General features: G+C 51.2%; 3 protein-coding genes, 2 long non-coding RNA genes and 1 other non-coding gene across 11 annotated transcripts; 3 read left to right on the forward strand and 3 right to left on the reverse strand.

The window, feature by feature from the left end:
* Positions 1–10,706: 10,706 nt before the first annotated feature.
* On the reverse strand, positions 10,707–20,050 carry Gatd3 (glutamine amidotransferase class 1 domain containing 3). Of its 2 annotated transcripts, XM_027929069.2 has the most exons (7): positions 19,818–20,050; positions 19,326–19,378; positions 16,954–17,067; positions 16,247–16,366; positions 13,539–13,631; positions 12,147–12,303; positions 10,707–11,539 (listed from the first exon to the last, which is right to left on the reverse strand). In XM_027929069.2, the coding sequence occupies exons 1-7, from the start codon at positions 19,977–19,979 to the stop codon at positions 11,411–11,413; spliced, it is 828 nt and encodes a 275-aa protein (XP_027784870.1). In that variant the 5' UTR covers positions 19,980–20,050; the 3' UTR covers positions 10,707–11,410. The 2 variants fall into 2 exon arrangements, with proteins under 2 accessions (XP_027784870.1, XP_027784871.1); XM_027929070.2 differs by lacking the exon at positions 16,954–17,067.
* LOC117794890 (uncharacterized) lies at positions 20,013–30,839 on the forward strand. The gene is made up of 2 exons (XR_011708265.1): positions 20,013–20,261; positions 22,783–30,839. It is a non-coding gene; the product is annotated as an uncharacterized lncRNA (long non-coding RNA).
* Pwp2 (PWP2 small subunit processome component) lies at positions 25,075–41,511 on the reverse strand. The gene is made up of 21 exons (XM_027929023.2): positions 41,425–41,511; positions 40,582–40,694; positions 39,199–39,293; positions 38,807–38,906; positions 38,219–38,362; positions 36,633–36,768; positions 36,151–36,377; positions 33,925–34,068; positions 33,538–33,608; positions 32,973–33,109; positions 32,574–32,722; positions 32,332–32,479; positions 31,970–32,120; positions 31,025–31,205; positions 29,596–29,743; positions 28,643–28,751; positions 28,263–28,328; positions 27,028–27,246; positions 26,777–26,927; positions 26,551–26,625; positions 25,075–25,566 (listed from the first exon to the last, which is right to left on the reverse strand). Exons 1-21 carry the CDS (start codon positions 41,440–41,442, stop codon positions 25,380–25,382), a joined length of 2,769 nt encoding a protein of 922 aa, XP_027784824.2. The 5' UTR covers positions 41,443–41,511; the 3' UTR covers positions 25,075–25,379.
* Positions 41,512–41,564: 53 nt separating this feature from the next.
* On the forward strand, positions 41,565–42,598 carry LOC139706686 (uncharacterized). Its single transcript, XR_011708266.1, has 2 exons — positions 41,565–42,322; positions 42,436–42,598. It is a non-coding gene; the product is annotated as an uncharacterized lncRNA (long non-coding RNA).
* On the reverse strand, positions 42,174–117,973 carry Trappc10 (trafficking protein particle complex subunit 10). 5 transcript variants are annotated; one of them, XR_004618768.2, is made up of 24 exons: positions 117,836–117,973; positions 101,810–101,891; positions 97,529–97,664; positions 87,113–87,309; positions 83,120–83,315; positions 79,530–79,641; positions 77,408–77,655; positions 66,153–66,299; positions 65,479–65,593; positions 64,993–65,069; positions 63,892–63,983; positions 62,204–62,344; positions 61,828–61,940; positions 58,885–59,399; positions 58,029–58,170; positions 56,654–56,812; positions 55,759–55,988; positions 54,681–54,781; positions 53,354–53,480; positions 52,339–52,509; positions 48,481–48,658; positions 45,628–45,822; positions 44,103–44,867; positions 42,174–42,815 (listed from the first exon to the last, which is right to left on the reverse strand). XR_004618768.2 is itself a non-coding variant. In XM_034636974.2 (24 exons), the coding sequence occupies exons 1-23, from the start codon at positions 117,900–117,902 to the stop codon at positions 44,629–44,631; spliced, it is 3,780 nt and encodes a 1,259-aa protein (XP_034492865.1). In that variant the 5' UTR covers positions 117,903–117,973; the 3' UTR covers positions 42,174–42,815; positions 44,595–44,628. The 5 variants fall into 5 exon arrangements, 4 of the variants coding, with proteins under 4 accessions (XP_034492865.1, XP_034492864.1, XP_027784862.1 ...); XM_034636974.2 differs by having other exon boundaries at positions 44,595–44,867; XM_034636973.2 differs by lacking the exon at positions 42,174–42,815 and having other exon boundaries at positions 43,480–44,313; positions 44,595–44,867.
* Positions 85,296–85,369, forward strand: Trnav-cac (transfer RNA valine (anticodon CAC)). The gene has a single exon. It is a non-coding gene; the product is annotated as a tRNA-Val (tRNA).
* Positions 117,974–142,315: the final 24,342 nt, after the last annotated feature.

Consider the following 142,315-nt stretch of genomic DNA (forward strand, 5'->3'; position numbering starts at 1 on the left):
TAATCCAGGTGCGGTGGCACACACCTGTAATCCCAGCAACTTGGGAGGCTAAGGCAGGAGGATCACAAGTTCAAGGCCAGCCTCAGCAACTTAGTGAGATCCTGTCTCAAAATAAAAAATAAAAGTCCTGGGGATGTAGCTCCGGGGAGAGCACTTGCCTAGCATGTGAGGCCCTGGGCTCAGCTTAATCCCCAACATGGAAAAAAATAAAGCAAGTGTGACAAGACAGGGTGGTAGCCCAGCCTGAGCCTCCCCACCTGGAGGCCCCCCCAGGAGCCCACCTCTAGCCTGAGTCTCTGTCTTGGCTGACGGATCCTCTGGAACCCCTTCCCTTGGTGCCTCCTCCTAACACATGGCTGGGGTGGCCACTGAAGCCAGGACAGGCCCTGGCCCACCTAGACAGACGTGATGCCCACACAGGTTCCCAGTGCTCCGTCCAGCCCAGGCCTGCTGCCCAGCCACCCCCTCTCTTCTTTTTGACACCTGCCTGGACAGGAGGCAACGGGTGACCTGCTCACGCCTGGCCCTGGCAAGGCCAAGGGTGATGTGCAGCCAGTGCCCCGGGGCTACCCAGGGGGCTCCAGAGAGCCCACCCCCCATGCCGTGGCCCTCCCCCAGCTCCCAGCCCCTCCACCCAGGGACAGAGGAGAGCAGCACAGACCTGGGGAGGGAACGCGTCCCCACCCACTGGGGCCAGCACGTGTTCCCTCCAGGTCACAGAAAGTCGCTTACCCCGCAGCACCAGGCAAGAGAAAGCCAGGGCTCCCAGCCAGCTCCCTGCCTGCTTGGGTGCCCTGCCCTGGGGCTGGCCCTGCCCCAACTCAGAGCTGACTGGAAGGGACACTGTGTCAGGAAGCCTAGAGCCAGGTTCAGTGCATGCCAGCTGCCGGAAGTCAGAAAGACAAGCTGGGAAGAGGCAGGGGAAACACCCTCCCTGTAGAGCCCACAAGGACACAGAGCAGAACACCGGCCAGAGTCGGCCCAGGGAGCTCAACCTCCAAGGGAGGCAGTTTCCAGGGAGAAGGAAGGCCGCTACCGCTCAGACCTCAACCGGAAGAGCCTCGCGGGGCGCGGCGGGGTCGGGGCAGGGCGAGGCGAAAGCGGGGCGGGCGGGGCGGGGCGAAGGTGGGGCGGGCGGGGCGGGGCGAAGGCGGGGCGAAGCGGAGGCGGGGCGGGGCGAAGGCGGGGCGGGCGGGGCGGGGCGAAGGCGGGGCGGGCGGGGCGGGGCGAAGGCCGGGCGGGGCGCGGCGGGGTCGGGGCGGGGCGAGGCGAAGGCCGGGCGGGGCGAGGCGAAGGCCGGGCGGGCGGCACTCCCCTCCCCCCGAGTCGCCGGTTCGCAGCCAGGGCAGGCAGCACTGAGTCTGAGCACACCTGCCCTGTGTGCCTGTGCCCACAGGAGCGCCCTGGGCACACCTGCCCTGCGTACCTGTGCGCACAGGAGCGCCCTGGGCACACCTGCCCTGCGTACCTGTGCGCACAGGAGCGCCCTGGGCGCGGCACGCCAGGGGCCACAGGGGCCCGGGAGTGCATGATTACTGACAGTTACTGACGCCACCCCTGAGTGGCAGTGTTATTTGAAAGTGGGCAAATGTGTGTGCAAATCCTAGGGCAAACTTAAAAAAAGTTAAAAAATAAGTAAAAGTGGTGCAACTGATATGCCACAAAAGGAGGGAAACAGAACCAAGGGCCGGGCGTGCTCACCGCGAGCTGGCCTGCCTCGTCCTCGCGTGAAGACACAAACAGACCCACAGCAGTCAGGGAAGAGGGGACGTCAGGCACAAAGACCCACGAGAAGACACAGAGGCAGTGGACATCAACCCAACTCGCTCAGAAACACGGAAATGTCCAGGTCTAAAGGCACCAAATGACGAAGGCACCAGAGTGGATCAAAAAACAGATCCAATTATATGTGCTTACAAGGACCCCACGTTAAATACGAAGGCAATGCAGAATTAAAAATAGAGATGGGCTGGGTGTGGTGGCTCAGAGGCTGAGGCAGGAGATCACAAGTTCAAAGGCAGCCTCAGCAATTTAGCAAGACCCTGTCTTAGGAAAAAAGGCTGGTGATGTGGCTCAGTGGTAGGGTGCCCTTGGGTTCAATCCCTGGTACAAAAAAATAAAACAGAATAAAATAAAGTGATAGAGAGAGATCCTACACAGTCATCAGGAGAAAGGGGGAGGCCGGAATGGCTCCAGGCAGCAGACTTGGGCAAGGAAGCTGGTCAGGGACGAGGAGGGCACTGCCTGGTGACAAAGGACACCAGAGGCGGCTCCATGTTCGCTGGGACAGCAACAGCTCTCAGCAACCCAAGACCCACAGGCAGGATGGGTCAGGATGTCCAGCCCAGCGACAGGATGGGTCCCCTGGTACGATGGACAGCTACAGCTGCCCCATCCCACGAGGGCAGAGCCCACTCTTGAGTGCCCACAGACACACCTTAGGTGCAAGGGAACAGAAGTCACACAGGCCTGCTCTCAGACGACCAAATGGAACAGACCCGGAATCAACAACAGAAAGCTGGACACCCCCACTCAGACCAGAGAAGGCGCTGACTCAACCCGCAGCAAGATGCGGTGAGAACAGTGAGTGGCCAGGGGAGACCGACAGCAGGAACCGTGCGTGACAGAGGCCAACCTGAGCTTCCACGGCAGGCAGCTCGGGAAACAAGAGCCAGTTAAACCCACAGAGAGAGGACAGATGACGGACGGGGAGAGAAATTAATAAAACTGAACACAGGCGCTCAACACAGAACTCAGTTCTTTGAAAGGATCAGTGAAATGGATGAGCCTCAGCTAACTGCAGAAGACACGGAAGACAAGAAACGAGAACGTCACAAATGGGTGTGGCCAGAAGCACAGCCTTGGGCTCCCAGCTGCCCCAACGAAGGGAAGGGACCAGCTCCCAGAGACAGCAGGCGACACCCACGAACCTCAGCCACAGACGGCCTTCAGTGGAAAGCACCGGGCGGGTCACTGCGAGCCCAACAGCAGCTCTCCATGGTCGCCGCCCGAGGTCAGAGCAGAAGGAACACATCCGAATCCATGCTGCGAGGCCAGCATTACTGTAACCAGACACAGAAGTCCAAGAAAAGGGGACTACAGACCAGCATCCCCACGAGCACAGAGGAGAACCTCCTTGAGAAAATACCAGCAAATCCAACCTAATAACATCTAGAAATAGTTACACACCAAATCCAAACGGGTCTGTCCCAGGAAAAGCTGGTACAGCGTGTGAAAATCAATTAATGTAGCCCATCACATCAACAGGTGAAAGAGCACACGATCACATCAACACATCAGAAAACCCATCTGCCAAACCCCACTACCATCCATGAAACCCGAGAAAGAGTTCACACACACTCCTGCTCAGGAAACTAACAGAGGGAGACCTTCCTCAGTAGGATAGAGAATACCTACAAAACATCGACAACTACATCATTCTTGGTTTTTGTTTTTGTTTTTTTTGAAGTGCCTAAGATTAATATATGATTTCTCCTTCACTGCTAATATCCTATGTTGTGTTTTTACTTTTTTCAAACAGTAGAATGCATTTTGACACGCTGTACACAAAGGAGCACATCTTCTCTGTCCTCTGGCTGTGCATGGTCAGAGTCACTCCAGTAGTGCACTCACACAGGTACGTAGGGTAACAATGTCTGTCTCATTCTATGGTCCTTCCCATCCCCACTGCCACCCCTCCCCTCCCTCGCCTCTGCACAAGCCAAAGTTCCTTCACTCTTCCCTACCCTCTCCCCCTGCCCCACTGTGCATCAGCATCTGCTTATCAGAGAAAACATTCAGCTTTTGGTTTGGGGGATTGGCTTATTTCACTTACCATGATGTTCTCTAGTTCCATCCGCTTACCTGCCACAGTCTGGCTGGGCACAAAATCACGAGCCACTCAAACAGGAACAAATTTTATTTCTGAAACTCCCGCCAATGCCACACACACTCCCGGGAAATATGCCGACCCACACATGCGGCGTTCTCCCTGGCCACACTACCCCAACAGGAAATCCCTCCTCCAGAATTCCCTCCTACTGCACTTTCCCAACCAATGGGAACTCTTTGGGAGCTCCAAAGTAGCAGGCCAAGGTGGACAGCACGGGTCTAATATCCACTTGAATGCAGATCTTAACATAATCATATCATCTCCATGGCTGGCTGGCGTCACCTTTCAACCAAAAATGCCATGAGTCATTCCGACTCGGCTATGGCTCTCAGCATCTCCCCCCTTCTGTTTAATTAAGCAACAAGCATGTGGCTTAGGGACCGTGCCTGTTAGGCTGTCCAATTCAACATATGGTCCTTACCCATCATTGGATGAGCTGACCTCTAGGCGTCAGCCTCCTGTCTTAGGTTGGTACCACTGCCATTGGATCATACCCGTCACTGACTACCGGTCCAGCATACAGCCATACTTGTGGATAGGCCTATGCACCAGTGGGGGGGTGAGGTTCTTTGCCTCACCTCTGTTGGCCCCCAAATTTGGCCTTGGTGCCAGTGGGGGGGTGAGGTTCTTTGCCTCACCTCTGTTGGCCCCCAAATTTTAGACCATTACTAGCAGAAGGGAGGAGGATACAGAAATGCCATGACACCAAGCCAATTGACGGCTTCTTTGGAAAAATTGTATCACCGGTGACACCATCAGCAAAGATACGCCAGCACTACCACAATTTGCTGCACCAACAGATAGTTCACAATGCATACAAGTGATACATAGTCCAGGCAAATTCTGCAAGCAGTTCAAAGCGGAGGGGTCTATCAATATGTCCATTTCCTCCCAAAGTAAATCGACTCCTTGATTGAGCATTACTTGTTGAGTTATTATTCATTGATGCATCAGTTTATACAGTTTGTTGTGATAACTATCGAAGAAGCTGTAGTTTGGTTTCATCTTTATCTTCACCAGCACTGGGATGAAGATAGGAATTTTGACAATGATGCTAAAAAAATTACGTAACATTCCAACAGTTACTAAGAAAACAATTTTCTGAACAATTTACATTATTTTGAACAGAATTATTAAATATAATGAAAAGGAAAGGTGAGAGTAAACAAACAGATCTGTTAACCTCCTTATTTGTACACATTTTAAAACAATTCTCAAAAGCTGTTTACTCAATTTAAATTAAGCCATTAAAATCACGTGAATAAAAAAAAATTCAGATCCATTTTTTCATGAGTGCTCCTCATATATGATATATGGACAAACGCACATACAGACATACAACACAAAAGAGAAGTGTGCACACAAACGTACAACACATAAAACAATAGTACAACACATAAGACAATAGTAAAGGCCTTGTAGCTTTACACAGGTGAAATCTCCATTACAATGTTTAAAAACTCCACAGTCAAAAAATAAAACTGATCAGAAAAACATTAACTTAGGTCTGAATGAGCTCAAAAAATAAATTAGAACTTTATGATGTGGGAAAAAGCAATAATAAAATAGATATTGAAAAGAGCATCCTGGTTAATCACTGTCACAGATATAAGAATAGCCAAGCTGGAGCTCTGGATATCAGCTGTTATGGATTTGAGTCAAATCATCTTCTGTTTGGTCTGTAGAAATCGCTTTGGTTAGTCTCTCTGGAATCCAAATCAGTTGCTGTTCTCCCTGTGGAAACACACAAACAGATCCCCGACTCCAGACAATCACTGGGTCAGGACCTTTCCATTGTCCTGTTAGAATATCCTTCCAAAGTACCTTGGGCTTATGTACATTTTTTGGACACATATGCCTTTCCACAGCACTAAGTCCTGATGAATCCAAATTTAAAAAGTTTAGAGTAAAAAGTGTTATTTTAAGTTTATCTTTGGGGGATATATACCCCTTTCCAATTCCCTCTTTTTGCTTTAATAAGTACATTTTAATAGTTTGATGAGCTCTTTCAACTATGCCTTGTCCCTGTGGATTGTATGGGATTCCTGTTATATGAGTAATGCCAAATGATGAGCAAAATTGTTTAAAAGAGGTAGACGTATAGCCAGAACCATTATCTGTTTTTAACTGTTTTGGAACGCCCACAGTGGCAAAATTTTGTAAGCAATGAGCTATAATATCTTTAGTTTTTTCTCCGGCATGAAGGGAGCCTATCAAAAATCCAGAAGAAGTATCAACTGTAACATGCAAATATTATAAGTTTCCAAATTTTGGCAAGTGTGTGACGTCCACCTGCCAAATATGGTTAGGTATCAGTCCTCTAGGATTGACTCCAAGATTAACTTGTGGTAAAAAGGTCACACAATTTTGACATTGTTTTATTATATGTCTGGCTTGTTCCTTAGTTATTTTAAAGCGCTTTTGTAAAGTATTAGCATTGACATGGAACCTTTTATGAAAATTTATAGCTTCTTCTATTGTGGAGAAAATATGTATGTCATGTGTAGATTTATTTGCTAAATCATTGCCCAAACTAAGGGCTCCAGGCAATCCTGTATGTGCCCTGATATGTCCTATAAAGAATGGATCTTTTCTGTTCCAGATTAGACTTTGTATAGTGGAAAACAAAGAGAAAACAGTAGAGGAAGGGGAAATCCTACCAGCATCTTCAAGGGATACTATAGCATTAACTACATACTGACTATCGGAAAATAAATTAAATACCGAATCTTTAAACATCACAAAAGCTTGTAATACTGCATTAAGCTCTACCTTTTGAGCTGATTGTTTGGGTACTAAAAATGTAAAAGTTCGATCAGGGGTAACTACTGCTGCTGTACCATTATTTGACCCATCAGTGAATATATTTGGAGCATTCATGATAGGGTTTTTTTTTTTTTTTTTTTTTTGTCATTTTTGGAAAAACTACAGGATGCGAAGACCAAAAAGACAACAAAGGATTAGATGGTAAGTGGTTATCAAATGAAACATTAGATTTACACATGATTATTGCCCAAGTATTTAACTCACTAGCTAACTCATCAATCTGATCCATAGTATATGGAGTAATAATTTTATTGGGAGAAATTCCAAACACTCCCTTTGCTGTTTTTATTCCTTTGAGTATTAATTGTCCTACAGCCTCAGGATACCTAATAAGAATAGTGTTAGGAGAATAAGATAAATGTATCCACAATAATGGACCTTCTTGCCAAAATACTCCTATAGGAATATTTTTTGTTGGTAGTACAATAAATAATAAAGGCAAACTTATATCAATTCTATCCAAATGCATATTTTCCATATATGTTTCAATGATTTTTAATGCCTTTCTTGCTTCAGGCGTTAACATGCGGGGTGAATTTGGATCTGATGGACCTTTTAGGATATCAAATAAAGGTCCCAACTCTCCTGTTGGTATGCCTAGATAAGGCCTTATCCAATTTATGTCTCCCAATAACTTTTGAAAGTCATTAAGTGATTTGAGTTGATCTACTCGTATTTGAATTTTTGGTGGATGGACCATGGTTGAGGATAATAGAACTCCTAAATAATTAATTGGAAGATTTAATTGTACTTTATTTATTGCTATCTCTAGGTTATAATTTTTTAATAAATTTGTAAGTGTGGCATAACATTCTAGCAATGTGTTTTTATCTTTGTGTGCTAATAATACATCATCCATATAGTGAAATATTTGTAGTTCAGGATTTTGATTTCTAAGTGGCTGGATTGCTTTGTTAACATAAATTTGACACATAGTTGGGCTGTTAACCATCCCTTGAGGATGTACTTTCCATTCATATCTCTGATCAGGACCTTCATGATTCAGTGCAGGGATAGTAAATGCAAAACCTGGACTATCCTCAGGATGAATTGGAATTGAAAAAAAAACAATCTTTAATATCTATAGCTAAAACATACCAGGTTTTTGGCAAACCAGACAATTGGGGAATCCCTGATTGAGCAGGTCCCATAATAACCATCTCATTATTAATGGCTCTTAAATCTTGCAATAATCTCCATTTACCAGATTTCTTTTTAATGACAAAAATGGGAGTATTATGGGGAGATATGGAAGGTTGTATATGTCCCTCTGCTAATTGTTGTTTGACCAGGTCATGGGCTGCTTGTATCTTTTCTTTAGTCAGGGGCCACTGAGGAACCCATACTGGTCTTTCTGATTTCCAAGTAATTTTTATTGTCTCAGTGGCCCTTTTTGTAAACCCTATCCATGTCTATTTATTCCTTGATCTATTTGAATTGGTGCTGCTATACCTTGTTCTTATTTTCTTAATCTTTTTTCTTTCCTAAAACCTTGTCTACCCCTAGTAGTGAGGGCGTTAAGATTGATGTTATTTGTTAATGTCAAACCTAATTGATCTAGGACATCTCGTCCCCATAAATTTATAGGAAGATGATCCAATACATATGGCTGTATAGTTCCTTCACATTCTTCAGGATCCTTCTAATCTAATACCATCGCACTTCTATGGGGATTAGTTGCCACTCCTAGGCCTCAAAGCGTTTGAGTGGCTTGTTGTAACGGCCAATGTTTTGGCCATTCTTGACGAGATATGATGCTAAGGTCAGCACTTGTGTCCAGTAGCCCATTAAATTCATGTCCTTGAATATTTAGTTTTAGCATTGGGCGAGAATCTAAATTTAAAGACAGCATAGCCCAATCTACACCTGTGGATTACAATGAGAAGCCACTACACGTGCATCAGAACAGCCAAAGCCAGCACCCTGCATTCCTTCCATTCACCCACAGGAGCTGACCACTCACTCCACAGAAAAACCCAGTTCACCTCCTGACGGCTGAAGGTGAGTGCGAAGTGTCCTTAGATGTGTGCGTCCAGGCAGCGGAGCAGAGTGCACTAGCAAATAAGAGTGAGCTGTCAGCCACGAGCATACGGAAAAGCCAGTCCGCAAAGACTAGGCAGGTAGGAATGAGAGCGCTGACCTTCTGGACAAGGTCCAGCTGTTGGCAGGGGTCGGGGTGGGTGCAGAGGATTTCTGGGGCAGTAAAGCCATTCCGTGTGGCACTGCAGAGGTGGACATGACATTGCACTCTTGTCCAGGCCCCAGAACATGTGGCTCTGGGCGATGACATGGCAATGTAGGCTCACCCACCAACAGATGGACCCCCTGGGGGGACGGCGGTAGTGGGGGAAGCTGTGGGGTTGGTGTACCTTCCCCCACCTCCCTCCATCGACCTGGGAGCGGGGCCCAGCCAAGAGGGCTCTGCAGGCCTCCTGGTGTGGAGGCCCACAGCACAGCCCCTCCAGGGCAGTGCAGGCCTGGCTCCAGGCAAGCTGCCCCAACTTCCCGGCTGGCTCCCTCCTCCACGAGGCCTGCTCCCTGTCCTGACCTGTTCCCAGTTCATCCACAGGCTCACCCCTGCCCATGGGTGCCCAGCCCTGAGGGGTAGTACTGTCACCTAGAAGAGTGCACGCAGCAGGGCCTCGAGTACTGTCCAACAAGTCGCTGGCTGAGGCCTCGGTTCTGTTCTGGCGCAGCCCCACCCTGGGCTCCCCACAATTCAGACCACCTCTACAGTGGGGTCCTAGTGCTGTCCTGCCTGGACCTGCGTTCCCCTCGGCCCCAGCCCCCCAGGAACTCCGTGAGCAGGGACAGTGCAGGGCACAGGAGCCTGGCTACACCAGCAGACACAGTGACTGCAGTGTGCTCTGGACACACTTGCCAGGTGGGTGTGGCCACGCTTGGCCACTTCAGCCTGAGGTCAGAGAATGTGCACTTGGGCACTCTGGACTGGACAGCCAGCTGCACACCTGAGCACAGACGGACAGTAACATCTGTCCACAGGGCCTGCTCAGTGTCTGGGGGCCTCTCCCAAGTCCTCACTTCCCTCAGTGGTTAACTGCCCTTGGGTGGCCACCAAAGGCCACACAGCTTCTCCACTACTGCTGTCCCATCAATGGTCCGTCTGTTGATGGATGAACCTACATTGCCACGTCATTGCGCAGAGCCACACATTCTGGAGCCTGCGCAGGTGTGCAATGTCATGCCCACCACTGCAGTGCCACACGGGAAGCGGCCACTCCCTGAGCAAGTGGGATATGGACGAGGTGCTCACACCCAGGGCTAAATGAAAGGAGCCATCCTCATGTGGACGGCGGCTGGCAGGATGCACAGGGGACTCAGGGTTGGCACTGCCACTCTGGAGACCAGTGAGCACATGTGTAATCTGTGCGCTTCTCCAGATGCCACGTGTGAACACGTGTACACCTGTGTAGGTTCAGCACACACGCTCAGGAGGACGGGAGCCTGGACCCTGGCCTCCTGACTCTGGATAGCCCAGGAAGGCTCCTTGGCTGCCTCACACAAGGACCAACCTGCTGCCACCCGAGGCTCAGCACTGGTGGAAAGACAGGCCACCAAGAATCACGGTCCCATGGAGAGGAGCCTGAAACTGTTTTGCAGCGTAGGGAGCTGCAGGGCCCCTCCCCTCAGCTCTGCAGGCCCCTCCCCTCAGCTCTGCAGGCCCCTCCCCTCAGCTCTGCAGGGCCTGGCCAGGGCCAGAGGCACTGTGGTGGGAGGGGGCTGGGGGTATGCAGACACCGCACAACCAGGGCCCGTCTTGCTCTGCACAGGGCCCACGGCCGGGTCTGGCTAGTGCTCCCTGCACACGTGAACAAACAGGGCTCTACCAACCAAGCCCAGGCTGCAGCCACTGCCCCCGCCGGCCCGTCTGTTCAGGCCCACAGAGCAGAAGGACGTCCAGGTGAAGTGTGCAAAGGCTGGGACTCCAGCTGAGAGAACCCCTCCCCAACCAAAGTCACCCGAAGGACACCAGCACACAAGCAGCCTTTATTCCCCCCTCCACACACCTGTGAGCTTCTGCCACCCGGGAATCCACAGTCCACCCACCTGGTCACAGAGGGAGGCTGAGTGACAGCAATTTCCCCCTACCCCCCAAATTAAGAGAACTGAGGCTGATTCAAGAAACCTCATGGATACAGCCCATTCACCAATTCCAGAAGGCCCAGACGTCCCTGTCAGGAGTTTCCAGTTTGGACAGGAGCCATGCTGCAGCTAAAGGACTTTCTGCTACAGAAAGTCCCTCCCCTGATCAGTGTCCACTTGAGACCAGAGGGTCTCTACCCTTCAACGTGCACTTCTGGTCTCCTGATCATCAGACAGGTAACATAACAACTGGTTTTCTTCCAAACCCAAGCATCCCAAATCATCAAACCCAGATCGCAGCGTGGTATTTCCCTCAGGGTCTCTCCTGGACAGGGACAGTTGCTGGGGGAAGTGGCGACTGCTTGCTCCTCAGGGGTGGACAAGGAATGCTCAGCTGCCCTGTCAAGGTGTGGCTGGCCACCCTCCTGCAGCGAGGAGCCTCAGGCCAGACCCCTGTCCCACAGCAGAGCTCCCTGCTCAAGCAGAAAACATGAAGTCAAACAGAAAAGCAGCTCTGGCCCTGTGCCCAGCTGGTCACGGGTGGCAGACGGCTCCGCGGCAGACGGGGGCGGCCAGGCGCAGGAGCTGTCACTTCCCTGTGAGTTCCAGCACCTTCTTCACCATGGCCCCGATCCCGTCGTGGATGTGGTGGAGGGCGGTCTCACACATGAAGGCTGGGGTCGTGACCACCTTGTTTTTCTGGTCCACGTGAGCTTCGTGCGCTGAAGTTAAGGAAAAATCATCACCCAGCAAAACCAGAGGCCGCGGCGGGCACAGACTCTCTCCCCAGGTGCCCTCCCTGCCTCGGGGCCCCTGCTGGCCACTGGGCCCCTCAGTCAGGTGGAAGACTGGTTTCCAGCTCCCGTGTCCAAGAGGACAAGGGAAGCTGGGGAGCGCAGGGAGCAGAGAGCCCCTTCCAGAGGCACCACTCCAACGCGCTCCACCCGGGACCGAGGCTCTCCAGGCTCCAGCCCTCCTGACCGCCGGGTGGTGCCTGGGCCCCCAAGGTCCCCACGGGCACCTCCCCACACCATGCTCAGGACCACAGACCAGGCGACCCAGGGGACGCTGCCATTCAGGGGACGCTCACTGACCACTCAGCAGGTGGGCAGTGGGCATGGACACACGGACCTCCCTGGCCAATGCAGGCCCATCCTCCAAACACATGGCATTAGGCTTGCCCTCCTGGCCAAGGACATCCACAGCAAAACCAGCAAGTACAGTTCTTGGGGATGAGGCCCTCTGCCAGGGGACCCTAAAGGGCCAAAAGAGAGTGTCCCATGTGCGCCATGTCACCAGAGGCCATAGCCACCAGAAAGGATATGGTCACACCCTTCACACAGTGCTTGGCACCCAGGGCCTTGATGGCCTCGGCAGTCCCTGCGTAAGGCCACTTGCCACCCTCTTCCTGCTCATGGCCCACGGTGACTTCAACACCTCTGAGCACTTTGGCCGCAAGGACAGGCGCGATACAGCACAGGCTGAAAAGAGAAAGCCCCCCAGTGAGCACAGGGACTCTGTGGAGCTGGGGCACTGTCCATACCCCGCAAACCGGTGCCTTGCAGGTGGTGGCACCAGGTGACCCGGGGCTCTCCATGAGCCAAAAGACCCCTGGACAGTCCTGGGAGAGCCAGCCGTGAGGACCAAGGGGCACAGTGAGGCCAAGCTCCCCCAAGCCAAGTGGCTGCCAGCCGCCCAGAGCCCCTGTGACACCCAGAACCCTGGCGTACAGGAACACAGACGTCCTCTTACTGAGAAAATGGACGAGGCCACTTCACCCATCAACAGGGAACAACACATCTGTACCCACTGCTCAAACCAGACCCTGTCTGGGGGCAGGGCTAGTGTGGGGACACATCAGGTTCTGCTGGCAGTCTTGCTTGAGCTCTGACCTGTGCTGTGACCTTCAGTGTGCAGAGCCCAGCTGGCGTGCGTCAGAGGGCCCCAGGCGCAGAAGGCCAGGGGCTGTGACAGCCCCATCCACCCCCAGAGCAGAGCCTACAGTCTTCCTGTGGTGGCCAGGTGCCAAGGACAGGCCCGGTGAAGGCACCAGTGCCTGCCCTAGGGGACCTGCTCTGCTCTCCAGCAAGAGCTCTGACCCCAGTCAGCCAACGCAGGGAAACCCCAGGCCCTGGGTAGACTGCCGCAGTGCTGGGGTCCCCGCACAGCCCGCACCTTGACTGCGCCTCCCACAGTGCACCTGGGCTTGCTCTGCTCCTCAGGGGTGCCCAGCCCAGGGGCCGTCTCCAGGGCAGAGCCACCGGCCACACTGCACCGCCTCCAGCCTGGGAATGAGCTGCGACAGGGCTGGAGGACTCAGCAGCAAGTGCAGTGGCAGCTGTGGGCTGCACGGGGACGAGGTCACGTGGGACACTGAGCCTCGGCTGCGTGGGATTTCCTGAGGGAGGCTCGCAGCACTGCCCGGCCACTGTGACTTGGCCCTTGACAGAGCTGTGACCGCACCAGTGAAAGAGTGGGGGGTGAGCTCGCACAGGCTCAGGGGCTGCTCTGATGGAGGACAGGAGGTCAGGAGGACAGGGACACTGCTGCAGCCAGGATAATTCTGAAAGTCCCCACCAGAGGGGAGGAGCCCCTCCTTCCTGGTCAGTTCTCAAAAGAAATGGACTCCTGAGGACCACAGAGTGAGTGGTTTTGGAGCCCATGTGGCTCAGGGGGGCGGCTCCAGCAGAGGCTGCCCAGCCGCAGGTGCACCTACCCAATGGGCTTCCCAGCTCCGTGGAACTCCTTCAGGACCCGCTCCACGTCCTGATTGACTCTGCAATCCTTCCCGTCGACAGCGAACGTGCTCCTGCCAGAGGAGAGGGCCTTCTCAGCGTGGCGTGGCAGGCCGTGGCGTGGTGTGGCCACGCAGCCGCACTCCAGGTGCGACCCCACCCCCAGGGCCACCTCAGCCCACTAGCAACCCGAGCAAGCAGCGTGTGTGGATGTGAGGGTGCACGGCTGCCCACGCCCACGCAGCCACAGGCACGCTCCTGCTTCCCACAGAGCAGCAGGAAGGCAAGAGGCCGCTGGGAGGCCGCCAGGCATGGACAGAGCCAGTCTGCGACTACACCCCGCTCCAGGGTCCAGGCACAAGCCCCGAAAAGCTCCAGGAGAACTGTAACTAGCCTAAAAACAGCAAGAGATGCTTGCTTCACCAAAAAGGACTGAAACGACATTTGACAAATGTCCACTTTCCTGCCTTTGAGAGCAGGCCACTGGGGAGGCCTCTGCACTGGGGGGTGTGCAGCTGGCAGAACCTTTCACACTCACAAGTGCACGTGCCCCTGCGCCCTCTCCACGCTCTGCCTCCAGAATCTCGGCCTGCTCTGTGTTCTCCTCCCACTCGAGGTCCTCACTCTTCTGGTGGTGAGGACAGGACACTCAGTGTCCTGTCGCAGCAACTATTCCAGAGGGTACGTAAGTGTGCTGAACTTGCCAAATTCACCCTTTAAATGTGTGCACGTTAACTGTGACTCCAAACACCACTAAAAACAAACAACTAGAAACACCTAGTGACCACCAGAAGGGACAACCTATCCTCCCAAGCAGGGCTGCGCTGGACAGCTTACAAACCAGCTCTGAGCTAGACCATGGGCCAGTGGGAACACAAGCACAGAGCAGGCTTCAGATGCTCCTGTCCAGCTACCTTTGGACCTTCCCATGTAAACAGGGCGCTGGCAGTGGTGGCCAGAGAGGGCCTGAGGTCAGGAGGGGGAGGGGGACTGGCTCCCCACCAAGCCTCTGTCACTGCGGGACCCTGCCCTGCAGGCCCAGCGGCAGCCATTCTATGGAGGGCCTACCTTTCTCCTGACAAGGTCACAAAGAACAGAATGGCAATCAGAAAGACCGCAGCGTCTCCCAGAGCGGACTGCGAGCCCAGACAAACAGTGTGACGGAGACCCACGGTCCTCAAATACCAAGGACTGCCCCAAGAGTCTACTTCTAAGTTAACACAGGGGACACCAGCAAGCCACACAGGAGGCATCAACAAACCCTACCACTGGCCTCTCACCCATGGGGCAAGGTGCTGATGGGCAGGGGTACGGTCACGTGAACTCTTCTGTCTTTCAGGGGAACACTGGTCCCGTAGGAAGCGGAAACCCAGCTGACGATGCGCACACCCTGCTGTGTCCCCAAGACCAAAGGACATGGGAATCCAGGAAAGGCACGTGCCTGCTGCCTGCCCAGGGGGCACTCACCAGCTCCCTGGTTTGGGGACAGGGAGTGCATGTGAGGCAGGACAGTTCCTCGAGGGAGAACGGTGTGGGTGCTGCAGCAGGGGTGGGAGTGGGAAGACCCCAGGAGCTGAGTTTCTGTATCAGGAAGGCCCAAAGGGCCTGTCCCTCCTTTGTGGGTCCAGGGCGCCCAGAAGGTGAGTGGCCAACAGGTTGCCGTGTCGTTGCCGGCAGAATAAATGTCAACTTGTCATCAACCACACTGGGAAAAGGACAATCAGTGGGCACCCGGCCTCAAGGCAGCTGGCCGCAGCACCCGGGTGAGCCCACTCCTCCCGCACAGAGTCTTAGGGCCTCAGGAGCTGGTTCAGCGGAGGCCAAGGCAGAGGAGGGGAGTCGGCTTTCAAACATTCAAATGACTCCTGCTGGAAGCGTGGGTCAGGAAAGCCTCATGCCTGCGACCTAGATGTGAATGCCACATGCGGGGGGAGGACACACGGGGAAGGGCAGCCAGGTGGGCGGGGCAGCACGAGGGGCACCAAGAGATCAGCAGGCGAGGGCCGGGCGGCCCGGGCTATGGGGGGGCGGCACCAGAGGGCTGGACATGGGGCAGGCAGAGGTGCAGGCAGCTGGACTCTGGCTCCCACGGGGCACTGTGGCACTTGATAGCTCCAGGGAAATGGCCTGGGGACTTGCAGAGCTCTGTGCAAGGCTCTCCCAGGAGAATCAGCATTGCCATCTCTAGGCTACAACACACCTAGGCCAGCCCCAGGAGGACTTCCACGAATGCACAGGGACAGAGAAAGGACCTCTAGCGAACCTGATGAGGACCTCCGCCTAAGACTCTGGCTGCATGCCAGGCCCTCAGTCACCACGCTGCTTCCTACACAGCAGCCCAGGAGGAGAGCAAGCAAGGCCCTTCGCTCCCGGGCTACAGAGACCAGTTTTCCCTGCTACAGGCTCTGAGAGAACTGGTCCCGGGAGGGAATACGCACTCAGTGGCTGATTCTGCCCAGACGAGATCCACCAGCATGGAGCTTAGCGAAGAGGGCCCCAGCCCACCCTGTCAGCCACCAGGTGCCACGAGAGCTCAGAGAATGCAGGGAAAGAGACACGCCTCACTGAAATGCTACCTGGGCCCCAGGCCAACGTGGCTCCCTGAGCTGGACACAGGCAGGCACACAGCCAGACCTTCAGCTCAGGGCAGGTGTGCATGCTGCTTAGACCCTGAAGCTTAGATACGCACAGATTTTTGGCAGCTCCAAAGCCTCCAGGGAAGATGGCAGCATCGTGGTTGGCTGCACTGAGCTGAGCCAGGTCAGAGATCTTGCCTCGGGCGATCCTGGCTGACTCCGTCAAGACGTTCCTGGGAGAGAGCACAGAGGGACACAGAGGAACAGTGTGCAGTCAGGAACAGGAAACAGGTACCCATGGGACGCGTCCTGCACGCAGCTTGCAGCACAGAGGGACTGTGTTGGTGTGTGAAGACTTGATGCTTGTCAATCAGCACTTAGGATGGCCACCCAGAAGAGGTGAGAGAATTCCAGTGGCCCTAAATTTATGTCAGAGGTTGGCCCTGCCCAAGGACTTGGAGCCAGGAGCCACCAGGAGTGGAAACTCATCGGGAGGTAGGAGAAAGGAGGGCGGGGAAGGCACCACTACTCCAGAGGTGCGAACCAGCCAAGGCTCAGTCACGGCAGGAAGCAACTGCCTGCCCAGGCTTGTGGGGCAGGTGCAGGCTTCAGGGGCCAGGGTCTCAGGAGGGGAAACGACAGGGGTCCTACATGGGGCTCCCAGGAAACACAGCAACAGCACCTGAGAGGCACCACCTGTATGGAAAGGAAGGCGTGAGCACCGGGAGTCACAAGAGGCAGCCCGCGAGGTGCTCCCACTCTTGCAGAAAGCATAGCGGGTGGGGAATATCCCGAGCAAAGCAGGTGCTCCTGGACACACCTGCTTTCACTCTCAGAAGGCTGCCCCTTGGTGTGATCCACCACGTGCATCTGACGGACATCGGGGGCAAAGATCTGGACCTCAGCCCCGCCACGGCTCAGGTGCACCAGGATCCTACAGGGAGAGAACCACAAGACCACAGCTTGGGGCATGCCCAGTCCAGAAGATTCGTGTCAATGTGCTTTTCAAAATGGATTTCAGCTAAGTGACAGACAAAAATCCCTAGTGTATGAGATACCATATTTGCTCTGCAAAGTTAGGGTCACTTTGCTAATGACCCAAATGCCAGTGGTGCCAACTCACCTCCCCCCGGTGGACCACAGCACAACTGCAAAAGCTGGCTTTCAGACAAGAGAGCGCAGCCGGGTGGTGAATGGATGGGCGCCACAGCCCGGAGGTGTTCAGGTTCCCAGGCACCCTTCTTCACTCAGAACCTATCTGACCTCCTGTAGGCTGCCCACATGACTCTCCAAGTGTTAGGGGACAAGCAGAAGAGAATGGTGGGAGCACAAGTTTAAGAAGATAATTCTATAAAATGGGCCCACTGTGCAGACCCCCACATGCTTTCTTCCTTTTTTTTTTTTTTTTTTGGGTACCAGGATTGAACCCAGGGGCACTTAGCCACTGAGCCACATCCCCAGCCTTTTATATTTTATCTAGAGACAAGGTTTCACTGAGTTGCTTACGACCTCACTAAGTTGAGGCTGGCTTTGAACTCACAATCCTCCTGCCTCAGCTTCCTCAGTCACTGAGATTACAGGTGTGTGCCTAGCCCCGTATTTATTTTCCAAGAATCAATTTACCTGAAGCCCTGCCTGGCCTGAGTGGACAGGCTATGTCACATATTCCTCAGCAAACTACCTGCCTTAAAAATGCAGGACTGAGATAATATTGATGGGAGAAACCCAGGTTACCCTGAAGGGGGAGACTTTTGTGAGCCTTTTCAAAGACCAGATTCTGAAACTGAGGGAGATAAGAATAATTCTTCCTAACTATAAAATCTATAAGAATGTATGGTTAAGAATCCAATTAGAACTGGTCAGCATGGGACAAGGTGACCTAAGTTGTCAAGGCAGTGGGAACTTGAAGGGTCTGATGTCACCTTGCTACCAGTCAAAAGTCAAGAGGTGGACCTGGGTGGGACTCTCTGGAAACTTTTCTGGGATCCCCAATAAAACTGGAGTGCAGAAGAGGTACTTTGTCCCTCTCCTCTCTGAGACTTCCCACTCTGTCCCTCGAGAGTGTCCCCTTTCCCTTTTCTTACCCTGCAGTAAACTCATTCCTGTTACCCTAAGCAACATGTCTGAAATCTTTCTGACTTGATCACAAGAATGGGGTTTGGAAGTGTGTGTGTGTGTGGGGGGTCTTTGTGCTGCCTCAGTTTCCTGGAAGGCCCCAGCCCTGTAATAGAGGGGACAGCAGCAGGTATGCAACACAGAAGAATGAGGGGCCTCTGGTTACCATTTAGGAAGTCCCATTCCTCATCTCCCCTAACTTTCCTGCATGAGTAGTGGGGGAGAGGTGCAGAGCTACATAGGAACAGGATAGAATGAGGTCCACCTCCCCAAGGACACTAGACCACAGTGGGGGCAATACTGGAATTGACTAGGGTTTTCCTCTGTCTGCCACAATTCCAAATACCAACAAGTCCAGGTTCCCTAATCCTGCCCAGAATGCTACTCTGACTGCCCCCCCCATACACAGAGGAGGAAACTGAGGCAGGAAGGGTAATAACTTGCCCAAGATCACACATTGCCTGCAGATAGGATCTGGTCCTGGTCACCTTAATGCTTCAAACAGTGCCTTGCCAAATAGCCCAGGACGTCCCCATTCACTGGCCAGTTCCTGCCTCATCCACTCTTTCTATCCATGCCCAAATTAGGAAAGGCATCGGGCCCTTTAGTACACCAGCTCAATCCCTCAGAGGCTCCTTATGTCTGGGCCAACTCCAGGCCCCAGCTAGCACAGTGGTAGCACCCTCAGGGTGGCTGCCCTGCAGAGCCACAGCCTCGGGCTCCTAGTGGATGACGTTCCTTTCTAACCTATGAACCAGAAGTGAGGTGGGGGATCTGCCTGTGGGCACTGAGCACCCTACTGCCTGCCTACCTACCTTTCCAGCAAAGCAAAAAACCCACAGTCACTACCTCGGCCACTAGAAGATTACCTTCTGCACCCCACCAACAGACGGAAGTTAGCTTCCTTGCAGAGGAAACACCAAGTGCACTAAGCCCGATCCCCATGTTTCTATACGTACTAAAAAGCAAGTGAAACGTCACCGAAGCGAAGACAACTTTTGCCATTTTTAATGCAAGAAAAGGTATGGACAATAGGAGCTTTTCTAAATCGCTGGAGAGTTCCCGCTGAGGACTTACGCTGAGGCCTCGTGGATCTCCGACCCGTCATAGACTCCGCAGCCCGACAGCACCTGCGGAAAGAGGGGAGCTGACCGGGGGCGGGGACCGTGCAGGGCAGGGGGCGAGCTGGGCCGGCCGGGACCGTGCAGGGCAGGGGGCGAGCTGGGCCGGCCGGGACCGTGCAGGGCAGGGGGCGAGCTGGGCCGGCCGGGACCGTGCAGGGCAGGGGGCGAGCTCGGCCGGCGGGGACCGTGCAGGGTAGGGGGCGAGCTCGGCCGGCCGGGACCGTGCAGGGCAGGGGGCGAGCTCGGCCGGCGGGGACCGTGCAGGGCAGGGGGCGAGCTGGGCCGGCCGGGACCGTGCAGGGCAGGGGGCGAGCTGGGCCGGCGGGGACCGTGCAGGGCAGGGGGCGAGCTCGGCCGGCCGGGACCGTGCAGGGCAGGGGGCGAGCTGGGCCGGCCGGGACCGTGCAGGGCAGGGGGCGAGCTGGGCCGGCGGAGCCGCACTCACCAGCGCGACCCTGGCACCGGGGCGCGGCGCCGAGCCGTGGAGGGCCGCGCGCGGGGAGGGGGCCAGCCCACAGAGAGACAGCGGCCGCAGGAGCTCGGGGAACGGCGCAAACGCGGAGGCGACCCCCAGCCTCGGGGCCACTAGGGCCCTCAAGGCCGCCATTACAGCGCAGAGACTTCAGGGTCGGCGGGTCACGCGCGGCAGAGCCCTGCGCAGTAGGGCGGATCCCGAGCGCGCCTGCGCAGTGGCCAAGCTCCTTCGCGCTCCACACCTCTGAGCTCGCGCCTGCGCAGTGGCCCTGGGAGCGCTGCTCCGCCGGCTTTAGGCCGCCCCGCTGGTGGTATCTGCCTGTTCCTGGGCCCTACTGCTGAGCTCCACCTCTAGCATGTCACCCAGAGCACTGCTCAGCTAGTCACTGGACATGGATATCACCAAAAGCCTCAGGTGAGGAGGGAGCCTAGAAATCCTATATGGGGCAGGTAATAGCAAGGGACCCTATTTTCCAGTCTGTTGCAGAGATCATATAGGAGCAAACCCACTCTTACCAGGCCTGAGCGCTTTGTTTCTAGTCTGCAAGCTTCAGTGTAAGTGCAGGTGGCTGAAGCACTTGGGTTGGAACACCCTGTGAGTCTAATGATGGTCTGGTGGTAGCAGCTCCCAGCACACTGGGTGTCACATGAGCCATCTTCCCCAACCTGTGGTGTGGCACCAGCTGGAGGCAGGTGGGCATGTTATCAGCTCCAGCAACTAGAAGAGGTGGCTTGGGTGCACCATCCACTGACCTGGGTCTCACTGCTGGTAAAGAGGCTGTTTGGTCCTGGTAGACAGCACACATATGCTGCAGGGGTGAAGCACTGCATGGGGGAATGGTGTCCCCTTCTGTGTTGTGGGGAGACACTCTGAATGACCATGCCTTCCAATACTGATGCACCAGGCTGACCAATCACTGCACTCGTTGTGGCTTGGGTGTTAACCCAGCTCGGATAGCAAGGCTGTCTTCTTTGTAGGTGTACCCCTGGGGTTGAGTTACACTCACCTGTTCCCTTGTAGCCCTGCCCCTTCTGCCCATTTATGGATAGAACCTTCTAAGAACAGTGTCCCCTGCAAGAATTAAGCTTTCAATCTCTCTCTCTCTCTCTCCCGCCTCTCATGACTTTCTCTTCTTCTCCCTTTTTGGGAGACTGAGGTCAAGAGCCAGGGAAAGTGTCCTAAAGCTTGTGTAAAGGTAAGTTGTGTCTGTGTCCCTACAAATTCACACAAGTGACCTTAGTTCAGCTGCCCATGGCAGGTGGCTCCCGAACAGGGACATTTGGGGGGGTGTGTGTGAATTTGGAGGTAGACTTGGGTGAGCATGCTTTAGAAATTCAGAGAATTGTGGTGTTTTGGGGTTGTGAAAAAAGACAAATTGAGAGCCAGGGACGTTTAAAAATTATTATTGGCAATTGCACATCTTCAGAAAGAGATTTATCTGATGATCCTGGACACTTTAATTAACCAGAGAGGAAAACAGGTCAAAAGGGCCCAGCTGGCTCAATTCCTAAAAACAGTGACATATGCCCGTGGTTTTGTGAAGAAGATTCGCCAGATTTGCATGACTTGGGAAAGGCCAAGTAGAAAATTGCCTGAAGGCTGCCTCTCTGCCAAGCTACCAGGGGTACAATAGAAAATATTCAAAAAGTCTTGACTGCTCTAGAAATGTGTCTTTTTTGATAACTGAGACAAAGACCAATGGTTTTTGGAAGATTTGTTGAAAGGGCTGCAAAAAGCAATTAGAAGACTGGAGCAAGAAAACAGCCCACAACTGCTCCCAGGAGGTTTTCTCTATCTGTAGCAGAACTGAGGGCAGAGTGAATTCTCGCCCAGTCTGCAGCTCACAGACCGCAGACAGAGGGCCTTGGGGTGAGACCAAAGGCTCAGTCACAGCTGAACCTGACAGAGACAGTGACTCACCAGCGGCCAGCAGAACTCATGGGTAGGGGCATGTGCTAGAGAGGAAACCAGCCCTGATCGGGTTTCCATGAGGCTGATCCAGGATGGAGGGAAGGAAAATGGACAGGAAGATACTGATGAAGCTGAGCCACAGTCTGAAGACTCCCAATCAGAGGGTGAGACTGAGCTGGAGGAGGACTTTGGTAGGTTATGTTTGACGGGCCCTGCGTCCACCATTCTGATCTGGCCACTCTCCTCCAGGAGAACGAGGTTCAATAACTATTCTGTACTGGCTGTAGCCACACTTTTGCCACTCCAGTGTGGCACTGAAGGTGGGGAGGACATTGCAGGTTTTCAGCTTTTCCCAGTTTTTGAGCAGGTTAACAAGCAAAACCAATGTGTCCACGTGCACGCTGTGGAACCTTTTAAAACTCTAAAAGAACTCAAAACTTCTTGCTGTACTTAACAGTCTAAATTCAGCATTTGTTCAAAGCCTGCTTGAGTCTTTATGTGGTGAGCCTGTGCCCCTGCATGACTGGATTACACTGGCTAAAGCATGCCTTTTTTTTGGGGGGGGGGGGGATTATTTATTGTGGCAGTCCAACTGGACCAATTATTGCACCGAACAGGCTGAGAGAAACTGCAGGCAAGGCTTTGAAGCCCCTCTAGAGATGTTAACTGAACTGGAGATTTTGCCAAGTTGAAAAGGCAGCTAATTATGATTTGCCAGTTTACGATCACAATCAGATTAGCTATTGTCAAATAAGCTCATTTATCTATTAAGCTATAATCACAAAAACCAAGGGGGAGATGGGACTAGAACCCCCCAAATAACCTCAATCATGCTCTGTTTGTTTTAAACTTTCTAAACTGTGACTCAGAAGGTCGCACTGCAGCTGAGCAACACGTCTTCCACAGCAATAGGCCCTTTAGTGGAAGGATTTGCAGACTGGCCAATGGAGAAGACCAGATCCAGTGACTGGGGGGGCAGAGCTCATGTCTGCATTTTCCCAGAAAGTGCTTTTCTCTCCATCAGGCATGGAGGACCTAGAACCAAGATTCAAAGATGGAAACAACTGAGGATCAATCCAGAGACACCAGACCTGTCTCCCCCCAATAAGAGGAATTCAAAAGAAGAAGGGAAAGAAGATGGCCCAGAGAGACCCAATAAATAGTGAAGCTACCCTCGTGGAAGCAGCTAAAGAATCTGATGCTGCAGGCTGAGCAAATGACTCCGCAGCAAGGAAAAACTAAGTCTCTAACTATGATGCTCGTCACAATACTAGCTCTACTGAGCTGCGAGGTAAAGGGGAATCAGGGGGAAACCTGTTGGGCATATTTTCCAGATCCACCTCTTGTACACCCAGTGGTGTGGACTGGAGAATCCATCCCAGTATTTACTCATGACTCATACATGATGGGAGGATTTACAGACACCCATATTACTGTCACCCACGTGACTGGATTTACTTAGTCTGGCTATAGTGCTCAATTTCCTAGGTGTTGGTCCCATGATAAACATGCTGGCTGTCCAAAAGTATCCTATGAGGAAAAGACAGCAGTTGGGGTCCTAGACCAGCTAACCGTACTATCCCCAGAGACTCAAAGCATTAAATCAGATCAGTTATTAAAATGGGACTTTCTCATAACAAGCCAATCATTTCAGCAGAATGTCCATGAATACCTCACTGTCCTAACTGTTCTGCGATACAAATTGGCATCTGTCATAAGTGGATGGATTGTAGAAATACTTTCCCAGTACAGCAAAAGGTGTCTAGAAATAGTGGGTACATTTTAGACTGACCTCCTAGATTTGACAAAATGCATTTATGCAAGGGTGCTGCCATGACCCCTGGAGAATTTGTTAGTAACATCTTGACCTTCAGAAAAGGTGGTATTCAGAAAGATGTCTGGTGCTTAATTGCTGCCTCACAATTTTTTACATTTTACTGACAAATTTTTACCAGACTTTGTAGGCAAAAATTGTAAGGAGGGTTCCTGTTATGGCCTGTGTCCAATCTCCTTTAATTACTGGAAATGTGAAAGTTAAAGAAGAGATATCTTGTAGCATGTAATAACTGTAATTTAACTCACTGTATCACCAGATATAGTAGAGGGAAAGGAGCGCAGATACGATATGTCATCAGCCCTCTTTGGTCTCACTGCCAGCTAATACTTCAGAGCCAGGGTACACTGAGGCTGGTTTCCAAGTCTTACAACAAGCACAAGCCCAGCTAGCGAGACCTAATGTGCTCTTGGACTCGGAGTATTGGGAGTAGTTGCCTTAGTTTCATTTATTGCTTCCATGGTCACAGCTTCAGTGGCCAATCTCAAAATATTCAACATGCAGATTTTCTTAATAATTTGACTAAGAACACTTCCAAAGCTCTTCATAATCAAACAAATATTGATAAAAGGATTGAGACTAAGCTAAATGCTTTCGAGGCTACTGTCATAAATATTGGTAATGAGCTTTCAGCTTTGAAATTCAAGGAAAGGCTCAAACATCACGCTGACTGTGTGTGTATTAGTGCTGCCAAACACAGTGCTCCCCAATGGGATTGGGAGAAGGCTAGAAACCATTTTGTTAGGTATTTGGCAGAATAATAAGAGCAGCTTGGATCTTTTGGAGTTCCATTACTATATACCAAGACATACAAAAGAGTAAGACTGATTTTTCGGATCCTACTTCTTTAACTGATCAAATACCTCGAGAGTTAAGTGGCTTTAACCCTGGAAGCATTCTTAAACACTCTGCATGGTACATCCTTGTACTGTGGCTTGGGCATTGACCCAGCTCGGACAGCAAGACTGTCTTCTTTGTAGGAGTGCCCCTGGCGTTGAGTTACACTCACCTGTTCCCTTGAAATCCTACCCCTTCTGCCCTTTTATGGATGGAACCTTCTAAGAACAGTGTCCCCCGCAAGAAAAGCTGACTTCTGAACGTGCTCGCTTGCTCTCTCGCCATCCTCTCGCGACTTTCTCTTGCTCTCCCTTTTTGGGAACCTGAGGCTGAGAGCCAGGGAAGCTGTCCTGAAGCTTGTGTAAAGGTAAGTTGTGTCTGTATTTTGTTCTGTGTCCTGCGCTAGTCGGGGGTGGCACGTGTGGCCGTGCAGGCTGGCACAGCAGCTCTGAGTGAGCTCCCCCATGTATACCCTCCAATGTCAGCGTTCTGAGGGGCTCCCTGCCCTGACCTGTGCAGACAGATCACCAGAGCACAGGCCCAGGCAGGCAGCCACTTGCCCTGCCTTCCCTGCCTCATCCTGCACGTGCCGTTCAGCTTCTCACACCCACTAACAGTATGATAAAGCATTTCCAGAATCTCATGTTTCTAATCCCAAGTTTGTCTTTAGAACTTTGTATTAAAAATATAAATAATTCCCATTAAGTTTATATGAGTCCACAAACATGAACCTATTTACATTTCGTGAAGGCAACGTTAGAAAGTCCTCACTGTGGGATCCTGGCCCATGGCACACAAGTGCCTGCCGGGTGCTAGCAGGTTGGCTCGCTGTCCTGATGGGCTGTGTGCTTCTCAACGGAAAAGGGAGACCCCGTGACAACATCCCAGCACTTTGGATGCACTCCCATGTCCTAGGCCAGGTGACAGAGGTTCCATCCCTCTGGAAGGTCTCAACCAAGACAATCGGGAGCTGCAGTGGCAGTGGGCTCATCTCCGGCCCCTCCCAGCAGGTGCAGACTGTCCTCATCGGATGCTCCCCCATCATCCTCAACTCCCGGCAGGTCCAGGGGGCGTTTCACACCCTGCTGCTTGGAGATGGCCAGAGCATACCGCAGGTTGTAGCGGTTCCAGTCACAGCTGTGGGCACAGGGCATCACGTCAGTACAGGCATCAGCTCCACTCCACCAGCACCCCGGCCCACCTGCTCCACAGGATCCTCTGCTTTCCCTGCCCAGATCTGGGTTCTGCCCAAACGAACGGCCTCCCTGCCAGGCCCTCGCACTGGTCATTTAGAGAGTCAATTGGTCACATCACACATTCCTGACACCGACAGCTCCCAGGAAGATAGCAAACCGACTCAGTGAAGGATCACTGGGGCAACGGGCTGGCTAGGCAGGGTCCTCCCCCAGACCCACAGTCGGGGCACACCAGCAAATCAGCAACAAGCCACCAGATGAGGAATGGCACCCTAAAGCCCAGCCTTCCTGCAGGGAAGCCTTGATGCCAAGGAAGCAGGGGCATTTGCAGGAAGGGCTTGTTCTAGACTCTGAGCCCCATTATAAAGACGGGGGACAGCTCAAGGATAGAACACCACTGGGACCAGACTCGAGCCTTGGCCCAGGGACCCAGACAGGGCAGGGAACAGACCTGTCACCAGCCCAGATGGGCACCAAAGAGAAGCAGACATCCTGACAGGGCAAGCTGGGAGATGCAGTCACGTTGTCTAAGCAGAAGGGGTGGCCTTGCAGAGTACCTTCAGTGTCCAGGCACTGTCCAAGCCCCTTAGATAAACTACCATCATCAACACCAGGCACCCTGTCACCAGCCAGCTCCTACTGCTCATGCAGAAGACATGCAAATCCAGAACAGACAACCCCGTCCTAGGACTGTGACAAATGCCCTGAGGTTGGAGGTTCAAGCTGCACCTCAGGCACACCCCTTCTTGGGCTCAGCTCCTTTAGCACCAGCTGCATCAAAGCTGTGCTTCAAACCCAGCATGGGTGGCACACTCTCCAACACTGGAACCTACTGTGCCCAGGTCAGGTGGTGCAGGGAGCAGTCCCAGGCACAGAACCCATGACAAGAACTCAAACCCCACCCTACTGCCAGCCCCGCACGTACAGCTTTGCCAGATCATCCAGGTGCCGCTGGAGGCTCTTCTGAAGGAACTGGACGGCAGGCAGCAGCCGCCCTGCACTGGAAAGGAGACACCCTCAGAGTGCGGTGGTTACTGGGGGGCAACACCAGGCCCCAGTGAATGCTGCTCTTGAACACAAAGCTCCCCATCACCACCGGGATCAGCTGGCCATGTGAAAGGTCACACCAACAGCAGGGAAGCCCAGCATACCTGGGCTTCAGCTTCTGTCCATGGGACATGAGCAACTTCTGTGTCCATATGAGGTAGAATTCAAGGTGACGAGATACTTCAAATGAGGAAGCTAAAAACTCAAGTGCCTTTTCTACATACAGCTCAGGAAGAGAAGCACTGACAACTTCAACTGCAAAAGAAAAGCTACGCTTATTCTGTGACGAACCAAAGTAGCAAAGAGAGCAACACCTCGGGCCCCTGAGCTTCCACCTGACCAGGCCCCTGCTCACTGTCTTCCCGTGGCACGGCCTCCAGGACTTCTTGTACCAGCTTCTTCTCGTTGAGCCGGAAGGCCATAAGGATGGCCCGAGTGAACTCCTGCTGGTGCAGGGCCTCCCGTACCCGCCCAGGGGTGATGCTGGTGTCCAGCTCATATGGGTCGAAGAGCATCTGGGCATCCAGGGAGAAGATGAGGAGCCCTTCTGTGCTGGTGGCTGCCCAGCAGCGCCCTGGGGGATGAAGAGTGAAAGAGATTTCTCAATCTTTAAAAGAAAGGCAAGATGTTAAATACATGCTCACGGTCCAAACACCGAAGTGCAGGAGGGCACCGGGACATTTTCCTTTTGCCACCCTGCCCCTGGGGAAGGAACTGCCTGGGTCACCCTGGAGGACGGCACCCCAGGCCTACTGCCTGCACACGTGAGCAAGGACACATGTGCCTGTTCCCTCTGCTTGCACCAGGAGGCTGTAAACTTTTCAGTATGAGAGAAGCCAAATATTCCCTGCTGTAGCTGCACAGTGCCTGGGACACAATCACAAGTTGCAGGAATGAACAAACGTGATTGTCTCAGGAAAACCTGAGCTACAAAACTAGCAGGCTGGCGGGTGTGGTGGTACATGCCGGTCATGCCAGCGACTGTGGAGGCTGAAGCAGGAGGATCGTTGATTTCAAAGCCAGCCTCAGAAACTTAGCAAGGCACTTAGCAATTCAGTGAGACCCTGTCTCTAAAACCGGACTGGAAATGTGGCTCAATGATTAAGCACACTGGGTTCAATCCCATTACCAAAAAAAACCCCTAGGTGGCTGGGCAGAAGTGGCCCTGGGGTCCTCTGGTTCACAGGATGCAAGACCCATGAGTGGTTCTGCACCTGGCCTTTTGCTTCATCCATTTTGGAAAGCGCTGGCTGATGATCCTCACCTTGCTCTGCCCAAGGGGACCCCGTGTTCCTGAAAGGCCCAGATGGACCCTCCTGCATGCCTGAGTGCGCTTAATAGCCTGAGGAGGCCGCCTCCCAGGATGGCCCTGAGCCACCACATATCAAAGCTTAATGTGCCTGGGGCTAGAGCTCTCAATAGCAGTCCCTTCTCAGGGACAAAGAGATCATATGGCAGCAGGGTTCATCACCACATTCCCACCTGTAGGGGACAGAGTGCAGTGCAGAGCCTGAGGGCAGCGCTGACTGACCTCCCCTGGGAACACAGGTCATGACACGTTGGGCCAACAACCCTTCACTCAGGGCTCACCAGTGGGAGAGAAGCGCAGTGAAGTCACTCTGATTTCAGGTTTAAAGTGGCGAGAACTCATGTCACCTGGGAAGAAAAGAACAACTGCAGTTACTGGGGAACAAGCACATTCAGATTGCTCCCCAGTAATCAGAAGATGCATAGGAATCCCTGATCCACCCTGTACCCCCACAAGGCAGAGTGGCATAGCTGTGCCTGGCAGGGATGTGGCACCAGCACCCCACCTACTGGGTCTTCCCCAGGCACCTCCCCCATCCAGCAAGACATCAAGATGCAGTAACTGCTGACTCCGTCAACTGCAGCCCCAACCAAGAGAGCAGAAACACTGCCACAAGAAAGACCAGGCGACAGGCAAGACACAGAAGGGGACCTCTGCTCACCTTTCTTCACACCTGGCAACGGAATAGCAACCCCGTCCTCTTCCCCGGCATCTTGGTCAATGAGCGCCAGGTTGCCAAACTCCGTCATCTTTCTTCGATTCAGAAATTCCTAGAACAGCAAGAGCCATGAACACCTTCTCCTCATCTCCCTCTCTTGCTTGTGTGCCAAGCAGACAAGCCGCCCACAGTGGACGAGCCTCTAGCCATGAGTGGAATGGAGACCAGACCACAAGTAGGCCCTGAGAACACAGGACAAGGCCAAGGAGTGCTGTTCCCGGTCCCCAGTCTTCCTCCAGGGCTGGCTGCACAAAGCGCAGGGTGAAGGCCGCTGGAGCCAAGTGTAGGAGCCCCACTCACCCTTGCACACTGGACACCACTGCCACCATTACAGGGACAGGCCCTCGCCCACAGCAGACATCTGCTTGCACATGAGGGCAGCTGCTCCCCGAGGGAAATGTGGACACTTTCTCAGGAGCAGGAGGGTGGCTTCTGGCACCACAGAAGGCCCTCAACTCTGCCCAGAGGCCTCGGTGCTCCTCAGTCCACACCCTGCACTCCTGTGAGACCAGGGCACGAGGAGCGACTTGGACCACAGTCTGAGGTGTGCAGAGGGCAGGCACCTGTGGGCAGTGGAGGAAGAGCCCTCCCACACTGCAACCAGACGGATGGCCCAGGTGCAGGCAGCCCACCAGCACCTTCCACCCCGACTCCTTCCCTTACAGGGCTTAGTGTATGGCCCAAGCCAGTGCACTGGGCACTCCAGCCCTGGCCACCCGCTCAGGTGGGGTCAAACTCTAAAAGTGGGGAAAGTGCCAGGCCCTGGCAGGTACTGCAGGCATGTGGCTCAGGAACCCGCTCAGCCAGTCACAGCTGTATGTTGATGCTGACCTCACAGCTTGGCTGGGGCCCAGGTTGTCAGAAGCACCTATGTCAGGGCCCACACAACTGCTCACCTCCATGGCGTCCAGAGAGAGGTTGCAGGAGAGCTCAAACCGCTTCACCAGGATCTGCTCCCGGACGTGGTAAAGGCACACAAACCTGGACATGCCCCCCGCCAGGATACTCTGGCCGTCTGCAGAGTAGCACAGAGTGGTGAAGGCCCTGGGCAGAGGACAAAGGCACTCAGACTCACACCAGGCCTCTTGACGTGCAGCTCTGAAGAAGTCAGAACCCCACACCAGCGTCCCCAAAGGGGAGCTCTCTCTCCTCTCCAACGCCTCTGAGGCTCCCTGCCTGACCTCACGTAAGACTCTCACACCCATGGCCTCCAACAGTGTGTGCACCCACTGTCAGGAGAGAACCAAATATATCTGCCAGGAGGCAGAACAGGACCACGTGGCTAAAACCAGTCCATGTTGGCACATATAGTCACCCGCCCACTTCCAGCTCTCCCACAGCCCCTTGGTAGGTCTGCAAAAAGCAGCAGCTATGCCCTGACTGCCCTGGGTGCCAAGACAGGGAACAATGGCCTTGGGACAGCAACGGTTTCTGAGATATGACACTAAAAGAACAAGGGATAGCAGAAAAAAAAAACAAAACATAAAACCTGGATGCCACCCAAATTTGTGACACCACCACAGAAGAGGGCAGAGCCAGCAAGCGCACCACCCCTGCTGGGCAGAGGAATACCGGCTCTGGACACTGATGCACCCGAGCAGACTGGCTCTATCTAAGGAAAGGACGTTGGTGACAACACAGGGAAAAGGGACCTGGTGCGTAACTGGTGGGAATGCAAAACAGGGCAGCCACTGCAGCAACAGCCTGGTGGTCCCCACCGACACAGAACCAGGCTCGGCGGATGCCTGCCAAGCACCTGGAAGGCAGCTGATGTACAGGAGGGTCTGCTCTCGTGCAGGGCGGCTTTGGGCCTTTTTGTTTTAAACACCAGGCTGATGACATCATTGGAGAGAGGGAAGTTTGGAGTTGGTTCAGACTTTGGGCTGTGCACATTCACATTGAGCAAATTAAGACCGCCTCCCCAACCCCTTTCTCCTGCAGCGGTACTCTCAAGAACTAAGAATTACACCAGAAAGAAAGTGGCTGTAGGGCTGGGTGTGATGGTGCAGGCCTGTAATCCCAGCGGCTTGGGAGGCGGAGTCAGGAGGATCACGAGGTCAAAGCCAGCCTCTGCAACAGTGACATGCTAAGCAACTCTGTGAGACCCCGTCTCTAAATAAAATACAATATAGGGCTGGGAGTATGGCTCAGTGGTTGTCTCTGAGTTCAATCCCTGGTACCCCCCAACCCACAAAAAAGTGGCTGTAGGAATTTGGTCCCAGGGTCCTGGTTGGGGGAAGGCCTCAGAAACCCCCAGTCCCTACAAGCTGACAAGCCAACAGGAGCGTGCGAAGCAGCTCTGGCCTATTCCCTGCTGGCACTCACTTGCCCTTGGCCGAGTGCTTGGCCGTAATCTTGTCCAGCTCCTTCCTGCCTGTCTTGAGGTCATGTCTGCCTTCGATGGAACCCGTCTGTATCGCGTTCTCAGGGTCCCAGAAGGTGATCTGTGAGTTTAGCGTGGCCACAGCTAGCTCTGCACCATCAGGCCGAAAAGTCACAGCTAGAGCTAGAGAAAAACAAGCCTCAGGCTCTGAGAAAGACCCCCAGCTTGGCAGACAGGCCATGCTCCACACCCCAGGAGACCCACAGCCCCTCTAGTGCACAGGAAGCTCCCCCCAGGGGAGGTGCCAATGCCAGCAGGCAAGGGAACGGCACACCCTGGCTGGGAACAAGCTGGAGGAGACAGGGAGACCCCCAGGACCCCTGATCAGGCTGGACTGGCCAGAGGTAAGGCTGGCAGCTGAGTCACAGAAAGACCACTCAGGGGGTAAATGGACAGGCCAAGTGCAGAGAGGACATGTAGCGAGGGCTGCAGTTGCTGAGCCTGGAACAGGGGTGGGGGGTGAAGCAGGGCCTAAGGCCTGATTCAGGAAAGATGAGGGGTGGTCAGGCACCCCCACAGCGGGCTCATTCCCAGGCGTATCAGCAGTGCACCAGCCACTGACTGGTCAAGCACAGCGGCAACTCTAGAAAGCAGGGGGAGCAGCTGCCCCTGGGAGCCCTGTGCGCAGCAGACTGGGAGCCTAGCTGAACCCCCAGCCCCAGGGGCGTGATGCTAGAAGCACTGCCGCCCGGTGTTGGCTAAGCACCGTCAGCCTCCGGGCTGCCCTGCACTGCGGGGTCTGGGCTATTCTTCTCACCTGCTAGGCTCATGTCACACACACAACCAAGAGCCAGGCAGGCAGAGGGACGAGATGAGACCAGAGCTAGACAAGAGCAAGACACACTTTGGCCCCTGGTCACTGTCTGCCAACCCCAGCTGCAGCTCACCATCGGACGTGAGGGTCAGCGTCTCCTTGGTTCTCCAGCTGTCAAACATGTCCCACAGGCGCACCGTCTTGTCCCAGGAGGCACTGGCCAGGATGGACTTCATTGGATTAAAACACAGACCACTGATGGGCCCCTCGTGGCCAGACAAAACCTATAGAGGCACAGAGGCGTGAGAAGGGCCGACACGGTGCTCCAAGAGCTCCACACCACACGTGAGAGGGAGGCCAGCTCCACCCCTGCCCTCTGCCAGGCCTGCAGGAGAGGGCCCCACGTCCCCAGCCAGCACGCCAGTGCTCTGGGGGCCAGACCAGGGTGGCCCCTTCCCCATCAGGGCACGGCCCCAGGGACACGCTGGCTCTTACGTCAAGGAGCCTGCCTGTCTGCATGGACCACACAAAGATCTCAAAGGAGTCCTGGGCCCCGGCAGAGATGATCTCCCCACTTGAGTCGACGGCCACACAGGAGAACTGGGTGGGGCGCGGAGACGTGAAGGTACGGAAGTTCCGGTACCTGTGGGGAAAGAAGCCCACGGCTGGCATTACAGGCCAGTGTCAGACACCCTCGCCTGTATGTGGGCAGCCACACCCACGGCAGAGGCCATCACCTGTGGAGGTCGAAGGCGCGTACCGTGCCGTCCAGGGAAGAGGTCACGATGACAAAGCCGGTGGCAGTAAATGCCACACCAGTGACCCCACTGGAGTGTTCCGTGAAAGTGATGAAGCAAAAGCCACTGAGGGTGTTCCACACCTTGACCTGCAGCGGGACCCGAGGGACAGTGTGAGCACAGCCAGCCACCTGCCTCCAGGTGAGCGAAGCCTGAGGCAGAGAAGCGAGCACCTGGCCACCTCAGACCCAGCTGGGGCAGAAATGGGACACAGGACACCCCAGCCCTCACCATTCAAATTCCTGTACATGTCCCCAATCTTCAGAAGCCAGCAGGAGCCACCCACAGCTCTGCATGGATGAAGGCCCACCCTGCTGTCCAGTGCTGGCCAATGCCCACCTTGCCGTCGTCCCCACCAGTGACGATATACTGCCCGTCCGGAGAGTAGGCCAGAGATACCATGCTGTTGAAGTGGCCTTGCTGCTTCAGCACATAGGACTCACTCTGCCATTCCCACACCAGCAGCTGGCCAAGGCCTGTGGGTACAGGACCACAAGTCCCTGACTGATCCCGACCCCAGGTCAGCTGGGGCTGGACTGCCCTGTTCATAGGCACTGCACACAGCACAGACCCGAGGACCAGGGCAGAGAGCAGCCCCTGCCTGGCAGGTGGCTGGAGTGCAGGCCACTAGCCGACTGCAGACCTAGAGACTGAGGCCAAGAGGCCATTCAAGGAGCTGTGGGCAGGACCACAAGTCAGACAAGAAACCCCAGGCCCCAGACTGGAGAGGAGCAATCACCCTGGAAATCACTCTCCTGGCCACGTAAGCCCCTGAGGAGCTGTTCTGCTCACAGCCATGGCCTGTGCCTCGTGGCCTGAAGCCCACGACACCGAGGGGCCTCAATGGTCCTCTGGCAGACTTTTCTAGGACATTCGATCTCTACAGCTCGGCATGGAAACAAACCTGAGCAGCCAAAGGCAATCCAGTCCCCAGAGCTGTTGATGGCAACTGAAGTGATCCTCTGATCTGAGATGCTGAGCAGAAAAGGACAAGAAGAGATGAGCAGAGGAGTGCCCGTCGACCCAGGGCCGCCCCTCCCTGCAGCATCCTCAACTGCACTCACTGTGGAACTAGTATTCTAATTTTTTCTGTTTCAAAGATGAAGAACAGAAGAGAAAAACCAAGGATAAAGAATAAAAACACCACCTCTGAGACCAAAATCCAGGGCCACAACACAGGCTACAGGCTGGTGGGAGCCACCCCGGGGACTGTAGCAGGCTCCCTGATGACCCCCAGCAATCACTAGGCCCCGGGGCAGGTGCACGAAAGCCCAGTGAGCAGAGGATTCACCTCAGTGAGTGGATGAGGTTGAATTCTGGGAGCTCATGCAGATGGAAGATTCCAGAAGCAAAACCTGTGACCAAGAGGCGAATCTTCTTGTGATATGCCGCAGCTGTCACGCTGTTGAAGTCACCTTCTTTATTGAAGAAGTACCTGGATTGATGATAGGTGGAGTACTGTAGAAGGAGGACCATGGACCTAGCTGGCAGATCACCCTGCTCACCTCAGATGGCCACACCCCAGCTGCACCCAGGCACCGGCTCACTCAGCTATGTTCTGAGCTCAGGACCAAGACACCTCTTATTGTGTGGATATGAAGTGTCCCCCAAAAGCTCCAGCCAATGCAGGGATGTTCACAACTGGACTGTGAGAGCAGTGACCCAACCAGCCCACTCCAGTCAGAACGGCTGACTGGGTGCTAATCGTGCAGCAGGAGAGGGTGGTATGTCTGGAGGAGGGGCCCCTGGAAGGGTGCCTGTTCTTCCCTGCAGCCTTGGCCCCACTCTGCTTCCTGACCTAGCCAGCAGCTGAGCAGCTTTGCTCTGCTGGGCCCTTCCCCCATGATGCTGCTGCCTCACCATGGACCCAGAACAATGGAGTCAGCCATCTATGGACGGAGACCTCTGATATCATGAACCAAAACCACACTTCTCCTCCCGCAGGTGATCCTTGACAGGTATTTTGGTCACCACAACACAAAAGTAAACAATGCCTCTTAGATGGTCTCCCCTCCTGCCCCTTGCCAAAGAGGGTAGGGTGTTCACAGGCAACATCACCTACAGGGAGGCAGGGGGTAGGTGCCCATCACTTCCTGCCCAGATAACCAAGGTGACCCTGATGACACCTCTGGCTTTATGTGATCTAACCCATTCCTGGCTCCACATATGCACAGCACAGCTGCCCTCACCTTTCCCTCTTAAGGTGACTGATGCCAAAAGGGCCATCCCCCACACTCTACACTGGTGACCGCAGTCCCTGCCAGTGAGTGACCCTCACTGGACAGTGCCTTGCAGCTCCTCCTTCCTGGGGTCTCCTTCAGTCCTCACCCAACTCCTCACTGCAGCTGCACTGTTCTGAGACTCCCACGGGCACCCACAGTCCAGCCAGACCTGCTCCCCCATCTCCACCTCCGCCTGCCCACGGCCCAGCACACTCCCTCCTCTCACATCCTAAATTCCCTCTTAGCCCGGCACCTCCAAGGCCAGTCTAGTCCAGCTGCCCCAGCCCCAAGGTCCTGCCCTTGTCTCTCCCCAAGGTCCACTCCCCTTCAAGCCAGGGAACCTCCCAGAACAGAACTGAACATGGACACCCCCACCCCATGGCCTAGCATGAGGCCACCTGCCATACCACACAACCACACTTCCACTGTGCATCTCTCATTCTGCCTGCCTCTCAACTGGGAGGGAGCCTCACTAGACAGATGAGAGGTCCAGGCAAAGCAACTGCTGAACGGAGGCATCCAGGCTAGTGAAGTACACAACAGGGCAGGTTACAGGGGACGCATGGTCCTCAAGTGACCACAACCTACCTATGCCCTGTACCCTGACTCTAGGACAGTTTCTTAGCCACCCAACAGACCTGGTTTGGAGAGGCCACAACCCTAGTCTGTGAGGTCCTGGTCACCCACCTGGGTGTGTGCTGCTAGAGAAAATGATAAGCGTGGAGCTGCCCAGCCCAGCCAATGCAGGGATGTTCACAACTGTGAGAGCAGTGACCTAACCAACCCACCCCAGTCTGAATGGCTGACTGGGTGGGTACTAATCATGAAGCAGGAGAGTGTGCTATGTCTGGAGGGGCAGCCCAGAGCTCTAGGGGACAGGAGCCAGAGAACCCACCTTTCACACCCAGCCAAGTGCGTCCTCCTCGCCTTCATCTCATACCTCATCACCTCAGCCCAGCTCATGCTGAGCGCACTATGGACCCCTTGTCCCCGAGGCAGAGGAAGGTTCACCTGCACTGAGCAGTTCAGGGACTGGCAAAGCCACAGCATTCTCAGGCACACCTCCCTCTCTGCCCCGCCTCCATGTCCTGCCCCAGATCACTAAGGCAGTGGCCGGGGCTCTAGGTCCTGGGCATGGTCTCAACACCACAAGTACTCATGGGGTCTCAAACCCAGATCCAGACAAAGGTCTGTTCTCTGGATCTCCATGTGAAACCCATGTTTACATCTGAGGGTAGGAGACGCCACCACCACACAAGTACCACACCAAGGCCACCACTGCCCTCAAGACCTACTTGGCCAGCCGTGAGTACTTCACTTTTCCCTTCTTCTCCTCCTCAGCGGGTGTGGCCTTCCCCCGAATGGTGATCTCTCTCTGTCCCTCTTCCTCCTCCTCCTCCTCCGCCTCTTCTCGCTGCAGCAGATCTGCCTTCCAGCCTGTGGGGGCTTTCAGCCTCAGGCCCTCTGGGGGTGTGTCACACTGCCACACACACAGGGCTCCATCCTGGCTGAGTGAGTACAGCTGCAAGGGAAGCACATGGCTGGGCCTGAGCCAACCAACCTGACCCAGGCCAGCCACAAGCCTCTACAACCAAGAACCCCCTCTCCAGCTTAGCTTCTGGACACAGTTCCACTCAAGGGCCCTCTGAACTGCAACCCTAAAGGTCTCCCCGACAATTAGGACAGCCAAGCAGCACTCAGGGAGGAAGGACCTGCAGCCTGCCCCAGGGCACTGCCCCATCACTGCTGGCCTAGGGATCTGGGGCCCAGGGCATACATCCAGGCTGTTGGACTCGAAGAAACAGGCCACGATGGCATCCTTATGTCCCCCCAGTGCGTAGTAGATGAGGTTGTCCCAGCGTTCAGCTCCAAACACCCAGGTGGACATGTCTTTGCTTCCAACCACAAAGCACCTGGAACAAGACAACACAGCTCCTCAGCGTTTGTGACCAAGTGCCACTACCACCACAGCAGTCCATGGCAATGGAGACTCATCTGCCCTCCAACATGAGCTGTGCAGAGACCGCCTGATCCCCTGTGAGGGACTGAGAGGTGGCTCGGGTGCCTGTGGGCACAGGAAAGGCTTCCCAAAGCAGCCCTGTCTCCTCTCTGGAGCTGCTGCACCCATCATGTGCCTTTCCTGGGAGGCCACCTCCTTACACCCTCCAGGTGCAGCCAAGACTCAATTCCAGTGCACTCTGTATATGGCACAAATAGTCATACACATAGGACTTAGTGGCCCTTGGTGGAAGGAGGACAGCCACAAGGTACACCTGCCCAAGCCTGACCCACAGTGTGGGAAACCATCCTTACACGTGACTGAGTCACACTCTCTGGCTGGGTGCTGAGGCGCTCAGTCACAGAAATGTGGCAGAGCTTTCCCCACCCTTCTTGGGTGCGAGGGTCAGTGTCTCATGAATGGGTGTGTCTTGCTACAGCCCATGGGTGGAGCTATGCTCACCTGTTCCTTTGTAATATAACCCCTTGCCCTGTTTAGGATAGAATCTTCCATGGAAGGGCCTTGTGTGTGTCCCCTTCTCTTACTGTGCCCTTGGGTGTGGCCTACCCAGGTGTCAGTCATCCTGCTGACAGTGGACGACATCATGAAGATACTCAGCCCCCTGAAACCTGACCCCTTGCCTCATTTGAATAGCTTCTCCTCAATAAAAGGGGTCAGCGCGTGCTCTCGATCTCTCTCTTTCCGCGGACCCTTAATGTCAGAGGAGCCGTCACAGCAACCCCAAAGAAAAAGGTATTGTGTCTCTTGTGTGGTTATTTTGTGCAGCCCGGTTAGCCCAGTTTAACTGGAGTGACCCCCGAGTCTTTTAGTCTCAAGAACAGAAACCCGGCACCACAGGACACTCAAGCATGCTTGGTGCATTCTCCCACACTGCAAGCCTGTCCTGGGTGCAGAACAAGGTGGTCCTGTGAACAAAAGCCATGCCACCTCTACCAGCTGCCGACCCAACAGAATGCAAACTGTCTTTAGGAGGCCAGGAACTCCCTGGTCACCTCTGGAGCAGGAACAGCTGTGGACACAGACTTGCTGTGGCAGGGCCTCAGGCAGTCAGCCTGCACATCATGACACTCACCAACTCCTGGCAGCACAGCTGCCTAGGGTGTGCGGTGACTCAGACTGAAACTTATTTTCATTTCCCCCCAAGATCCAGATTCTGTTGTCTGATTTCTAGTAATAAAATGCCACATCACAGCAGACCTGACCAGGAGCTAGCGGCCCGGGCCTAATACCGTGGGCCACACCCGCACTACACAAGGCTCAGGTGAAGACATTTCAAAATGCATCCCTGGGGTGAGAAGGAAGCTGTCTGCCAGAGAGACTGGTCAAAGGCACCTCAGCCCCACCTGGAGTCATCGGTCCAGTCGATGCATGTGGTCTCGTCGTATGGCCCAAAGTAGGTCTTATCTAGGACGAAGGCGTTGAATTCTCGCTTCTTTCCAGGGGCATGGTACATCTGAGCGAGGTTGCCCTTTGTGATGACAAACTTTCTATAGGAGATAGGGGCACAGACAACACTCAGAACCAATGACAATGACAGCCCTAATGCCGCAGAGCCTCAAGACACAGCTTGACCTGGAGGCTGCAGGGTGGCCGTGGGAGGGAACACGAAGAAACAGAACCAAGTGGCATCCTGCAACACAAGCCATCTGTTTGCAGGACACCAGCAATGCTAGAGGACCTAGAGCCCACCTTCCTCTGCCTGGCGGCTGCCCCCTCCCTCAGACAGATCAGGGGTTCCTGTGCCCACTGCTGCCGCACGCTGCTCATTTTTTATAGAAATAAGAAAATGCAAAGAAACAAAAAAACTAGCAATAATGACAGAGTATGCCTCTAAGTGTCAGAGCTAGGTTCTGGGCTATGTGCCCAGGTGACCGCCCTGAGCCTGAGTGGGAGGAAGTGGGCAGGTGGGCTGGTGATCCAGCCACCCTTACCTGCCATCCGGAGAGAAGGAGACGCTGTGCACAGAGCCCTTGAAGTGGTAGTGGTGCAGCACCGACCTGCAGACCAAGCTGACCAGGAGTGCAGCACCCCCTGCAAGAGGCCAGGTACAAGCCTATAGCTACCTGGGGACCTCCAGACACCACACATGCCTCATCTGCAAGGTCAAACCATAGCAAGGTCCTGTGCTAACCATGGCCCCTGTGTGACTAGAATTCTGGCCCCAGGGGAGGCCAGAGGATGTAGAACCCATCCTTGGTACAACTTTGTCCTAGAGACCCACTGGAGTGTACAGTGGATGTCTCAGCCCCTGGCCCACCCTCAGTGGACCTGGTGTTTGCTTTATGCCACCTGCACACCCTAGTCCTTCCTCCCACCCCCTTACCTTCATCAACAATGATGGCGAGGCGGCCATCTGGGGATAGCCCCACACACTTGATGTTGTACCTAGTGGCCAGGGGTAGTGTGTCAGACTTGTTGCTGAAAGAGACAAAAACCATGTTGTGCAGTGGATCTGTGTCATCAGACAAAAAGAGACAGGGCTGGCTTCAGACCAGAAGCCAACCCTCCCCACATGGCCTCGTCTCCATGCCACTGATTCTGCACAGAGTTCATCTCTCACACTCCCCACAGAGGAAGAAGGAATGGCACTGTCCCTGGAAGAAGCTTGGCAAGACACATTAAAACCCTTAAAAACAGGTTTTGGTTACAATCAACTTTGCCTCTAGACTGATATCCAATTAGATTCTGTACCAGTTCAAAGCCAGGAAACTGGAAACAAGCTGAGTGCCCATCAAAGGGTCCCACCACAATAGCCACATGTTGGCACACTGCTCATGTTTTTATAGAAACAAGAAAATGCAAACAAACAAACAAAAATTAGCAATAATGACAGAGTATGCCTCTAAGTGTCAGAGCTGGGTTCTAGTTCTGTTGTTTTATTCTTAGTGAGCATGTTCTCCTAACTCTGGAGAGCCCCTCACTAGATGTTATTTAAACAAAACAATCCTAACAACATAGCAGGCGACCTGACCCAGGGGTCACTGACGTCCTTCACCAGTTACTCCCTGCAGGCAAAGCAGGTACCACTGCCATCTCATCTTACAGATGGAGAAAACATGGCCCAGGGTCACCCACTTGGAACAGCCTCAGAAACAAAAAGATGCCACTGAGACCATTGCGGAGGGTTGGCCCAAGGACTTTCCAACACTTCTAGGAAGGAACTGAGTGCTGCCTGTAATCAGACAGGGGGGAAGATATGCACGTATTCAGAAGAAACATTTAAACCTGAGCAACCAAAAATGGTCTCCAGCTGCCAAACTGGAACTGGATACCATGGGACTGCCCATCCAACTAGGAGGCAAGGCCACTGGGGAGGCCTCTGAGCAGGGGTCAAGATGGCTTTTGCTCCCCCAACCAACATCTGACCTTAGAGAACGGAGGCACCTCTACCAATGGGGAGGTACTAACCTTGAGCCATACCACCTGCCTGTACCTCCATAGGAGAGGCAGGGTCCTTTCCCATGTTACTGACCTGAGTGACACAATTAAAGATAATGTCAACCTTGTAGACATTAGGGGCTGAGCTAAGACACTAGAATAAAGAACAAGGAACTGGGCAGGCAGTTCCACTACTGACCCTACTAAATCCTTGATCTGTCTCAGGCCACCTAACTAATGGGTGTGCCCTAAAAGGCAGGCGAGAAAGATGCCAGCTGCCTTCACACACAGGTGACCACTGTTATTAATGTCACTTCAGCATACTTACTTCTTAAGGTCAAATATTGTGACTCTATTCCCCACAGGACTGATAACTGAATTTCCATCGCATGTGAAATTTAAGTTTCCACGCCGATAAACTGTACCCAGCAAATTTGAGAACTGAAAGGAAAATAAAGCCTTTTTAACAACAACAAAAAAAATAGCCTCAACTCCCTGAAGGGCAAAGTGAGGGTACTTGACAAGAGATGAAACCGAGGGCCAGGCTGCAGGGTTCCTGCTCATGTCGGGGGCATTTCCTGGGCAGGAGCCTAAAAACCAATCCTCAGGACCTCAGGGCTCCCCCAAAAGGGTAAGCTCCCAAGAGCGGCGGCGGCCTCTGCCAGGGGGAGGCGACAGAATTCACATTTCATGAGGATGAAGCTGCAACGGTGGACCAGGGCAAGGAGCATCCAGGGTGCAAGACATCCCCAACAGTGTCACACGACAGCACTGGCCGTACAGGAGATGCGGTCAACCCCGCAGACCTGGACCTCGCGCGCCGTCTAGAGGGGCTCGGCGCACACACAGCGACCCCCAGCGGCTACTAGCAAGGTGGTGGGGGGCTGCTTCAAGGGGCCACCGAGCGGCGGCCTCTGAGGGCAGGAGGGCCATCTGTCGCCGTGCCAGGGCCCTCGGACCCTGTGGGGGCGGGCAGGGTGGGGCCGGACGCCTCGGGGACACACCGCCACGCCTGGTTTGCACTGCTGGGTCCGGCTCCGGCTGCGACTGGCGACACAGGGAGCGCTAGCAGGGACGGGGACGAGCACAGTGGGACCCCGCCTTCCTCCGCCTCGCGGCCGCCCCCTCCCTCAAGCCGACCAGGGGTTCCCGCGCCCACCGTCCTGCTCACCCGGTACGCGAACTTCATCGCGGCCACCACACGTGCCGCGCCCCAGTCCGAGCGCCGAGTTCCGGCCTGCGAAAGTGGGTGCACACAATGCACTTCCGGGGCGGAGCCAAGGCCGACTTCCGCCGCGCGCACTTCCGGGGGTCCGTGGGAGGCTTCCGCCGCGCGCTTTCGGGGCGGGCCGAGGCCGCGGGCATGAGTGGCAGCCGGTTTGTGGGCAGCCCGATCCGGGGGACTGGATGCAGCGGCGCCCTACAGAGCCGCAGCGCGGGCTGCCCGCGGCCGGCCGTCCTCCCTCGGCCTCCGAGGCGCTGGGGCCGTGGCGGGAGCGTGCGGCCCCGGGAGCGAGCCGGGAGGGCGAGAGCGCGAGGCACCGCGGCCGGGAAGGGAGTTCAGAGAAGCACGGTCTGTGAAACCGCGTGTTTTCAGAGTTTTAACGCTTACGTTTTAAACGGTTTGATACAGTGGCTGCAGCCTAACAGTGTCGCCGAAGGGTGTGAAGATGACTTTCCCTGGGAAGCTCGGGCGGACCCCGCCCTGCGGAGCGAGTCCCGCCCCGTCCGGTGGGGGCGCCGCGGGCGGCCTGGCCGCCTGTCCTGACCGGCGACGGTAGAGCCAGGAGCGCGGCGACGGACCAGAGACTTCACCTACTGTAGGGTTCATCGTAAGGATCGTGGTCGACAGTGAAGCAGAGCAGCTCAGCTATAGAAAAAGCAGCGTGACTTTTCATCTTAAATTAAACAAACCTGGTGTTTCATTTTAAAATGCAATTTATTTTATACACAAACAGTGCGTAAAGCTTTGTGTGTCTTTATGGGTTTCCAGCCTCAGGACCGCAGACTCGCTAATGCAGGAACCCACCGGCGGGCGCCCAGGGCTGAGGCAGAAGTCACTCATCTCGGTACAGTAATTCCCACAGGAGAATCAGGAGTTATAATTTTTCCAATCATAGGATAACCCATGAAATTCACAAAAATTATAACCAGTTTTCTTTTCCATTTACATGTTCCACAGGTTCTCTGTACAATGGCCACGTATTCTTTGTTTTTGATACACACATCCCATTAGGCTTCACAACTGTTCAACAAAACCAGCCTCCTCAACACAAAACCTTGCAACAAAGATCCAGGGACAGCCTCTTGGTTACTTGTATGGTGAATTAAAGAGACAAAAGATGTTTCTGTTGTTGTTGTTATTGGTTTTTTTTTTTTGAGTGACATTCTTTTGTCGAGAAAAAAAAAAAAAAAGACATTCATTTTAGTTGGCTAAAGATCTTCTAAGTGATTGGGCGAAAATTGGTTTCATTCATTTTCCAAATCAGAAGAGACACCATAAACATTTTGAACCTCCCCTTTGTTTTCCTCCTGTAGATATATGGAATTAGAAAATTCAACCTGAGAAAGCAGACACCAGAAAACCGAATTAGAATAAACTAGACACTGAATCCTGCCCCTCTCCCAGAGGGTAAACAGGGGAACTGCATATCAAAAAAGGCCTGTTTTTTTGGCTCTAGGCTAACAGAGACCTTTGCTCAGGGTCTGGGCAGGATGGCAAGCCAAGCATCATTTTTATATTTATATATATATATATAAAATTTAAAAAAAAAACTCGTTGGAGACCTTGGACTTTAGCGCCTGGAGTTCTAATTTGCCTACCTAGTTTGACCAAGTTTATATGAATATCTTTACACGTTTCTCCAATTTCTAAAAAATGAAAAAGGGGGGAAAAATCACACCACCTTTATTTAACTGAATGAGTTAAACGCCAACGTACAGAAGTCTGAAAATGACTGCTCGGTTGCTTGGTTTCAGTCTGGGCTCTGTGCTCCCTGTCCCCTCAGTCTCCTGAGCGTGGCACCTGCTGTGGTCAGCCTTGCTGAAGAGGCTCCTGATCTCTCAAGTTAACCAAGGCCCCACCCTCTGCCCCCACTGATGTTGACAAGTTCAATTCTAAGCACACTGTACCGGTGAATTCAGAGAACTATTTCATATGTACAAAAATACATCGCTTTGGAGAGCTGGAAAAGGTTTAATACATACAACACTTATTTACAAGCTGTAACTTTCACACCAGTAAAAACATTTATTTTGTCCTTGATTTTTGGTGCAACTTATACATAAACATTACATTAGTTAGTCTGTACTTTTAAAAATAATAAATCAACCATATATACAATTAAATTTACAACTGAAAGTAAATTAACTTGTTGGTATGGTCTGACTGCAACTGAGTGGACCAGCAGAGGTTACCCCAGGCCCTGAGTCCTACACATAGCCTGGAACACACCAAGAAGACCCCTCTAATCTGTACTTTAGATGGAGCATCTAAGCTTCTAAGACTTAAGGTGCAAAAGAAAGATGCTGATTATACAGTTACAATTACATGTACAGACTTTAAAAGTGAGAGAAAAGTAAACAATATTAACCCTCACATATGTAATGACAATTAAATACATATTTAATTCCAAGTGCATATGATATTCAATCAACATTAGGGGGAATGGGTCCAGAAACATTCTTTCCTAAGAGCTTCCAATGCTGCGTTGTTCCTTATGCCCTGTTCTAGACTTCCTCAAGTACTTTAGCAGGCTCAGCCGTGGACCTCCCAGTCAGCCTGGCTCTGGCATCCCAAGGCACACAAGGGGTTTGCTCCCTCCCAAGCCCACCCTGCACCCCGCCTACCTGCCCTAGGAGGTTACTGTAGAAAAGCACATAGTAGTGGTCTGGAAGGAAGGGTTGCATTTCACCCCTTAGAAGACTCACAGTCCTCCCGGTCAGGAGGCCAGGCAGCTGTGTGGCCAGAGGACACACAGATGTCACAGAAGACTGCAAGGCTTGCTGAACTTCCATCTGAAAGTCAGATGGGTCTGCACACAGAACCAGCAGAGGGAGGCTGTGGGGGAGACCCAGGGTAGGTGTGTTAGGAGCAGCGAGTGGGTAGGTGAAGGAAGCTGGGGCTCTGGGCAAACACTGGACACCAGCACAGGGAAGGGGAGGGAAGACGACAAGAAATCCTGTTCCAAAGACAACACAAAGGACGCTCTTTCTCCACTGACCAGCTGACTGATGCCATTCCCCGACACCTCCCTGGCCAAGCAGAACAGCCAAAGTCTGGTTAGCACTAGCATGTTACACCAGAGAACAGTCCAGGCACGATCCCTCAAGTGCACTCACAGCCAGTCTGCGGTGTCGGCCGATCCGCAGGTTGTCATGTCACACTGACTTCTAGGACATGGTCATCTTGACTGGGAATGACCAGGACCTGCATGCCCATGCTGGAGTTGAAGACCTGCCCGGCAGGGAGCGCCTGGAGCCGGGGCATGGGCAAGCCTTTGTGCTCGCTGCTGGCAACTGAGGCCACACTGCCTCTACTCCGCACACTGCTGCAGTCCAGCTGGTCATCTGGGTGCTTGTCCACTGACAGGCTGTCGTTTTCTATCCAGCTGTCTGCAGAACACACAAAAGTGAGACTGAGCAGGAGCACCAGCCCAGAGGGGCAAAGCTGCCCTGTGCTGACCTGTGGGTGTGAAAGAGTGTCGCCCCAGGCCCTGCCTTAACAGAACCCTGTGGATAGAGAGAGGCTCAACCCTCAGAGCGAGGCCAACTGTGACCAGGGACAAGGTTCTGGACTAGTTCTATCAGCTCTGAAAACAAGTTGATTCTCCAGTCTGCCCTGCATACGGAGAGCACCTCTCCATGAGAGGCTATAGCCTGCTTAATGACCTGACATGGACAGTCCCTTCCTTACAATGGTTCCACCTATGACCTTTTCCGCTTTCCAAAGGAGTGAAAGCAGTACACATTCAGTGGAAACCACCCTTCAGATTTTGAATCTTAATCTTCTCCCAGGCTGGTGACATGTGGTCTGACCCTCTCTGGAGAGCTGCAGCAACCAGCAGCCTGTGATTGCCAGGGGACAGCCAGCCCCAGGGTGCACCGTGGTGCCAGTGTCTTCTGGGTACTGTGTTTTGAATGCTCTGGAACCTGCACTTATCTGTGCTCACGAGGCTTCAAATTAGAGGAGTCTGCCCTCCCACAGGCTAAGGACTGTGCTGAGCCCCTGAAGGGAGGCCTGGCTAACCAGATGGCCGGTGGGTCAGGCATAGTGGAGGTATTTCCAGCTTACGATACTCTGGCCTGATGGCGGGCTGTCAGATGGCCTGTCATAGGTCAAGGAGGTCTGTGCCCTCTCTCCCGAAGTCCTTACCAGCATCTAGCTGTGAGGAGTGTGCAGAGTGATGAGGGAGGTATTTAAACAGCCGGACGTCAGGCAAGGGCAGGTAGCCCGCAAAGAGAGGCATGACTTCCATGTGGACTCTGTGAGTGGCCTGAGCAGCCACAGGCATGGAGACGACACCACAGCTCTTCCCGCACACAGCCCAGTTGCTGCTGTTGTCAACAACTGAAATGAGGAGACACAGGACATTCAGTACTCACGCCAAATTGAGGACCACCATACATTAGCCCTTGCGCCCCTGACAGTGGAAGCTCCAAACGAGGTGGCCGCTCCTTAAAATGCCATTTGTGCTTCTGTGGCCAAGGTCAGCATTTCTGCTAGTCCAGCGCTCATCAGCCCCGGTTCAGACAGGATCACACTGGTGCGCACAGAAAAGCACTTTTTCCTTCTGAATAAAGAATGGTTAAAACAGCCAGGGGCAGCAGTACAGGTAGCGGTTCTCTCTGATGAGCAGCAGCATCAAGACCAGCGGTCTGGATCCAGGCCCTGCCACTCACACAAGCCTCCCGGGCCTCAGGTGCGACCGCCCTGTAGAGGCCACTTCCTTAGAACAAGAAAGGGAGATGCACAGAAAGCACGCAGCTCCACGCTGGGACGCAGCAGAGTCCCAAGGTCTGACAGCTGCTGTCATCAACAGCAGTGCTCAAGACAACCTGTACTGGCTCAGCCAGGTCTAGCACCCCAGCAGGCACTCAGCAGGACCAGCCTGGGAAGGGACAGTAGCAGGGTGGAACCTGGGGACAGGAAGGCAAGCAAGATAGGACTTGGCCTCAAGAAGGAGATGCAGCAAGGGGGCTGCAGCTCCCCATCCCAGGGACATATGGAGGCACAGACTCGCTCAGTCCTGACCTTCCTGTTCTTCACCACCACGGACCTAGAGGAACAAACTGCAGCCTAACTAAAAGCATCCACCACGAAGCAGCCACCACTGTCAACCCAATCAAACAGGGAGCCTGGGTAGGCACCTTTAAAAACCACGGAGGTTTGTGGAGCAACAGTGGGAAGAGGGTGAAGCCATCACCAGCGCCCACCTGTGCCACCTCACGTAACAACAGGGTTCAGACCCTGGACAACACAGTGACCAGACCATAGCCCTCCTGGGATGCCCAGCTTCTAGAGGTACTTGTGGCCTGGTCTGCCTTTGGGTACAATTCCCCATGTGGAATCAGAGACCAAGCACCACAGCGCAGGCACAGAACCGTCTGCTATCACTGTCACCAGCCCCCACTGCCTCCCCACCCACACTGACCTTGTCCACACTGACCCCCTCTCGCTCCCTGTACTGCTGTCATTATGAGAATATCACAAGGGAACGGAAGCACCTAGTCGGCGGGCTTGTCAGACTACCCAGGGTGCTCAGCCCCTAGGAGCTGAAGGACATCAGGGTCCCCAGGTCCTGAGCACTTGCGCTTTCACCACCTCTGGCCTCTCAGGGGCCGTGTGCAGGCTGTGCTGTGCGCTGGGCTGGCTGCTGTTCCCAGGGAACAGTCTTCTTACTTGAATCAATGACAGAGAAACACGAGTGGTCTTGGTAGTCAGCAAACATTTCTTGAAAGTGGACCATATGAGGCTGTCACTTCAGAGAAAACCAACAATATTTGTTGCCAGTGATAGAATTTAAAACTTCTTCAGGATTTGGAGAAATTTGCATTTACCACTGCAGCCTGGCAAAGGTAGTGCTCAAAGACTCACCAGGTGAGCTTCCAAATGTGGACATTTTTTTGGTACCAGGGATTGAACCCAGGGGCTCTTCACCACTGAGCCACATCCCCAGCCCACACCACACACTTTTTTTTTTTTTTTTTTTAACTCAGTGAGACAGAGCCTCACTGAGTTGCTCAGGTCCTCACTAAGTTTCTGAGGCTGGCTTTGAACTTGTGATCTCCCTGCCTCAGCCTCCCGAGCTGATGTGATGTGCGCCACATGCCCAGCTCAAATGCAGACTTCCGAAAGTGTGGAGTGGAGCATGTCAATGCTAGAAGATCTGTCTGTTTTCCCAGTGGCCGGTGCACGGCATCACACAGGGAGGGCCAGGCAGAGATTCACTCAAATGCAGCATGAGCTGAAGGGTTTACAGAAATGAGGGCCACAAGGGCACCCATGTGAGTTCAGACTCCTGGCACACCGGGCCTTAGAACCCACAGCATCAACAAGAAGAGCCCACCAGCTGAGAGGCTGCTCAGGTATGTCCCTCTCCCAGCAACAAGTCTGAGCAGCTGCAGATGCTTCGTGTTCTCCAAGTCATCAACCCATCACCTCAGAGCACAAGTGAAGCTTCAGTGGCTTCTATCAAGCTAGACATCTAAGAGATTGCCATGTCATTCTTCTCACTATTTGGGGGCAGTTACTTTCATGAAAAATGCCATGCTATGGGTACTGTTGTCGTTTTGAAGTAAATATGTATATATGTGGCTCATCAGTCACATTTACAGTGGCTCTGAGAACTTCTGGACTGCGGAAGCCAGGGCCTCGGTGGAGGAGGGACGAGAGGGCCTGGGAGAGAGCAGTATGGGAGGCTGGCAGGCGTGTGGTCCTGGAGCCTCAGCAGCTGAGCAGTGGGGAGCAGTGGTCAGACCCTGGGACCCAGGTAGGCAGGAGTGCCACTGTATTCTCCATGTAAGCCCTGAAACTGCCACATAAATCCTCACTAAAAAGCACTCCAAGTAATGAAGCTCAGCACCCGGGAGCCCAGGCTGCACATGAACCTGTCAGCCGGCACTTGTCATTCTAGAACACTCTCTCCTAGGACTCCACTGTGAGGGAAGGGGTACACCTGATGCAGTGGACTGCCACAAGTCAGGAAACAGCAGCCTCGAGACCTACCTTCATACATAAGCTTTGTCGAAAAGTACTCATCAGACTCTGTCAGAGCTTCGTCCTTGTCCACCTCCAGCAGGTCTGCGAGTCGTGTGATGGACACTTCCAAGGAGCAGAGTGAGCCTGTTCTGCAATATTCTGCCCCCACTGCAGGGGATATCTCAGCCTTCACGGTGTATAGCGTCTGGGAAAGAAGGGACAGAAATGTTCAAGGGAAATATACCCAAATGACCTGAAGAAACGCTGCTGGAGGCCAGCACAGAGCTCCCCACACGCTTGAGAGCAGCTGAGCAAAGCGGCTGCCTGCTCAGCTAGCTAGCAGGGCAGCTGCACCCTTGCCCTACACAGCTCCTGCTGGAGACGCCATGCTCAGGAGTCCTAGTTCCAGGGCCTTGATGCCTTTTTCTAAAATTATGGGCATTTCCAAGCATAAGAAGAAAGGAGAGTCCAACAGCTCTTCATGTGCCTCCCACCTGGATTCAGAGAGTAGCATTTTGCTTTGTTTCCCCCTCTGTATAGTCATCCATATTTCTGAATATGCCTGAGGTATTTTGAGGCAATACTGCTCACCCTGTCGTTGCACCCTCTGTGTTTAGCATGTGTTACTAACAAACAGACACTTTCTTACCAAAACACAATGCTATTACCACAAGAAGCAAAATTAACATGAATTCCTCAGTATCATCCATTCAGTTCACACAGAAAATGGCAAGAGGCTCATTCAACACGCCCAGGGCTGAAGGAGCCTGCAGGGGAACACAAGCCCATCTGAGGAGGCCCAGGGGAGCACACCTGGTCCTGAATGCTCCTGAGCACTGGGAAGGAGATAGGTGAGCTCACCCGAGCGTGGAGGGAGCTCAAGTCGGAGTGGTGATGGCGAGTCTGCTCCCAAGCACATGTCCCTGTATGCTGCTTCCTGGCCACCTCTGGGAGGGAGGAGTGTGGCCAAGGACCACCAGGGTCCTTCCGAGAGGAGCCGGGCAGCGCCTCTTGCTGGACAGCAGCTGCTGAGGCTGCGGCACTGATCAGAAATCAGCCTCTTCGGAAATGAGCTCCAACAGGCATGGTCATCAGATTCCTGACAAGAGTGTCCAAACCACCCGATGGGGCAAGAGGTCCTTTCAATTAGTGGTATGAAGACAAGTGATGAGCCACCTGGAAAGACTACACGTAGGTCCTCCCTCTCAATACGCAGAAATTAAACTAACTGCATACCTAAATGGAAGCATTAAGACTATAAAACTCTTAGATGAAAATGGAGGAGGAGAGCTATGACCCTGGGTTAGGAGATGATTTGTTAGATCCTATACCAGAAGGTCAAGAAAAAAAAAGAGAGAAACTAGACTTCATTAAAATTAAAAACTTCTGGGCTCAAAGGACACCATCAACAGAGTAAAAAGACAACTTACAGAATGGGGGAAGTATTTGCAAATTATACACATGGTAAGGAACTGATACATGGGATATATAGCTTATAATTAAATAACTGTGGGGTTACAAAGAGCTCCATTTAAAAATCAGCAAAGGATTTGAATAGACATCTTTCCAAAGAAGACATACAAGGTCCATAAGCCAAAACATGTGTGGCATCAGTAGCCACAGGGAAATGGACATCACAATCATGAGATGCCATCTGCATCCCCAGAAATGACTGCACTCAAAAGGAAACAGGAGGGCTGGTACACAGCTCAGCTGGTAGAGCGCCTGCCTCGCATACACGAGGCCCTTGGTTCAGTCGCCAGCCCCACACCAAGGAAAGGAAACAGAAGCTAGAGTTGGTGTGTGGGAACTGGAGCCGCTGGCTTGCTGCTGGAAACAAGAGTGGTGAGCCCTCTTCCACCGACAGTTCACCCCCAAGGGGTTTACCCAAGAGACCTGAATACATCTGTCCATGCAAAAACCAGCACACAGATTTCCCCTAAGTGGAAATACCCAACCCCAGCCACTGGTAAATAGATAAACACATAGTCTATCCACACTGGGGACTATCAACCAGCCCCGGAAAGGAAACAAAGTCCTGACGCATGCTTCAAAATGAATGAACTCTGTAGGGCACGGTGGCACACACCTGGGATCCCAAAGACTCAGAGGCTGAAGCAAGAGAATCACAAGTTTAAGGCTGGCATTATAATAACTTAGACCATGTCTCAAAATAAAAAATAAATAAAAAGGTCTGAGAGTGTAGCTCAGTGGAAGAGCATCCCTAGATTTCACTCCCCAGTACCAAAAGAAGCAAAAAAAAAAACAAAAACTTTGAAGACACTATGCTATAAAAAGCCAGTCACAGCTGTCACACCTGATATGATCCCATTAATGCATTAATGTAAAAGGTTCAGCAGAGGCAAATGCAGGGATGCCAGTTCCCCTTTCCTGGCTGGGTGATACCCGCTGTGTGAGTGGGCCACATAACCACCTGTTTATCTACTCGGTGGCGGCTGGAGTCTGGTGGCTTCACTTTGGGGAAATCTGGGTATCAGCTTTTACATGGACAGATATATTTGACTCTCTTGGATAAACATCTAGGAAATAATAATCTGCCCACAGATTATACATTTGCCAGGGGAAGAGAGAAGGAGGAGAGAGCATCTGCATCCCCACTGATAGGTGCCGGTTTCCTGTGGACTGATACAGCATTCCAAAGTATGACCAGACCCAACTTGTGCACTTTAATGGGTGAACTTAACGGCACATGGGTAACATCTTAATAAAGCTATTCCAAAAACAAGTGGTCCGATATACATTTCTGGTCTCAAAACTCCAATTTTGAAAAGAGCAATAATTACCAAACACTTTCCTCTACCTTTCACTCAACCTCCACAGTTCCCCACAGGAAACTCTCTCTGCACTCTTGACCTAAAGAGGAAGAAAAGCACGGAAAGCACGGTGACAGTGCCGCCTAGTCACAGCCATGTGTGCACACCACACTGATTCTACCGCAGCTGCTTACAGGCCACAAAGGCACCTGTCTGCTCCAGAAGGACACGCTGTGCCAGTGACCACACGTGGCTCCAAGGCAGACCAGGCAGCTAGAGAGGCGGGGTGAAGGCTTTCTGCCAAGGACTGCAGGCACAAACACCTTCCCAGCAGCCTCGAGTCGAGAAAGCAGGAGCCACGAGCTGAGCGCTGCCTCTGGGTCAGCCCAGCACTCAGCCACGCAACCTCCTGCAGGGACGCGAAACCCACTGGCTCGCTCACCCAGCTGAGTGCCACGTCCACACCACACTCAAACCGCCTTCTACCAAAAGAGGCAAAGACGGTAAGAAGATGTGCTATGTTCCACAGAAAATTTTCTAAAACATTTTGGCTTTTCATCTAAAAAAACCAGACATGCCTTGGAAAGCAATGCCCCTCTGCCCCAGGAGCTAGCAATCAAGATGGAATGGCTCCAACGAGTGTTTCCATGGAGTGCAAAGCACTGCGAGGAAGAGAGGGGCATCTGTGCCTCAGGTGTGTGTGCCCCTTGGGGTTGCCACCTGGGAAGGACCTGGGTTCCACAGTAAAGACAGCCAGTGACTCAGTTACTCCAAGAACTGGCCATTTTCTTTGAGTTGCTGCTTCATAACACTGAATAATCAAACAACTTGAAATCTTGAGGATATAAAAAATACGCCACCTAGCTGGGTGTGGTAGCTCATGCTAATCCCAGCATGAGGCTGAGGCAGGAGGATCTCTAGTTCAAGGCCAGCCTGGGTAACTTAGCAAAACCCTGCCTCAACTAAGCAGGGGATATAGAACACTAGTCTAGAGTGCAAGAGGTCCTGAGTTCAATCCCTAGCACGCGCGCGCACACACACACACACACACACACACACACACAAAAGATGCCACCTTTTGCTTTCCCCTCCCAAATAATACATTACATACAAAAAAGTTTTCCACTTGAAATTCATAAGTGTAGGGCTTTAAGGAGATGGACAGCCGTTCCTCGGAAGCTGGGGAGAATCCAACGGAGAACTGGCAGTGCAGGGCTGGGGGAGGCTCCTGCGTCCACTGTATCTCCCAGACAAAGAACACCGACTGCTTGCTGTGGATGTGCTGCAAAGAGAGCCATCGTTGTGATGTCACACAGCACGGGGGACACAGAGGACCAGACACTGCACTGCACACAAAGGGACCTGTGTGTCGGAGCCTAATCACCTGCCTACCCATGCTGCCCGTGACCCTGTGGTGCCACTGCCACCTCAGCCTGGTCCCACAGGACTGTACAGGACTGGAAGAAGGTGCTGAGGGCTTAGGGGCCCAACTTCACAGCACCAGTGATCACAAGAAAGGAGCTTCAAGAGTGTGTGAGTCTGCAGTACCCCACACACCTCTCTCACAGGGGATGCGCTAGGTGTGAGCATGTCACGTGTCCGTGGGAAAGCCCTGTGGAGACGCTGAAGGTGCAGACATCCACAGGAAACACATGGGAGGGCGGACCGGCTGCGCAGCACCCAGCCAGGCAGGGAGGCCCTGACACGACCTCACAGAACTGCACCGGGACCTGGGGCCCCTCCTCCCCAGCACAGGCAGTTTTACTTAGAGGCAGAAGGGAGCCATCTCCCAGGGGAGATGCAAGCACAAGCCTGCATCTGCATAGGCATGTCTGGAGCAGAACAAGTTGAAGGGGAAATTCTCCCAAACGCGAAGTTACACCTGTTTGTGGTCCATCAGCTGCATCCCCCAGCCCACCCTAACAAGCCCGATACCCCACAAGGGTGCTCACACAGCACTAGGCGTCTGCGAGGCACCTTATAAGCTCCTCCCGCTCCACACGGGGACTCTTCTCTGCAATCACAGGCTCTGCCTCACGGAACGCCACGCCCCTTTCCCCTGAACACACACCGCAGCCTGACATGGACCACTGCTGAGAGCCGGGCTCAGCCCGCAAGAAGCTTACCTGCTGGCACCGTGCATTCAGTGGTGCCAGCTGCAGGTCAGCAGCATTGCCGACGTCCATGAGGCTACTGTCTGACAGCTGGAAGTCCAGTTCTGACAAGTTCTGGACACACACCTGAACATACTTCCTAGAGCAGAGACAAAATGTGACTTTGACATCTGAGAGTCTTGTGAAATACATTTCATCTCTGTTAGGAAGACCCTCACTGACTAGGGAGTCACTACAGCAAAATAAGAGTGAGTTGTTGCATATATTTTACTTCAGATTCCATAAGTAAAAGTGCCAGAAAAAAATAAATCTTTTAAAACAAGCTATTTCGGCGGCAGAGGGATGGTGCACCATGCTCATGACACAGCCTCTCTAGCAGACAGTGAGGAGGGCCAGGAAGAGCAGCTGCCTCCTCCCGGGAAGCCCAGGTCGGGGCTCCCCCAGCCCCACCCCATGGAACTGTGAGACAGCTCGTCATCAGCTCTCTAATGACAAGGTTTCTCACATGTGCCACACAGAGCCGTGGCTTCTGCTTAGCGCAATGAGCTTCCACCATTAACATCTACAATTCCCTTGCTAATGTCATTTCAATTCTGACACTTTCGTTTCCAATTCACCCAAATACCATCAATGGATGAACAAAAGAGAAGCACACAGTGAGAGGCAGGCGGTGCCCGAGCCCCGTGATCAGCGCAGCACCATCACTCCAAGCAGACGTGTGCCTCCCCAATGGTGTCCCACGTCACCTCCAAACTCTCCTGCCCCTCCTGTCTCTACAGAGGCTGAGCGGCCTCTAGAGCAGCAGGGCCTAAAGACGTGTGGGGTGGGGGAGGGCTGCTGCTAGCACCTAGAGGAGTGCCTGGAGACGCTGCTGAAGTCCCCAGAGTACACACGGGGCAGCCTGCAACAGGGAACCCTCGGGCCCAGGCCAGGTTCTGGAAATCCCTCTCTGGAGACAACTAGCAACTGACAAGAGATCCAGGAACAGGGAGCCGAGTTACCCAAATATCGAGGACACAACCAGCCAAATCCACAATGGCAGTCCTTCTAGAGGTCCCAGAGTCAAAATACAGGAGGACAGGTAAGAAGAGCTACGAGATGGGCTTTTATGGACTCCAGATCAAATAAACCAACTATACAATGTCACTTGTGAGACAGGCAGGAAAATCGGAGCACAGACTGGGAATCTGTGCCTCAGAATCAGTCCCTGCGCTACAGGGCATGGACGCCTGAACAAACAGGCTGCAGGCAGCCTGTGTGTGGAGAATGCACCTCACTCTCACTGGAGCCATGCTCTCAATCAACAACCGTCCCTCAGCAGAGTCCTGGGCCTCCTTACCGGGTTCCAGAGGAGAGCAGGGAGTGCGTGGTCCTGAAGGGCACACTGAATGTCAGTGCAATGACAGTGGAGTAGATGGACCATGGGCAGTCGATTGACACCTGTGGAGGACACAGAGGGGCACACTCAGCCTGCCTGCCCATCAGCACTCCACCACCACCACCTGTCCGGCTCTGCAGTGCTGCTCATGCCCTGGACATCTCACTATGGCTCATTTTACTCACTTTTCAGAAAGCCCATTTCTATCAAGCACATGCACAAACAAGCAAGTAAGAAATACGAGGTTAATCACACAGACAACAGAGACAGATCGGGCAGGCGGTGCGGCTCTGCAGCGTGGCCCGAGGGCTCCAGGCACCTGGCAAGCAGGGAGCCTGCCAGTTGCTCTCCCACATCTAAGGACACCATCTAGTCACCTTGTCCAAGTGCTGTTGCACTGAGAACTCAGATGAGGGCAGGAAGGGAAGTGGCCTCGAACTTCCTTGTGTCCCCACATGGAACAAATGAATACACCAGACACAGAACATGTACCTATCCAGTACCAGCCAGGCCTCCTGCAAAACACCACCTGCACCTCCCAACCGCATGAGGTGAGGAGAAAACTTCCTCGTGTGCTCTTCTCAGATGCTGGCTGTCTGTCTGGTACCTTGAGCCCCTGACTCTTCCAAGTGACTGTGTCCGTCTTCCTATTCGGTGCATGTGCTACAACTTGCGGGCAGTGGGAAAAAACCCTCAGAATCAGTCCCTGCACTACAGGGTGTGGACCCCTGAAGGAGCAGGCTGCAGGCAGCCTGGACCTGGGACCAGCGCCAAGGATCTCTCCAGTAACTGTCAGCAAACAGCAGCCCCAAAGCCTGCCCACACAGTTCCTCCTGGTTGAGTCTCACAAGATGCACACCTGACATAGCTGCTCTGCCGCTCACAGACCAGCACACTCCCCTCACTCCCTCAGTGTGGCGCCTGCGATGCGGCCAGGAAAAGGACGCTTCACAGGCACAAACGGGAGCAGAAGCCACCTCACACGACAGGCAGACGGACAGAAGCTGCCAAAAACGCAGCCAGCCTGCAGCCTCCCTACCTTGTGGTCTGTGGTGACCATGCAGTGACCAGTTCTCTGTCTGTCCTTCTGCTTCCTGTGGATCTCCGGTGTCCCTTGAGTGCCCCTCTCCCCCATAGCTGCTGAAGCTGAAGGTAAAGACAGAACCTCTAGCTCAAACTCGATCACGTGGTACGCAGGCGCAGCAGGCAGACCGATGCTTGTGACCTTGTCAGAGGCCTGGATCCGGAGCGAGGCGACAGAAGACTCCTCTGTGGGGGGTGCAAAGAGCCCCCTCAGACACACGCATCCCCTGCTAGCCTCTCTTGTCAGCAGGTAGTGGGCCCTGCATGAGTTCCCGCTGTCCTGTGCACCACAGGGAAAGACAACGGGGCCAGGGGAGAGGCAGCAAGTACAAGAAAAGCCTCAGGACAAAATGGGACAGCAGGGGAGTTGCAGGGTGGCCACTGCTCCCAGGCTGAAGACTTGACAGGGCAGGTCTTTCCTGTGTGGCCCCATGGCCCTGCATGCCTGCTGCTGCATGCCTCCAGTGGACCATGGCCTGCCCAACAGCAGAGCAGGCCTTCCCGTCGCACTCCACGGGTGGTCTGTGGGCCCTGGGCATCCTCAAGGGCTCTGACCAAGGCCTACAAAAAAGGGTGACTGCTCGAGCTTTCCAGTGGTGGTGGTCGGGGGTGTCCCTGTGGAGTGGCTTGGCTGTGAAGCTGCACCGTGCGTCACCAGCAAGGTCACACCACCTGGCACCAGCCCAGGAGCCAGGTCAGTCCACTGAGGAACCTCCATCAGATGCCCATGAGGACAGCAGGGCACTGGGAGGCATCAGGGCATGCTGACTGGATGGTGGGACATGGGTCACTTTCCTATGATCCACCACACCACCCACCTGCCTCACGACAGGTGGCACCAGGAGTCTTACCTCTCGAGTTGGAAAAGATCGTGGCTCTGTTCTCGGTCTGGCACAGGATCAGCATGGCCTCCACGTTGCTGAGCTGGAGGCTGTCCCCATTTTTTACTGTATAATGGCCAGTAGTGACAGTGAACTTGACCTTCTGAGGAATACCCGCCAAAAGGCTATCTGAAAGAAACGAGATGGCAATCAGCATCCCTCCCCAGGGAGCAGAAGCTCACAGCCTGCGAGGAGGCCAGAGGAGATGCTGTTACCCGAGACCCGTGCACGGGGACACTCCTTGAGTTCACTTGGTCTCCATTCCCTGCTGCCCTGACTTCCTCTCAACAGCCTAACTGCAGAATCAAGGGGGACCTTGCTGGGAACTGAGAACTGTGCACCTGGTCACAGACGGGGGGTCTCAAAACCCACCTGCCAGTCAGTGAGAGAGAAGCAGACAATGAGGCTCAAAGACAGACCACAGTAACAGAGTGGCCAAAGCCATTCAGAAGGTCCCCATCTTTGATTCAGAAGTAGCCTAGCAAAATGGCTGGCCACTGCTCACCCCCCCACCAGAAAAAGGGTAAAAGTGGACTGGAGGTTCTGAACACCCCATCTGGGGTTGGCAGGAGAAGGCAAGAGACCAAGAGTGAGAAGGAACGATGAGTCCAGGAGGCCATGGCTGAAGGCAGGAAGGACAGTGAGGGGTTGGGGGCAGCCCTGCCCAGCTGCCGCTACTTGGTCCCTCAAAGGAGCAGAGCTCAGCCTGTCTCCTGATCCTTCTGTGTGAAAAAGCCCCTTAAGAGATGGACTGTTGACTGTTGTGTGTGGCACCTGAGAGCCTCTGCTGGTGACCCTGGCAGAAGTTGAAAGAATAAAAAAAACAAAGGCTTTCCTTGGTATTGTTTCCAAATGGAGGAAACAAGAACCAAGCTAAATGACTAAGGCATCCATTCACCAGTGTTTGAGGAAGCACCCCGTGGCCTTCAGTCATTCTGAAAACCAACCTCTTCTAGTTTTAGAACTTGTCTGAAAGGACAGTAGCTCCGAGTTTCTCAAATGCCATGCCAGAGGGCGAGGCTTCCGCAGCACCTCTGAAGGAGAAGGCTGGCTGTGCGCATGGAGCGTGACTACGTCCAGTTGGGCCCCTGCAGCTGACCTTTGCTGACACTGGCTGACTTTCTCCTTTCTTGTTTTCAGATACACCACAGCTACCATAAACATGGAAGCCAGCAGTGATAGGAAAGCGAATATTCTGACCAGCAGCAGAGTGACAACGGGTTAGTGTAGGCACATTTCCACTGTGCTACCACGGTGCCGCTTGCAGACCGACATGGCTAACGGACGTGAGAGGAACCTCTCGGCACTGCCGCAGCAGCCTCCTCGAGGGCTGCAGGCCACTCACCAGCCAGCGGCTCCACGTGCAGCTGGGGCTCCTGAGAGTACACGTCGTACTGCACGATGGGGTAGATGTGCGGAAGGACGAACCACACGGGGCCCACTGAGGCACACAGCTGGCGGAGTGTGTATGTTCCAGGTTCCTTGGCCTAGGGTCAAATCAGACATTTGGAAAGATAGCCTTTTGAGGTTACCAGTTTTCTAGTAAGGCTGGACCATAATCTCTTCCAAATGCCTCTCCTTCTCCCTTCTAACCCTCTGCCCCGTGCATCCGCGCCTGCACTTGGGCTGTTCCAGGGTGCCCTCTGCATCTCCCATTCCCTGATTTTCTGAGCTGATGCTTCAGGTGGACTCCACACTTCTAGTAGGGTCGTTCCAACATGAGCCCCTGCCATGGCGCTCTCTGTGACAGCACTCTGTGGACATGCCCAGTAGACCTACTTAGCCCACAGGCAGCCAAGTGCTTCCTCCTCCAAGCCTGGCCCCTTGGGCGAGCGAACTGTACTGGGCGTGCTGCGTCTAAGATGAGTCTGAGCAGCCAGAGGCAACTGCTTTGACACTGAGTGGCCACAAAAGGAAAACAGTTTGATGTGAGCGCGCCATCTCCTTCAAAATCTTCTGATAACAAACGAGCATTTTAATACTCAGGGAAATAGCTAAACTCCCAAATAGCTACACAAAGAACTTCACTCAGAATTTATCCACAGCTGAAAAACTGTATATATACATAAGACTTTTTAAACAGCAGTGTATCTTTCCTTAGGGACAAGACTAAACAGGCGAGCCAGGCAGGGGGCTCCCCTGATTCTCACTTGACCATCCTCTCCACCACCCCCACATCCACTCCCCAGTCAAGCACGTACCTGGGTCCTGAAGGCTACCCTGTTGGCCCCAGGCTGCAGAGTCACACTGCTGCACCGCAGCACGTGGGCCCCGTCCTCCAGGGCCACCCCCGGGGGTGTTTCTAGAGAAGAGCCGCCTTCCTGCTTCCTCAGGAGCATGTGGACATTTCTGCAAATAATCCCTGTTGTGTTCAAGGAATTATCAGAAGGGCTTCGCTCGAACATCTCCGATAGCTCCAGTGCAGGTGAGCTGTTCTGGGACACAGGGAACAGTGAAGTCTCGGCTGGAAAGTTAATAATCCCGTTGGACGTCTTGTGCTTGGTCAGCCACTCAGCAGTCTTCCGGTAACTGTTTTTCTCTATGTTGAAGTGGACATTGACAGCAATCTGGTCCATGTGGACGGGGACAGGCATCTGGCTGTACAGGGTTATCTCTACAGAGAGAGCGCCACCCGCGTGGACCACGGCATTGGAAGGGTCGAAGTGGAGATCCCTCAGTTGTGCAAAGGAGTGCATGGGCAGCAGGATCCTGTGACCTGTGAGCACACACCACCGCTGCCCCTGAGCCCAAGGCACGCCTCCTCTGGCACCAGGAAGCAGGGCCTGGGCACGGCCGGGGCGGAAGCACTCGCTCAGCAGGAGAAGCAGCAGTGACCTTCGTGGGAGAGCAGGGAAACCATCTCCTGCCATCTTAACCCCTCAGAAGCACTTTGTCAATAGCAGAACATGAACCGATGCCCAGATACTTCTGGGGAATTATAAAATCAACCAAAATTCGGGTTTACAAATGTGCTCCAGCAAACTTGAGAGAAATAGGTCAACTAACTTCTCAGTTTCAAAACAAACTCTGTCAACAGTCTAATCCCTAGAGTTGTTTTCAGGGGATCCCAACTCCTTCTCTTGATTCAAGGTATTCTCAGGCCCCAGTACACCTGCAAGTGAGCACCAGTGTTCGGGGCCTCTGACCAGAACCGCAGCCAAGGGTGGCTGCAGTCACCCTGCTGGGCGAGAACCTGCCACTCCGGCCTTGCAGCCTCCTTTCTACAAGCACCCTCGTGGGGAAGGCTGAAGAGACCACCACTCATCAGCCTCAGGACAGGGCTGGGTGCTGTCCAGTGGCTTGGACTGTGCGAGGCTCTGGCTTCCATCCCCAGCTCAAAAAAAGAAAAACAAATTATTTTTGATTACCTAAAGGAGACCTGCTGAGACAGGTGGCATAAGAGCACGTGGTAAGTACCGATTGGACGCCCTTCACACAAGGTGACAAGTGCCAACATCACCTCCCACACCACAGCAGACATGGCACCACACTAACAACCTGGTCACGCACACTAAATAAGGCTACAAAGCCAAACCATTGTCCTGTCGCTCCTGAAGCCCATCCAGGTGGCCCCCTTGGAGGAAACCCATCCTAGCTGTCAAGGATCATGCAAACCTGGAGCCAAAGCCTTTGGAAAACTCAGCTTTCACGTGGTAACTACCGTGAACGGAGCTGTGCCCTGAGACGTATGTGGTGAAGTCCTGACAGCCTGCATGTGGAATCTGGAGGTGGCCCTGTCAGGTTAAAGATTAGGCTGGCTCAGATCAGGAGGGTGGGACCTTTTGATGGCAAAGTGCCCTCTGAGACAGCAAGGGACACCAGAGAGCTGCTCTCTTCTTCTCCTCCACATGAGGACACAGCGAGAAGGCAGTCGTCTATAAGTCAGGAAGAGGCCCTCACCAGAACCTGGCCCTGCTGCACTGACCTCAGACTTCCGCCTCCAGAACACTGAGAAAACAAATGCTCCTGGGTACGACTCCATCTATAGTATCTTGTTACAGCAGCCTGAGCTGAGCAGTAGAGTGACCAATTTAAAAGGTGCTCCTCTTGGTAAGCTCAACATAAGCAGTTAAATGATATGATAAATTTAATCTTGCCACACAGCATCATCATAAAGTGTACTTGACAGAACATTTAACCTGGGTTCAATTCCTGGTACAAAAAAAAAAAAAAAAGTCAACCTGCATTCAAGCATTGCAGTCTCACTTCCATTTAGGGGTAACCTTGATGAAACACTGAGACAATTCCAGAAGGTGGGCCAGTCTAGGGGACAACTGGATCAGGGCGTGGAACACTAACAAGAGACAAAGCAGGGTCACATGGGTTTGAAGACACCGAATCAAGCCAGGTACAGAGGCCAGGATTCTGTGTGGAGCACCCAAGATCGGTCTCGTGAGACAGGAAGCAGACTGATGGCTGGCAGGGACTGGGAGAGCAGCAGGGGGACCTTCTGGGATGAGGACAGTGTTCTGCAGTGGCCTGCAGTGGTGGCTGCACACAGCTGTAAACAGACTCAGCTGCTGAGTAGGGCGCTTGCAGTGGGAGGGCCACAGGCACATGCACTCCACCTCCACAAGCAGAAGCCAGTGTCTGGACAAAGAAAGAGATGGGAGCAACCGAGACATCATAACCAGATGCAGCAAGTGATTCCTCACTGATCCTGCTAATAACTCATAACGAGAGAAACCTGAACACAGACCTTAGCAGAACCCCTTGGGTGTGGGTAGAGACCATCCATCTAAACTGCTCTCAGACTAAAGCATTACACCACGACCTGGAGTTTCTGTGAAGTTCAGCAAAAGTGAAAAAGGCAAAGAAAGACATAGACATGCGTTGCTATACACCAAAAGGCTGACTGCTGACTCTGGGAGGTCAGTGTAGCTTGTGTTATTGTTCTTACTTTCCTCTAGTATTTGAAAATATCCATAATAAAGTTTAAAATGTTAGTCTGGGGCTGGGGATGTGGCTCAAGCGGTAACGCGCTCGCCTGGCATGTGCGGGGCGCTGGGTTCAATCCTCAGCACCACATAAAATAAAATAAAGATGTTGTGTCCACCGAAAACTGAAAAATAAATATTTAAAAACTTCTCTCTCTCTCTCCTCTCTCTCTTTTAAAAAAAAAAAAAAACAAAAGTTAGTCTTACCCGGGCTGTCCACCTGTTGCTGGGCAAAGCTGAGTATCTCTTGGCAGAAGTGTGCCCGCTCCTCCTGGGTGAGGTGACAGTCGCTGGCCAGAAGGCTGCTCGTCTGCAGATAGCTGGAGTGGAGAGTTAAGGGGCCAGAGGACCTCACACAGGGAATGCTGGAGGCAAAAGGGCTTCCAAAGTCCTCTTTGGCCTTCAAAGTGTGGCCCAAAGGGCATCCTTCATTTTTTAAATTGTGATTGTTGTGTTCTTAATTATCAGAAACCTGAAGTTAGAGTTTAAAAACCAGGGGCCAGGCATTCAGTTCACACTAGGACACTGTAAACAACCTTCCTCTGAGAACAGAAAGCAGCAGTCCTAGTCCAGAAAAGGATACTTTTCGATTTGCCCAAGGTGCTTCTGGCACTCGGCCAGCTGCTTCCTCGTGTGAGTGACGGGCAGGGCCCAGCCCTCGGCCAGGTAGGTTTTCAGAGCCCCCTGCAGGTGAGCTTCCGCCTTCTGTGCAGACCTTTTCCTCCTGGCAAAGTCAACAAGCACAACTCTTGTGAGAAGGGGATGCGCTCCTTCCAGGGGCACCTCACACCCTGCAGGACACAAGCACCAACTCTGCGTAGTCCTGGCTGCCACCCCTCACGGGAGAGCGCTCTAGCCCAAGATCCACCCGGGGCTGCCAGGCGAGGGCTGAGGAGTGGCTGGCAGTAACAGGACCACCTCGCTGCTGCCAGCGCCAGGCATCGTTCACCAACTTGGGTAAGAGGTGAGAGCAGAAGGGACTGCCAGGGCTGCCTAGCAGTCATGCCACCCCAGATATATGCAAACAGAGCCCTGAGGTCCAGTCAGGGGAGCTCAGGCAGAGAGCCACAGAGAGCCAGGAGGGATTCAATCAGCAACACGTGTCATTAGGAGGAACCTACCCGGTCCCAGGGAAACCGAAGAGGCTCAGAGTAAAACCCAAAACAGTTCAAGGTACAAACCACTAGGGCCTGCCCAGTTCAGAAAAAAGCTGGACCCCCTCCTTCCCCACAGGGCTGAGCTAGGGGAAGGCCAGCACTGCCAAGCAGGCGCCAGGGCACCAGGAGACATTCCCAAGTCGGTCAATCTACTCTGGAAGTGGGAAGAGTTCACCTTTCCTAACTACACACTTAGGGTTAGGGTTAGATGTGGCCTTCCTGCTCAAGTAACAGGCGCACCAGAGGGGATTCAGGAGAGCCTAGTGCTAGCCTTGGCTCTGCCATCGATGTTCCGGAAAACATGAGGTGCACTCGGACCACCCACCTGTGAGCCCCTTCCCAGCCGCTCACATCAGCTCACACACTCTCCTCTCTTGCTTCAGCTGCTGAACTTACTATAAGCACAGATTTCAAGACCTCATTTCAAACGTTATCTTTTTTTGAGAGAACGTTAATGAATACATGGTCCTTTATGTCTTTTCCTTTTACTCTATATCTCTTTCCAACTGAAACAGCAATTGCACGGCCAGCCAGGCTTTCTTCTCTTCTACAGGCTGGTTTTATCAAACACACTAGAAATAGATTAAATTCGTGGTCTTTTCTTTGCACTCAAACTGCAGCTGGAACAGGAACAGAAATTCGTGTGCTATCTAAACACACTTAGCAGTCACCTTGGATTGCCCTCCAGCACGCGCCCAACACACACAGCTGCTCCATTCCCATCCTGCTGAGACGCGAGGGAGGAACTAGTGGACACTACAGAACAACACTTCAGTCCACGTTCCCTCGGGGAGAAGATTCCCAAATACCCCACACAGACCTTCAAAGTTACTTATAATATTCTGTGTGTGTGTGTGTGTGTGTGTGTGTATGAGAGAGAGAGAGAGAGAGAGAGAGATATTAAATAAAAGAACTTCAAAGACCAATAAGTTATTAGGAATAACAAGCTAAAAGCCTCTCATTCACTTTTCAGAAAAAATTAAAAACCAAAATGATGGTAGCTAAAGAACAGATTCTACATTTAGGTACTCTTGACATTAACTCCACACCCAAATCTTCTTTCACTATATATGTGAAATGTTTAGAATTCAGAGAAAAGTTCAAGAGCGATTACATGTAGAATTCTGCTACATCTTTCCCAACGAGTTTGGCAGATCGAGTCCTCCCGATGCTCGTGTACATTTCAATGGTAGCATGGGACAGATCCTGTGGAAAAGGAAAAGGAAAAGGAAAAGCAGAATTACATGCTTGAATTTGGTTTTCTTTTGTTTTTTAGTATTGAGGATTGAACCTAGGGGAGCGCTTAACCACTGAGACACATCCCCAGCCCTTTTTTAACATTTAGAGACAAGGTCTCACTGAGTTGCTAAGTGCTTTGCTAAGTTACTGAGGCTGGCTTTGAACTCACGATCCTCCTGCTTCAGCCTCCCAAGCCACTGGGATTACAGGAGGGTGCCACCATGCCCAGCAAAAGTTCTTGAATTTTTAATGCAGACAAATCCTATGGGTATTTATCCAAAGCTATAGCAAAAGACATTGTTATTAATAGTAACATCATTTTTTCACTTGGCATTTATTTTTGTGTTGTTTTTCTGTAACATGTAACCAGTATAGTCGATAACGTGCATGGGTCCATACATATACATAAATAATGAAGGACGATAATAAATGCCCACGAATTTGTTCATCACAAGAGTAACTTCTCAAAGTCCTTTTGTCTGAGGGTGCTCTTCCTCTTCTTTTTCTTTTTTACAATTCCTAGAGCAGGCCCTTTAACAACGTTTCTGAGGGTTCCCACCCATCTGTATCCCAGGGGACACGCTCAGAACCTGAATTACCCACAACCCAGGAACCGAGTGGATCTCCCACGCTGCTATCCATGCTGCTGTCTAATCAAAGTCTGTCTAGTCAAATCTTGTAAAATCAAGCATAACAGCTCTGCCCAACAAATGGTTCCCTTCATAATTTCTACTTATTAAAGGAGCAAACCCATTTTGAACAAAATTGTAAGTATTCAAAGATGCATCCATGCCTAATTATGGCACTGAGGTATTAATAAACATTTGATGAACAATCATTCCATGTTTTGTCCACAGCTCCCAAGGATGCCAAAGAAATAACCCAAGCACATCCCAACTCCAAAGGTCAGACTAAAGGGCAAGTCTCCTATAGGCGGAGCTGCCCCACGGGCACTGGGAGCACTGTCAGTACTCACCAAGTAGTGCTTTTCAAAAGCTTCCACCGAGGACAGGGCTTCTCTGAGCTTCTTGTAAGGGCTCTGAGCTGTGTTGGCTTAAACCAAGAGAGACAAGATCCTTACTCATCTGCATTCACATTTCCCTTCCAACAGGGCAGAGCTGCATCTGACTCGGTGGCATTACAGACGCTGCCAGGCCAACCAGAACTGTACTGTCAAGGCCAGCATCCCTCTGCCTCTGCCCTCGGCCCCCCTGAGCTCTTTCCAGCTAGCACACTCATGAAGTAGTCTAACCCCTTCATAACCTCTTGCTGACCTCTGAGGCCAGACTTTTCAGAAACATGCATTACAAACACTCCAATGGATTAAATTATTAAAATGATCTGAGATGGCCTCAAATCCAAACAGTGTGATACAGATACTATTCATTTTTTCTGAATTCCACTAGTAGGAGTGCTCTCAGTTCAGCAGGTGTTCCTTACCGTACTTCAGCAACAGTAGTACCTGTTTCAGGTCGCTCGGCTCCCAAACCTGCCAAGAGATCGACTGTCCTATTGAGATCTTCTGAATTAGGTCCTTTCTCTGACACGAGTCCACAGAGGTAGCCCAAGGCTTTTAGCTGTTGAGATAAACCCACAATTTCAACTGATTTCTCTTAAGAGTCAGTAGAAAATTAATGAATTCAAAGATAAAAGATTGAAACTCAGCTTTCCTATCCAAATAACTCAAATCTGGATACAGAAATCCATACCATTAGGATCATCTCAGACCCAGACACTCCCTAAGGTGGTCCCTGGCACGGCTCTGAGCCAGCTAGCCTCTGGTTCCACCCTCCATCCCATGTGCCAGCGGAACTCCCAGTCGGCTGCTCCTCTGCTCCCCAGCAGCCCGCCTGAGTGCCACCTTCTGCCTTTCCGCACTAGGTGGTGAGCTCCACCCTTCTCATCCACCCCTTCCTCGCCTGCAGCCCCGTCTCCAGCACAAGCACAGGAAGCACTTGCTATCTACTGGGTAAACTCACAGCAGTAGGGAGCCCTGACCCCAGAGCCATCCAGGCACTTCAGGCTACAAGAGCACCTGTCGCAATCTCAACAAGCAAGACTGCTCCAGACAGCTCAGGGCACCTGCCACACAACACCACGTGGACGTCAGGAGCACTCTGCACCCAGAGGCAGTACCTTTTCTGTGGCATAGCTCCACAATCCCACTGTGTGGGCAATGTTGGAGTCTATCTGTGCCCGGTCGCAGCAACCTTCTATCCTCTGCAACACCTCCAGACAGCTCAGAAACACCCAGCAGTCCAGAGCGCCAGGTGGCACGGAAACCTGCAAGGACACAAGTGCAGGCAGGTGAGGGTGCTAGGGAGAGCAGAGACTCATATAGGCCACGTGGGTGTTCAAGACTTCCAGCCCGGGAGCACCCACCCAAACTCAGGGCTGCAGCCTGCAAAGCTGCAGGGAAGAAGTGCCACTGCAGGGTCACACAGGGAGAAAGGACGGACCTTATCCAAAGACGACTGTGTTTGTTATTTGATGTTATTGAGTGACTCAGCTGGGACATGACTTTCAGTTATATAAACAATCTGGGAGTGATGGTCACACCTGTAATCCCAGAAACTCCAGGGGCAGAGGCAGGAGGGTCATTAAGTACGAGGCCAGCAAAAGCAACTTAGTGAGGCCTTCTCACAAAATACCAAATAGAAAGGGCTGAGGGAGCAGCTCAGTGGTAGAGCACTCTTGGATTCAATCCCCAATACTGAAAAAAAAATATATATATATATATATTTTTTTTGAAACCATATTAAGAAAAGAAAGGCTTCCCAAAGGCCAGTTATGCTCACTTACACTCAGCGTGGGACCTGGCAACTTCTCAGTTTGAAGGGAGGACTTCAGAAGACTGGTCACATTAAGACAGACTACACCCGACAGCAGATATGCAATGGCTCCCAGGAATGACCCAGAGACGCTCAGCCATGACCAAAGCGTGTGGGGATGGGGTACTAAGGAACTCCTGTCGCTTAGTTAGCTATGTACTAGAATGTTCCTGACAACTCTAATGCAACATCCAGGGTGTGCCTGGAAGACTGTCTGGGGGACGTGGATGGGCACACAGACTGGCTGTCACTGGAGCCGCTGCAGCTGCTGATGGAAACCAGTAAGCTCCCTCGACTATCCTCTCTAATTCCGTGCTTATTCCCTTTCCACTTAAAAGACAAAAACGTTCTATTATCAGAAATGCAAAAGCATCCACCGTACGTATGGTAGATGATTCTAAGACACTGCCCCCCATCCAGCCTCTCTGAAACAGGACTGGGTCTCCCCATCGACCTTCACTTACAGTAACGGCAACGCTAGCTTTGGTCTTGGTGGCACTAACTTCATGGAGTACCTTAGTTCTGGTGAAATAGGCTACTGGGTGATACTCAACTGGGAACGTGAGTTCTACCAGGTTCTGCACCAGACTTAGGAAGAGCTACCACATGTGGAGGAAATGGTCACCGAAGGTGTCCTCGAGACACCTGGGAACAAACAACAAAGGACCTGGAATCAACTAGAAAGAACCAAAGAGTGTCTTACAGACGCCGACCTGCCCAGCTCTGAAAGATGAGAAAAACCATTAAAATCCTTTCAAATAAAGCAGCATAGAAAAATATGCACCATCAGAAGCTCTGTTCACAAAGTTGTGAGACTCTCTCAGCAGACAGCAGGCCATGCCAAGGGTATGACCCCAAACATCAAGACCTTCACCCATCAAGCCAGGGCGGAGCAGGGCCCCTTCATTCATGGGACATTGCCACCCTGTTCCTGACCCCCTGAGGCCTTCTGTAAACAAGCCAACTTACCTGGGCATGCACTGGGCACAAAAGGACCTCCTGAGAGAATGACAGGCTTCTACAGAGGACGCTACACGACACTTTGTGTGGAGTCTCTACACAGACAAATCCAATGAGGGAAACACAGCACTGGAGCCAGAGAAGAGGCACTGGGGCCGCGGCGCACCAGGGGCACACATCAGCCTGAGCACACAGGGGCACGCTGCATCAGCACCTCTGGCCACAGCTGCTCTCCAAACTCAAGGTCAGGGCAAGAGCAGTAGAGAACCAAAGCAACACAAGGGACAGCAGATGCCCAGAAATGACCCAGAGGCTGCACCAAGGTGGGAGAGGGCGCCGTGAGCAGACAGATGTTTCCTTGGTGTATGTTTCTGCAAAGAGCAAGCCCTGCTTTGGCAAGCCTCAACGACAGAGTCTAGAAGTCACTGACAGAGCAGCAGCTGCCTTCCTAGGGGCAAAAACGATAACCCTGGGGCGGCCATGGGCAGTGAGGCCCACACCCACCGAGGCACAGGGAACACACAGGGTTCGTTTCACCAGCTCAAAGCTGGCGCCTCCCCACAGCCCTGCCACTTGGGGCCCAGCACCCATTGTAAACTGAGGTTTTACTGAAAAAGCAAAGAGATACGCATGCTCATTTGCCAGCCAGGAGGTGTCTTCAACTCCTGGCACTTCCTTTTGCCTCTCAAGCTACTGAAGCTCTAAGTGTAGCTGTGAGTGCCCCTCAGGGCTCCAGCAAGACCCCAGCTAAGCACCCCAAAGGGGAAGGCATCCTTTTTCTCCTCCACACATTCCAAAGGCCTGACGGAAATGGCTGTATAACATTATCTCTCCTAAGACTTTCGGAACTTTAATGAAACACATTATTAAAAATACAGTTGTAGTGATATTCCCTCATTGCTTTTAAAAAATAAATTTCAAAGCACATACAGTGAGATTTGTAAAGAGCACAAATTCTAAATCTAGAACTCAATGAATTTTTCCATATGTAAGCACCACCCAAGGAATAAAAACCTTCTGTCTTACTAGAAGGTTCTCTCGACTCCTTGCCCCAGTAAGTATCTACTTCAAGAGGTAACTACTAGTTCTGGCTTCTGGCTTGTCTTTGAACTTCAGATGCATGGGGTCAGACACTCTATCCTCCCTAGCATGCATGGCTCCTTCTTCAGCATCATGTCCTCAGGACCCTGTCGGTGGCTTCTTCTCATGCTGTGCCTAATATTCCATGAATTCATCACTGCTAAATAGGGGGTGCTTCCTGTCCACTCTGGGTAATGCCGTTTGCAAGGCCACCCCACCTCCTGGGGGAGCTTCACACACTCAGAAGCTGTACCTGTGCTCCGTCCACTAGAATGGCCCTGAGGCTCAGGCTCCTCCCTGCCATGCCCTTGCTGTGTGCACACTGAGAGGAGTGAGCTGGCGGCACAGGAGGCTCACTGGCTCCTCCAACAATGCCCCACACAGCCAGGGTGGTGCTGGGAGCTGCCCGCAAAGCAGGGCCTCCCAGCAGCCATCTGTAGGCACACGTGACCTCTAGCTAAGTGTCAAAGCCACCGTGCCCAGGAACACATCTGCACACTGCTTTTTTTATTATTATTATTATTATTATTATTATTGGTTGTTCACACTGCTCTTTGCTCCAGGAGAAGAGCCGTGAGACGAACTAACACTGATTCCCTCACCAATGTACAAGCTTCCAAGTGAGTCCCTTTGCTCATCTTATGGCCAGACACGTTTTTCTTGGGGATATACCTGGGGATAGAATGGTTGGGTCAAAGGACAGGCTATTTGAAGCATCAGTCAATGCTGGCAGAGAGTTTTCCAATGTGGTGGTACACACCAACATACACAGCATCTAACTCATGGGAGTCCTAGTTTTTCTATGTCTTTACCAACATGTAGAACTTCAATCTTTTCTTAAATCTCATTTAATCCAGAATGGTGGGACTTGAAAATAGAAAAGGTCCCACAAACTTTGGGGAAAAAAATGATTCCACAGCCACAGTTTTAAATCTGTCCAAATGAGCATCTGCCCCCTCCCCTGCAAGGTGGCTGGTGTGGGAGGGTGTCAGTGACAAACATGCAAGGGACTCAGTCTTAGCCTGCATCCCTCAGTGCACCTGGAACTCCATGCCACCCTGACACAGGACTCTGCTCTGCTCTAAAAGGTGGGCACCTAAATTGCCTGCCCAACTGCAACTCTGGGCTCACCTAGGAGCCAGTGGTGGCCTCATCTGTTCCCACTGGCAGGACGCTGGGCAGCCCCACAGACTCCCGGGACACTTCACTCTTTGTCTTGAGTGAACAACACACTTCTAAAATGAATTTCTTAATATATATATTCTGTAATTTTTGTTAAAGTCCCTCCTTGTCTCCTGATTCCTGAAAAATAAGTAATGCAAAGAGCCACTGTCATATTTTCCAAGCATAAAATCAAAGCCACTCCTGTCTTCTTTTTTGTGAATACAGCCTACAGAATATGACGCCCCCAGGGCGTCCACCCTGGATAGAGACTAGAGCAGCAGCCCTCGGGAGCTCCGAGCCTGTCACCCTCCCTCCGTAAGTCCCCAGCAGGACAGCTCGTCAGAGTGGTCCTGTCCACAGCAGAGCTCGGCATGTCAGGAATCCAAAGGCATGGTTCTTACGAGTCACACATCCGGTCCACTCATTCCCGTGCTTACTTGCTCACTTCATGCTGCTCCTCTCTGCATGACCACCAGGACAACATCGTCCCTCACACGGGGTGGGAGCTTGGGTTTTCCCCATGCCAGGCCGTGAGTCAGACCTACGTGTGTACCTGCCTGGTGGTGGCGGGCACGTGCCTGCCTTGCCGCACCACACCTTTCCGCATGGGTGTGGCATTCACACCACAGTAAGTGCAAACCCTGCTCTTCTGCTGGCCACCACTGCTGAGCTGCCCGTTGGTCCTGGTGGTGAGCATGCGTGCTCTTCACGTGCCCAGAAAGACTAAGCGTTGCTCACGCCTCCCGGCCAAGGCTGTCCAGGGCCTGGCAGCTGGTCTTTGCCCTGGGACCCACAGGAGCTCTTCCCACCCTACCCAGGGGAGCTCATCCTCTCCTGACGCGCGAGCTGCCACTCTCCTGCACCACAGATGGCCTTCCGCTGACCTCATGTGTGCTCTTGAGAAGCACCTGCCCACCTCACACACACTCTCCCACGCTACCTCCCAGAGCTGGCCTCTTCCTCTCATGCTGAGTCGCAGCTCCTCCTGGAACACACTGTGTCCACAGCTGAGCTACGGGCACCCTTTATCTGCGGATGCCCAGTGGGCTCAGCGCCACTCATTGGATTTCTCCAATCCATTCACTTCAAACCTACCCTGGCAGTCTTACCTCAGAACCTTGCCCGTCCCCCTGGACCCCGGCATAGGTTTGTACACTCTTCTGGCCTCCAGCTGCGCCCTGCTCCTCCTGCTGGGGCCCCCAGCTGCTAAGGCTTCTGTGGCACGTGGCTTCAGCCTAAGGGGGCACCTCACTAGCTGTGGTGCACAATGCACCCCGTCGGCCTCCCCTGCCTCCCCTTGGGCCTCCTCTCCAAGCACACCTGCCCCGATGCACTGGCCACGCTGAGCTCTTTCACAGCTCTTCAGGGTCACTGTCTGCTCTGCCTGAAATCCACTCCTACGAGCGGTCACCTGGGGAGTGCCCTCTCACTCACTGAAGTACATGGGCCACAGGGGTAGTGTCATGGTTGGCTCTGGACTGTCCCCCACAGGTCCGTGAGTGGAAGCCTTGGTCCCCAGGGCAGCAAGCCTGGAGGCTGGGGTCTGGGGAAGCGATGGACAACTGGGAGGTGGTGGGAACTGTAGGCAGGTGGGGTGCGGCTGGCTGGAGGACACAGGTCACCAGCCTGTGCTCTGGGGACTGTGTCTTGTCCCTGGTCCCTTCCTCTAGCTCCTCTTCCCAGCCGCCAGGAGGGAGCAGCTCTCCTCCACACGCCCTTCTACCGTGATGTCCTACCTCACCGCAGACCTAAGCAGTGGAGCTGGCTGACCGGGGACTGAACCATGAAACCATGAGCCAAAATAAATCGTTCCTTCTTTAAATTGTTTTTGTCGGGTATTTAAAAGCTGATTCACACAGGTGGGTGTGTTCTCTGCTGGAAACAGAGCCTACAACACTTGGCACAAAACACGCCCAGCAACGATCAGTTGGAGGAATGACTTCTAAAATGACTCTTCCAGAACCTTCCCTATCACTGCGTGTAGCCCACCCTCCCCACTTCATGCCGGTACCACGTCGCTGGGCTCTAGCAGCCCCAGTGGGCTGACCGTGGTTCTTGCAAGGGGTAGGGCTTCCTCTCCCCTCGCTACTCTCACCACAGTGCTTGGCAGGCAAGCAAACGTTTCCTGACTGTTCCCAAGGGTTCCCCTCTCTCCCCCAGGGAAGAGACCACAGACAGCCTCTCATCAGCTGCCACCCTCCAGTTCTGGTCCCCCGGCTCCATGTCACAGTCCTAAAGTTGCACTAGTCCCACAGGATTAGTGTGTGCCACCATAGAGCCTCCAAGGGACCTCCCCACTCAAGGGACTAGTGAGGTGTCCATTGTGCAATGCTCAGAGAGCTCTACTGCTCTGCCTCTGCCAGGCGGAGCCCGCCGCCAGCTGGGACTGCACCCTCACCTTTCCCTGCTTTGACCTGGGATCCCAGGCTGACCAGCTGATCACAATGATGTCTCATGCCACAGCCTGGCCACCACACCTGTGACTGGCTGGTTCCTCTGAGGTCACAGGGGGCCCTGTCCCACTTGGCCACACTGTTCCACAGCAGAACCTGAGCTGACAAAGGTTAAAGGTCACAGAGAGAACACAGTTCAAAACAAGCAAACAAACGCTCGAGCCATCACCGTGACAGGCACACAGTGGCCTTCTGGAAAACACCTTCCTGTAGCCCTCCATGCCCCTTTGGTTAAAAAAAAAGACACTCGTGTCATACTGTTCCTGTGCCAAAGGCACTGCTGGTGTGGCTGAGAATGAGGAGGCCTTCTAAAGGCCACTGGCCATGTGTGTCCCTGGCCTCACAAGTCCACCTGTACCAATGTCTTCCAAAAATGGGAATATAGGACACCACTGTAACTCGAGGCTTCCGGACAATGCAGCTCTTCCAAGAGCAAACAGGAGCCCAGGACTGCAGCTCAGCAAGCACAAGAAGGCCCAGACCAGAAAGGCACCCACGAGGAAAGACCCCTCACAGGTGCTTTTGTATGCTGTCACACAGGGAATATATTCGCTTTTGATAAATGGAGGGAAATAAGACATAGCTGGAGGGAAAAAAAGAGTGGGGGGAGGCCCTGTGTAGAGACACGACTCCTGTGGGACAGGTGCAACTTCAGGGCTGCCCCAGCGTAATGCACAAGGTGGCACGATCTCCCATTTTACACATTTCCATCAGGTCACTGGCCCAAGGCTAGGAAGTGGCTCCCCCAGGTGAGCACCCCCAGGTGGAGGACCACTGTGGTACTGCTACAGCCAGCGGCAGGCTGATGCCTGACAACCGCTCCTATTCTCTGAGAGCCACTTCACGTCAACAGGCAGACTACACAGGAGGCTTCTGGGGCACGGTGCACAAGCCACAGAAGTGCACACAGAGCACCTCCTGCTGCGGTGAGCTCATAAGTAAGGAGCTCGCTGATGGAGGACTGGGTCCCGGCCCAGGCGCAGGAAAACACAACCGTTGCCAAACAGCTTCATGCAGGCTCTGCGTCCCTGTGTGCTGGTAAACACAAGCCTGAGGAGCACACGCCTGCCAGCGCTGCTGCTGAACAGCCCTCGCCTCTCCTCTCCGCGGCTCGGCTCGCCAGGCCCTGCGTGTCAGAACTCAAGGCTCCACACCAGCTTGGTGTTTGTTTTGGTACCTGGGACTGACCTCAGGGGCTCTCAACCACTGAGCCCCATCCCCAGCCCTATTTTATATTTTATTTAGAGACAGGGTCTCACTGAGTTGCTGAGCACCTCGCTTTTGCTGAGGCTGGCTTTGAACTTCTGATCCTCCTGCCTCAGCCTCCCGAGCCGCTGGGATGACAGGTGTGCACCACCGCCCAGCTCCACACCAGCTTCTTGACCATGGACATGAACACAAGAAACAACCCACAAGAAAGCTAACCCAAAATGGTAAATGGCTTTGTTTTTGAGAGCAGAGGCAACTTGTAGAAAAATTAAATAAGTTTGAGTCTTCTGAATCTTAAATCTTTCCGCAAAGATTTAAAAGAAATTATAATAAGTCTTTCAAGTTACTTACCAACTGCCAAATTTACTTAAGATATAACAGCCTCCTCCCTGCTAAACAAACACAACCTCACAGAAAGACCCCACCTCAGACGTGAAGGGTGGAGAAGAGCTGGTGACAGGCCCTGCATGCCAGCCAGCACCAGCAGGCCCACTGAGACCCCCGAAAAAGGCTCCAAAGTGCTCACCTTGGGCCTCACACAATGCAGGGCTGGGCGCTAGGCCTGGCACCACACCACCCTTCCCATGCCCCACCTCACTCAGTCCTTACCACCCAAAGGACAGCTGGTCTTCACCTCCACCTCAAGGGTGAGAAGAGCGATACTTTGGGGGGAAAGGTAAGGGAGCCACGGTTCCCAGCAGAGGCAGTAAGTCTGCACCCAGCCCACCCAGGTCTCCTTGCTCAACGGTCATGTGAGAATCTGATTCTCACACAACTGTCAATGGGGCCAGACGACCAGTACACAGTGGAGCCACTCCTGACCTGGAGGGGTCACCACAAACAGTGCCCACCTCAGTGCTGAGAAACTGGCAGATGGTACCAAGGGGATTGTGGGTACCTCAGCAGTAGGGACAAGTGAGTGGGACAAGGAAGGTACCAGGAGTACCCATCCATGTGCTGGGGAGAAGCAGGAACCAGAAGTAGGTCACTGGGAGGGAGAAACTACCAAAGGGGACGAGGGACAGGGTGGCACGCCCTTGTGTGGACCCAGCATGCAGCTTGGTCTGATCCTCCTAAAGGAGACACCACACAGCTAGAAAAGTGCCGCCAAGTGCCATAAACATTACCCAGAGAAGGGAAAGTCAAGACGACAATGACAATTCTACTTCACAGGGACAGGCGGTGGGAGACCCACAGTGGACAAGAAGCACCTGAAACAGTACAGGGTAGTCAAAGGCCCAGTGCACTCCCCACCAGCAGAGGAGGCCAGGGGGCCACTCCCCAATCAGCAGAGGAGGCCAGGGGGGCCACTCCCCCACCAGTAGAGGAGGCCAGGGAGCCAAGGGCAGCATGTGCTCAGGGCCAGCCCAACACTCCCCAGGAGGCTCGGAGTCCTCATAACCTCACAGCCCTCTCTCCAGGGATCAGGGGTAGCTGACGGGTTCCTTCCCCCGCAGCCAGAGGCGCTGCAGAACTCAGCGCTGCACAGCGTTACAGAGGCGGGAGCACGTTGCCTAGTAGTGAACGTCTTCCACAGCCACCGCACACTCTGCAAACACCACGGGCAGAACCATGGCACACGGGAGGCCACAGCAGCCTTCAGAAGAAGGGCCGCCAGGCCACTCCCTCTGTAGGTCACAGCCCACCTCTCGGCCACTTCACACCCTCCCTACTGGCCCTGCTGGGGAAGCTGGAGGTACTCATCAGTGCACTTGAGGCCTCCCAGCGTTCACAAAGCCTGGGGGAGATCAGGGACAGGAAGACAAGGATGCAGTGGCAGGCACCTCGCTCCTTCCCTGAAGAGCTGCCTGGGACCAGCAGTTCCCTCCCCAGAGGCCACAGGCAGCTGGCTCACACACTGTGGGCTCTGCCCAGGTCCCACCTGGCTCTGGGAGCTGGTCCCCTCCTTTGGCAGGCTGGAGGGTGCATTACTACTGCACTGGGTCCGAGGCACAGAGAAGATATGAGGAAGATGGTTAAATACTGGAGTTATGACTGGGCCAGAGACTGGTCTGCACCATCCTTCCAGGCTTTCCAACGCTCACCCCAAACAGGTCACGGCCCTGGGCTTGTGCTGGTTTCCATGCCACGTCTGAGCCTCCTGGGCTCTCCCCTCAGTGATGAGACCTCCATCAGGTGCTGACTCCTGCACACATGGGCCAGGGAGCTCTGTTCTACCAGGCACTGGGGCCCCAACACCCTGAGGGTGGGCACCAAAGCAGACTCCCTACAGCCATACAGTCCTAGGTGGCCAAGTATATCTCATTTCAAGGTGAAAAATGATTGAAAAGTGGCATTTTTCCTCATTTGCTGGACTTACAAGAAAAATATTTGGATGAAAATTGTAAATTCTTGAGTTTGTGACTCAGCTGAGGCTCTGAATTAAGAATTTCTCCATTAGAAATTAACTAAAATAATTTCTCTTTACTTAGGTTAAAAAAGTATTTAAGTGCTGGGGTTGTGGCTCAGTGGCAGAGCACTCACCTAGCATGTCTGAGGCACTGGGCTCGATCCTCAACACCATATTAGAAGTAATAAAATAAAGTTATTGTGCCATCTACAACTAAAAAATTTTTTTTTAAATGATTAAATCTTTTTTTTTTTTTTTGTAATTTTTTTCAGTTAAAGATGGACAGAATGCCTTTATTTGTTTTTTGTTTTAATGTGGTGCTAAGGATCAATCCCAGGGCCTCACATGAGCTAGGCAAGCACTCTGCCACTGAGCTACAGCCTCAGCCCCTGATTAAATCTTTTTTAAGAGGATTTCAAACTAAGTATCAGGCCTGTTATTTAGTATTCTAGGGTACAAAAAATAAGTTATTCTATCATAAAATACCCTCCTGCCAAACTTTTAGTCAATAGAGTAAATGCAAGCTCTGAGACCTTTCCCCAAGGGTTTGACAACAGCTGTGTCCCCTGGGCACTTGGGGGGGGGGGGGGAACCTCCCATGATGGGACTTGGTTGTCCTGGATGCTGGCTGGGTCCAGTTCCAGACCTGGGGAAGTCACCTCGCCCACTCAGAGGTCTAACAGGGCAATGGGTGGGGATGTGAGTGAATGCTCAGAACGGCAGGTGGCACTCCACATGGGCATACCTGTGCTCTTCTGGGTACAGAGGCTTACGAAACCCTCTCGCACCACAGCCCATGATTCCGTGGCAGGGAGGGCCCACAGCCCTGTGTATCAGCACAGGTGATCAGTCTAAAGCCTTACTCTTCAACGCACATACACACACCCCTGTCATCCAGTAAGCTTTATGTCACTGTCACCAACATAGCTTGCCAGGTCACTCACGCCCTGCTACCCACACGTCCATGCCCATAACCAGCTATCTGGGAAGGGCGTCCTGAAACAATGTCCATATACAAAATCCAGCGAGTACCCTTCAGGTAAGTGACATCTATCAGGGAAGGCTGCTCCCCTGGTGTCACCACAGTCACCTTACAAGCTACACGGAGACCCCGACCTGAGAGGCTGACTTGGCCAGCGTGGACGTCACCAGGGGGAGAGTAGAAACTAGACTTCTGAGCAGCTGATCTATGCCAAAAGTGACTAAGCAGACAATCAACTAAAAGTCAAGGACATGCAGAAAAGGCAGCCGGTTCTGCAGCAGGGAGAGTCTGGGGGAAGGCCACAGTTCAGCTTCCTGTGGGGAGAGTCCAAGGCAAGTAAGTGGGGAGAGGAGCTAACTCACTTCCAAGAGCTTCAGCTCCTGCACACAGCTGTGCAGCAGCTCCAGGGCCCGCTGAGCCACCTCCCACGGCCGCTGCAGGAAGAGGAGCAGGGTGCACTGGCGCGAAAACAGGTAACTGCGCAGGTCCAACAGGGTGGCTTCTTGCCTCTGTATCAACTCCCGCTTCTCCATATCTATGGGCTTGCGGAGGACCAGTCCATTCCAGCTCTTCACCGGCTGGCAGAAAAAAGTCAGCCAGTTGGCACCATCTAAACAAATACACATCATGAAAGTTGCTGACCACAGGTACCTCACCTGGCTGAGGTTCCTGCTCAGGACCAGGAGCCCGCGTGGAAGAGCCGGCAGCTTTGCAACCAGTTCCTCTGCCAACACACCATACACCGGCTAGGGCCTCAGGATGGGGTGGTTCCATGAGCACAGGCCTCTGGTCCTGGCTTCCCACGGCTGAGCACAGGGTCTGAGAGCCCAGGCAGCAAGGCACACCATCTCACCAGGCCCAGGGGGTCCTAAGTGGGAACAGAATACCTGGGCAGCCAGGCAGAGGCTGAGAGGCCGAGTCGGGAACACCCCAGGCTCTGGGCCAGTCAAGGTGAGGCCCTGGGAGGAGCGTGGAGGCGGCCTCACCTTTACCTACAGTGCAGCCTGCTCACCTGACCATCCTGGTGCTTTGTCTTCATTACTCATCAGGTTTCCCTTGACTTATTTCCCTAAATCAACCACTAAGTGCAGCTCCCAGAGGACAGGAGAGCAGGCACGGGAGGAGACAGCAGCAACAGAGGGGAAAAGCCTAGCGAGTCAACATGTCAACAAGGCTGCCATTTTAACTCACAGCCCTGAGACTCAAATACCATCTTAAACTAAATGTGGAGCTCTACCGTCATTCAATCTTTTATATATTTTTTTCTAGTTGTAGTTGGACATCATACCTTTATTTACTTATTTTTATGTGGTGCTGAGGATCAAATCCAGCACCTCGCACGTGCTAGGCGAGCGCTCTACCGCTGAGCCACGACTCCAGCCCCAAGTCATTCAATCTTTGAAAAACTTGTTTAATCTATTTTTCTCACTCCAAAAGAGAGGTGTGGCTGCCAGGTCCTTTTTGCTCCTGTAAGGAACGGCTGACACTGGTGTGTGGCACTACTACACACCTGACCAGCTAGGCTTACGGCACCTTCACTCACCGCTGCCAACTCCTGCTTGGGCTGCTGAAGTGCACACTGGTGACTGCCCACTCGGCAGCACCTCCTGCCAGATCCTCCCCCAAGGGTCCTCATGGTCACTCCCACGTTCCATGGAGGTCTCTGTGTCAAAGCGACCTGCCCAGAGCAGCTGTCCCAGCTGCCTGTCTCAATGTGTCCCCTCCCATGGTCTTTGCCTACTGTTATTTATTTTCTCTTCCATGAATGCTTTACTAGAACTGTGCCTGGCATGTGAAGACCCTCGACAGTGTGCTAAAGCAAGCTCATCACTCGGCCGCCACGCTTGGTCTGGGCTTGCTTTGGTGTTTTAAATTGCCCTAAATTAATTAATTAATTAATATTTTTCGGAAGGGGTGGGGTTTACCAGGGATTGAGCTGAGGGGCACTGAAACAATGGGCCACATCCCCAGCCCTATTTTGTATTTTATTTAGAGACAGGGTCTCACTGAGTTGTTTAGCACCTCGACCAGTTGCTGAGGCTGCCTTTGAACTCGTGATCCTCCTGCCTCAGCCTCCCAAGCCACTGGGATTACAGGCGTGCGCCACCGCGCCCAGCTACTTAAAGGTTTTTAAAAGACTGATGAATGCCCATTACGGTGGTCACATAAAATTCACAGCGATGGGCTTCAAGTACTACAAACCAAACCAAGAGAGACGTCCACTTGCATGGTAATAGGAGGCTTGCAATCAGAAGCATCGGCAGCAGGCAGCTAAGCTGTGGAACAAGACTTCACACCTGCAAACAGCTTGTGAAGTGCTTTTCCACTCTCCTAAAAGTGAGAGTGACCAGTTACACCCTGAGGAACTGTGAGACCATATCCTCTGTAGTTTGCATGACAACCACGAACAGTGACTGAACTGGGGTAAGCAGACTACCTGGGAGTGGGAAGACTGAGGAGAGACTCGCTGCAACATGTACTCACCCCCGGCCCCGAAGTTGACGACGTACTGCGAGAACAGGGCGTCCAGCTCATCGTACTGCACCAGGGCATCTTCAAACTGCTGCAGCATCTCAAAGACAAAGGCGAGCTCCTCCTGTGCCCAAGAGACGCCAGTCAGCTTTCTGAAGCCGCACGTGGCAGTGAAGGGCAGGAGAGGAGCACACAGCGCATAAGTGATGCCCCCCACCAGAGCAGAAAGTCCCCTGGTGACGCCAGCACCCGCGCACGCCAGGGACAGGGACCAGAGAGCAGCAGGGCAAGAGGAGGACACGCACGCCACCATGTGGCCCTTCTCGCCTGTCACACGCCACCCGCATCTCCCTGCCCCTGTGCTGCAGCTCCTGCTTGCGGTCCCTCTGGTCCCCTCAGGCTCTCCGCTGCAGGTCCCCCCACGCTCCCTCTACTCCCTTCTGGTGAGTGTACCAGGGCACGGCCTCACACAGCACTATGCCTCAAGAAAACGCGGCCCCATCTGCGAGCTGAATACGTCTCCAGGGTGCCCAGCAGACCTCACGCCTGCACGTCCAAGCCTGACTACAGTCTTCCCGCCCTGACCTCCCAGTGTCACCTCCGTCACAGCCACCCATCCCATGTGGAGGAGTCCCGAGTCTGTGAGAGATTCCCAAGCCCCAAGGTCAGCCCCCCTCCCTGCACCACCCCGGGACCTCACTCAGCACCACCACAGCTCCCTCGTCCCCACACATCCCTGCCTGTGGGACTTCCTCACGCTTCCTTCACATGCCCACGAGGCCTGCTCTGCAGCTTCCTCCAGGTGTGGCCGTCGCCGGCTCAATGAGGTGCCCCACACCTCCTGTAGCATGGCCATCCTCCTCCGAGCCTGCCCTGGCCCTCCATAGCCAGCTCTGCTCCCAGGGCTTGCATCCCTACCAGTGTGTGGGCCACGAGCTCACCAAAGCTGCATATGGACTTGGCCCTAGCCCTAGGACAACCTGCCATGCACTGAATGGAAAAACGTACAGAGACAGGCAGGAAGGACTTTTTTCTGATTTCCTCCACGGCAGGTTTAAGGCAGAGCCAGGAGGGTGTGCACACACACACACAGACACACACTGGCACGGTCCGGGTTGTGCTGGAGGTCCTGAGCAACGTCCACAGCTAGGTACCACTTTCCAGCTGCAGCTGGGCTCATGGCACCCTGGGCTGAGGTCTCTGTGGGAGGGTTAGAGTTCTGTCTGTAAGGCATGCACAAGAGGCCCAGCACGGTCAGCAGGCTTCGATGCCAGCTGTGACGCTCCACCCGACCTGACCTGCTCCCTACAGACCCAGCCCTGTGTCCTGCAGCCCTCCACACACGGGCGGGCATGCTCACAGGGGACTCCTCTGGCACCCTGCCCTTTCTTTCTTCTCTTTGTGAGGTCCTCCTGAGAATGAGCACTGCACTGTTAACTTTTTCAATAGTGATAACATCTACCGTATCAATCATTTTGACTGTACAGTTCAGCAGTGCTAAGCACATGCACACTGCTGTGTGACCCATTTCCAAACGGAAATTCTGTCCCCATTAGACCATGACTCCCCAGGGCCCCCAGCTGCTGGCACCTTCCCCTACTGGCCACAAACTGCACTGGTGCGTCCTCAGCCAGACAGTCTCCCAGTGTCTGTCCTCACGGACTTCTTCCACTGAGCACAATGTCCTCAAAGCCCATCGCCCACAGCATGGGTCAGAGGTTTCTCCTCGCTCATCTGCACCAATGAGCTCATTTTAGACTCACAGAAGTGCTGCCCCGGAAATGGTGTCCATCTCCATCCAGCCCTTCGTCCATTTCCCAAAACGTGAACATCTAGCAGTAGTTCCGTGATCACACACAGGAATCCCAGCACAGCACCGTCCAGCAGGCAGCCTCATTTGAATCCTGCCAGCTCTCCTACTATCAGCCCTCGTTCTGCTCCGCATCCCACCAGGACTCCACAGGGCGCCCGGCTGCCACTGCCCTCAGTCTCTGCGGTCCTTCCTGACCATGGCACCTTGGAAGAGGCTGGTGTTACTTTGCCTAGTGTCCCTTCACCTGAGTCCATTTGGTGTTTTTCTGTGACTGCCATGAGACTGTTTTAGCAAGGACAACGTGTCTTTCTCACCCCTCCTAACAAGCAGGTCACCGTGCTGATGGTCTCACTGCAGGCGCTGCTGGCCTGGACTGGTTGGTTCAGGGTTGCACTGGGTCTCTCACTGTGACATGATGGACCTGCTCCTGGCCTGGGTGCTGGAGGGAAGAGCTGAACCTCCTGCTCCGCTGACTTTATAACCAACTACGTACCCCCAGGAACACGTGAATGGAGGTGAACTGTGCTCCCTGAGTCACGCCCAACCCTGTCCTCACCGACTGCAGCCGTGGCCTTCAGCAGCTCCCTCGGGTGACGCCTATAGCCTCTGGAGCCCTGTCCCTTTGTGTACTCCTCACTCCCTGGTATCCAGGACCCTCCCGTGTATTGCCTACCCTAACCCAGTTATAAACCACTTCTCCAAGGAGCTCTGCTCCCTGTTACCTGAGGATGGAGTTTAGAAACCAAGGTCTGGGCACTACGTGTGCCCCTTGCTTCTGCAGTACTGCTGCTGCTGGGCCTGTCCAAGGCCAGAGAAGGAAATGCACACATGCACATTAACCCTCACACAGTCCACGTTTCTGAACCCACCCATCCATCTCAGGGCTCACACTGCACCTCCACCCTAGTCCAGCACCCTCCCTTCTTGTGCCTCTCTCTTTCCAATAAGCTTGAAGAGTGAAGGGCCAGGACAATCGGAAAGGTTTGCAATGCAGCGATCACTCAGAGCATTGCTAGCATGCTCAGATCCCCTTCCGCGTACCAAGTCTTCACATCCCTAAGACGTAAGCCCCGGAATAAAAAATAACATTCAAAATTGTTCATCAGAATGGGTCCTGTATTTACTTATTCAAAGGGCACTATTTCTTCAGTAACCAACTAAATTATATCTACAAGTGAAACTTGGGCTTTTTTCCTTAGGAGATGCTGGACAAGAGCACGGAACCCTGCCACACACCTGTCACGTTCCACTGTGTCAGGAGGGCTTCCCTTCCCAAATGCAACTGCTACACGTCCCTGAGTTGAAGAATTTTCTTAACAGGGAAAAAGAACTGACTAGAAACTACGATTTTAAAAGCCCAAACATTTTAGCAAATTAGAATAAAGCTCCAGTTTAACCCAAGTCTTTATTGGAACCCAGGTCACAAAACCAAACCATGGAGGACACGTTTACAGAAGCCATCCTTAGTCACAATGCCAGGCACAGCAGGTAGGGAACGACCTCCAGCTCAGGTCCACCCCCCAAGGCTGGGACCCTCCGCCTGCTTCACAGCAGACACCCAGAAGGCCCCTAAGGCCAGACAAAAGCTCGTCTCGGAAGCAGTGCAGAGCCCCAAGGCAGCAGGACCCCTGCAGACACCATCTCCACCCTCTGCTTCTCCAACCAGGAATGGAGTGTCCGCTTTGGCCACTGTGCCATCTGGTCTTAGAACCAGGCCCGTGACAACCACCCAGGAGGGCTGCCTCGCTTAGGAAGGGGGGGCATGGGGCGGGAACCACGAGTCAGGTACCTGCACCATGAAGTACTCGCAGAAGCTCCAGCCCGGCTCAGTCCTCTTCTCCCTCAGGGTCCGCATGTCATCCTCAAACTTGCCTAGGTTTTTGGTGAAAGACATAAGAAGCAATGTCCTGAGTTTGGTCAGGAAGGCATTCCAGGATTCCTGAGTTCGAGAAGAGTCCTTCAAAGGGTCGGACAGCACAACACACCTGCAAAGACACCGGGGCCCATCTGTGAGGCTTCCTCCATCCCTCCTGCCCTCCTTCCCTCCTCCTCACACCAGTGAAAACTGTGTGACAGGCAGGGGCCAAGCCAGCCTACTGCCACATGGGCAGTCGGACTGCAGGGGTTCCAAGGGCAGTCTACACACGGCGAACTAGAGGGGAGAGGGACTCCCAAGGGGCCATGGACCTCAGACCCACGGAGGACTTCATCAAGTATGGTGACCCAGCCCTCCTTAGCTTGCCCCTCAGGATCCTTGGCTCCTCACAGACAGGATGAAATCTGGATCTCTCCACCCAGCAGAGGGGACCAGGGCCCACCTCAGCATCTGTCTCAATTCCTCTCACTGCAGCCCAGGGCCACCGAACTTGTTGTGCCCTCCTGCACCCCTGGGCACCCCGCTCACCCTGAGGTGACTTTCAACTAAGCCTACTCTGCTCTGTGGTCACACAGAAGGGCCACAGGTAAAGCTGCCCTGGCCACAGATCTGCCCCTACCATTAGCCTGAGCTCCTCAAGGAGTGTTGATAAACAGGCACTAAATCACAGCTTCACACAGGCCTGAGGCATTTAACTAGAGAAGACTGCACTATGGTGCTGAAATGCCAAGGCGCTACCGTTACAGTAGGAGAAAAGGCTCCTCTACTTAGCCTTGCTAACATGATCTTTCTTCCTAAAGAGGAAACCTGAACACAAAAGTGATTTTAAGACCTTGATACTATGAGTGTCAACATCTCTAGTAAATATTTTATGTGAGCTATCAACAAGGAGCAAAATGAACTGCTGCTTGGATTCGCATTCTCTGTGCCCCAGCACAGCCCCGGTGGGAACTGGCTGAACCCACGCTGTTACCCACCAGCAGGCAAAACAAAACGGGGGAAACAGCACCAGTCTACACGTCCACCCTGTGAGTCATCAGAACCAAGAACACCGAGTCATCCCGGCCCCTGTCCCCGGGACACGGATCCTTCCCTAAGAGGTGGGGCCAGCACCAGCCACTCCTGAGGTCCCCAGGAGTTGAAGTGTCTTTCTTCACTGTACAAACTGTTAGTCCCTCAGTTCAGCAACGCATCCTTAAGGTATCCCCAGGGGTCATAATTATCAACATCATTCCTGACCACACAAGAACTCTCTTGCATACCGACAGTGGGATGGAAAGGACACGCTGACCACCAACAGCCTTTCCTTTGGTAACCTGTGCTTATCACCCAGACAGGAAAGAGTCACCACGCACCAACTTCGATTGAGCCCTCCAACTTCCCCTATCTCTCGACCCTCACTGTTTCAATAAAAAAGAACTAAACTTCAGAAAGTCCTCACCAGCCCAGAGGGTGAACTGGAAAAGGGTGAGCCTAGAAAGCTAAGGGAGTGGGGGATGGACAGCAGACCAAGAAGGCAGCAGCTACCAACCAGTCAGACTCAGACTCTCTAGCATTTGCCCAAAGTCTGAAAAATACACAAACCTTTAACCAAGCAACTTTCCTTTAAGGAATTAACCCTAAGGAAATAAGGATGTTCACTATAGTGAGCTAGAAAGATGTTCATAACATTAACAATGACCTGCAGACCCAGAGGACTATAAATAACCTATGGTAGATTTAATACTATGGAATATTATACACTCACTAACAGTAAAGGTACAGAAACACATTTATTGTTCATGGAAAATTTTTACAATGTATTAAGTGAAAACAGCAAGTATAATATTATGTATAGTTTTATATCACCTTAAATGTATAAATGCATAATGAAAAAACCTGGAAAGTCCAATGACTACCAGGAACATGTAACATGATAAAAAAACTAAACACATGTTCAAAGCTAAAAACACGGTAAGCCACTTCAGGGCCATATTTTCAAAGAACAGACATTATGCTGTTAAAAGACAAGTGTCACTAGAGATCACTATCTTCAAATTTATGAGAATTCAATCAGCTTTTATGTTTAAAAATATAGATAGGTCGGGCTGGGGATGTAGCTCAGTTGGTAGAGTGCTTGCCTCACATGCACAAGGCCCTGGGTTCAATCCCCAGCACCACACACACAAAAAATACACACACACACAGTTTTGTTAAAGGACTGCAATTTGGCTGGGAGCAGTGGCACACACCTGTAATCCCAGCAGCTCAGGAGGCTGAGGCAGGAGGATCACGAGTTCAAAGTCAGCCTCAGCAACAGCAAGGCCCTAAGCAACCCAGTGAGACCCTGTCTCTAAATAAAATACAAAAAAGGGCTGGAGATGTGGCTCAGTGGTTTAGTGGCCCTAAGTACCAAATCCCCAGTACCAAAAAAAAAAAAAAAAAAAGACTGCAATTTAATGCAAATCAAAATGCAATAAGGCATGTTTAACTTACAGAGAATGAAATGTAAAAATTTCAGTAAGTTGGGCTGGGCTGGGCTAGGGCTGTAGCTCATTGGCAGAGTGTTTGCCTCGCATGTGTGAAGCACGAGGTTCAATCATTAGCACCACATAAAGATAAAAAAATAAAGGCATGCTGTCCATCAACAACTACAAATTTTTTTTTTAATTTTCAGTAAGTTGTAAATATAAAAGAACAGTCATCAAAAAACAAGTTATTTTTAAATGGGCTCAGTAGAAGCATACTTTTGGCACTGAAGTAAAAACTGCAAACATGATTAATAGTAAGCAACAGGCACCTTGGAAAAAACATCGCACAACTGGAAACTGGCTCAGTCCGACTGATGGCCTCAGCGTTACTCTCCGCTCAGACCCGCGACACAGACACTTCCTTGCAGCTGGGCTCTCAAGTCCCCACTGCGTGCTCTGCTCAAGACATCCGTGAGCATGCTGAGCCCCGGGGACAGATGCTCAGCCATGGTGCCCGAGAATGTGGCTGACTAGCACCAAGTACTCCTTAAGAAAACCTCCCGTGAGCGTAGGCTGCGTGACACTAAGTGAGACGGTCTCCACACGGCAACGTTGGATTTGAGCCACATATTCATCAAGTCTGAACATGACCATGTGCCTGGTTTTGTGTGGAAGGTGAAAGGCACCCAGAATCCCAGCTCACTGGGGTACCGCCGACACGTGGACTGGCCCTGGCTGGTTGGCACTCCAGACAGTTCACCCCTGCTCCTTCCTTACGCCCCCCCATGCTGCGCTACAGGGCCTCCTGCCCCAGGACCCCTCCCTGAGTAGGCAGGCTTCCCCTCCCGCAGCTGCACAGCACCAGAAACCGCCTTGGCAGCCCCTGCCATGTGGTAACCATGGAATGGTAACCATGGGATGATGACCTGTCACGCCAGGCAGAGAACAGCTCAGCACTGTGGCCAGTGAGGTCAAGGGCCAGCCTGGGACACATGGCCATCAGTGGTACAGCCAGGTAGAGAGGCAGCAGCATGCAGATAGGACGCAGGAGCAGCAGATGGCAAGGTAGGCCCTGGGGCAAAGGCAGCACTTACAGCTCCCTGTGTGGGCTCTTCACAGGGCTGACCACAGTAAACACAAGAAGGCAGTCCCATAGCCTTAGAAACAAAAGTTTAAGGAACGCTGCTCGACACAAAGACTGTGAGACGTCCCACTGTCAGGCTGCAGAAAGGGTCCACCGTGTAGGCTTCCCACAGGCTCAGGGCCAGGAGCCTCTGCTCCCAGTGGCACTTGGGGGTGACCGCTTACAGCTCCCTGGCCTGACAGGAATTTCAGAGGGTGGGATCAGTGCTCCCCATTGTTCCCCAAACCCTGATGAGTCGACATTTGCTACCACCCAGGAAGCCAGCAATCATCCAGAACCAACCAAATGAGGAAAATGTAAAGATACACTTACCTGTCGCTCTGTTTGTTACAAAAATCATTTCTTATTTTGTCCACAATAGAAGTTCGGGGAAGGATGTTGGTTTTGTTTTTTTTCTTGGCATCATTTTCAACCACCACTATTAACCAGTCCACAGAGCTATGGGCCTTCAAGATGTTCTGCCACTTGGTGAGGTCATCTTTCACCGTAGCTTTGTACACTTCTGTATCCTAGAAATGAACACGCCACTGTGAGAGTGAGTTACTCCTTCAGCTCACACAGCACATGTGTTAGATGACAGTAAGTGGCCACAGCGTGCTAGCACACTGGAACGGGATAAGAGACCAGGACACCAAGCTTGGGTGCTGCGCACAGCTTGGCACCTGTCCCAGAGCACTCTCCCAGGACATCAGTGGCTTGTGAGCAGCAAGGGCTTGTGAGCCGGGAAGGACACCAATGGCAATGCTGTCCACAAAGCCACCAGGGACGTTAAAGCCCAGCACCACCACAGGGGCTCTGTGCCCATCACCACAGGACTGCCACACCGCCCTGTGCTGGCCAGACCCCTGTGGTATTCTGTGCCTGCACCACCCCAGGGTGGCCTCCTGTGGCTGCCCCACAACCTTTTTTCTATGTAAGCCCCTAGACCAGCTCCAACCTGCAAGGCCTTCACAGCCTTCAGCACAGCCCTCAAGGCCTTCCAACTTGGAGCTAGCAAGGAGCCGCACTGCTCCTCACAACCGGTTCTTCTGTCCCCCAACGTCCCACACTTGAGCATGCCAGAAAGCACCCTCCTACAGAGAAGCACCCGGTCAGACAGTTCTCTCCCAACCCAAACCAGGAAATCCCACTCTCCTTCTTAATGGTGATTTTACCTGTAATGGCCCGTATGAGCCATAAATCCACTCAGCAGACACTAATTCCATTTACTTTCAGAAAATCTAAAACCAAGACGTATCTCATTTCAAAACTGAGCATATAAAAATCTTTGGAAACAATGGCCATATTCAAATACCTACTTTCCCCTCATTTACTGTTTACACATTTACTTTTGTGGTGCTGAGGACTGAACCCGGACCTTGCACATGCAAGGCAGGTGCTCCCCCACAGAGCCAAACGCCAGCCCTACTTTCCCCTCTTCAGCAGCTCCTCCATACCATCCCGCCCCATGTCCCCAAGGACATGAACAGTGCAGACGTGTGCTGGCTTGACTGATCACAAATGAGTCAAATCTTAAATCCTATATCTAGTGCCCTCTTTGGCTAAATCACTGAATAGCAAGTACCAAAAGGCAGTACTGATCATTTCTACACTGATTTAAGAAAATACATCCTGGTTTAAATTAGAAACAAATATGACCCAAAAAGATCTTTACTTAAAAATTAAGAGGAGGGCTGGGGATATGGCTCAAGCGATAACACGCTCGCCTGGCATGCACAGGGAGCTGGGTTCAATCCTCAGCACCACATAAAAATAAAATAAAGGTGTTGTGTCCACCGAAAACTGAAAAATAAATATTAAAAAAAATTCTCTCTCTCTCTTCTCTCTTTAAAAAAAGAAATTAAAAGGAAAACCATCTTGCAAAAAATCCATATTCTTCAGGAGGCTGAGGCAGGAGGGTTGAGAGTTCAAAGCCAGCCTCAGCAACAGTAAGGCCCTAAGCAACTCAGTGAGAGCCTGTCTCTAAATAAAACACAAAATAGGGCTGGGGATGTGGCCCAGTGGTCAAGTGCCAGAGTTCGATCCCCAGTACCCCCTCAAACAAACTCGTTTTCCGTGAGTAAATATGCAGTAGCACCTTAATCATGTGCGGCACATTCTCCTAGGCACAGCAGGTCTCAGGACTCTGAATTTCACGTGTACCACGCACACTGTTTCTGGAGGGGAGACCCAAGGCCAGAGGACTGCACTCCAGGACTGCAGCGCATCGCCCGGCTCCTGGTCCTCTCTGTTCTGCTGGAAAGCCCACAGGTGCCCCCATGGCCACCCCCACCTAGTTCCAGGCTGGAGGTGTCTCTGCACTAGAAGGAGCAGCTGCACCCTGAAGGGACACCAGAGCAGCTCTCAGTGCCGGTTTTCAGGGACTCTCCAGAGGTGACCTTCCAAGAGAAAGGGCAAGACAGAGGAGGAATGTAGTGTTCCAAACAACCCTGAGGCGAATCAGCTCACTCTAGACAGCTGTCACTCCTCACAGCGAGCAAAGAAGGTTTCCAAAGTCACTCAGGAACCCTTAGGAAACCAAGTTGAGGCAGGGAGGTGACAGGAACATGAACACTGGAAGAGCCCCGATCAGGGAGGAGAAACATATCAGGACAGGAGATGATGGGGCAGCAGCCCAGGCCTCTGTGGATGGGGGGCCTCCACGAGGAGGAGCCACCCCAGTGGCCAGAGCTGAGTTGTGTAAGGAGGATGCCCAGGTGGCAGTAGGGGGAGATGTGTCAAACTGTGGGACTCCACGTGACATGAGACACAGGGTTCAGAGACCAAGCAGGGCAAAGAGGGCATCCCTGCTGGAGATGAGCACAGATCAAGCAAGGCATGCCGAGGGTAGGGTCCAGCATGCGGTCAGCCAAGTGTAGGGCTGGGGCATCACCTGGAGGAGCAGGACAGCAGAGACGGGAAGAGGGTTCATCACCGGGGTGACTCAAATAAGCAACCCTCAGCGGGGAACACGTGCCAGGTTCTCCCATGGGAGCCGGGAACCAGCACGGTGGGAATGTTGCACTGGCTGAATCATGGTCAACGAGTGCTTGCACATGGACAACCACATATGGACAGGAACAGCAGGGGAAAACGTGCCCGCCTGGGTGTGCACATATGTGCACATGACACGTTCTCCAGCGGAGCTGGTTGAGAGTACCTAGCACAGAGCACACCTCACTCTAGATCTTGGGTTCTTAGCACTGTTTTCCAACAAGAGGACACAGAGTCTCTCAGAGTCGTGGACCCCAGGATGAGACAAGGGGAGGACGAGATGAGCTTGAGAGTAAGTGTCAGAGACAACTGAGTGTTCCAGTTTACAAGGACAGGAACAGAATACTCTCCACTGAAAACCAAGAAAGGGAGTGCACACAGAACCAACCAGGAAGCGGGGCTCTCCTTCCAGCAAGGTGAGGGAGGGACCAGATACACTACACGTGGCATCTGACACAATCGAGTCAAGACCAAGAAACACAAGTGGGAGTCGACACCCTGGCAGTAAGGGACAGCGGCTCCTGAGAGATGAAGAACAGACAGGGGCCCTCCAAGTGTTCCAGCTAGCTACGGTGGACATCCCCACCCTCGGCACAAGGGAGGGGAGCGGAGGAAAAGGCGGACAGACTCCCCGGGTACAGGACGCAGAGTGAGAGTCCAGGTGGCCAGACCACACTGGCCAGCAAATGGACGGAGAGAGTACCCAGCACAAAAACCCTCTGTGTTCCCAGAGACCCATCACAAGCACGTGTGAGGACTGTCCAAGGCAGGACAAGGCCATCAGCCAGCACCCAAGGCACAGTGCTGGGCACCCACCCAAGGCAGGAGCAGGTCTGCTGCCACAGATGAAAAGCCAGAGAGCTTGGGACAGCCTTGCCACAGCAGTGAGAAATGGTCCTGGACTTGCCCTGCTCCAGTCCCAGCAAGTCAGAAGCTACACCCAAAAGACCAAACTCAGCAAACGATTTCAACTGAATAAAGCTCAAGAACATCTAGAAGAATACAACACCCAGCTCCAACGAGATAAAGTCCACTATGTCTGTCTAATAAGAAGTGGCAGGCAGACAAAGGAGGAAGGGCACACTGCACAACAAGGAGACGACTCCCAAGAAGCAGGTCCTGGAAGGACCAGAGCACCACACACTGTCCCCACAGCACAGCTCGCGGGCTCCAGGAGCAGTGGGCTGAGGTGGGAGAGAGAGACCCCTGGGCACCCTCTAGAGACAAAAAGTATGTCTAAAGGAGAAAACTGGACTGACGGAGCAGTGCAGAAGAAAAGACGAGCTGACAAGACGGCAAACAGAAGAGACTGTCCAAGTGAAACGGGGGTGGGCGTGGGGAGTCTGAGAAAACACCAGCGTGATCCAGAGAACTACTGTGGGACTTTGAGGCCAGGGGCCACTCCATCAGTCGTCACCGACACTCTCCAGCTCCATCCAAAGGGAGAAGAAAAAATACTTAAAGAAATGATGACCAAAACTTTTCCAAACTTGATCAAAATTATAAAAACCCCAAAACTCTTCAGAAATATGAAGAAAACTACTCTAAAGCAGATCATTAATCAAACTTAGAAACCAGTGATAAAGTAAAAAAAAAAAATCTTAAAATACCAAAAGAGAAAAACACACTTTATATACAAAGCAACCGAAGCAAAAGTGAAAGACTTCTCAGGAAGCTCTGGAAACCAAAGTCGGAGGTTCCAGGCCAGGCAGGGCTGCCCTCAAACCACAAGTTCCCATCCTGTGAAGAGACCCTCCAGAAACAAGGTGCAGTGAAGAGCCGGGACCTGACCACCAACAGAGCCGCACCGACACACCAGTGAGATCCCACCACTCCAGAGGGGCGTGGGAAGCACGCAGCAGTCACCCCCGCGTGAGGGGAGGGTGGTGTCCGTGTTGTACTCTCGTCTAACAGCGACAACACACAGACACCAAGCCCAGGAGGCATGGCAGCACCACCCAGGCTGGAGGGACATGCTGCACACAAGCAGAAAACCCTCCTGCAAACAAGAACATACCAGACTGGGGACTTGCTGGCTGACCTCACGCAACCACTGCCTACACACAGTGTCACATGTACTAAAGCCCTCGACACTGCCAACTGACTCTAGGCACCTTTGTTTGAGGTGAGGGGTTACCACGGATTGAATTCAGGGGCACTTGACCACTGAGCCACACCCCAGCCCTATTTTGTATTTTATTTAGAGACAGGGTCTCGGTGACTTGCTTAGCGCCTCCCTAAATTGCTTAGGCTGACTTTGAACTCACAATCCTCCTGCCTTAGTCTCCAAGCCGCTGGGATTACAGGCATGTGCCACCGCACCTGGTATAGGCACCTTTTTAATAAACAAAAGTCGAGATTAATTAAAAAAACAGGCTCCCTATAGAATGTAATTTTAAGGAAAAAAATCTCATTCATAATGACGACAAAAACAGCCTAAGAATAAAACTGCAAAACTTTGTGCCAGGCACAGTGGCCCACACCTGTAATCTCAGCGGCTCAGGACGCTGAGGCAGGAGGTTCGCAAGTTCAAAGCCACCTCAGCAACTCAGTGAGGCCCGAAGCAACCCTGTGAGACCCATCTCTAAATAAAATATTTTTAAAAAAAGGAAAAGAAAGAAAGAAAAAGGGCTGGGGATGTTGCTCAGTGGTTAAGCCTCTCTGGGTTCAATCCTGGTACCAAAAAAATGCAAGACTTTATGAAAAATGTTGTGACTAAACCTATAAGAACAGGCACAAAGCATGGAGAAGCACACAGGCTCAAGAAGACTCCCAGCTGCTGAGATTCTTCTGAGAAGTCACAGTGATGACCTCAGGCAAAACCCCTCCTGCCCCTCTTTCTTTCCCATTCCAATCACAGTGGCTCATCTCCACCCCACTGGTGGCCACTGCAGGGTTGCAAGGCTGGGCCAGGAGGCCTTCCCAGGGATCCATACCCTGGCGAGCTGACCTCCCATGGCAGAGCAGCTGGTTCTGAGAACAAGGGGCCCATCGGAAAGCACAGCATGACTTTGGGTGACTTCTCTGCACATCAGAGGCCACCCAAGTTCAACCTGAGGGGCAAAGACCCACCCTCTCAACAGAGAGGAACAGGCAGGACAGGACACACTGGTTCAGCCTCGCTCAAAAGTACAATTTGCGCCTTTGCCATGCGGAAGAGAAAATGTGTACCAGCCAAGAGGCTTATTTTAAAAGAAGAGATATCAATACATATTACTAAAATGTAATAATTAAAAGCCTGATTCTAGCTCAAACTAGACAATGATCAACAGAAGTGTCCAGAATATTATACATGCAGGGTGCTGATTTAAAACTGAGTTGACATACCTAATGCATAGAAAAAAGACTGTTATGAAATACTGTTAGGCCAATTTGCTGCCCACTTAAGACCAGGAAATCAGACCCTCAACCCCACAGCTCCTACCTACAGAAAAATAACTTGAAGCTAACAGATCAAACATAAGCTACGAGTTCTAAACTTATTAAAAGGAAACATAGGAGAAAATCAGTCACTATCCTCAGGTAGACAAGACCTTCCCTAAGCAAGATACACTACGTAGAAGCCTTGTTGGTAAATCACACATTTCACAAATCACGCTAGTCACAAATATCCACATACCAGACAACACACACACACACACACGACTCTCTACAGAAGATGCAAGAGAAATAGAAACACCCACCACCCGGAGACTGCCACGCCACCGCCCGCTGAAGACAGGCCAACTGGTGGCAGCCAAGCCAGCAACGCCCCAGCAGCACAGGGAGGAGACCTCGCGACAGCGGCTTCAGCACTGCAGGCTGAAGACGAGAGGACACACCCGATACACAAAGTGTCCACCAAACTCATCCTGCATTTGGTCCCAGAGAACAGTTAAGTGCCATAAGGCAAAAACACCCTAAGAACACTTCTGATCACAATGCAAGAAAATCAGAAATTTTTTAATAAAAATTTAAAAAAATTTTTCTTCTTCTGGAAACTAAAAAACTTTCTATTAGACAACTACTGGATAAAATGAGAAATACTAACAAAACACAGAATTTCTGAAAAATAAGGATAAACCCTATTATATATTTAAACAATTAATTAAAGGAACATTCGTGACTTGGAGGACTGATATCAATCAAAACCTAAGAATGAGGCTGGGGACACAGCTCAGTTGGTAGAGGGCTTGCCGTGCCTGCACCTGGCCCTGGGTTCAACCCCCAGCACCACCAAAAAAAAAAAAAAAAAAAAAAATTAAGAATGAAAATAAACACATTTCAAACTCAAAAGAACTAGAAAAAGAATAAAGTAAACCACAAGAAAATACAAAGAAGGAAACAACATAAATGAAAGCAGAAATTAATGAGGTAAAAAAAAGAGAGTAATAGTAAATCAGACTAATAAATAAAAACCAAGGAACTCCTACTCTCAGGAAGGAAGAAGGAGAGAGCGTGAGAGCACATGAGCGCACAATACAGAAGAGATAACGGGAGACCTGGCCACATTTTCAAAGTTACAAAACAGGGTTCTTTGTATGTGCATCTCAGTAAAAGTAAACTTTAACTGAGATGCATAATTTCTAAGGAAAATATAACTTATTAAAATGAATAAAGGGCTGAAACAGACCAACTTCACAGAAGGGACCCAGAAAGTTACCAAGGAAATACTCTGTAAAAGGGTGTGGGCCCAGGGCCCAGTGTTGGGACTCAGTGGTAGAGTGCTTGCCTAGCATGTATGAGGCACAGGGTTCGAAACCCAGCACCACATTAAAAACAACAAACAAACAAAGGTACTGTATCCATCTACAACTAAAAAGTTAAAAAAAGAGACGTGGGCCCAGCCAGCAGGCCAGAATCCCAGCACACCTGAAGACCAGGCGGCTCCAACCTAACAGTCTGTTCAGAAGCACAAAACAAGAACTCCCAGATGCCACTCAGGAATCCAGTATGACACTGACACCTGCACCTCATACAGACAACACAAAACAAAAGCTAAAGACCAGCCACCTGTGAGCACAGACTGTAGAAGCCTTAAATAAAACGCAAGCCCACTCCAAAGCCATGCTAAGAAAATAAGACCCTAGCCAGGATGACTCACCCAGGGATGCAGGCCACAGAGGAAACCCACAAAAACAATTCAGGACATCAGGGATGCCAGGGGGAAACAGGGTTGTGTCCCCCGAGTCTAACAAACCCTTTGACAACTGCAACTTGTATTCTTTGAGAATTCTTGAGAAAATGAAAATGGATGGCCACATGAGCACATTCCTCTGTCCTTCAGCCAGCACCCACTGACGGGAACGGCAACAGACATTCCCACAGAGGTCAGGCACAAGGCAGAGACAGCCACCATCTCCTCTGCTATTTGACAATGTCAGATCAGAGATAAAATTCCAGCCACAAAGACTGAAAAAGTAAACTCTCTCCCTCTGCATATAGCAAGTCAGAAAGCCCCAGACCTCGGGACCTAGAGAATCAAAGGTAAAACTAATTTCCACAATCAGAGAAATTGGCAAGGTTACTTAATAAGGAAATCAATCAACAGCCTCACATACACAAAAATAACTAGACAATACAATGGGAGCAAAAGCCCCATTTACAAGAGCAACAAAGTCATACAGATTTAACAAGAAATACAGCAAGTATACAACACAAAAGCAAGCGTGCACAAAGCCAAGAGCCCTTGCTCCTGGTTAGGAGGCCCAGACATCAGGAAGACACTTGTTCTGCACATGTACATGTTCTGCACTTTCCAACCTGAGAGCGTAGCTAGGCAAACGCGGGAAGGATGAGCTGGGGAGGACTTGGCCAGCCAGACAGACTCCGCAGCACTCTGTCAGGCTAGAGAAGCACAAGGGCACAAAGGCTTGAGCTCCACTAGGACTTGTTTCACCGTGGTGCGTGTAGCAGCTCTGAGATTACCCTTCGCATATTATAGGAATGGGTGGGTAATATCCACGCTGATGCTGTTGAGTGAGGAGAAGCAGATGTGGAAAAGCTACAGCAAGAGCCTGAGGGTGGAGGCCACGCTGGAAGGCACTGTTAGCGACTCACAGTCTGTTGGACACTTCCCTCTCAGCTCTGTCTACCAAGAGGCCAGAGACAGCAACATGCCCGTAGGCACCCAAGAGCACACGTGTTGCCCAAGGACAAGGACTCCAAAGAAACAGCTGTGTCCAGCTGGAATAAAAGCTACAAGAGGGCTGGGGTTATGGCTCAGCGGCAGGGTGCTTGCCTCGCACGTGCAAGACCCTGGGTTTGATCTTCAGCAGCACCACAAAAAAATAAATAAGTGAAATAAAGGTATTGTGTCCAACTACGACTAAAAAATAGATATTAAAAAAAAAAAAAGCTACAAGAACCTAGAATACCTTGGTATGCATAAAAGTTGGAAAGTGCTTGAAAGGACACAGAAGTCAGCTGAAGTGACTCTCACTGGCCAAATCTAGACCAGTCTGGGCATCAGAATAAGCACATGGAAGGGGCCATAACCCCTGAATAAATGAACATGCACTGTGTCTTCCTCCGGGTAGAGGATGGGGGGGCAGATGCTTAGGACTCTTGGTAAAGAGCGTCTCAGGAAAGAACCGCCACTGGAGGCCAGATGTAAGTGTGAAAAGGCTGGACAGGAAGCAGGGTACTGAAGTCTTGGAGTGGCACCCCAGAGACGGTTTACTAGTCATCAAGGGAGAAAGCAACAGAACTAGGAAGAAATCAGACAATTCTGGGCAAATGGGCAAAATCCAAATTATGATCAAAACCCAGAATTATGTCCGGGTCAGAAATACACAGCTGCAAAACAGCCAGGCTCTGGAATTAGGCATGAGGGGTCAAGAAGAGGAGGGTTTGCCTGGCAGGCTGGGAAGGCCATTCTGCCTACCAGGCCTCTGGCTACATCTGGAACCTGGACTGTGGGGGGGTTTCCCGCAGCCTGCAGTACGAGGGCCCTCAGCGGGCCGATACTGTGTGCGTGCACAGTGGGTTAACACCCGCTTTGCTTCTGGAATTTAGTCGGTTCCAAGCAGAGGGTTTCAGGTGATTGACTTCAGTAAAAACCCTGAACGCTGAGTGGCCAGTGAGCCCCCCAGTATGCAGTGCCTCACACACACTAGCATGTCGCTGCCCACACGTGACTCTGCTGGGAAAAGGCACACGGGGTGAAGTGCAGGGGAAACCAGGCACAGGTCTCCAGAGTCCAACACGATAAACACACACACAAAACACCTCTGCAGCCCAGCCTACAGGCTAAAAGGTCCCCTGGTGATGACTTATGTGCCTTGAATGCTGCAAAATGCGTAGTAGAGTCCACATAGCAAGAAAGGACCCAGAATTATGTCTGGGTCATAAATACACAGCTGCAAAACAGCCAGGTTCTGGAATGCTCCCTCTACAGCCACCCAGTCAGTGAAAGAGGTCATGGCTAAGCAGATGAGATGGCGACGGTCACCAAGGACAGCACAAGGTGGAGGGTCGCGAAAGGGGCACTAAAGTAAGAATTAAACACAGCTCAAACAGATCAAACCTGATGGCCCCAAGGCACCATGAGACTGCACCAGCAGGGAACACGGGAACTGAGATGTACTGGGATCCCAGAGTGCTGCACACTGGCCAGGAGCAGAAACACCCAAGGACACAGCCACGCATCTCGCAAAGCAACGAAGATGAGAGAGCACAGTGCAGAGGCGACCTGAAAGGCAGACTGGACTTCCACACCCACCCACGGGCTTCAGCCCACTCCCAACATCTTCTTCTCCCTGAACCAATACTTACACAGCATTCTGTCCAGTAGATATGAAGGAAGGGGAAAGTGAGCAGAGCTTTGTTTCCTTCCTTGGGCAGCAGCTCCTCTTTGAACTGAACAAAGTTTGATTCCAGGTGAATCATCTTTGGAGCCCGGCCATAGGATCTACAAACAATTTTTAAAAAGTAACTGAGAAAACAACTAAACAAGGTTCAGCAGGGATGCAACAATAAATAATTCAATCCTATCTATGAGTTCAGAAGCAAATATAGTATGAGCCATGACCAATGCTCTGTGCAGAAGCACTGGAAGCACCTCACACACACCCACGCTCCCTCCCGTTAAGTGCTGCTGCAGAACACACACAGCAACGCTCCCCTGACAGGTCCCACTCCACCAAGGCCCCACAGCCCGAGACAGCTCTCGCACGACAACCACCCCGAAGTCACTGGGAAAGAGGAAACGAGGGCAGCTCTACAAGTCAACTGCACCAGCACTAGTGCTCAGGGGCAACCTGTGCACCCAAGGAGCAGAGTTAGCTGGTGATAAAGAACAGGCTTTTCTTGCAGAGCTCAAATAAAATAGTGGCACAAACCTCCCCTTTTTCCTCAGCCCAAGAAAGAAGCCAAAGAGAGATCCCATGAGTCACACAGCTAACCTAAGGTCCTGAGAGGAGGCTGCTGTGCTCATGCCTAAAAAACAAATTAAGCACCATGTGTCCTTTCCCTGTGCTGTGTTTGAGACATCTACGGCTGGATGTTTTAATTCAGTCTAGGGATGCTCTGGTTTAGTCGGCTGAAGCCGATCATACTCAACACAGTTACACTTCTGCTTGAAAGGGTGCCTTCACTCTTTGCAAGCTCTCCACCTTCCCCGTCCTTTGTGAGGATAATCAAGTTCTCTTCTTCCATTCTTTTGTTCTGCCAGCTTCAAAGTTTAGCCATCTATTTCTATTTGGGTTACATTCTCACTTTGGGGGGATTTGGGGTGATAAGTTACCAGGCTGGCCTCAAACTTGCAATCCTCCTGCCTCAGCCTCCTGTAACTGGGATCATAGGCATGGGCCATGGTGCACAACACTTTTTTCTTTTCTTTTTTGCTGTGCTGAGGGTCAAAACCAAGGGCTCATGCACACTCAGCAAACGCTCTACCACTTAGCTATATCCCCACTCCAGCAAGTTTTTACTTTAAATATTCTAACACACCACATACACCTTGTCTACACTGGTGTTCCTTGTGGGACGCACCCTCGAGTTACTCCAGAGAGGCCAGTACAGCTTCTGATCTTAGAGAAGTCTGTGAACATTACCGCCTACTGCAGTACCTCCCCACTAAAAGCAGAGGTCCCTGGGGTCGCCCAGGGCCAGGAGCAGAAGACCCTCAGCACGAGACCTCGAGAGGCTCTGGCTCAGCTCTCCCTCTCACTAAAGCATGAATGATGAGCCCTAGTTCAGAGCATTTTCCCTTACCATCTCAAGACGACTGCTGTAAATTTTGGACCTCACGCTGCATGTGACATCCAGGGATTATTGCAGAGTCCTGGTCTGCTTCTGGGACACTCCTGGTACTGGTTCTGCCAGTCTCCCCTCCCTTCTGTCCCAGCTGCCCTCTCCACTCACCCACCTGCGCAGCATGGGCCATGGTCTTCCGAGCTCCGTCTCCAGCCTGCTCACTGGCCCTTCAGCTAGACAGCTATTGTGCATCTGATAAGGTTTGTTTCAATATTTTAATTTCTAAGATCTAATCAATTCCCATTTTTTATCAAAGTTATATGTGCATAACATACAGTATTAAGCTTTTAGAAGACTCACTCGCGTGCGTGCACACACACACACACCCTACGACGGCGCTGCCTGTCCTGCCCGTCTCTGCCTTCCTTCTGTCCGAGTTTCCTAGCGCTGCTGTAACAAATTACCATGGAGCTGGGGGCTTTGAAACAACATTTGCTTACTGACTCACCCTTCAGGAGGCCAGAAATTCAAAATCAAAAGTCAGCAGGCTTAGCTCCCCTCAGTCTATGTGGGAGGTTTCTTGTCCCCCTTCCAACTTCTGGAGGCTGCTGACAGCTCTGGGCATTCCCTGGTTTGTGGCTCCATCTCCACCTCCCCCATGTGCCTCTGCATTCTTCCTTTCTGTCTCTTATAAGGACACCTCCTGGATTTGGGATCCATCTTAACCCAGGATGACCTCACAGTGAGCCTTACCTTACGTCTACCTTCAAAGACACTCCTAGTAAGGTCCCATTCTGATGTTTCAGGTGGATGTCCCTCACCTAAGACTCCTGAGTTTGATGGGCACTCCATCGGTCTTTCCCAGGCCACTACTTTTCCTGAGATAAACTCTCCACCTTCTTGCCCAGGAGCGGTCTGGCTGTAGACCTCCTGGGCCTGGGCTTGAACTGTTCAGAACTTAGCCTGCTAGTCTTAGAATGGCCCCTCTCCCTGACTTCTGCAGGGCCTCACATCCATGGGTCGGGAGCCTCTCTGTCCACTGAAGGTCCTTCAGGCTTCTGCAGAGGCAAGACAAGAGCCATCTGCATGGATGCCACTGATGGGTGGGGTGGGCGGCTGGGTCGTGCTCCTTATCCACACCTCTGCCAGCCTACTTCCCAGAGTGGGCCTCGCCCTTGCCTGCCAAGGCTCTGCACTTGGTCATGCATCATGAACCCAGGCTGGGGCTCAGCTATTTCGGCTTTTCTTTCCCAACCTTTCCATCTTCCTCCTTTTCCCACAGATGTGTCCACATCTCTCAGCTGTTGTTGTCCCCTCTCTCTCTCTGCTATGGTCTGTACATATGCACCACAGTTCATATGTTGAAAACCTGCAAGAATGTGAAGAGGTGGGACCCTCAAGAAGAGCTTAGAGTAGGAGCCGCTGCATGGGACTGGACGGTGCCATTATCTGGCAGCAGTTCCACTGCTGCAGGTGTGGGTTCCTTAGGAAAGAAGAGTCTGACCCTCTGCCTCTCCGTCTTCCCTGTGGGATCTTTCCACCACATTAGCACAGAGTAGAAGGCCCTCGGCAGATGCCACCCCTGATCTCAGCCTTTGCACCTCCAGAACTGCGAGCCAAGTGACTTTCTGCTCGCTGTGGGAGCTGCAGGCTGTGGCGTTCTTCTGGTAGTACTAAAGGGCCAAGGCACCATCCTTGTGTGGGTCCAATGGTGCAGTCCTTGGCTCTCATTTAGAGGGCTTTCAAGAAGGTGCAGAAATGGCAACATATGCAGTCTAAGTGGCTTCTCCATTCAGTTTTCTTTCCCTCATTACCTCCATCTTGCTTCACGAACATCCCTTTCTTCTTGTATCTTCCTGAACGTTCAATAACACATGCTTATTTGAAATCCTGCACAATTACTCCGCTTCTTTAGGCATTAAGTTCTGCACTGGCTAAAGTGTTCTCTCTCTCAGCCACTGGGCCTCCCGGCATGTGAACGTGCTTTCTCTAAGAATATCCTTTCTCACGCGGCACTCCTGATGCCCACAGTACAGCTGAGGCTCACTAATACTGAGACACCATCATCAGGCACAGAAACCAGACTACATGCCTGAGGGCCAGGGCAAGTCACCCAGAGAGCCCTTCACATTAATAGGCAAAACCAATGGTCAGAAAGGAACACCACACAAAAGCCACAGTGACAGGGACGGGGGAACAACAGGAGGTCAGGATGCACCCTGACTACATCAGGTTACCTGTACTGATGTGTAAAAACCCAAACATTTCCACAAATAATATCTCACCAGGAAGATTCCCAGCCAATGACTCCCTCTGGACAAGTCCGTAGACAATGGGACCTGAGTGTACTCAAGAGGCCAACTACAGGGACAGGTGACCAGGCCTCTCTTCTATTTATCCTTCTAATTTCCAAGTAACATCTTTTCATATAGCTTCTTATCCTTAAGAAAAGTACACGGGTGCTTGGTGAGAAGCTCTGGTAGCCCAGCTGCTAAGGGGTATATGTCTCCCCAGCAAGCTGCCTGTACCTTCAAGATACTGTGATTCACCAGAAAGAATCACAAGTCATTCCTACAAACATTAGTCTTTAACTTAAAAAAAAAAAAAAAAAAATGCCATCCAATGCCTCATTAAGAAAACCATGCTGGAGCTAGCTAGAAAGCACAGCCCTTGCCTAGAATGCTCAAGGATCAAGCACCCCCAAAATTACAGAGCATCGTCCAATGCCTTCAACAGTAAGACGCAGCTCAGGGGAAGCCCTTCCATTCTTGACGACAGAGGCCCTCGCTTGTGCTGCTTCGCCTGCTCCCACACCCAGAAACTGCAGGCGGGGCTACAGCCCAAACCCAGACACTGTACCTTCTCCACTCCATTGGCTCTCTGGGAAGCTGCTGGGAAAGTGTCGGATAAATAGAGGTAAACAAATTCTGATCTCCAGCACCTATAACGGAATGAAGAGAAATCCAGTTACGGCACTTGTAGGTGGGTAAATATAGACAAAACATGCTTTTATCAAAGTGTATTGTTGGGCAATTTTTTTCAGTAAAATGACATCACAAAACAATCTTGTTTTGTGTCTCTAAATGACTAATCTCAAGAAAAATCCAACACTTGACACATACAGCTGAACTTAACCTCTCAATAATTCCATGAGATGGCCAGGGCTCTCCACAGGAAAACAAGGATCAGGAAGGTGAGAGGCCCGCCAGAGGCCATGAAGTCAGGAGCTGCTCAGCCCCCAGCCCTGTGCTCTCCAGCCTTCGGAACTGTGTAAGAGCCAGAAAACTCCACATGGGAAGGGAAACCCAAGGGATGAACGTGGACGCCTTCCTCCAAGTAACTCCAGCGTCCCCCCAATGCCAGCAGGAGCTGCAATGCACACACCCCCAGCCTCTCACCTGGCCCTGGCCAGGATCTCCTGGGAGGAAACAACTCACAGACAGGAAAGCAAGGTTGGAGACGTGGCTGTGTCGGGGCGCAAAGCCAGCCCACGCAGGTATGGTTACAGCAGGGACGTGCAGGTTCACACTGCACACCCAGCTCTTTCATCCTAGCTTTACAGAACCAAAAAAATCCATTTACTTCTCTCAAGAAATGATGGCATAACCTTTTAATGGATGCTAAAACTGTTACACTCAGAAGGTCCTCTTTAAGCAAAACCATTTTCATAACTGCCTTTATACTGATCTAAAGAAGTCATCAGAAACTGATGTAGACCATTAACACACTTGCTTATTTTGTGATCATGAACCTAAAAAAAACTCTAAAAAAACCCACATGATGATGTCAAGTCACTGCAGAGAGAAAGCTCATTTCTTTTTTTTTTGTTGTTGTTGTTCTTTTTAGTTATACCTGACAGTATTTTGACATACCATATATACACAGAGTTTAACTTCCCATTTTTGTGGTTGTACACGATATGGAATCACACTGGTCATGTATTCATGTATGAACATAGGAAAGCTATGTCCACTTCACTCTCCTGTCAAGAAAGGTCATTTCTCTATATATGAGTGGAGTGGTTGGGGTGGCACTGGGAACCTCACTGTCCAGTCCCTGTCCTGCTCCTCCACTGACCAGCTGCCTAAGGGTCATGAGCTAGCCATGCCATCAAAAGAGACAGGGCACCTCTGTGTCTTTTCACAATGTCAGAATTTACTAAATAAAAATAAATTCACATACTCAGTCCATTTATCCACTTCATTGAACTGGGTACTCGTGACTTCACTTGGTAACAGTGACCCCAGCATCACAATCTTAACCTCTATTATCAATAAACTCAAGTCATGCATCATACTTCACTTGATGACAAACAGGTCACAGAAAGGCTGAGAAAGGCTAAGATAGCCACAGGATTCAAAGACCTTGCTAGAAGTGAAGGCAGGGCTGACTCAGATGCAGAAAGTCACGCAGATGACCAGACACGGCGCACAGGGCAGCACTGAGGTGTCAGCTGTAAGTGGGCTGTGTGGTCGCAGGGGAGACAGGCTGAACTGAAACCTGGGAGAGGTGGCTCTGGCCATCTTCCTGGGCAAGGATCCTGAGGAGTGGCCATGTGACAGGTCCACACCTGGCACGTCAGCGTGAGGCACTCTCCTCTTACACAAGGGGCTACATCTGGGGTGGCTGGCAGCTCTGTGTGTCTGATGGGACCTGACATGCCACATGCCCACGGACTCCTATTTAATAAGTTCACAGATGGTAATTTCTTTTTGGCATGAATAAGTCATTGGTCAGTTTGTGCCTTATGATTGGGCTGGGCACGAGGTGGCTCACCTGTACAAACAAGGTATAGTAAAGTTTCTACCTTGGCACCTGTACTCAAAATGTAGTAACATGGCAAACTGCTGCTTTATAACACGGAGTCACTCGGGGCAAGCAAGGCCTGAAAGCCGCCGTCTGTACACCATGGGGTCACCCAGGGCAGGGACAGCCTGAAAGCCGCCATCTGTACACCATGGGGTCACCCAGGGCAGGGACACCCTACTCTCCACAGTAAGCTTGAGGATTTAGTGCCTGGGGATCAGATGTAAAGCAGAAAGTAAAAACAGCTCCCCAGCAAGGCCACAGGGCGAGTGAGCAGTGGATGTGCAGATATAACCTAGAGTAGTGGTAAAAGGGCTGCTGCTGCTACATTTTTATGGAGATAAAAATAATTTTTATATTTTCACTTAGCACTTTCATCTTGTTCATTTATTTGGCAGTCATCTCAGAAATCAATTCAGTGAGAAAATCTTTAGCACCAGGGTGTGTAGCTCAATGGCAGAGCATTTGCCTATCATGCTGGGGCCGTGGGTTCGAATCCCAGCACCACCAAAACCAAACCAAACAGAAACCAAAAACACCTCTTCTGTCAGCTTCAAGTTTATTTTTTGCCAATTTCTATTGCCTCATTAAAGGTTTCCATAGATAAATAAAAATCATTACTATTCACTAGATGGAAACTAAGCCAACCACACGGAAGCTTTCTCTTTTTTTACTTAGTTTTCCGTATAACATCTCACTCACACACGCACGCACACATGGTCCCTGCAATGCAGTGTCGCGTAAGTACACAAGGAACATGTACACAGAGTCTGATAACCCTCACAAGCTTGCCCCATACAGAAGGAAAAGGTCGACCAGAGCTCTGGTCTGCGACAGAACCTGCACAGGTGAGGGGCAGCAAGCGTTTCACATCTGAAGCTCTCGGCCAGGGCTGGGTGAGCCCCTGATTGGGACTCAGAGAAGCAGTGCGGTGGTGGGATCAGGCCTAGAGTGGCCCCTCAATAACAAAAAGCAGAATGAAATATGTGGTCTATCTAGAAAACTCTGCAGAAACGGCTACTCTTCAAACATGCTGCTGAACGCAAGCTGCGATCCAGTTTAGGTTATGTCCTCAAGTTTGGAAACGTCACTGTGGAAGGCGCATCTTCAAGCCCAAGCCCGCCCCTGCTTGCTCAGAGACCACATGTTCATCAACTGCTCCTCATCAGCTTTCAGGAAGACAGAGTTTCAAATAAAATAAAATAAAAAAAACCTCTGAGGTCACAAACTGGGAAGTTGTCTCAGCCTGTTCGATAATGTACAGTGGATTTGCTGTAATTCATGCCCAATGTCAATACCATAATGAAAATTAATCTTTCAAACCGGGAATTCTGTCATGGGGAAAACTAATGTTGAACGCATAACTATGGAGCAGGGAATCCCCACACCAGCGTCCTCCTGAAGTATATGTATGAAAGGCTTCCACATCTGGGGCTGGGTGGGAAGCAAGGAGAAACAGCGCCTAAAAAAAGGATCCAGATTGCATGAGCAGGAAGCAAGGCCGAGTCACCCCTGTCTCTTGCACAGACACTGCCCCATTTCACTGGAAGCTCCTGTGGAAGAAGAAACGCAAGCCCTCCACTGTTTAAAGAAGACCTCATTTTAAGAAGCCATTTGCAGTTGGTGAGATGGGGATCTTCGTCCCTTGGCTGCCTGATGTCATGGACCCCAGCCTCAGGTCTGCTGGAATGCCACGATGTTCCATCACACACAGGGGAACCTGCCCAGTTGTCACTGGCTTTAGTTATGTATGCCCACCACCTGGCCTTCCTCCTGGTCCTTATGTGGCCTCTGCTTCTCCTCCTTCGGATCCTCAGCCCTGCACACACACACACACACACACACGTATATTCTCTCTTCCTCCCTCTGTTCTTCTCTCCCAGGGGTGATCAAGAGAAAACAGCACAGCACATTAGTGCTCATCGAGTTTATGCTATGGGAATTTGCAGAGAAGGGACTACGACAGACACATAAAGACAAGACAAAGATATAAAGTCCCAGCCAGGAGCGGTGGTGCAGGCCTGCAATCCCAGTGGCTTGGGAGGCTAAGATGAGAGAATTGTAAGTTCAAAGCCAGTCTCAGCAAAAGCGAGGCGCTAAACAACACAGTGAGACCCTGTCTCTAAATAAAATACAAAATAGGGCTGGGATGTGGCTCAGTGGCTGAGTGCTCCCAAGTTCAATCCCTGGTACCAAAAAAAAAAAAAAAGATATAAAGTCCCCAAACCCAAAGTTCTTATTTATTTATTTAGTAACCAGGGATTGAACCCAGGGGTACTTAACCACTGAAACACATCCCCAGGTCCCCAAAGTCCGCTCTCTTTTAACTTGAGGGACAACTGAGCACACATGCCAAGGAGGTTCAGAGGTCCATCCAAGGAGATGACCATCATCTTCTCCAGCCCTCTAAGACCAGACTGCACTTAAAATTCTAAAAATTTTCAAAAGAAAAAGATTGGATAAATGTACCCGAACTGAAAAACACCAAAGAATCAGTATTTAACAGTTTACATAGATTTACACAAAAGAAAACAGGAGTGTTGTAGCAGCTTGAAGGAGTCGTGACACTGAAGAGGCCCCACCTGCTCCAGGCGTGCCCTGCTTTGGGCTATGGACAGACACGTTTTCAAACCACTTTATCCAGATTACCCTTCACCTCCCAGCAGTTTCCTAACAGTATAGACATTAAAGAGGAGAATTTGGCAGTTTAGCAAAATAATCTTAACATTTACCACAGACCACAGCCTTCTTGCAGGGCTCTATCCCAACGCATGCTAGAAGGCAGCTGCCAGCACAGGCTGTCTGACACAGGGCATTTAAAACAGCAAAATGAAAAACAACTCAAATGTACCAATGGGGACTAGCAGTGTAGACCTCAGAACTGCTACAACACGGTGGAGCTCTACACAACTGGGAAAGGAGTGAGGAAGACCTCCACACACCACCAGTGTGCCATGCAGCCCAGCACATGTTGAGTGCAACGCGGGGCAAGGCATTTGGGCGGTCGTGTGGCACCCCACACGGTGGCTCCCTGGATCTGCAGCACAGTCATCATCTGGCCTTGGTCACACACTGGTCAGACCCTGCTCAGCCCTGCTCATGCAGAACTCCAGGCATCTAACAAGTCCACCAGGGGAATCCAACACAGCTCAAGCTTGAGAACCTCCAATCACCCCAAGTCCCTCGAGAGCTGAGATTTTCAGTGCACAAGAAAATATAAAAGACAGCGTAGTTCACTGAAACCCCAGTCTTTGATTTTAATTTAAAATACTGCTTTCCCTAAAAGGAACCAGGGCTCCTTGCACAATCAGCAGACTGTGGACTGGGGCGGGAAACGTACAAAGTGAGCTGGGGCACTTGCCACGCCAGACAGTGAGAACCAGCCTCTGAAGCCAGCCTGAAAGAGGCTCTCCGCAGCCAAAGATGCGACAACATGCACACAATGAGGCAGCCGCCACCACAGCCTCAAGTACACCCAGCACTTCTGTGACCCTTTAAAAAAGCCACCCGATCACCACTGCAGGGTGCTAGTGAACCAGCTCATTTTAGGGAAAGGTCAAGTGTGCAGCACCACTGCACTACTGGGTGAGCAAACACTGTAAGCAGTAAGCATGCATGTATACATACACGGGTGCGCACGGGTGCGCGCGCGCGCGTGCACACACACACACACCCTTTCTGTAGCAAGATTCCAACCAACAAATGAAAAATGCCAAAATTACAATATTACCATCTTGCAACATTTAAGGATGGAGTGGAAAACCAATCAGACACACCACCACTGAACAGTGTGCAGAACCAAAAGGAACCCAGCAGCAGCGGAGCAGCCGAGACAAGGTGGCCTACAGCACATGGCAAGCCACAGGAGGAGCAGGGAACTAACTGCATAAAAACTGTGTCTGAACACGCTAGTTTACAAAGTTGGGAAGGTTAAGGCAAATGGGAAATGTAAACATTGAATAGTTCATGTTAAGAATTATTTTGGGTATGATAAAGGTTGGTAGTGATGTCTTTAAAGTCCTTATCTACAGAGACATATTCTAAGCTCAAATGCCATAACAAAGTGACACAGACAGGTGGGCTCAACAGCAGAAATGCACTTCCCACAGTTCAGAGGCTGGAAGTCCAAGCCAAGGTGTCAGCAGGTCCACTTGCTGGGGGCCTGCTCCCTGGCTTGCAGATGCCTACCTTCTCACTGCATCTCACCTGGCCTTTCTGTGAGATGGAATAGTAGGAGTGGGAGACTCAGCACCCTTCTCCTCTTCTTACAAGGCCACCGATCCTATCACGAAGGGCTCCCACCCTCTTAGCCTAATGTAACCAAAGGCTCTACCTCCTAAATGCCATCACGTGGGAGCTGGGGTCTCAGCACAGGAGTTGGAGGGGGCACAAACATTTAGTGTACAGCAGATACAGTTATGACGTGCATTTATCATAAACATTTATATGATGTCTGAAATTTGCTCCAAAATAATATAGAATGAGGCAGGGACTGGCCAACTCACCGGCTGCTAGGAGGAGAGCTCTGTGAGAGTTGGACCTTTACTCACAGGTAAAGCCCCACCAAACACCCACAATAGTGCCTGGCATGGAACAGGGGCTGGTACAGTTTCAAGTGGTGAAAATGCCTCAGCACTCATGTGACACACCAATCAAACCAAGACCCCACAGGATAGGACATCCTACAGCAGGAGTAATGGCAAATTTTCAGACTCCAAATTGCATGTTGCAATGAGTAAGACTACTAAGAATTTCTAGTGTAAGTTTGAGTTCTTAGAATGCTCAATGAAATTTACTTTTATTTTACTTTTAATTTTTATTCTTAAGTTTTTTTTTAGGTGGACACAATATCTTTATTTTACATTTATGTGGTGCTGAGGATCGAACCCAGTGCCTCGCGCATGCTAGGTGAGCACTCTACCACTGAACCACACCCCAGCCCCTCAATGAAATTTAAAAAGTGATTTTCCATTTTACTTAACTCTCTGGAAAAGGCTGCCACCCAACTTGTACTACTTCTGTTATGGCAGAGGGCTAGTTTTAGGGGCAGACCTGTCTGTGCCTGTGGGCAGATGGAGTCTGACTTCCCTGAGCACTGGTGAGCCCATGCTGGAGGAGAGCCAAACCTCTCGGAGCTGGCCTTTGTGGTTACTCAGCACTGATAACCACGGTCACCCAGAGCACAACTGGCCCTCTGTTGTTCAAAATAACTTCAAAATAATCTCAGACAGCACCCCCCCATTGTCAAACTTGATGTTTAAAAGCTTATTTTTTAAATTATCTCTATTTTTTTTTAAAGCTTATTGACTGGTCCAGGTGAACTAAAATGCCCACAACTGGTGTGCTCCAGATTTTATCACCCAAATGGGTCGTTCTCAGTTCTAAGGCTTTGTTGAAAACTTCAACTCTGAAATGTATGCAATGACCTAAATGTTAACTGCTCTCAGCTGAAAATAGGAAAACTTTCCAAACATACAATGCTCTCAGGTGAAACCAAGGTCTAAAACTGATATTAGTTTCTTCATTATTTCCCTACTCATGTATTTTTTTTTAATTTGCAAACAAGGGTCTAAAATAATATTGAGAAAGGAAATATCGTGTAATAGATATCCAAAAAAGGCCGAACAAAGGCATTTATTTCCACAGGTAAAAAGTAAGAGCGTGCAGAAGGGGCTGCTCTTCTTCTCAGAAGAGGCAATTCCACTCAGTGTCAACACCCAGAAGAATCCAAAGCCTGAAAACCAGGAACACGTACTTTTAGTCAAGAGGTTGGGAAGGACAAATTCACAGAAGCAGAAGAAACATGTAAAACTGACACCTGGTGAATGCTAGCCACTGACCCTCAGCAGAGGGGGTTGAGGGGCGGACCCTCAGAGCTGGGTGTCCACATGACCTCGTTTGGAGAAAGGCTCTGTGGAGATGTGATCAAGTTCAGGGTGATCATCCCAGATTACATAGAGATACATACTGTCCTAGGCCCTAAATCTGATGACAAGTGACAAGTATAGGAGAAAGAGAAAACACAAGGTGAAATAAACAGGGAGAGGAGGTGGCCATGAGATGACGGAGTGACCAGCCACGGGTCGGGGATGCTAAGGGCTGCTGGGAGCCCCAGGAGGTACAGAGGCTCCTTGCCTTCAGCCATCCACCTCCAGGATGGGGTGGGGGATCGATTTCTGTTGTTTTAAGCCACCCAACTTGTACTACTTCTGTTATGGCAGAAACTGATACAAGCAGGATGAACACAGAAGAATGGGCACGCTTTCTCCAGTGCCCTTCCAACTCACCAGGGCACGTTTCTCCTCACCTCATAAACGTTAAGGCAGCACAGGTAAACAGGTAATCCAGAATTCAGGAGACGTCAAACTACTAATAAATCTATAAAAAGAACCTCATGGACAAAAGATACATACACACTAAAATAATTATGATAACACTGGGTTGGACAAAGAGTGGTTTTGGTTTGGGTTTTATTTAGGGGCAGGGAGGGCACTGAAGATTGAACCCAGAAGTGCTTTGCCACTGAGCTACATCCCCAGTCCTTATATTTTTTATTTTGAGACAGGGTCTTGCTAAGTTGCTGAGGGTCTCACTAAGTGGTCAAGGCTGGCTTTGAACTTGCAATATTCCTACCTCAGCCTCCCGAGTCATTGGAATTATAGGCATGAGCCACTGATCCTGACCAGAGAGTTTTTATACATGACATAAAAAGCACAATCTAAGAAAAATTAAGAGTTTGTCAAAAATTAAATAGTTTGCACTTCAAAAAGACACCTTGAGGAAATGAAAGGGCAAACCAAACTGGGGGAAAAAAATCTTCAAATCATGTCCAAAAAAGGACATATATCCAGAAAATTAAATGAACTTTTGCAAGTCAATAATAACGCAATTAAGGGCTGGGGCTGTAGCTCAGTGGCAGAGCACTTGCCTAGCATGCATGAGGCACTGGATTCAATCCTCAGCACCACCTAAAAATAAACAAATAAAATAAAGGCATTCTGTCCATCTACAACTACAAAAAAAAAAATTTTAATGCAATTAAAAGATGGGGAAAAGACTTGAATAAACATTTCACTGAAGAGAATACAGCATTTAGGGAAACTCAAATTAAAACTTAAAGCAGATGCCACTTTATATTCATAAGATGATGATAGTTAAAAAATAAAAAGACAACTTATCACCGAGGATATGGGAAAACTAGAATCTTTGCTAGACTGCAGTGGGAATGTTAAGCAGGACAGCCACCTTGAAAAGTATATAAATAAATGAATAAAATAAAGATCCACCAACATCTCAAAAAAATATTTTTAAAAAAAAAAGTTAAACATAACCTTATCATGTGACACAGCCATTCTCCCCTAAGAATCTTCACATGAAAAATGAAAACGCAGGTGTACATGCAAGCAAATTTTCATGGGCAGCATTATTCAGAAGGCCAAAAAGTGGAAACAATCCAAGTGCCCATCAACTGGTGACAAGATGACCATGCTAAGGAACAGCCATAGAGTGGAATCCTCCTCAGCAGTAACAGAAGGCATGCTGACAGCAGTGCATTGCGTGCACCTAAACTCCGCAGGTGAAAGCAGTCAGATGCAAAGACCACACCTGCATGGCTGCACTGCGCACAATGTCTAGGAAACCAACCTGTAGACGCGGAGCATGGGGTGCCCCAGCTGGGGCAGAGCAGGGATTAACTGCTACCTCTACCAGCGTTCTTTTGGAGGTAACAGGCTGAATTGTCATGATGACTAGAGAATTCTAAAAACTTACCAAAAGTAGTGTCCAATTATAGTATGTACATTAAAGTCAATAAAGCTATTAAAAGTATGACTTTTTTCCTACCAAATAATAGTTGGGTTTTTATTCCCACAACCCATCAGCCTGTCAAAAAATAAAAAAGATGCATTCTCCCCTACCCAGTGAAGGGGAGTCAAACCTGGGTATAGCTTTTCACAGGGATCATTTGGAAGAAAGTTTCACAAGTCAAACTTCTCACCTTTTGATCCAACAATTCCACTTCTAGATTCCACACTTGATAATAAAGATGGACTGATGTTCTCTTAGTGCATTTGTAAGGTTTCAAGTTCAGTTTTATAGAATAAGAAGTGTATCTTTGTCCAAGGCCTCCTCCAAACACCAGATGACCTCTCCTTAAGGATGCTTCAGAAGATCCTCCTGGGCCCCAAGAGTACCTTGGTTTGGTCACATAGTTATAATTTACTGACTTGAGGTTTAAAAAAAGCCTAATCAAACACAGCTCCTAAGACCTTGCAAATCTGATCTCCAGATGGGTGCAGCGGCTGTGGCACACTCCTGTAACCCCAGCAGCTGAGGTAAGAGGATCACGAGTTCAAAGCTAGCCTCAGCAACAGCGAGATGCTAAGCAACTCAGTGAGACCCTGTCTCTAAATTTAAAAAAAAGGGGGGCTGGGGATGTGGTTAAGTGCCCCTGATTTCAATACCCAGTACAAAAAAAAAAAAAAAACCTGCTTTCTGGCCAACCAGTTAGCTCTATTTATTTTACTGGATTAATGGGTTCCTCAATTCAAAACATCCAAACAGAGAATGTGCCTGTGTCAAAAAGCTAAAGGCATATAATTTACCTAAAACAAACCAGAGAGATCAGGATTCAAACTCTCCAAGGATTTTCTACAAAGCTCTGTTTGTATTTAATAATTTTATGGCAGCAAAACCTTCTGTCTTATGAAGCAAGGACGACATACAGCAGGGTTTTCCCTTGGTGAAATGCTCACTCACTCATCTTACTTACTCAGCACCTGCCCATGCCAAGCACTGTGCAAGGTGCCAGAGTACAGCAGTGGCCAAAGAGACAACGTCCCTGTAGTCATGAGCCTCACACCAGCCGGGGTTAGGGTGGAGAGACAATGAACACAAAAACAAGCACTGGCGTCAGGGGTTGCTGAGCCAAGATGGCAAAATCAATGAGATCCCAAACCTAAGTGGTGCGGGGGAGGTAGTCAGAGCAGACCTAGAGTTTGGTGACATTGAGCAGATACCAGAGGGCAGGCAGGAGCCACCATGTCCCAGGAACTCAGGAGAAGAGAAGGCAGAGAGACACAGTGACAAAGGCCAGAGGCCAATGCAGGTTGCAGGGGTCCCGGGCACAGCAAGGAAGCCAGCAACAGGATGGGGGCAGTGTGTCTAAGGGGTCTTTGAAGATTGCTCTTGTTCTGTTTTTCATTTTTGCTTCTTTGTGCTGGGGGTAAACCCCTGGGCCTCGTGAATGCTGGTAAGAGATCCACCACTGAGGTATACCCCAGTCCTGTGGAGGTTCCGGGAAGGTAATGAGCCACTGGAGGGGCGGAGCAGAGCGCTCAGATGCTGGGACTTCTTGGAAGGAGGCTAGACGGAACAGGGAGGCCAGCTGGGAGGCCGCAGCAGTGGTCCTGGGAAGATGAAAATGAGGAAGAGTTGGGAGCAGCAATAAAGGAGAGAGAAACAGCCAGACTCTAGACATAGTTCAAAACTAAACAGATTATACGTGCTGACCACTGAACGTCAGCTATAGCGGGATAAAAAGGGATTCATGAACAACTTCAAAGTCATTGATCTGTAATTTAAACTCAAACGTTCTCTAAGGCAAAGAACCGTGAATAGATTTACAGTTCACGTTAAGAACAGACCCAGACGAGAAATGACTAGGGAAGAGGAAGGACAGCAGAAAGGAAGGCGGGAGTAGGGGAGGAAAGGACAGAAACAGGAAGCTAGCAATTAAGGACCTGTGGTCCCCATCCTCCTGGTCTGCAGATGGGCACAAAGCCAGTAAGAGAGTGGGCCCTGGAGATCCACCTGTATCCTGTGAGATCACACACACACTAAGTCACCTCATCCCATCAACTGGCAAAGAATATTCCTGTACAAAAACTCCACGGCAGCTGTTGGGATACAGTGCTTAATAGACCTAACTGCTTAATGAATGCAAGCCCCAGATATCCCCTTTAACCTAGAGGTGGTCTGGAGACTCACTGACACCCAAGGCATATGAGCAGACAGCGAAGGGTCTCTTCTCAGCTGCTGACTTCCTGTGCACTGACTACCTCCCAGCCACTCTCTTCAGAGCTTCATACATGCTCCTTCTTTTAAACTAGTCGACCCAACTGTCCATGTCACAGATGAGGTCTGCAGAGATCAAGTGCGGCCAAGGTCACTACCTGAAGACACAATTGCTCCTAACCAGCCTCAGGCAGAATGCCACACCTATAGAACAAGGTGAGCACTCTGGTGATACCTTTACTCCTGCCTCCAAACACACTCAGGAACAGCCCAGGATCTGGAGGAGGACAGTTTCCCCCCTTCTCAATCATGATTCAGCCTACATGATTCAAAACCTACACGTGTGTTTACCAATTAAGAAAAAAAAAAAAAAAGTTCCTTCCAAATCAGTCGAAAACAATGCTTCCATCCCAAGCACCACACCTCCAAACCTGGAGGAAAATTATAATGTTCAAGTGCAAAAAGGTTAGCCCGCAAGGGAACCCACACTCCAACCAGGTACACACATTTACATCCCTGCTGCTTTTCTTCCCCTGTCAAAATGGAAAGATTTGGAACATCAGATCTGGAACCCCAAAAACAGATTCAGAAAAAGGAAACAGGCAATGTAAGATGTTACCAGCAAAAAGAGATCATCCGGATGGAGAGAACTATTATTTTCGATATTATATAACTCCAAGTTGACAGCATGTGCTATCTTAGGCACGGTGCCTAACAGCGAACAAAGAAAAGTCACAAATCAGTGGAAGGATGTTGACTTTGTCCATGAATGAGACACCTGGAGAAAGAACAGGTCTTTCCTAGCAGGTCCTGGGTCAGAAACCTAAGTCTTTATTCTGAAACAGAAGTGACCATATGGTTGGGGTGGGGTGGGGGAATCTAAGCTAGAACTTAAATTTAGATCAAATGGATTCCCTGGATTTGTTTCAGTTCATTGAGCATTCTCATGATTAATAAATTATACAATAGATATTCAAACTGCTCTGACTGGGTGATTCATCGCCCAGCCCCACTGCAGGATAGTTTCAGAAGCATTCTTCAGTATTTACAAGCTCTAATTAGCCTTAGTGCGAAGTGGATCCTCTCCTGAAGTAGTCTCTCCTCACCAGAGCCCATTAGGCAAAAGTTAACAATCTTTTAATGATGGATTAAAATGTATTAAAACTTTCAGGCAGCTTCAAAATAGTATTTAAATAATTCAGCAAGGTTTAAAGTAACAATCTACTCTATTTACCCCTAATGTCTGGGAATCTCTCATTCTTCTCATGCCCATGCATCTGCCTAACAATGTTAGTACCACATGTTCCTAAATTTACCTGAACCAGTTACTTTTCAGATACTTCTCAAAAAGGTAAGCACAATTTTTTTTCACTAAAGCAAAATCTTCCAAGTCTATGGAAAAAACGGATAATAAGCATAAACTGCTTTTATTTTAAAATAAATACAGCCCCCATAAGAGTTCAAGGGCTGGCTAAGTATTCAAGGAGATGTGAAGTAAGAACATTGCAAATAAGACATAAATAGATATTTTAAAGCAAAAATGCTTCAAACTAACATAATATGTACATAATATTAAAAAGGCTGTAAACTGGCCCCTAAGTAGAATTCTTCAGGCATTTCCTACTACCCTTGTCTGCACTGCTTAGGCCAGGTCCTCCTAAACAAGCCGGCTGAAAGCCAGAGGACGACAATGGGATGAAGTGAAACCAGGACAAATGCTTCAGCCTCAGACGTGCAAGAATGGAATCTCAAGCACGAACCATGAAGTCAGACGCTCTACATGTTTAAAAAAAAACTCTACTGCCAGGTGCAAGGGTGCACTCCTATAATCCCAGAAACCTAGGAGGCTGAGGCAGGAGAATTGCAAGTTCAAAGCCTGCCTCAGCAACCTAGCACAGCACTAGGCAAATTGGTGAGACTGTCTCAAAAAAAAAAAAAAATTTTTTTTTTTAAAGGGCTGGGGACATGGCTCAATGGTTAAGTGCCCCTGGGTTTAATCCCTGGTACTAAAAATTAATTAATTAATTAATTAAAACTCTACTTTCAAAGAGATCTGTTTTACTTTTCAAATGAACTTTCTCTGAACATTTACTGAAGCCACTTTCTTTTCTGAGATTCCAAAGAATGAAAGTTGCCCTTCTGAGACAGCGGTTCCATCAGTACACTTCCTCGTTCTGCTACTCACACACAGAAAACATTCCACCAATACACCACATGCCAAGAAGCTGAAGCTGCTTGTCATGCATACCTGTGCAAAACTGACCATCAAACTTTTCTCAAACACTGACTACAGGATAACAGATTCTAGCCCTTAGACCTGGCAAAACCTAACAGAGTAGGAGCTCTCGGGCATTTATACAATGCCTGTGGAAATTCTTCCCAAACTAAGAGGAGGAAATACAATCCCACCTGCAATGAACACTTATCCAGCATTCATACTGTGTGCAGCACTCCGTGAGAAAAATTTCCATGATTTGGAAGACACTGAAACTGAACGTGAACTGAGCTCACCTTCCCTGAGGAATCAAGAAGCACCTAGGAGTGGCAAGGCCTCCAGACAAGCTCTGACACGTCTATCCACTCCAACAGAATGTGCAGAGTCCAGCAAGACTTTCAGTTAACATTCTGAGAAGTTACCGCAAAACTATGCAAGACTCCAACTTTAAATCAGACAGTCACCTCTATAAGAAAACCCATTATGTAAAGAGGAAGCAATAACGTAAACTTTATACAATTTCTCAGGCATCCAACAAGAGGAGTTTACAAGGATCATGCTTATTCATAGAAGGAATAAAGGGGGAAAGAGGAACAAATAGACAGAGCAGAGTTCTGGAGACCTACAGAACACTGGGCTTTGCAACATAGGAGAGCTTCTGCTTCTTTTCAAAGCATAGAAAGAACTTGGAAAAAGTTAACTGCACAATGTCATTAAGATATAGAAAATACATGCTGTCAACAGTCAAAAATCCAAATACTTGTAGTCTGAAAGCCTGCTCAGCAAGTCATCAAAATGTCAGCCAACATCTCAACACTTCCCACAAGCCCCGTTGTTTTTTAAAGTTTTTATTTCTAAAGTTATACTTTAAAATTAGAGGAAAACTTTTCCTGTAACAGAAAAGCATTTCCTTTGTGTGTGCATTTAATGTAAGGAAAAGAACCACAGGTGCAGAGATAGCAATTCAGCTGCCCTGAGCTGGGCCTGGCACGTGGAACAACTCCTCTGACCACCAGGCCTAGGATTCTCCTCTGAAAAAGTGCCCAGCACTTGCTCAGAGGGCTGCAGGAAGCTTCAATGACAGGGAACACCAGCTGTGTCAAAACGGGGTTGCACTGGTCACATGCAACTCTGGCTACCTAACACTTACCACCGAGAACAACCTGTGCTCTCACACCCTGTGCGCCTGCAACTCGGAACTGAGCTGCTTGCCACTAGCAAGCTGACCCAGCCCACTGGAAAGCCCCCCCCCCCGACCCCGTCCCGGCCAGTGTGTCTGCAACTTGGGGCAGGTCGGGCCGCAAGGGACTGGTTGGGGGCCGATGGGGCACACAGCGCTAGTCGGAGAGGAATCTACAGGGGCCGACAGGGGGCTATACGGGGCCGCAAGGGATGCAGGGTTGCAGTGGGCAGCAAGGGGTGACTAGGGGCTGACCAGCCGGGCGCTGGGGGCTGCACCGGGTGACACCCGGCTGGCCGGGCCGCTGGGCACAGCACGGGGTGACCAGGGGCTGGCCGGCCGGGTCGCTGGGGGCTGTACCAGGTGACACCCGCTGGCCGGCCGGCCGGCGTGCAGGGGGCTGCACCCAGCTAGACTACTCTAGGCTGGATCCCGCGGCCCCGCTCCCCGCCAGGGTCCTGACAGCGTCCGCCCGGGGCAGTCGCTGTCCCACGGCCCGGCGAGAGGCGTCCCCGCGGGTCGCAGGTCGCCGGGAGCGGGAGGCCGCGCCGCCTCCGGCCACACCTCCAGGAAGCGGCAGCCGGGCGGGTGCGGCCGACAGGGCCCGAGTGGCCGGGATGGCCGGGGTGGCCGGCGCCCGGCCGCGCCCCCCGCCCGCGCCCGCACTCACAGGTGACGATGGGCTTGTTCTCCATGGTGTAGATCACCGGCGGCAGCGGCTCCTCAGGGGCGTCCATGGGCGTCCGGCTCACCGGCCCGGCCGCCCGCGCCCCATGGGCCCCCGAGGCCGCGCCGGGCCCGCCGCGCCCGAGCCCGAGCCGCGCCGCCCGCCCCGAGGCCGCTCCCGAGCCGGCCGTCCGCCGCGCCGCCCGCCGCCGCCGGCCGCGTCCACTTCCGGCCTCGGCGCCGCCGCATGACCACTTCCGGGGCGCGCGGCTTAAAGGGGCGGGCCTTCCCTCCGCCTGCCCTCCGACGGAAAGGGCCCCGGGGCGCCGCGGCCGTGCACCTGCGCGCGCCTCCTGCGCGCGCCCACGCCGCAGGCTCCGGCGGGCCTCCGCTCGCGGGTTTCCCTGGGCCGCGAGGTCATGTCACTGCCAGGAGGCGGGACCCGAGGGACGGCCTTCCCGGGCCCCGAGGCGCTTCCCCTGGCGCGAGCCGGCCCTCGGGCGTCCCCGCGCTTCGCTCCCGCCGCCGTCCGCTCCCTAACCGCTCCGCGGGTCGCGGCGGTCCCTGTGTGTCCCCACCCTCTCCCTCGCCTGCCACGCCGGGCCGGGCGTGGTACGTGTTGGGAAGCCGCGAAATAAAGCCTTGCTTTCACGGCACGGAGGGCGGGTCTGCGGGGACCTTGCAAGGGAATGACTGGGGGCGAGTCTTGCGGACGCCTCTGCCGAGGGGGGTGCCGGGTGCATCCTGGGGGCGAGGCTGCGGGGCCGGGAAGCGGGCGGGGACCCGGGCGTCCCGGAGGCGCTGGCTGGGGCTGAGCTAAGCGCTGTAGACCCCACGGTGCCTCTGGAGGAGTGGCTGTTAGAGATTGGAAATGCCACCGAGACTGCAGTGGAGCAGCGCTGCAGGGAGGACCTGTCCATGCCATTAACACATCTGGGACATTTAACTGAGACAGAGATTAGGGACCTTGTCCCCAGGTGCCAGCAAACTTGTTCTGAAAAGTCACAGAGTTGTACATGCCACAGTACAGATTTTGTCAGACTCTTTTTTTCTAAAACAACTATTTAAGAATATAAACACCATTCTTAGCTCAAGAGCTATACAAAGATAAAGGTATTGTGTCCATCTTTTAAAAGAAAAAATGCATTCACAGGCCAGATGTGGCCTGTGAGCCATATGTTGCTGACCCTACCCTAAAATAAGGCCCACTCTACACCTGCCTGAAGAAACCCTACAGCAAACCCTGAGAGATCCTCCTGAAAGAAGGAGCTTGGACATCAATTTCTGCCATTTAGGGGGGCCGGAAACACCCCAGGCATTCAGCAGACCCCATGACAGCACAGAACTAAGGCTAGACCAGCCCACAGGGAGAATGACTGGACTGCAAACTGGAACAGACTCCCCAGAGGAAGATAATCTAGAGTCTCTGACATTTGTTATTTTCCAATGTCCAGTACACCCTAGAGAATCACTAGACACGCAAAGAAGCAGGAAAATATAAGCCACAGCCAAGACAAAGGGCAGCCAACAGAAACCAACCACCAGGGCCCAGGTGAGATGGACCAAGATTCAAAATGCTCTCTAATAAGTACATTCAAAAGGCTAAATGAAGACACAGGAACTCACAGCAGAGAAATAGAAACTATTTCTTAAAGTGACCATAGAACTGAAAGGACACTAACTGAAATGAAAATCTAACTGTATTGATGGTCAGCAGATAGGACGTAGCAGAGGGTGGAGTTGGCAATCTTGAGGACAGATGAGTGGCATCACAGAATCTGAAGAAGAAAAAAAAGACTAGAGAAAAATGAATAGAGCCTCGGAGACCTAGGGGACAGTATTAAGTGGCCTCACTCACATTACAGGAGTTCCAGAGGGAAATAAAGTAAGAACAGGGCAGAACATTTTTTTTGAAAAATAATGGCCAAAAATTTAAAAAAAAATACTGAAAAACATGTACTTACAGATCAAGAAACTTAGCAAAACCTGAGCAGGATACATACAAAGAAAATCACATGCAAGCACATCACTGTCAGAAAAAAAGAGATACAGAGAATAAAATTTTAAGAGAAAAAAGCATTCAGCAAAAGCCAGGGTTGTGGCTCAGTGGTAGAGCACTTGCCTAGCATGCATGAGGCACTGGGTTCAATCCCCAGAACTCATAAAAATAAACAAATAAAATAAAGGTATTGTGTCCATCTTTAAAAAAAAAATTCAGCAAATTAAGACATGACCATGACCTTCCAGGGAAGGACAGTGGGGGTGACACTGACTTCTCGTCTGATACAATCATGGCCAGAAAACAATGGTAAAAATATTTAAAACGCCAAGGTTTAAAGCCTGTCAACCCCAAACTCTGTAACTTGCAAAATTATTTTTTTAAAATGAGGGCAGAAAAAGATTTTATTCCAATGAACTAAAATTGAGACAATTCATAGCCAAAGGGCAGGGCATTCACAAACCATTGCAGGGTGCTCTTCCATGAAAGGAAATGTGGGAATTGGTGTCAGGAGGGAGAGAAGAGCTCTGGACTTAACACCAAGTGGTAAACATTAAAGAGTATGCCTTTTCCTCTTGAATGTATGTAGAGGTAAAGATAAGACCACGATAGCGTGAACAATGGATGGAGAAAGGATAGCAGATTTTTAGCTTGCTACATGCATGCAGTGTGAAATTTCAGGTACAGAGTGGGAAACAGGAAGGGCTGTGTACAAAGAGGGAAGAATAGAATGTGATGTGGTGAGGACGTATTTTCTGCCCTAGAGCAAAACCACTAGAAAGTAAATAAATAAAAGAGGTTTGGCTAAGAAGCCAATGGAGGAAAGAAAATGAAGTAATGGAAAATATTTGATCAATCCAAAGCAGTCAAGAAAAGAATAAAAAAAGAAAGGAGGCTGGGGTTCAGATCAGCGACAGAGTACCTGCTTAAGCATGCACCAGGACCTCGGTCCCACCGCAAGAAGGATGGACAGAAAGGACAGATGCAAATGACCAGGCACAACATGAGAAGATCTCCACATCTATTAGACGTGAGGGTGCAGATCAAAGTGCAGAGAGGGTGGGCTCAGGGGTGGAGTGTGTGCCTGGCATGTGTAAGGCCCTGAGATCCCCAGCACCCCCCCACACACACTAATAATAATAATAATAATAATAATAATAATAATGCCCAACAATAAGATGCTACCTCACATCCACTCAAATAGCTAAAATGAAATTTTTGAAAACCCAGAGAATACCAAGTGTAGACTCCTAGCCAAGGAATCTGTGTGTCTTTTACATCTTCAGTCTGCTCTCAAAGAGAGCTGAGTTCAGATATTCTGGAAAAGCAAGCCCTAGCAGCTTCCCATATGGACATGCCCAGGTCTGGCCATGGGACAGCGGGGCATAGGAGGGCGGGAAGGCAAAGGCCGGTGGTCTCTCATTCTCTTCCAGGCAGCTCTCTGGCTTGGTTGTTGGACAGGAAACCACTGCTGGGCTGTTTTCCCTCTGAGGAGACCTACTAGAGTTTTGTTATTGTTTTTTGTTGTTGTTATTTTTTAACAGGGAGCTCAGGACGTGCTCAGACTGAGCGTAAACGCTGATGTAGCAGTTCCTTTTAATAGTGGTGAATACAGGGCTACTCCCTTCATCCGTGTCCAGTCCCTTTTCTCATAAGATAGCGTTTTGGTTTGGTTGGTTGGTTTACTTGTTTGTTTGAAAAGTTGCTGGAACTTGAGCTCAAATGGTCTTTCCTGGTACTTTGCCTCCAGGTTGCAAAGAGCTTGCTAAATGGTGCGTGGGGATACTGTGTGAGCTACATTGAAAGGGCGGCCCACAGGCTTTGCCTAGGCCCTCTCCGCAGAGGTTGAGCCAAAAGTAATGGCAAGTCAGTGAATATTCATAGCACTCTATTCATAGTAACCCAGAACAGGCACAACCCTGACGCCCTGCAGTGGGTGAGCAGCTAAATGAACTGGCACATCCACACCTTGGAGCACTACTCAGAAAGGAAAAGGAAGGAAGTCCCAGCACAGGTGATAGCCTTAGGGGGCCTCCTGAGAATAGGGCTCAGTGGACAGAATCTGATGCCAAAGCTTATCGATTGTTGCTTCCGTTAATAGAACCCTCCTGAAGTAACAGAATCATAGCACTGGAGAAGAGGTCCGTGGTTTTCAGGGGCTAAGGGGGCTGTGGCGTGCAGAGAGCAGTGGGGTGGGTATACAAGGGCAGCTGCCTGGTGGGGAAGGGCCATCTGTCTTGACTGTATGGACATCAATACCTGGTGTAACACTGAGCTGTTCTGCAAGGTGTTACCGCTGGGAGGAATTGGGGAGGGCACACCAGATTCCTCTCAACTGCACGTGAATCTACATTATCTCAAAATTAAGCTTTGTTTAAAAGCCAGCGGACTGGAGTGGTATGTGGATTTCCTGAGTTTTCCAAAGGGAGCCACAAGTTGCTGTTACTCTGGAACCTGACTTAGCTCCCCATCCTGGTTGTCATTCCTGCAGGCTCCAGGTGCTTAGGAAGGTCTCCAAGGCAGCGCTGGGCTGGCTCCACGAAGCCCCCAACCCCACCCTCTGGCTCAGATGTTTCCTGATGGGCAGTCTCTGCACATGTTCAGCCCGTCCTCCCGTCCAGAAGCGAACAGTCCACAGTGGAGACAGCAGCAGTGCAATTATATGGGGGAGCAGTCCCCTCAGGAGTAACCCAGGAGATGCCATGGGGACATTATTCCACTAAATGAATAAAAACTTAGGGAGGGCGGGGAGAACTGGCAGAGCATGGGGCAGCACCCAGTCAGCCATGGGGCCAGGGAGGCTGAGGGAAGGCCTGCCACAATCTGGCTGGGCACCAATAACCGGGAGGTCACGAGCCACTTGTAGATTCAAGCAGGAACGAACTTTATTCCAGAACCCATGCGAACTCCATGGGAACTCAACGGGAACTCCGCGAGAACTCAAAAGTAGCTGGCACCCGAGGTAGCAGGAGCCGCCTTATTGCTGGACAGCAGAGGCTTATATACACAACTGAATACACAGCTTGTTTCAATTTAGCATCATCCAGTTACAGTAATCAGTCATTATCTTAATAATTATACACAGCTTAACTTAATTATCATCATCTTAATGGCTCGCTGGCGTTACTTCTCAACCACTCCTTCTGGCAAAATGCCAGGCACCATCTTGACTTGGTTGTGGCTCTCAACATCTCCCCCTTTTGTTTTTAAACAACAAGTATATGGCTTAGGGACCGTGCCTGTCTTAGTTTGTCCAATACTACATATGGTCCTTACCCGTCATCGGATGAGCTGACCTCAAGGTGTCAGCCTCCTGTCTTAGGTTGGTACCATTGCAATTGGATCTTACCCATCATTGACTACCAGCCCAGCATTTTTAGCCATACTTGTGGATAACCTGCTAGAAGCAGAAAGGGGAGGACACAAAATGCCACAACACCAAGCCAATTGACAGCCCCTTTTGGAAAAATTGTACCACCGATGACACCATGAGCAAAGATACCCCGGCACTACCACAATTCGCTGCACCAACAGATAGTTCACAATGCATACAAGTGATACATAGTCCAGGCAAGTTCTGCAAGCAGTTCAAAGCAGAGGAATCCATTAATATGTCCATTTCCTCCCAAAGTAAATCGACTCCTTGATTGAGCAGTACTTGTTGAGTTATTATTCATTGATGCATCAGTTTATACAGTTTGTTGTGATAGCTATCGCAGAAGCTGTAGTTTGGTTTTCAGTCATCCTCTATCTTTGCCTTCACCGGCACTGGGATGAAGATAGGAATTCTGGCAATGATGGCTAAAAAAACATTATGTAGCATTCCAGCAGGCGCTAAAAAAGGGCAATTTTCTAAACAATTTAGTATCCTGAATAGAATTAGATATAATGAAAAGGAAAGGTGAAAGTAAACAAACAGATCTGTTAACCACATTTTAAAACAATCCTCAACAGCTGTTTACCTAATTTAAATTAAACCGTTTAAATCACGTGAATAAAAAAAATATTTGGATCCATTTTTTCATGAGCGCTCCTCATATATGATATATGGACATACGCACATACAGACATACAACACATAACACAAGTGTGCACACATAACATACAACACATAAGACAATAGTAAAGGCCTTGTAGCTTTTCACAGGTGAAATCCCCATTGCAATGTTTACAAACTCCACAGTCAAAAAATAGAACTGATCAGGAAAACACTAACCTAGGTCTGTATGAGCTCAAAAAATAAAATAAAACTTCATGGTGTGGGAGAGGGCAATAATAAAATAGATATTGAAAAAAGCATCCTGGTTACCACCTGGGTTTGACTCTTCTGTTGATTTTTATCCCATCCTTTTTCCTGTAACTTGCATAATGGGTCTGAAGGTATTCCCACAAGCAAGCCCTAAGGTTTTTTACATTTGAAATAGGCCTTAATGATGTTCATTATTCATTAGCCTCCAGGTGTGGGAGAACCACTTTGGCAGATGTAAGGATAGCCAAACTGGAGTTCTGGATATCAGCTGTTATGGATTTGAGCCAAATCATCTTCTTTTTGGTCTGTAGAAATTGCTTTAGTTAATCTCTCTGGAATCCAAATCGGCTGCTGTTCTCCCTGTGGAAACACACAAACAGACCTCCGACTCCAGACAATCACTGGGTCAGGACCTTCCCATTGTCCTGTTAGAATATCCTTCCAAAGTACCTTGGGCTTATGTACATTTTTTGGACACATATGCCTTTCCGCAGCACTAAGTCCTGATGAATCCAAATTTAAAAAGTTTAAAGAGTGTTATTTTAAGTTTATCTTTGGGGAATATATACCCCTTCCCAATTCCCTCTTTTTGCTTTAATAAGTACATTTTAATAGTTTGATGAGCTCTTTCAACTATGCCTTGTCCCTGTGGATTGTATGGGATTCCTGTTATATGAGTAATGCCAAATGATGAGCAAAATTGTTTAAAAGAGGTAGACGTATAGCCAGGGTCATTATCTGTTTTAACTGTTTTGGAACGCCCACAGTGGCAAAATTTTGTAAGCAATGAGCTATAATATCTTTAGTTTTTTCTCCGGCAGGAAGGGAGCCCATCAAAAATCCAGAAGAAGTATCAACTGTAACATGCAAATATTTTAATTTTCCAAATTCTGGCAAGTGTGTGACGTCCATCTGCCAAATATGGTTAGGTATCAATCCTCTAGGATTGACTCCAAGATTAACTTGTGGTAAAAAGTCACACAATTTTGACATTGTTTTATTATTTGTCTAGCTTGTTCCTTAGTTATTTTAAAATGCTTTTGTAAAGTATTAGCATTGACATGGAAGGATTTATGAAAATTTGTAGCTTCTTCTATTGTAGAGAAAATATATATGTCATGTGTAGTTTTATCTGCTAAATCATTGCCCAAACTAAGGGCTCCAGGCAATCCTGTATGTGCCCTGATATGTCCTATAAAGAATGGATATTTTCTGTCCCAGATTAGACTTTGTATAGTAGAAAGCAAAGAGAAAACAGTAGAGGAAGGGGAAATCCTACCAGCATCTTCAAGGGATACTATAGCATTAACTATATACTGACTATCGGAAAATAAATTAAATACAGAATCTTTAAACATCACAAAAGCTTGTAATACTGCATTAAGCTCTACCTTTTGAGCTGATTGTTTGGGTACTAAAAATGTAAAAGTTTGATCTGGGGTAACTACTGCTGCTGTACCATTATTTGACCCATCAGTGAATATATTTGGAGCATTCATGATAGGTGTTTTTCTTGTCATTTTTGGAAAAACTACAGGATGCAAAGACCAAAAAGACAACAAAGGATTAGATGGTAAGTGGTTATCAAATGAAACATTAGATTTGCAGGTGAATATTGCCCAAGTATTTAACTCATTAGCTAACTCATCAATTTGATCCATAGTATATGGAGTAATAATTTTATTGGGAGAAATTCCAAACACTCCCTTTGCTGCTTTTATTCCTTTGAGTATTAATTGTCCTACAGCCTCAGGATACCTAGTAAGAATAGTGTTAGGAGAATAAGATAAATGTACCCATAATAATGGACCTTCTTGCCAAAATACTCCTGTAGGAATATTTTTTGTTGGTAGTACAATAAATAATAAAGGCAAACTTATATCAATTCTATCCAAATGCATATTTTCCATATATGTTTCAATGATTTTTAATGTCTTTCTTGCTTCAGGCGTTAACATGCGGGGTGAATTTGGATCTGATGGACCTTTTAGGATATCAAATAAAGGTCCCAACTCTCCTGTTGGTATGCCTAGATAAGGCCTCATCCAATTTATGTCTCCTAATAACTTTTGAAAGTCGTTAAGTGATTTGAGTTGATCTACTCGTATTTGAATTTTTGGTGGACAGACCATGGTCGAGGATAATAGAACTCCTAAATAATTAATTGGAAAATTTAATTGTACTTTATCTATTGCTATCTCTAGATTATAATTTTTTAATAAGTTTGTAAGTGTGGCATAACATTCTAGCAATGTGTTTTTAGCTTTGTGTGCTAACAATACATCATCCATATAGTGAAATATTTGTAGTTCAGGATTTTGAATTCTAAGTGGCTGGATTGCTTTGTTAACATAAATTTGACACATAGTTGGGCTGTTAGCCATCCCTTGAGGGAGTACTTTCCATTCATATCTCTGATCAGGACCTTCATGATTCAGTGCAGGGACAGTAAATGCAAAATGTGGACTATCCTCAGGATGAATTGGAATTGAAAAAAAAAAACAATCTTTAATATCTATAACTAAAACATACCAGGTTTTTGGTAAAGCAGACAATTGAAGAATCCCCGATTGAGCAGGTCCCATAATAACCACCTCGTTATTAATAGCTCTTAAATCTTGCAATAATCTCCATTTACCAGATTTCATTTTGATGATAAAAATGGGAGTATTATAGGGAGATACAGAAGGTTGTATATGTCCCTCTGCTAATTGTTGTTTGACCAGGTCATGGGCTGCTTGTATCTTTTCTTTAGTCAGGGGCCACTGAGGAACCCATACTGGTCTTTCTGATTTCCAAGTAATTTTTATTGTCTCAGTGACCCCTCCTGAAAACCCAATCCATGTCTATCTATTTCTTGATCTATTTGTATTGGTGCCACTATATATTGTCCTTTTTCTCCTAATCCTTTTCCTTTCCTAAAACCTTGTCTAGCCATAATAGTGGGTGCATTTGAATTGATGTTTTTTGTTAATGTTAGTCCTAATTGATCTAGGACATCTCATCCCCATAAATTTATAGGAAGATGATTCAATACATATGGCTGTATAGTTCCTTCACATCCTTCAGTATCCTTCCAATCTAATACCATCACACTTCTATGGGGATTAGTTGCCCCTCCTAGGCCTCGAAGCGTTTGAGTGGTTTGTTGTAACGGCCAATATTTTGGCCATTCTTGACAAGAGATGATGCTAAGTTCTGCACCTGTGTCCAGTAGCCCATTAAATTCATGTCCTTGAATATTTAGTTTTAGCATGGGGCGAGAATCTAAATTTAAGGAAAGCATAGCCCAATCTACACCTGTGGAGCCTAATCCCCTGGAACTTCTTTCTATAGTATGACTAGAAAATTTATCATGTAGGCTGGGTATTATTAATAACTGTGCTATTCTATCTCCTGGTGAAATTACTGATATACCCCTTGGAGAACTGGCTATAATTTTTATTTCACCTTCATAATCAGCATCAATTACCCCAGGACTTATCATAAGTCCTTTTAGAGTAGAAGAACTGCGTCCCAATAATAAGCCTACTGTTCCTTTGGGAAGAGTTCCTTTTACCCCTGTGGTAATGATTTGAACTCCCATCTCTGGAGTTAGTACTGCTCTGGCAGAGGCGCAGACGTCCAACCCTGCGCTCCCTCTGGTTTGTCTGATGAGAGATCTAATGGATAATGTGTCCTGGGCCCTACCCTGATGGTGTTGCTGGGTTCCTCCATTGCCCCATATATTTGTGGTCGTGGGCCCCGGTGCATTGGACCCCCCTGTCCGTTTTTTGGCAATGGAGTCCAATGTTTTCCTCCACGATATCATGGGTAAACACCTGGTCCTTGTCCGTTTTTTGATAACAGAGTACCCTCTATAGTGGTTTGAGAATGGCATTCATTAGCCCAATGTCTCCCTCTATGGCATCGTGGGCAAATACCCGGTATTCTACCCCTTTGATCATATCCGGTTATGTTAAACCCTCCTCCTATGGAGCAACTCCTTCTAAAATGTCCTGTTTGTCCACAATTGTAGCATGTTTTTGGCCTGGCACCTAAAGCGTGTTGTACTGCAGCTGCCAAGGCTTGCCCCTGTTCATTAATGTCTCTACATAATTTAATATATGTGTTTAAATCTCCATGTTTCCATGGTCTAATGGCTTCCCTGCACCATCCATTTGCCTGTTCGTATACTAGTTGTTTTATTAATGGCATCACTTGTTCTACGTCCCCAAAGATTCTGGTAGCTGTTTGTATAAGCCTATCTACAAATTCAGCGTAAGGTTCATTAGCTCCTTGTATTACCTTAGATAATTGACCTTGTAAACCTCCATGTCCTTGTAAAGTCTTCCATGCCCTAACTGCATCTGCAGCAATTTGTGAGTATATGGCAGGATCATATCTAATTTGTTGCAGCTGACCCTCATAAGGTCCCTCTCCTAACAACATATCTAGATTTCTCTGAGGATAACCGCTGCTGCATTCCACCTAGCCATCTCCATGCAAAATTCCTGATTGGCAACCTTCCATAACAGATATTGTCCTCCATTTAGCACAGCTTTGCACATACTAGTCCAATCTGCTGGCGTCATGTTCAAGTTGGTAATGGATTCGACCAAGCTTACAGTGAAGGGTGCTTGAGGACCATAGGTTGTTACATCCTCTTTCAGCTGCTTCACTGTTTTGAAATCTAAAGCATGGTGAATTTGCTGTCCTCCTGCCTCCTCAAATACAGGGCATGCTAATCTTTGAGGTCCTGTCTCAGGATCCCATCTATCAACTACGGGGGTTGAGGGCCACTCAGCATATGTTGTCTCCATAGGTGGAGCTGTTGGTTGGACACTTACTCCCTCTGGTGATAGAAAGGTGTTAGTAGCAACCTCCTGTTGTAACTTCTCCCCTGATAGCCCTTCCTCCTCTAAACTTTTTTCCCTTGTCTGACTAACTCGAGAGACTTCCTCTTTTACTTGATATAGGATGTCTTCTCCTAGACTAAGCAAACAAGATTGTACCAACGTCCATAATGGTAACGTGCCAACTGGCAAAGTTCCTGGGCTTTCCTTTTCTATCCTTTTTAAATCTTCACCATGATGGTTCCATTGTGATATATTTAACAACCCCTCTTTAATGAACCATGGGCTACACCTTTGTATCGTCTTAACATATGCCCTAACTGTTCTTGATTTTACTGAGATGCCTCCTTCCTCTAGCAATTTACTTAACACCCTTTTGGTTTGGTTTTCACTAATTTTTAGCTCCATATTTCTGCTATAAAGATAACGCAACCCAACAAGATAACACAAAACAAAACGGAACAAAATGGAACAAAAATTTGTTGTATCAATTTTCCTATTTTCTTGACATGTATATCCGTGGTCTATCTGTATCTCTTCCTCAGGGGCGAACAACTTCAAACCTTGAGCCAACCACTTTCCCCAGTTTGCCTGAGAAAGTTCTAGGGATAGGCAGCTTGAAACAAAAACAAAACAAATCAAAACAAGAACACATTGTTTTTTGAAATGGTCACCCATTCTCTCGCTCTCCCTCAGGGGCGAGCAATTTCACTTACCCCTAAGTTTCAGACGTTCCCCGCACGGGCCACCAAATGCCGCAGTCTGGCTGGGCACGAATAACCGGGAGGTCATGAGCCACTTGTAGATTCAAGCAGGAACGAACTTTATTCCAGAACCCACGCGAACTCCACGGGAACTCCGCGAGAACTCAAAAGTAGCGGGCACCCGAGGTAGCAGGAGCCACCTTATTGCTGGACAGCAGAGGTTTATATACACAACTGAATACACAGCTTGTTTCAATTTAGCATCATCCAGTTACAGTAATCAGTCATTATCTTAATAATTATACACAGCTTAACTTAATTATCATCATCTTAATGGCTCGCTGGCGTTACTTCTCAACCACTCCTTCTGGCAAAATGCCAGGCACCATATTGACTTGGCTGTGGCTCTCAACAAGGGCCCACTCCCTGAGAAGCAGGAACTCTGTCCCTGTGCTCCTTGATCCAGTGACCGCACCTTGAGAGTGCTCCAAGGAAGGACCACCAGACCTCGGTGAATAAAACCACGTGTGGCCATGTAGCTTGCGCCAGCCCTCAGCAGCCTGCCCACCTCTGCTGGTCTCAGTAGTGCTCAGCACGCTCAGCCATCAGTGTCCAGAGAGTCTGCTTGCTGCACCGGCTTGCACAGAGCAGCAGGCCTTCCTGGGCTTTCTTCTGCATAATGGGATTTAAATAAGCAGCAATAATGAAATCAGACCTGGCACCGTGGACGGTGTTTCCGGACACTCTGGTCAATGCTCCTATTTTTAACACAGCTGCCTTTTTCTTTGGCCTCCTGACAGTCTAGACTCTCATGCCCTCTCTCCAAGCTGAGAGGACTTCCCCAGACGCCTGCTGTGCTCCTGCCTCCTGTCCCCAACATGTATCCCGGCACAATGTGGCAGGAGCCACGGCCTTCCTGATGCTCTCATCTGACTCCACACTTTACTAGCTGTTCTCAGGACCCAGAGAGCCACCCACTGCCCTGGGGGCCACAGCCATCTGTGACCTGGCTTAGCCACAGGACGAGGCCAACTTCTCTCACATCAGCTCCTGGCACATCTGATATTGAGGTGACATGACAGAGGGTGGTGAAAGGAAGGGCCAGGGGAGAGCTGAGCTGCCCAGGATGCCAGACTCCAAGGGCACCCAAGCTTTGTGGGAGGAGGCTGGAAGGGTGGGTCAGCTACCAGAATTCCTGTCTGACCCACATCATGGGACAATGGAAGTGGCCCAGCCCTGGTGACCTAAGCGGCAACATGACAGGGGTCCCTGCAGTACACATAGATGATGGCAGACACATTGGAGTCCCAGGTCCCTTGAAATCCAGCTCATTTTGGTTCAAATGCAGAACCAGAAGTTCACCCATCTGAGATGATAAGGACTCCACATTTTACCCTAGGTCTGGAAACTTCTCCAAGGATAGAGGAGCAGACAGGGGCTCTGGGTGGGTAGATATCTGGGCAAACCTCCCTTTGCTCAGAGGGGCTTCAAGCTCAGGAGAGAGCCCAAGTGGGACCTTCTCAGTGACAGTCCCTGTCACAATTACATGTTTTCTCTCCCCTCCCCACCCTCCATACCCAAAATACACCACCTGCACCTGGGTCCCTGCTCACTCTCAGGCCTCACTGTTCTGTGATGGGGCGTTTCTGCACAGGCTGCTGTCCAGCCCAGCTCCAGGGCTGCCCAGGACGGCAGAGGAGGTGCCTCCGTGGCCTGGTTGCCTGGATGGTAACTGTGCAGCCCACGCCCTGGAGGGGCTGTAAGGCGAGTGCAGCAGTAAGGGCTGCCTTTTGAGCATGAAGAGCTTCTGCTTATTGTTCATAGAAAGCCCAGTTTCTCCTGTATCCTTTCATGTTTGGAGATCACAGGCCAAAGAGGGCCGAGTGGCCATGCTGGCCCAGCCTTAGCCCACAGGCCTAGCACAGTGCCAGTGGCAAGCAAGGACCCTCAAAGCAATTGGCCAGCTATCCCTGGCAGGATAGGACAGGGCTGGCATGTGTCCACAGAGGTCCATCTGCCCTGTTATATCCAGGCTGGCACAGGGACAAGTGGGCTTTGTCAGCAAAGACTTGCTTTTTCCCATGTGGCTCTTGCCATTGCCTGACCCCAAGGGCTGCTTCCCAGGGCCAGGGGCCATTCTGCCCCCTGGGCTCCTTTTCTAGCCTCTTCTCCTGGAGATGTCTGCAGAGGCCTTGGGCAGACACATGTGACTGAGCAGATGACAGGGGAGGTTGGCAGAGTGCTGGGAAGGAAGGCATCTGCCCTCCCAGGGTAGCTGAAGCACCTGAGCCCAGGAGAAGGCAGGTCTTTGTTTAGGGTACATCCTGGAGCAGGGCACAGTGCAGTGGCAGAGCGTGGCCTCGCGTGTGCAAGGCCTCGGGTCTAATCCCCAGGCTCACAAAAAGAAGTGAATTTAAAACGTGCACCCTCCCAGCAGAAACCAGTGAGTGACTGTCATCCCAGCTGCTCAGAGGGGAGTCATCCCAACTGCTAGAGGGGAGTCCAAGACGGAGCAGGTGCCAGGCAGGGCTTTCCTAGGCCCCGGGAGCGTCCTCCATGGGGCAGAAGAGAGGCGCACTTCCTCTTACCCCAGCCGAGGGGACATTCGTGAATGCTGTCCTCATGCTAGGCCACCAGGAAAATTTCTGTGAGTTTCCACCATGTGAAGGGGGACATTTTCTGATAATGATACAAATACACCAGACTTTGGCAAAACTGGAAAAAAATTAAACGACAACAAGAAAAAAACCCACGACTTTACCTGGAAACCTACAAATGTCTCCTAACTCCTGGGTCAAAGGGCAATATAAACCTAAACTGCACAATCCCTAAAAATCAAACCCAGCGAGAACACATTGTGGCGGGACGGTGAGCAGCGCTTCCTGGAAAACACATCCTGAACCCCAAAGTCCACTTTCTTAAAGGAGAAGTGAAAGTGAAAATGAGGGACTTTGTACTGACTGAAAAGGCTGGAAAAATCAAAGGCAAAATGAACAATAGGAACGAGTCACAAGACAAAGCAGAATCAGAGATGAGAGAACAGAAAACAGCAGAGACCAGCACTCTGGGTAAGGAGGCGAGGGGGAGGCAGAGGGGGAGGAAGCCCGGACACAAAACCCCGACAAAGACAGGGTGAGAGCTCTCCCAGAGCCAAGAAAAGATGCTTTTAATCCAAGTGACTTTTGCATTTTAAATCGGGATGAAATACGATTATCTAGGGAAATCTAACCTTGGAACAGACAGGCAGACCCAATGGAACATTCCAAAGAATGAATCAAGAAATTATTGAAGAGCCCTTTCCCCTCCCTCCACAAAATCCCACCAACCAGGCAGCTTCCCAGGGAAGGCCCAGCAGCCTTTAACCCCCTCCCCAGAGCACAAGGAGAGAATGAAGACACACAGCTTCGTATCACACGAGTGTGCCTGACGCCCAAGCCTGAGACAGACTGCACACAGAAAGAAACGCGGACACCCACGTAACTGACAGAACTCAGAAACCGAAGTAAAACATTAACAAATGACTTAGCATCAGCATGCTAAACAAAGAAGAGCCCGTTGTCACTTAATTGGGTTTATGGCAAAATGAAGAGATGGGATCGTACCAGGAAACGTTCCTGGAACCCAGCATATGGGAGGACTTACAGGGAAAGCCTCGTGGTTACTGCTGTCGTCCGAATGTGTCTCCCAAAGGCCACATGCTGGAAACCTGAGCTTCCGAGAGCCCCACGGCGCACAGAGAGGGCTGGAGGCTCTGAGCTCCCCCTCTGGCTCTTGCGCTCACCCTCTCTGCCTTTCCTCTTCCACCATGGATGACACACCAAGAGGAGGCCCTGACCAGATGCCAGCACCTGGACCTTAGACTTCCCAGCCTCCACAACCACAAGGAGTAAATTCTTATTGTGTACAAATTACCCAGTCGGTGGCATTCTGCTACGGTAGCACAAAGCGACTGAGGTAAATCCTTCCAGGAAAAGCATTTACTCGCCGGGTAAGAGGCGCAGGCCTGTAATCCCAGCAGCTTGGGAGGCTGAGGCAGGAGGATCACGAGTTCAAAGCCAGCCTCAGCAAAAGTGAGGAGCTAAGCAACTCAGTGAGACCCTGTCTCTAAATAAAATACAAAATAGGGCTGGGATGGGGCTCAGTGGTTGAGTGCCCCTGAGCTCAATTCCTGGTACCCCTCTATAAAAAAAAAAAAAAAAAAAAAAAACTTTTACTCAAGTTCCACACACAATTCTTGATTTTTTTAATGCTCAATAAAATGGGTATCATTTAAAATGGGATGCTTTCTGAACAGGGCAGCATATGCAGCATTATACACATATAAATGCCAGGCCAAAGTCAGCAGAGTTTTTCCCATTAAAGTCAGAATCAAGACGGGAACAATACCGTCACTATTACCTCACATGGAGTCCAACATTGGCCAATGAAATTGACAGGACACAGAAATTGGAGGTGTAAAGACTATCACTGTTTTGGAAATTAGATTATCATACGACTATATGAAATCAATATTAAATGAACACCATTAACAGGAGTACTCAGTAGACTAATTATAACATCAACATTAATGGGTGAAAAGCAATAGCATTCATATTATATATATACATATCTATGTCATCAATTAATATTAATGATAATACCTCAATAACTAGAGAGATTGTGTGTGTGTGTGTGTGATATAGCAGAAGTCATGGAAGAAGGAACTCACAAGAGCCACGAGAAAGATAAAATGCCAGGAAACCCATGTCCCAAGCAAGGTGTGACACAGGAAGGAGAGACCAGACTGACCTGAGCAAACACCAGCGAGGAAGCTGACGGAGTCACACTTCTGCCAGCTCCTAAGTCATTACTAAATCTAATGAGATCCTCATAATAAAAAATACTAACTGGTGTAGGATTGCTGCAGAAGAGAAGGTGATTCCAAAAAAACACAAAATATAAACAGAAATGAGTAGAAAGGAAAATGTGCAGAGGAAGAGCAGGGAGCCCAGCCGACCAGGCCGCAGGGCGCTCTGCAGAGCCTCGCAAAGTGGGCACCCACATAACAGAGACGGCGCAGTTCAGGGCAGGCTCCGCGCTCCTGGGAACTTCAAGCAGAAGGGAACTAAAATGGACTTTACATGAATATTTTGGAAGTATTAGAAGAGAGCAGGATGAGAGGCATTGAATAACGAAACACAAAACTGTCTTTCAGTCCTTTTACTGCCATTTTAAAAAAAGGGCTGATTTAGTCGGATGGATGATTTATGCCACCACTGTTGTCACAACCGCCACCACCACCATGACCATCACCACCATGACCATCACCACCATGACCATGACCATCATCATCATGACCACCACCACCATGACCATCACCACCATGACCATCACCACCACGACCATGACCACCACCACCATGACCATCACCTCCATGACCATCACCACCATGACCACCACCACCATGACCATGACCACCATGACCATCACCACCATGATCATCACCACCATGACCATCACCACCATGACCATCATCACCATGACCACCACCACCATGACCATCACCACCATGACCATGACCATCACCTCCATGACCATCACCACCATGACCATCATCACCATGACCATCATCACCATGACCATCATCACCATGACCACCATGACCATGACCATCACCACCATGACCATCACCTCCATGACCATCACCACCATGACCATCATCACCATGACCACCACCACCATGACCATCACCTCCATGACCATCATCACCATGACCATCACCTCCATGACCACCACCACCATGACCACCACCATCATGACCATCACCAACATAACCATGACCATCACCTCCATGACCATCACCATCATGACCATGTCCATAACCACCATGACCATCACCACCATGACCATGTCCATCACCACCATGACCATGACCACCATGACCATGACCACCATGACCATGACCATGACCACCATGACCATGACCACCATGACCATGACCACCATGACCATCATCACCATGACCATCACCACCATGACCATCACCACCATGACCATCACCACCATGACCATCATCACCATGACCATCACCACCATGACCATCATCACCATGACCATCACCACCATGACCATCACCACCATGACCATCACCTCCATGATCATGACCATCACCACCATGACCATCATCACCATGACCATCATCACCATGACCATGACCACCATGACCATGACCACCATGACCATGACCACCATGACCACCACCACCATGACCATCACCACCATGACCATCACCACCATGACCATCACCTCCATGATCATGACCATCACCACCATGACCTGATATCACCACCATGACCATCACCATCACCATCACCCTGACCTTCATCATGACCAACATCTCCACTGCCCCATCACCCATACCAATACCATCACCACCACTATTACCATTACCACCATCATCTATTACCAGTTCCACATCACCACCACCACCATCATTACCAACACCTTCGCCATCACCAATGCTGGGCTTGAACTTGAGATCCTCTAGCCTCAACCTCCCAAGTGATTACAGGCATGCATCACCATCACCATGCCATAAGATGTTAATATCCAAAATACATAAGGAACACAGGGAATTCCATTGCAAGAGAACAACCTGATTTTTCAAGTGGCAAAGGAACTGAATACACATTTCTTAAAATAAGACAGACATATGGCCAACAGGTATTTGAAAAAACACTTAACATCACTAGTCATTTGCATGGCAGGGAAATGCAAATTGAAAGCACAGTGAGATGTCACCTTACACCTGCAGAATGGCTACTCTAAAAAAGACAGAAGGAAGCAGGGTTGGTGAGGACAGAACAGGGGGGAAGGCCAACCAGCACGGCCGTCGTGGGGAGCCGCACTGAAGCTCCTCAAAGAGCTGAAATAGAGCTGCGACGAGACCCGCAGTCCCACGCCTGGAGACAGCACAGGAGAGGAAGTGGGCTCAGGGAAGAGTCCTCAGCATCGTTCACAGCCGCCTAGACAAGGAATCAACCTAATGATAGACCCAGCCTGATTTTCTCTTAAAATTGGGAGCCATCTTGCCACAAAGCCATGAAAAGCTAATTTCGGCTTTACTATAAGTGACTGCAAATTCTGAACCTGCTTAAAATGCCTGCCGTGCCTTGAACTCACCCATGCCTGGCTCTCCGACCAGTTAGCAGCCCTCTCTGAAACTTTAGTGACACCTCACAAATCTTGGCCTTCCCTGGCCAGATATCGACTCTCTCTGAGGCTCTAATAACCTTCATAAATTCTGATGCCAGGGCCAGCAAAAATGTCATGCTCGTCAGAGTTTTGTTATCTGTAACCCCCTCCCTTTGTGTAACTTTCTGGGCTATGAAGCTGGGCTGCAGGAAAGCTGCAGGGCTGTCTTGTTCCCGCGGTTTTGGGTGGGAGAGGCAGCCCGGCCGGTCGAAATGATAAGTTGCTTTAATTTGATTTTAATTGGAGTCAGTGGTCTTTTCTTGCATCCTGGTCTAACACTCAGCATCTACCAACAGATGAGCAGACAGAGAAAATATAGCGCTTATACACAGTGGAGCCTGTTCAGCCCTGAAATTTAAAAAGTGTGAGATGCAGGGAATTTCTCACCTGAACTTCCTATGCAGTCAGAGGTAATGAGTAAATCTGGGAGAGTCGGGCTCTGTTATAATACAGAGCCGTCTGACCTAGTGCGTCAGGCTGCTGGAACAACACACCATGAACCACCTGGCTCATCAACAACAGAAGTGCGTTTCTCACAGTTCAACGTCCAGGTGAGGGTTTGTGTCCTGGTTCAGAGACTTCCCCTTGTGGGTGGGTGGACTCTCTGGATCCTCTAAAGGACACTAACCCCATCATAGGGCCCCAGCCTCATGGCCCACCTTGATGTGAGCGGCCAGCTACAGGAAGTCCTGCAGGGCAGGGAGGGCTCAGAGCTAGGGGCTGCTTGGAAAGCAGAGGGGCGTGAAGAGGCTCACTGGAGCCTCGAGACCCACTGTGTGAGTCAGCTGGAGCCCACCGGGCCAGGAGCAAGTCCTGCAGCCTAAGCAGAGCTGGTCCACACCAGGAGACAGCCCAGGCCAGAGCTGGGAAGGGCACCCACGGGGTTCCTGAGGCACCTTCTGCACTCAGAGCCGGGCACTGGCCAACCACAGCCCTGGCCAGTGCAGACGAGGGTCAGTTCTTGATCCCGCAGGACACATGGAGACCCTGAGCCCCACTCGGCGGAGAAGTCGTGAAATTGGTAAGACCCATGATTAGGCTCAGGAGAGCAGCTCCTGCCCCTGGAGGCAAAGGGAAGGTGGGTAGCGCCAGAAGCAGGGACTGAGCCAGGGCTTCCTGAGCCCTGTTGGACACCCCAGGATCGATCCTCCCAAAGCAGAGGAACTGGCAGGAGCTGCCTCATGCATTTTTAAATGGCCATCACTTGGGGTCACCCTCTAAATGGGTTGTGTGAACCTCAGTGGCTCCAACCAGGTGGCAGGAGGCCCCGGAGAGGCTGCAGGACAGGGTTACAGTCTCCACCCTCAGTGGCTTCCTGGCAGGAACCCAACGGGGCACCAAGAACAGGCCCCCTGCTCCTCCTTGCTCTGAGACCGACTGTCCCAGCGGCTCTCAGCCCAGGCCAGCAAAAGCACAGCCGCAAGGCGCCAGGGCGGTGCGGCTGGGTCCGGGTGCTTCCTGAGGGCTTTCTCCAGGGCCCCCGGAGCTGACCTCCCTCCCTGTGCGTTTGCTATCGATGGTTCCAGGCTTTTAAAAGAAAATGATCAGTTATGGCGACTCTGGTCCCAAGCCGTGGTGACGAGACATTTCTCTGGTTCATGTGAGAGGGGTGGCTCAGGCAGGGCACAGCAGGTGGGCTTCAGGGAGGGTACCCAGCCTGTCCTGGGACCACCCGGGTCAGACTCATAGGGATCTGAGCCTGAGCCCGGCCCTGAAGCCAGGCCCATCATGGGGGGCGAAGGTGGAGTGAGGCTGACCCTCATCCACTATGGGCTAGCTCGCGCTTTACCCTTCTCTCCATGGTCTTTGAGAAATAATGGTCAGGTGCATTTTGTTGTTGTTGTTGAGTTCTCCTTGGGGTTTGAGCCCATGGCTGGGGATATAGCCACACACGCACTGAGCACCAGGTTCAGTCTGGCTGGACAGGCGACTGGACAGTGGGCCCTGGTTGGAGGAAGTAGGTCATGTGGGCATGCCGGAGGGTTGATCTGCCCCCTGGCCCTTCCCTTTTCTTTTTGGCTTCTGGCAGCCGCCAGGCCTTCCACCATCAATTTTCTGATCTAAAGCTGGCTGACCATGGACAGAACCCTCTGAAACCGTCAGCCAAAATAAAGACATCTCTCCTCCTCTCAGTTGTTCTGGTCAGCATTTGGTCAGAGCAGTGAGAAGCTGAGCAGCAGTTCTAGATGATGTCATTATTTGACTAAAGCTACTCTGTAGTCTTGGAGGATGGGCATTCTACTACTGACTTGAGAGCAGGTATTGTGCTAAAAAGGAGTCCAGCACTGTGAAGACACAACCCCAACAGCAGCGAGGTGCCACTTCACACCACGGCATAGCTAGACTCAAAACGTCAGAAGAGCAAGTGCTGGTGGGGCTGGAGGGGGCCTCTCTCCCAGCGCTGGTGGGAGTGCCAGATGATCAGCCCCTGCGGAACGCACCGAGCACTGAACTCCTGTAGGGCCAGCGATTCCATTCCTAGAACATTGCAAACGGTCCACAGGAAAACTTGGACAGTGGCAGCATCACAATATCCAAAATGTGGACGTGGCCCAAATGTCACCTACGAAAGAATGGATAAATAAAGCGGGTCTCTCCTGCAGTGGAATCGTATTCGGCCATAAAAAGGAATGAAGCACTGCCGCATGTCGCCCTGTGGTTGAACCTCGAAAACATCATGCTCAGAGAAAGCAGCCAGACACAAAAGGTCAGGGCTGCGTGGTGCTGTTGCAGGCGTTGTTCAAAAAGTGGGGTAGTGATTGTCTGGGGCTGGGGGACGAGGGGCCTAACTGGGTGATGGATAAAAGGCCTGAGGCTTGGGGTGGTGAATGTCACCTATGTCACACTCTGCAGCCCTGCGGGAGAGAAGCAACAGGTGGGACACTGAGGCGGGTAAACTGCTGATGGTCGTCTGGGCTGCCCTGCAGTGCGAGGAGACGCTCCAGAGGGCCCTGTGGCCGCGTGCTGGGAAGGGGCAGAGGCTCGAGGAGGTGCGGTCAGTGCTCCCCACAAGGCACCCCTCACTGAGGCAGAGGGCTGCATGAGCGATTGGCATTGCTGTCACTGGGGCCCCAGAGTGACCGTCCTCAGGTGGCCAGTGCCACGGTTGGATGGTGGCATTGAACCAGCTCCCTGATTGGTGGCAAAGGCCCCGACAGGAAAGCAGCCTCTGACCTGGGGACTTAGACGCTGCCACCCTTCCTGCACCAGGGAGCCAGACCTGTTTGAAAGCAGCCCCTGGGACACCACTGGGTCCTGGTGGGTGAGAGCCCCGTGGAGTAGCAGGTGACTTGGTGGTTGAGCCGCCCCGCCCGAGATGGTGTGTCCTACCCGCTGCGTCCCGGTTGGCAGGACCCCAGCAGTCTGCCGCCCCAGCAGGTCAGAGGCACCAGTGAGTCATACAGATGGTGCTCCGGCCCCTCCTGTCACCTCCACTTCCTCTCTCAACAGACACCTGGGCCCTCCGGGGTGTCCCCTAGGACTGGTGATGGGGAGGGCATCGTGGGTCTGTTTCCCGAGTGGCTCACTTGATACAACAGTGTGAGCTGCATCCCAATTCAGGGTGCCCAGAGGCTGGGGCGAGGGGGACCTCCACTGGGTAGGAGTAGGGAGGGACATCTTGTCTTTCATTTTGTGTGGGGACATGGCTGGAGGCCACACAATGAAAGGACTCTGGGCAGTGGCAGGTGGCTCTGCCTGAGGGTCAGATGCCAAGAAGCAGCAATGCCGGAAGATGAGGGTCACAGAGGTTTGGGAAAGAAATGACAATGGGAGCCTTTGGGACAGTGGATACATCTCAGGTTGTCCTGTCAATGCCCACCAGAGGACAGCCAGGTGGGCAGGTGGCACGCCTGGTGGAGCCCAGCTCCCTCCCTCCCTGTTCTCCATGCCCGAGGGCGTGATGGCGGGCTGCAGGTGAGCACCGGCCCAACAGCAGGGCTCCCTCTCAAGCCGAAGGGGCTGGGACCAGCCTGCCCAGAGGCCTGATGCTGCCCTGGTGTGGACTTTCTCTCGAGGACTCCACCCACCACTGGGGGCAGAGTGGTTCCAGGAGGCCCGGTGCCCTGGCGGGCAGGGCTGAGCACTGCACAGCTGACTGGGGTGCCAGCTACGGCTGGCCTGCCCTGTCCCCCGCCTCTGTCACCCACTGTTTCGGGGCTGCTGTAGCGCTGGGCTCACCCATGCAGAGTCCCATAGTCCATAGCCTCACGAGTGACTCGTGGCAAGAACTGAGACCACGGAAACTACTCAAGGGCCAGCCAAGGCGCCACCCTGTGGGGCTGGGCTCGGCTCCAGGGTGCGGGTGTACCGTCCCAATGACCGGACGCGCCTGGGAACCGGCCCCTCTCACCGCCGCCCCAGAGGCCACTTGCAGAGCCCATGCTTCTGGTCCCTGCGGCCTTCCTTCTGTGGAGCAGAAGCTGAGGATCGGGAAAGAAGGGGCGGCTTCTGCTGCGTTGAAACAAAGCCAGGGTGCCTCCAACATCCAAGGGAGGGGCCGCTTGTGGCAGGAGGGAGTGTCTTTAGCTCGCTGGGGACATGCAGTGGTGACAGTAGCTTAAACATCTCTGGGCTGGACCCACCTCTAAACATGAAGCCATGCTCCCTGTACACGTGCCTCGTAAGCATCGTCCGAAGGTGACTCTGCACAGGTTCTTAGTGTGCCCATGTTTTCACTGTGACTGTCACATGAGGCCCCGTGTGAAGTGTTCCACTTGGTGCTCAAAGCATTTCAGATTTGGGAGCATGCTTCAGATTTTGATGTCCAGGTTGGGGATGCTGAGCCTGTCCGGAAGGAAAGAGGAGACACCTGGGGACGACAACAGGAAATGAGAGTTCAGACTCAGCCGCTGGAACAGGGAGCACACAGCTGCCGAGAGAAGCTGCAGACGGCACGAGGATGGGAAGAGACCGGAGGCCGGAGAACACAAAGACACAGAGTAAGGCACGGGACAGGCCGCCGCTGTGACATGCATCTGACTGGAGTTACGGGGGGAAACAGGTCCTGTGCATTCTCAGAACCGGGAACCGTCGCTGAGTCCTCGGGTTTCTCTCTCGGGTCCATTTCTGTATTTTCTTCTTGCCTCTGTGGGCTTTGTAGCAAGTGCAATGGAAGACAGGAAACGGCAAATGTCCTCAAAGTGCTGAGAGAAAGTGGTGGCAGCTGGTGGCCATTGCCACAGCCAAACTGTTTAAACCAGGGCAAGTAAAACCCACGACCCCCGGCAAAGGACCTGTGAGGGAGGCCAAGTCAAGAAAGTCACCCAGAGGGAGCCTAACAGGGCCCAGGAGCCAACAGGGGCCTAAGTAAACTGACCCCTGGCCGAAGGGGAGGGCATGTGGAGCTTCCTGGGAGAGGCCAGGGAGGGTGGCCACTCAGAGGAGAGAGAGCGCGCACAACGCCCTGACCGCTGGGAAAATGGGGAGAGAAGACTAAGAAGAGAAAATAGGCAAGAAGAAAATA

Source organism: Marmota flaviventris, chromosome 8 (assembly GCF_047511675.1).
Source record: "Marmota flaviventris isolate mMarFla1 chromosome 8, mMarFla1.hap1, whole genome shotgun sequence".
NCBI lineage: Eukaryota > Metazoa > Chordata > Mammalia > Rodentia > Sciuridae > Marmota > Marmota flaviventris.

Excerpts from the sequence above, each read along its gene's own strand:
- Trappc10 (XM_034636974.2), bottom strand. The coding sequence starts at position 117,902 with ATGGACGCCCCTGAGGAGCCGCTGCCGCCGGTGATCTACACCATGGAG. Across the intron at positions 79,642-83,119 it reads GCGAGTACTTCATGGTGCAG|GAGGAGCTCGCCTTTGTCTT; the intron begins GTACCTGACTCG and ends TCTTGGGCACAG. Across the intron at positions 53,481-54,680 it reads CTGCTCTCCTCTGGAACCCG|GAAGTATGTTCAGGTGTGTG; the intron begins GTAAGGAGGCCC and ends TCTCTGCTCTAG.
- Gatd3 (XM_027929069.2), bottom strand. The coding sequence starts at position 19,979 with ATGGCGGCCTTGAGGGCCCTAGTGGCCCCGAGGCTGGGGGTCGCCTCC. Across the intron at positions 12,304-13,538 it reads GGAGCTGGGAAGCCCATTGG|CCTGTGCTGTATCGCGCCTG; the intron begins GTAGGTGCACCT and ends TTCTCTTTTCAG. Across the intron at positions 11,540-12,146 it reads ACTGTGTGAAGGGTGTGACC|GAAGCTCACGTGGACCAGAA; the intron begins ATATCCTTTCTG and ends ACTTCAGCGCAC.
- Pwp2 (XM_027929023.2), bottom strand. Across the intron at positions 38,907-39,198 it reads CGCCATCATTGTTGATGAAG|GGGGTGCTGCACTCCTGGTC; the intron begins GTAAGGGGGTGG and ends GGCCTCTTGCAG. Across the intron at positions 28,752-29,595 it reads TCTCTCTGGACGCCATGGAG|GAATTTCTGAATCGAAGAAA; the intron begins GTGAGCAGTTGT and ends TTGCTGTTCTAG.